General features: G+C 43.7%; 1 protein-coding gene and 1 non-coding gene across 20 annotated transcripts; one reads left to right on the forward strand and one right to left on the reverse strand.

Annotated features, from left to right (window-relative positions):
• Positions 1 to 7890: 7890 nt before the first annotated feature.
• On the forward strand, positions 7891 to 111647 carry clasp1.S (cytoplasmic linker associated protein 1 S homeolog). Of its 19 annotated transcripts, XM_041577772.1 has the most exons (43): positions 7891 to 8051; positions 13785 to 14263; positions 40110 to 40188; positions 40586 to 40689; positions 41155 to 41246; positions 41340 to 41415; positions 42566 to 42663; positions 42996 to 43063; positions 59019 to 59174; positions 60224 to 60300; positions 61490 to 61582; positions 61708 to 61853; positions 62529 to 62664; positions 63277 to 63347; positions 64252 to 64311; positions 68337 to 68414; positions 69646 to 69813; positions 69930 to 69979; positions 70250 to 70405; positions 71451 to 71474; positions 72901 to 73008; positions 73551 to 73577; positions 74021 to 74182; positions 75420 to 75527; positions 77166 to 77228; positions 80250 to 80344; positions 81645 to 81668; positions 83422 to 83666; positions 84289 to 84352; positions 85370 to 85372; positions 86479 to 86642; positions 87481 to 87559; positions 88168 to 88311; positions 96692 to 96781; positions 98065 to 98208; positions 99576 to 99682; positions 101324 to 101474; positions 101583 to 101829; positions 102367 to 102557; positions 102869 to 102997; positions 106648 to 106854; positions 107634 to 107750; positions 109145 to 111647. In XM_041577772.1, exons 2-43 carry the CDS (start codon positions 14069 to 14071, stop codon positions 109229 to 109231), a joined length of 4683 nt encoding a protein of 1560 aa, XP_041433706.1. In that variant the 5' UTR covers positions 7891 to 8051; positions 13785 to 14068; the 3' UTR covers positions 109232 to 111647.
• LOC121399241 lies at positions 39634 to 39759 on the reverse strand. The gene has a single exon (XR_005964850.1). It is a non-coding gene; the product is annotated as a U4atac minor spliceosomal RNA (small nuclear RNA).
• Positions 111648 to 117228: the final 5581 nt, after the last annotated feature.

A 117228-nucleotide genomic window follows, 5' to 3' on the forward strand; every position in this document is an offset into this window, starting at 1 on the left:
AGTCACTTTCAGGTAAGTGTTTACTTCGAAAAGAGGCATTATCTGTACTGAAAGTAAATTGTTTCTTACAGATGGAAGATTCATCTGGGAAAAAGAGGTTGGCTTCTGGATCTGAATCTGATGTCCAGGCCCATTTTTGTCTCCAAAAAGGTGAGACAAACTTTTCCTATGCATAAGGAAGTTGAGGAGTTAGTATCAGCCGAGTGGCAGAAGGGACCAAGAAGAGTTCCGGTCGAACCTAGATTGGAGAAGTTCTACCCCTTTCCTGCTGGAGTCTCCAAGGTTTGGGACTCTCCCCCTACAGTAGATGCTCCTGTAGCACGTCTTTCTAAGAAGACGGCATTACCAATTGATGATCTCTCAGCACTTAAGCATCCTATGGAGAAGAGGATGGAGACAGAGTTGAGGAAAACCTATTTGGTTGCTGGGGCAATGTTGAGGCCTTCTGTCTCGCTAATTTCAGTAATCAAGGCCATGTCTCTTTGGACAGAGTCAGTGGCTGTTGATACCAATGAGGAGACTTTAAGCGAGCAGTCTTTGCAGGTTCTGGAAGACATCAAGATGGCATGCAATTTTTGTCTCGAGGCTGCTGTGGATTTAACCAGATTGGCGGCTAGAAGTATGACTTTTTCGGTCGCAGCCCGTAGAGCCTTGTGGCTTAAAGCTTGGTTTGCGGATACTGCCTCTAAGAATGTTCTATGTAAACTTCCTTTTGAGGGGCAGATGCTCTTTGGAAAGGCGTTAGAGGAGATCATTAATAAGTCTTCAGGAGGGAAGAGCACTTTTCTCCCTCAAACTCCCAGACGTTTTAGGAACCCTCCTAGACGTCAGGATCGTTTCATGCCTAGACGTAGGGATGACTCAAGATTTTACAGACCAGGCAAGGAGTTTTTTCGTGCCAACACTTGGAGGACAGGGCAGTCCAATGTGTTCAAGGGGTTCAGACCCAAGGAAGCTAGATCCCCCAAAAGGCAAGCCAAGCAACAATGATATGAGGCCTGTCCAGATTCCTGTGGGAGCAAGATTATTAAAATTTGCAGGGGTCTGGGCAAAGGAGACGAAGGATGTTTGGGTAAAAGCTATTGCGACCCGAGGTTATATGATAGAGTTTCTTTGGAAACCCAGATACAATCATTTCATCCAGACTCCGGTCCCTCGGGAGGAAGACAAGAAGGTTTTTTTAAAGGAGTATATCCAGAAACTAATTCTGAAACAAGCAGTGATTCCAGTGCCCAATTCTCAACAGCGAAAAGGCTTTTATTCTCCCCTGTTCCTGGTCCAGAAAAAGTCAGGCGATATGAGGCCAATCCTGGATCTCAGGAAACTAAACAAGTGCGTGAGGGTTCGCTCCTTCAAGATGGAGTCCATCTTAACCATCAAGAGGGCGGTAAGTCCTGGAGACTGGCTCATCTCAATCGATCTAAGAGACGCATATCTGCATGTGCCCGTCGCGGTAGAACATCAGTGTTTCCTCAGATTCTTTTTCCTAGGGCAGCATCTACAATTCACCTGCCTTCCGTTTGGCCTTTCCACGTCACCCAGAACATTCTCAAAGGTCTTAATAGTTGTCATTGCGAGGTTAAGGAAACAAAACATAGAGGTTTATCACTATTTGGACGACCTATTAGTTGTAGCCAGAAATCCAGAGATCCTAGAAAGACATCGAGACACAGTGATGTCGGAGCTACAGAGGTTCGGATGGTTGTTAAATCTGGAAAAGAGCCAACTTGTACCAACTCAGAGATTAGTCTATCTGGGAGCTCAGATAGATACATGTCTAGGGATGATTTCCTTGTCTCAGGAGAGGATCTTCAAGATAAAGCAAATGATGACAACGGTGGTGTTTTTACACTGTCTTCCAGCAAGACAATTTATGCAGGTTTTAAGCAGTTTGACTTCAACAATTGGAGTAGTTCTTTGGGCCAGATGGAATATGAGGAAGATTCAAAGGCTATTTCTGATGCAGTGGGATCGACACAGGAAAGATTGGAACCAAATGATTTACTTTTCAGTGGAGGCAAGAAATCAGATGTTATGGTGGCTGAATGCCTCAAATCTTCGGAAAGGATTCCCTCTGCTAGATCAAAGGCCATTAAACATCTACACAGACGCTTCGGGCTCCGGTTGGGGAGCACATTGCCAGCAGTGGTCAGTCCAAGGTCGTTGGGAGGAAGATCTATCTCATCTGCAGTCCAACATCCTGGAATTAAGGGCAGTCTGGAAAGCTCTACAGGCTTTCGAACCTCTACTTTGGGCAGAGGAAGTCTGCATAAGATCGGACAACGTCTCAGCAGTAGCTTATATCAGGTGTCAGGGAGGCACCAGGAGCAGGGCAATGATGAAAGAATTGAATCCCATTATGGAATTTGCCCAGTCATGTCTCTTGGGGATAACGGCAGTTCATATTCCCGGGAATCTGAATTGGAAGGCGGACTGGTTGAGTCGCAAGCAAGTAGATCCTGGAGAATGGAGCCTCAACAGCCAGGTTTTTCGGAAGATATTGGGAAGATGGGGGAGACCCGATCTGGATCTCATGGCCTCTGTGAACAATCACAAACTTCCAATCTTCTTCTCCAGAGTTCCATGCAGGGAAGCGTGGGCGACGGATGCATTTGCCCACAGTTGGAACAACCTTTGGGCTTACGTATTTCGCAATGATCTTCAAGGTTTTGAAGAAGATTTTGAGGTCCCGGATCGAAGTTGTCGCAGTCCTACCGGATTGGCCGAGAAGGCCTTGGTATCCGTTGTTAAGGAGGTTGGTTGTGGACAAACCAATGAGACTCCCTTACAAACCAGACCTTCTGTTCCAGGGTCAATTTCTTCATCCTGCTCCTCAACAACTAAAGCTAGCGGCATGGAGACTCAGCTCAACAGGCTGAGGGAAGAGGGCTGTTCGGAATCCCTTATAAATACTTTGTCAAAATCTCGGAAGAATAGCACTTCTTTAAAATACGATAGGATTTGGAGTGTTTTTTCTTCTTGGGCTACGAAGGAAGGATTCAATCCTGAAAACCCAGAGGTGATTCAAGTGTTGGAGTTCCTTCAGTTGGGTTTGGATAAGGGCCTCAGCACTAGTACCCTTAGAGTTCAGGTATCTGCACTTTCAGCAATTTTGGGAGTTCAGTTTGCCAGCAATCCTTTGATAGTTCGCTTTTTCAAGGCTGCAGTAAGAATTAGACCACCAGTTAAGGAGCTTGCTCCCTCTTGGGATTTGCCGCTTGTGCTGGAAGCTTTTTCAATATCTCCTTTCATTCCTGAAGAGAATATATCCATGTGGGATTTAACTCTGAAGTCGGTATTTTTGGTGGCTATAGCTTCAGGTCGAAGAGTCTCCGAACTGCAAGCTCTGATGGCTAACCCTCCTTACACAGTTTTCAGTGATCAGGGAGTGACACTCAGACCAAGTTTATCATTTCTGCCGAAGGTGGTGTCTGAATTTCACCTAAATGAACCGATATGTCTTCCAGCCATTGACAGAAATTCAGATCAGGAGAAGGATATTCCTGAAGTTCTGGATATAAAGAGATGTTTGGAGAGGTATCTGATCTCTACAAGACCCTTTAGGAAGTCTGAAAGCCTGTTCGTTATCCCTTGTGGAGCTAACAAGGGTCAAGCGGCTTCGATTTCCACGATTCGTAGATGGATCATTACTATGATCAAGAAGGCTTACTCGCTAAAAGGGCAAGAAGTACCTGAGGGGGTCAGGCCCCATTCAACCAGAGGTATGGCGACGTCTTGGGCGGCAGAAGCAGGAGCACCTACAGATGCCATTTGCAGGGCAGCTACCTGGGCTAGTCCTAATACTTTTGTTAAACATTATCGTTTAGATGTCAGGCTAACCAAAAGAGCTGATTTTGGTCGTAAAGTTATTCAAGCAGTACTGAATTCTAAGTAAACTGTTTGATTCTCCCACCCCTTGTTTCATTGCTTGGGTATTACCCGTCAGTTAATGCTGACGGGGGATGGCCAGGGAAAGGAGGAATTCTATCATACTTACCGTGATTCCCCTTTCCTGGCCATCCCCCTAGTCAGCATTCCCTCCCGAATCTTAGAGCTTTTTACAGAGACAGGGAGGAAGTAGGTAGGTGGGGCTTTAAACTCTGCTAGGGGACACATCTGTCAGTGGGAGGGGATACCCGTCAGTTAATGCTGACTAGGGGGATGGCCAGGAAAGGGGAATCACGGTAAGTATGATAGAATTCCTCCTTTACTTCCTTGTTTTGTGACAAAAAGTCACGAAATTTCATATGCAAATTAAGATTCGGTTCGGACGGGCAGAAGGAATCCTGCTGAAAAAGGCCAAATCCTGGATTCGGTGCATCCCTATTATTAACATGTTTTTTTAGAGCGCAAACATATTTCACAAAATTGTTTTTTCTCCTAGTTTATGACATATACATGTAATAGGATTTTTGTGGTCCTGCGCTCCCCTTTGGTGGAATGCAAGAAAATGAAGTTCAGGGGCACACAGGACAAAACACCTGTATGTAAGTGCCCTTAGGGCTCTTACTGTCTAGCCTTTTTTACCTGCGCTCCCCTGCGTCCAGGTTTCATGCGTTTAGCCGAAGGGGAGCGCAGGAGTAGACACGCTGAATTATTTTCAATGTGGCGGTACTCACACAGACGCATATAAGCGACGAACGCAGGTAAAGTGCAACATTCTGCGTCCCAACCTGCGTTCGGTGCTTACATGCCTCTGTGTGACTACAGCCACATTGAAAAGAATTCAGCGTGTCTACTCCTGCACTCCCCTGCGGCTAAACGCATGCAACCGTGAGGCGTGTGTCTACTCCTGTGCTCCTCTGCGGTTGTACGCATGAAACCGGAATGCAGGGGAGCGCAGGTAAAAATGCGTGTCTGTAAGAGCCCTAAGTCAGGGAGTCCAACCAATTCTTCTGCTGCCAGAGTGTGGCTCAAAACAGGAATGGGTTGTTTGCAGCAGACAAAGCTTGTTAGCCTAGACTTAGCATTAAATAGCTCACTGGTTCTAAGGAAAAAAACCAAGGCATTTTGTGGAAGAGATGCATCAGCTTGTGGGTACTCATTTGTGGTATTTTGTACCTTTTATTAATATGCAAATGGCTGATCTAATCTTGGGATCCCTGGAAGGCACAGGTCAGTGTTTACTTTATCTCTGGTCCCTAGCAAGGCAATCCCACCTTAGGATCCAATCGGAATTCAGTTGATCTGGCTGAAAATCTCATCTACCTATGCATGACTGACCGAAAAAGTGCAATGCTCCTCTTTTCCATTGCAATTCTTTGGGTCTGCCCACAGTCCCAATGAGCAGCATATATTACAAACCCTCATTTTACGTTTTTTCAGGGGACCAGAATAAAATACTGTAAGAGCCAGGAAAACGTAAACTCTGCAAAATGAACTATGCATTATTTATTGGCAGGACCACAGAAAAATAATATAAAAAAAAGGCAAAACTCAAAATCAGGGTATGTAAAATTGAGGTTTTTGCTGTATTACTTTTCACCATATATAGACATGAATATTGCCAGCTACATGTCCGTGAATGGGTTAATAATGCCCTTGGAAAGGTGGGTTCTGCCAAGTTACCCTGAAACCCTGTGGTCACAGAAAATACATAGTTTACAGGGGGGTGACAACAGACTCAGAAAGCCAGTAGAGAATGGATTAAACTGACCCCTCAAACTACATGTTAGTCCCTGACATAGACTGGGGGCTCAGTGTTATTATGGACCAGTGCTGGTGCAAATGCTGCTATAGCAGGCAATGGTGGTGATTTGTGCATTTTAACTTCACCATCCTGAGCACCCAAAACTCACAGGCATCACAATTCCTTAATCGCTCCACATGCCATTGACGTAACTCAGTGATCCCCAGCCATTAGCTCAAGAGTAACATGTTGCTCACCAACTCTCTGGATGTTGCTCTTAAGTAGCCTCAAAGCAGGTGCTTATTTTTTAAATCCAAAAGTGGGGCAAGTTTTGGTTGCACAGAAACCAGGTCTACTGCTAAACTGAGCCTCCTGTAGGCTGCCAGTCCACATAGGGGCTACCAAATAACCAATCACATCCTTTATTTGGCACTATGGTTGCCACATTTTCTGGAAAAAAATACCAGCCTTCCTATATATTTATCTTTTCTCCCTATTAATAACATTTGGATCAACCACAATTTTTACTGGCCAAGCCAGTAAAAAACTGGTCAGGTGGCAACCATATTTGGCACCCACGTTTCATGCCTACATTGCTCCTTAAAGGAGAAATCAACCTGTGGGGAAACAACCCCGTACCCCCCACCCCAGATAGACCTCTCTCCCCCCTGCCCCCAGGCTAACTACCCTCCCCCAGGGGAAATGCCCCATACTCCATACTCGACAATTTCCATGTAATTCCGTGCATGTGCAGTTGTTGCAAACTGCTCCAACTGCGCATGTGCAGAAATACCGATCTCTCAGTCAGCTTACAGAGGACGTGAAAGATGGACGCGTGGAACTTCGCTGGAAGAATCTACGCAGAGGGGTAAGTATGGAGTATGGGGCATTTCCCCGGGGGGGGGGTAGTTAGCTTGGGGGAAGGAGGGAGGGAGTGGGGGGTACGAGGTTTTTTCCCCACAGTTTGATTTCTCCTTTAAGTTGTTTTTACATTTGAATGTGGCTCTCTTGTCAAAAAAGGTTGGGGACACCTGTCCTAACTGGTTACTCACTCCTGCTAATGCCCCAAGTCTTTACATCCTTCCCCAGGGTTGGACTCAGGGCCGGATTTACATAGTGGGCGCCCCTAGGCCCACTGCCGTTCCTCGCCCCTGTCCCCTCCTCTTTATTTGTGCAAATTTTCATCATCAATGGGGATTGGCGCATAGTAGATTTAAAAAATGATTGTATCTGCAGAGCATCCCCAGTGTTTTTGAACCAATGTGGGTGTGGTTGGGCATTAGGGTTGCCACTTTATCTGGAAAAAAATACCAGCCTTCCTATATATTTATCTTTTTTCCCTATTAATAATATTGGGGTCAAGCATCATTTTTACTGGCCAGGCCAGTAAAATACCAGCCAGGTGGCAACCCTATAGGGCATGCCCCCCTAAAATCCTACCATCCTAGGCCCGGGCCTAGGTGGCCTTTCCACAAATCCAGGCCTGGTTGGACTGGCCTAGTAAGAGAATCAGAGGCTCCCCAGTGGGCCCCAGCTTTAGAGCACTTCCCGTCAGCTCACACGTAACTGCTCTGTGGAGTCGTAAAGCCATAACATTAAAGGAACAGTAACATCAAAAAATGTAATTGTTTTAAAGTAATAAAAGTTTAATGCAGTGTTGCCCTGAACTGTTAAAACTGCTGTGTTTGCTTCAGAAACACTACTATAGTTTATATAAATAAGCTGCTGCGTAGCATTGGGGGCAGCTATTCCAAGGAGAAAAGGCTCAGGTTACACAGCAGAAAGCAGATAAGCTCTGTAGAACATAATGGTGTTATCTGTTATCCACTATTCATACTGTGCCATATAGTCTTTTTTCAATTTCCGCCATTGCTACACAGCAGTAGTGTTTCTGAAGCAAACACATTAGTTACCAGTGCAGGGCAACAGTACATGATATTTTCATTACTTCAAAACACTTATATGTTTTGGTGTTGCTGCTCCTTTAAGCACTATGTCTATGTAATTGCTGTGAGAACGGGCCCAGTGTGCCAGGTTTTGCTATGGACCATGAGAAACCCAGTCCAAAGCTGTCCCTCTCCTATCGGGAGTGGGGCCAACAGATAAACGAGGGACTCTCTCTGACACACGAGGTAAGTGTATGTACAATAATGTTGCCCTTATCGAAAATGGCGGAGGCACCGGTTTCCGCCTCTGCCAACATGGCGTCAGTTGCCTCTCTGGCCAGAGCAGATCTCTATGGTGGGGGTTGCCGCGTTTGCGCAGTGGCGGTTCTATTGAGCAGAAGAGCAGCCGGGGCGGGGAGTCGGAGCCAGACGGGAGGGACGGGAGCGATGCGCCGGGGCCTGGAGCGGCGGAACAGCCGGCAGCCTTAGTGGAAGAAGCGGCATCCCTAGTACCCACACGGCACAGCTTTCCCCAGGTACCCAGGGCCTAACTGATAGGCCCGCCCTTTGTACTGCGGCCTCCCCACCGGGCCTGAGGGCTGCCCGGGCCCCGAGTAGTGACAGGCACAGCAAGATGCCCCCTCCCCCCCCTCGGTGCTGCATCTGTCAGGCCGCTTCTCCACTAGCCTATATATGGCTGCCTTCTGTACCGGCTGGGATATATCACCACTGTCTGCCCCCAATGACATGTGTACTATGGCCATTATCTGCTTCACTGGGGTTAACTTCTTCACTGCGAATATGTGGCGATTATCTGCGCCACTGGGGCTTTATGGCTGTTGTCCCCATTCATTAACTATCCCATAGGGGGTCCATAGAGACCATTTATTCCACTGGGTTAACTAGATAGTCGCTGTATCATCTGGGACAGCTAGATAGGAGCTTCCCCATGAGACTGTTTGCCTTTTGGGAAGGTGCTGTGGGACTCAGTGGGGTGGGATAATGGCCACAACCTCTGGGGTATCTGGATCTTCCCTAATACCCTGGGGAATAGATCTATTCCCTCTACTATTTGGGGTATTTGTGTAGTACTGCCTCACTAGTCTGGTGTATGTCTTACATGTTTTATGTGTTGTTTGGGCAGTGGGTGGGTGATTGGGGTGTCCTTTTGTGTTTGGTAATGTTCATTAATATGTTCAAATGTCATACTGGTACTGACCCCCAATAGGGTTTAAATGGGGTCCTTATTATTTCCGGCTGCTGCATGGGTCCTCTCTATACATGTATTAATGTGATGTGTGACCAACAAGGGGTGTGTGTAAAGCATCTCTTTGCACTAGTGTGCTACACCAACACCCAGGGTAGGTAGAATTGCATTAACTATAATGCTGGGTGGCAACTGCCTCTTTATTTACGGCCCAGCACTGGGTGTTTGTGCACTGCTGTGTGTGACTGATACAAGGCTGCATCACTAATAAGGCCAGTGTGCAACCAGCAGTTAGTGGCTCGTTCTGTTAATGTGTCTGAACATTGGCAATGGGAATGCTCCTTCCTGTCACCTGCTGGTAATGATTAGAACTTATAATGTTTTTTATTGGGCTACAGACTTCCTGCCCTATTGTGCCATGCTGCTGTCATGCTTTGTGTAGCCTTTCAAATATTGCCATCAATTATTTATCCATTTATGTGCAGCAATATTAGGACGATCCCTCCCTGAGCGTGTAGAACTGCTTAATCCTTTCATTATTCTGCTCTGCATAAAGGAATTCTTGAAATAACTGCCCCATGTCTCATGTGCAACCCCATCGGTGTTGCTGAATCCTGGGAACAGGTGCAGTTGTTATGCATCCGGATGGGAATTGAGTTGAGGTTAAATGCTTTGCGCTGCTCTGATGTCACCACTGGTGGTGGGGGGGTATCTCTGTCAGTTAAGGTGGGCCATAGACATTATGATTACATTCCTTTTAATACAGACGTGTAGAGCTGAATCGTCCGATATACTGGGAGAAACAATTGAATTCTTAAGATTCAGCACTAACAATGGCCAATATTCTGGTGCTTTCAAAGGTGCCCGATCGGCGAGCCGACCGATATCCAAGTCTTCTGCCGATATCGGTTGGCTCGTTTCATACCATAAACGCACCGAATATCATACGAAGATTTGATTCGTACAATATTATTGGTGTGTCTATGGCCACCTGAAAACTTGTGATTTTACTTCCAGAGGTTCCTGCAAGGCATTGTACCCCACATGCAACATGGATTGGGCAGGAGCGACCAATCTGCTGTACGGAGATTGACAGAGGGAAATGGAATTTAGAGACTGGAAAACCTCAGGGTTTTCTCCTTATAATAATAAAGAATAATATCCCGAAGTGCAGTCTTGCTGCTGTCTGCCTGCGCTTGTATTGATTGGTTTGGTTGATGTCATACACTTGGCTGCTGTCTTTAGAACTGGGATAGTGCCCAGACACGCCGTTTCCTCCTCTTCTAGATATCTGAGATTTTTAAGAACTGTGTTCTGTATTGGAGGCCAGCTCATCTATACAGTCTTTTATGGGGGTTCCCATAATTATTCCATTCTGGATTCAGTGTCTTGGTCTGTTTGCTGCTCTGCAACAGGAACTGGAGGTGGGAGTAATGAATTTAGAAGAGACTGTGGCTGGTATAGCAGGTAAAGTAGTCAGAGATGGTCCCTATAGTAGCAGTGGGATAATAGTCTCTGGGAAAGTACAGTGGCTGTGGGATAGCAGGTATAGTAGGGAGAGATGGTGCCTATAGTAGTAGTGGGATAATAGTCTCTGGGAAGGGACTGTGGACTTGGGATAGCAGGTATAGTAGGAGGTGCCTATAATAGCAGTGGGAATAGCCTCTGGGAAGGGACTGTGACTGTGGGATAGCAGGTATAGTAGGGAGAGATGGTGCCTATAGTAGTAGTAAGGATAGCAGGCTGTGGCATAGCAGATATAGTAGGGAGTTGCTGTCCCAGTGTCCACGAACCGCTGATGGCAGAAAACAATTGCAGTTACACCAAGGCTTTAGATTGGACAGTTCTATTTTTATAAATATTTGTGCCCCACAATGCTTCACTATGAGAGCAAGCTCCACTATAAACACTTAGCGGGTACATTACAGTCTTTGTCATACCTGAAAGTGAAAGGTGCCTGTCATTATGTATGAAGCCTACAGGGGAGTTGCTTGCAGCCTCCCAGCACAATAGCCTCTCCACATGAGAACATTCCTCCTTTGCAGCTGATCGTACAGTGTTACCTGGAGGCATCGAAGCTGGGCAGGCGCTTCCCCTTCTGTAACACTGAACTGCGTCTATAGAGGATTCTATAATTATCTATCACACTGGGATAGTTACTTTGTCAGACAAGCTGATTGACAAGATGTGTTGAGAGAGCAGATTGGTTGTTTAGTTTTGCTTCATGTTGTTTTGCTGCTCTCGGGGCAAGAGGGAAATATGATGGGGCAAGTGCTGGAAACTTGCTGCCTGTTGTAGTCTTTTTGTGTCCATTAGTAATGATGGATGGATCTGACCTGTTTCGCTTTGCCAAACAATTGCAAAATGCATTGGTCTATGGATGTCAAATTTTCTTTGTACCACAATGCGGCACGTCAATTTTTTTTTTTGTTGCACAAACTTTTTTTTACCCATAGGAGTCTATGGGCTTTTTATTTTTTGCGGAGAAACTAGGTGAAAGATTTCGCTCATCATTATCCATTAGTGAATATCCATAACATTCCATAGTGCAGCCTCTAAGGGCCCTATTTGTTTCCCATTAGCCCCTGCCAGACTGAGCTTAGGCTGAGTGCACACCAGTCACAGACTCTGCTTCTCTTCTCCTGCTATTTCCCTGCTGGCAGATAGTAGCCCATGTGATATCATCTGCTCAGTTTTCCTCTGCACTGACAGACACAGCATTGACCTGCATGCAGACACACTAATATCTGCGCTAAAATGCAAAGTTTTGGTTTTCCATTCTGATAACCACTTAGTGTGTCTACATGTCGGCTACTCGCTGTAGAGAAAGCGAAAACTGAGGGATGCTAAGTCTGCGCCTCACCTGCCCCCATCCTTAGATTCTAAAGTCCCTGTAACATTCCCACCAATCCCTACCCCAGTGGAGTTTACAATTTAAGGTCCTAGATATTGCTGGACTTTATGCTGGAGAATTCTGGTAGTTGTAGTCCAGCAGCATTTGCCTCCAAAGAAAGCAGTGGTACTCACCCAGCCATAGGAAATGCCTGCCAGATTACATACTCACTATTCTAATTTGAGGGTAGAATGAATGGTGTGCACAAAAGTATTTACTTTGTCCCCAGGGCCACACAGAGAGATTGCTCCTACAGCAGGATAGGGTAACTTCTGATTGTGTGCTGTGTGTAACTTGGCAGGCTCTTTTATTATACTACTACCATGAGCAAGTACTTGTGACACTGTGCTATTCATACCATCTTTACCTTGGGTCATTTATTCTGCACTTTCCCTGCTGCACTTTCTATGAAAGGATCTGGTGTTGTGAGAGAGAGCAGGGGATTGGCTGGTGATACAGTGAGGACCAGTGGGAGATTTTCCCTGCGTCGTTGGCGCATATAAATAAACCGGATTGTGTTCTAGAATGAGAGTCTGCCCCTCCCCGGGCGCTTCCCTCACTGGCTGCCTTTGTTCTTTATTAACACATTTGCTCATAGGGAGACTCCCATCTGGGTAAGAGATGAATTTACCTTCCGAGGGAGCTCCTACCCCATCGTTATGTTATGATTAATCCAGAGCGAGGATTTGTGTATGGGCACAGCTAACTGATTTCTACTTCACCTTTCTGCGTTTTTTGTACCTTCTTTAAGGGGCTAATTTATTATTCTCTCATGATGCGGAACAAGTTGTAGGGAGTTGTGCATAGAGAGTAAAACAGAGGGTACACAAATAAATTAAGCAATGCATTAAATACCGATTGCTAATAATTTAGCCCATATCCCTTTCCCTTATAAGGGCAACTGCAAAATAGATGGTCTCCATTTGTGAGGCTTTTTTTCAGTTCAGCTGTTTTCAGATTGTTCCCCAGAAATAGAGTTTTTTCAATTACTTTCCATTACTTATTTTTTTTACTGTTTTTTTCAAAATCTAAGTTTAAAATTCAATGTTCCTGTGTCTCTGGTGTTTGAGTCTGGCAGCTCAGGAATTCAGATGCAGGCTCTAAACTGTTACAATTTTGTAACATTTAGTTGATACATTTCTCAGCAACATCTCTGAAGTATTAGCAACTATTGTATCAATTCTAACAGCTGCCTGTAATGAAACCCAGAGCTTCTGCTCAGCAGGGACAAACATAAGTAATGTATCAAATAAATGTATCAATTTAGAGCAGTTTACAGCAGGGGTCAGCAACCTTTACGATCAAAAGAGCCATTTTGCCCCTCTCCCACTAAAGAAAAATAGTCTGGAGCCGCAAAACATAACACAGCTTATAAACTTTTTTAACCTTTTTTTAATTTTAACTGTTACAACAACAGAATACAACAAACAGAAGTGCATTGTGTATATGCAGGGCTACTTTGAAAAAAATTAAACACTGAATAGCCCTATTAAATGCTAGTGTTCTCATCTGTTTAATGTGACTTCTGTTTCTGAAGCTCCATGCTGATCGTCTCTCTCTTGTCTTGAGTGTGTGTCCGTGGTAAGGACCATGATGAATCATCTTGCTGTGGCTCAGTCTTGCCACTCCTGGGACGTCTATACAGCCCACGCACCTGCTGGCGGCTTCTTGAGTATTCTTACCGCGGTCGCACACTCAAGAAGCCACCAGCAGGTGCGAGGGCTGTAAATACGACCTGACAGGCAAAGCCGCAAGACTGAGCCACAGCAAGCAGGACGAAGAGCCGCAGGTTCCCTACCCCTGGTTTACAGGGTTGGCGACCCCCCCCTTCCCAGAGCTGCCTTCGAAGGTGAAAAACGACACTTTACACTTCAATATTAGAAAAACAGGGACACTTAGAAAATAGTTATTGGAAAAAGTCGTTATTTCTGGTGATCTATCTGAAAACAACTAGTTGAAGGCGAACAACCCCTTTAACTCCCATCTCTATAGAAACCTTATTTTCAGTACGTTGTACTACTTTGTAGTAGCTTGGTTACTCCAAAACAAAGTAAACTAAGGGCAAGCAAGAGAAATTGACTTAAAACACAAATACATGAGGCCTAACTTCCCTTCTTTCTACTTTCAGCTCACCCCAGCCTTCCTAACTGCCCTTCTCTCTTGTTTCAGGGCGTTGTGCAGAACTATGTACCTCTGGACCGGTGACTTAGCGTTACAGTGCCTCTCGCCCTCCTTGCTGCACGTTTAAATTAGTCTTTTTATATCCGAGCAGCTGCTCTGCAGACACATGCCAGATTGTTCTCATTCCCAGGATTGCATCTTTGAAGGCCAAACCCTCTTCAGCTTTTTGGCAACAAGAGAAGACCACGTTGGTGCATTCACTTGAAAGATTGGTGACCTTCTGCCCTCTACATTGCCTCTTTTCCTAGTTGGTGCTGGCCCACCCCCTAGCTATGGAACAGGGAATGGACTACTGGCTGGGGCAGATACAGCAGAAAGATGTGGGCAAGAGACTCCAGGTTGGACCAGACTTGATAGAATACCTGTTGGATAGACAGAAGTCTATAGACCTGGAACAGGACCAGACTCTGCTTGATAGAATGGTCGATGGACTTGCCACTTCCTGGGTGAATTCTAGTAATTACAAGGTAAGTCCGGCATGCATTTTATGCCCATTACAGATGATCTATACTGCTCAACCCAACATGAAAATGGCTAAATGTGTCCTTGCCAGTGGTGGTGTTCTAAAGAGCCTACCCAAAGGCTGCAGCTTGGCTAGCTTTCACCGTCTGCAGTATGTGTGACTGCTGTTAATGGCAGAGCAAGAGTTGCCTCCTTTGGATAATGAGGCTGTAGTTAGACCACAACCATAAAGGGGAAGTGAAGTATATATATATATATATATATATATATATATATATATATATATATATATATATATATATATATATATATATATATATATATATATATATATATATATATATATATATATATATATATATATAATAATCCCCTTTGTGGGGTTGGGATGTGCCAATGCATAGAGAAGGGCAGTTTGTTTGACCGAATATTGACGCTGCTGCACAATGGATGCACATGGAACAGTGAAGTATCGGATTCTCTGCCTGCATTTCTCTGCAGGCCAATATTTGCTATGACTGGCCCCAGCCTAAAAAGACAGAATTTTTTTCTTTAATTAGGACAATGTTTATTTTTGGATTTAAAACCATTTGAACAAAGTATATAAACAAGGGATGTTCTGGACCCCCAAATCAGCTATGAATAAAAACAGGGAGGGGGGACTATGTAGGGGTTTTTATCAGTTGGGGGAGTTGAATTCTCCTTTACGATGGGCTGATCTGATCATGGGCCCTAGGGCCCAACAATCGGATCTCAATCACAGGAATGCTGTTGGAATGGGGACATTGCCTGTTGGCAGCTTTTATTGGTCTGTGTGACCCCCTTAAAGGAGAAATAAACCCCCCCAATAAGAAGCCCCTATTTACTACCATAGATAGTCTCCCCTCCCTTCTCCCCCCACCCCTGCATAGTTTGTTACCCCTAAAAACGCCCCTAACACTTTGCTCACGTATCTGTGCAGAGTAAGCGCAGTGGAGCTCAAGGGCGCTACCTTCCAGTTTTTTGTCTACTTCGGTAAGGGAGCGCCGTATTGGCGCATGTGCAGTTGGAGAAGTCATCCAGTTCGTAGCAACTGCACATGTACCAAAAGTGCCGGAAATTGCTGAAGGGAAGTACCTAAAGAAGACCGGCGATCCGAAAGATGGCTCCCATGAGCTCTGCTCTGCTTACTCTGCACTGATATGTAAGCAAATTGTTAGGGTCACTTTCAGGGGTAACGAACTGTGGCGAGGGGGCCTTTAAAGGAAAACTATACCGCCCAAACAATGTAGGTCTCTATAAAAAGATATTGCATAAAACAGCTCATGTAAAACCCTGCTTCATGTAAATAAACCATTTTCATTATAATATACTTTTCTAGTAGCATGTGCCATTGGGTAATCATAAATAGAAAATTGCCATTTTAAAAAATAAGGGCCACCCCCTGGGATCGTACAATTCACTGTGCACACAAACAAACCAAACAAAACATGCTTGTTGGGTCACATGAGCCAATCAACAGACAGAGTTCAGTGTAGGTCAACAGCTTATTGGCCTGTGTATGTGGCAATCCCAAACAGTGTCCCACCCCCACAAATATCATGATTTTAACACTGATCCTTTGGGCACATTGTGAATCTGTCAGTGGCATTACTTCCTTGCATGAATTTGGGGCAAATATGTTTGTTATTATTGTTAGATCAACATTAAGTGGCCAAATGCTGCTGTGTAATTTGCATATGTAATTGATCAGTAAAGGTCTTGTGTGGAAAGAGGGTAAGTAAAACCAAGGAGCAGATCCCTGATAAACTTGTACTGCAGTTGGTCGGCTGAAATGGAAAACTGGCTGGAGTGATCACTGTTCCTACCCTGTTGGGGCTGGTGTTTTTCCTTGAAACAAACATTCTGGGCAGTGGTTGAGTTCTTGGGCCGTTGAATTCAGTTTGTGTATTTTCCTTGCAGTACAGTGAAGCCCCTTGTTCTTGAAGAACTTGCCAAGACCCTATGCAGACCTGAAACCCCCTGGGAATTCAGTAGAACTTTCTCTTGTTCCTGACTGTTACAGTGCTGGGGGCAGGGTGAATACTATCCAGGCTTGTACTCCCAGCACTCACTGTGCTGTCCCAGTAGTTAAAAGTTCATCATGTTAAAATGTATATGTTTAATGCTTATATGCTTAAAGGCATACTGTCAAACATGTTTTTTCAAAAGGCATCAGTTAATAGTGCTGCTCCAGCAGACTTGTGCACTTAAATCCAATTCTCAAAAGAGCAAACAGATTTTATTATATTCAACTTTGACAATATGTCTAGCCCCTTGTCAGATTTCAGTTTCCCAGCTGCCCCAGTCATGTGACTTGTGCCTGCACTTTAGGATGGAACTACTTTCTGGCGGGCTGTTATTTCTCCTACTTAATGTAACTGAATCAGTCTCAGTGGGACTTGGCTTTTACTATTGAGTGTTCTTAGATCTACCAGGGAGCTGTTCTCTTGTGTTAGGGAGCTGTTATCTCATTACCTTCCCATTGTTCTGCTGATGGGCTGCTGGGGGGTAGGGATGGGGGTGATATCACTCCAATTTGCAGTACAGCAGTAAAGAGTGACTGAAGTTTATCAGAGCACATGTCACATGACTGGGGGCAGCTCGGAAACTGACAATATGTATAGCCCCATGTCAGATTTCAAAATTAAATATAAAAAAATCTGCTCTTTTGAAAGATGGATTTCGAGAGCAGCACTATTAACTGATGCGTTTTGAAAAAAAAGTTTTCCCATGACAGTATCCCTTTAACCACTATTATGCTGCCACCTAGTGGCCAAAGCTATTCAGCAGGCTGTGTATTTCCTTTTTTGTAAACCCTCCTCCTATTCCTTCCTCATGTGTGATGTCAGTTCCTCCCATCATCCTCTTGTGTTTCTGTCTTTCATCAGAGAGGAGCTACAGCTCAGAGGTTAGGAAAGGAATATTCTTTTTGACCTGCAGCACTTAAACATCTACTGCTACATTTGTCCATCCACCCCTAAATAAGCAGCTTTGTGGATTCCAAGTGTCTGCTGAGTTCAGCTATCTGGCAAAGATTGCCCTCAGTGGTTGATACAGCTCCAAACAGACCCAGCAGGGAGGTCTCACTGGGAAATCGGCCATTATCACAGTAAATGGAGTCAGAATACTTACTATACAATACAGGAACACTTGACCAGGGGAAATCTTGTGCAGGTATAACTGAACTAAAACCAGAACCCAACTAAGGACCAGGTTGCTCCAAGCCTGTTGTACTGAGCTCTGAGGCATGGAAATGCTAAACACATTCTATTTGTGTAATTTTAGGAAAAGGGTAAATAGTCACTTAATAAATGCTACTTTAATCCCATACACAGATAAAGGTTTGACGTGCAAAAGAGTAGCATGCATTCATTTATTGCTCGGCAGAGCTCATTTACTAAAGCAGCTGTTAAACTGCACACCTGCACTAGCACATGCCAACCAAACAGCTATTCCCTTAGGTCAGCCTCTTTAGGGGACACTAGCCTATGTTAAATAGGTTTCTGTGGATCCCAGTTCTGGGGCAATTTTACCAGGTCAGGGTATTTGTTATAGAAAAGTTGTTCTGGAACCCTTAAGGAATCACCCTGAGTCCTGTATGGGCATTAATCCAGTACTGAGATGCCTCTTTCACAGCTGGAACCAACTTGGCAAAATGTAGGCCCTAAGCTCTAAAGGTGTCCATACATACTCCTTGAGGTGGGCAATATTGGGCTGATGCGATTGTGGGCCCGAGGGCCCAACGATTGGATCACAATCAGGGAAAAAACAGATGTGTTCCTTGATCTGACAGGATTTTTAAACCTGTCCAAAATCTGGCCAACTTTTGGCTAGATATTGATCGGGGAAGCCTGACGGACGGCCCCATACACTGCCTATTAAGCTGCCAATTTAATCTGTTGGCAGCTTTTATTGGCCCCTCTATGGGGACCTTAAGGCCCAATCCCATCCCATCATTCTCTTTGAGTGTACTGTGATCTATTAGGAACAGTGAAGGCAAAACTCACCTGCCAGTAAAGAAGCCTAGTAACCTGTAAATGGCATTTCTGGGGATCAGTGCAATTGTGATTGTTGCTATTGACTCCTCAATGCACACAGGGAATGGGTAACTTAGTGCTTATAATGCAGCTTGAAGTACATAACTTGGGGACAGTGCTAGAGTATGTTTGCTGCCAAGTGTCACCTTCCTTTGTGCCACTTATGCCCATTCCCTTACAGCTCACACTTGTGCTTTATTACTTTGCTTGTTTTCTCACAGTCAACTGAAATTGTCTCCTGTTTGTCTTTCCTCTGTGACTCTAGTGCTCTTAATTGCTCCTTGCTCTTCCACTAATCATCACCCTTCCTCCTGCCCCTTTTATTTATAAACTTCAGCGATACCGAAGGCCCCATGCTGTTTTGGGATTGATAAAAATCAAATAGATGGCCACCTTGTTTCCCCTGGCTACTTGGACAGTCCTAGTCTAAAATACTGTCTTCGAATGTCTCCTCTGGATTGGTCTGTTTAGCGCTTCTTGGACTAGAGTGCAAGCTCTTGTAAATTTTTGTTCTTGGGTAGCATAGACTTCATGTACTGTATAATATGCCACACCTTGTGTTTGAGACATGGCAAAGGACAGAAAGGGCATGGATATTTGATCAATGTCTATAGCAGCCTGACCTGCTCTCCCACCTTTTTATTGCACAGCAGCCTTGGGTCCTGTGCAGTCACCACAACAGTGAAACAGTGATTCACCTCCTTTTCTTGGTGCCACGATATCTTATTGCCTCTAATCCTGTTTGGGTACTTTGTTTATTAGGCCATCACAAGCATACCAAGCTGATTTCATTGGAAGCCCCAGGATGTTGTCTCTCCTTTCTGCCCACAGGCCTGCTCTGTCCCCTGCCCCCCCCCAAGCTGGCCATATATTATGTACCACCCCATTCCCACAATAAAACCACAACATTTGTTTATTACACCTGAAACAGGTTCTTGCATTGGACTCATTATTGGCCCTCCTTGTCCCCATGCTGAGTGTTATGGTGGGAAATAAGTATCCCATTAATTACAGGGTGTAGCAGTTAGAAGAAACCTGCCCCATCTGCTTTACCTGCACTGCTGCCTTTTCCTGCTCTGGGATTGTATAGGCAACACTAGAGAATTCTGGTGCATATTCGGGGACAGTGTGATCAGACTAGTAGCTGGATCTTAATTGACTGTTCACTGGCACACACAGCCCCAAACTGCCTGTGGGTTGTGCATACAGTATGTACAAAGGTTATGTGCCCTCACACACGGGAGCTTAGTCTAAAAGGAGAATGTATCCGAGACATCTAATCTTTTTTTTCTGCTTACAATGTAACAAGTCTGTTTGTCTCTGAATTTTTTTTATTACTCGTTTGCTGCAAACCCTCTTTTCCAATCGCAGTGGATTCCAGAGCAATGGTGATTTCTTAATGGCCAGAAGCCTTAGGTTTGTACACGGAAGTTAGTTGTTTACATGGGTGCCTATTGGTTGTTTGCCCTGCTCCCAAGCCCGATGTCGTAGGTGCAGTGACAATGTTAGAGGGGATGTTGGACCGTGCAGATAAGGGCAGTCCGTGTCACTAAAATGGCAAATTGTGAGCTGGCAGGGGAACCTGCTGGTATATATGTGTTTCTGGGCTCAGCCTCCTTCTGCCACACTCCTGGGCACCTACATCTGGAGCATATAGATAGGCATGGGGCACATATACTCCAGCAGAACAGTATTGGCCCCTACTTGCACAATACAAGAACGTGGAAATGCATAACATATTATACAGTATAACATATATTTTGACCAATACATTTGCTGCCCCTTTAAATCATGCAGTGCTTTGTATTTAGTGTTCATTTCTCAGTCTCCATCATTGCACCAGTATGGGCCGAGGGGTTACACTGGGTGATGTGTCATTTGGGAGTGCCCAGCATTGTCCTTTGTGACTGTCCTTTCTATGTATTTACTGAGCAGCTGTACCCCACACTGAGCCAATGATGGGGGAACACATGTGCCCCTTCTCCCGCCTGATATTTTGGCCGGCTGAAAATAGCCCCATGTAATGTCACTTCCAAAACATGCAGCCACACTCCAGTGCTAATAACCAACAGTGTCTCTGCTCCTCTTATTCCTTGTGCCTCCAATGATATTATCTTCCCTGAGACTGATCTACTCCTATTCACCCCCACAGAGTATTGAACAGGTTATTTTATCATGTCCAGGAAATGCAGTTTAAACATGCCCAGTCTTGCTTTGCTACCAGTCCTGGGTACCCAACTGAGAGAGCGCGATACTATAGTGCCAGCCCTGATTTATTTGCAGTGTTAAAGGGGTTGTTCACCTTTAAATAAACTTTAAGCATGAGAAAGAGAGTGATATTCTTAGACAATTTACTAATAGTTTTCATTTTTTATTATTTGTGGCTTTTGAGTTAGCTTTTTATTCAACAGCTCCCCAACTTGCAATTTCAGCCATCTGGTTGCTAGGATCCAAATAATCCTAGCAACCATGCATTGATTTAAATGAGAGACTGAAATATGAATAGGAGAGGGCCTGAACAGAAATATGAGTAACAAAAAAGTAACCATAGCTATAAATGTGTAGCCTTTCATAGCATTTGTTGTTTTAAGTGGGGTCAGTGACCCCCAAATGAAAGCTGTAGAGAGTCAGAAAAAGAAGGCAATTAATTAAAAACTATAAAAAAAAAAAATAATGAAGACCTATTGAAAAGTTGCTTCTAACTGGCCATTCTATAACACACTAAGTTCACTTGAAGGTGAACCACCCCTTTAAGTGTTGTCTGCTGAGCTTTTACACCCATGCACTAGCCCTTGGCTTAGGGGTCACTCATCAGGAAGGTACCTAGGGGCTCTATTTACTTTCCTTTCATTAAACCAGTTTGATGTTTCTGTCTGGGTGTCAGGCTTACCCGGAATCTGGAACCAATAGGCTGATAGAAGGCCGCTCCTACAGTACCCCACACGGTATACCCTCGATATGAACAGAGGAGAGACTGGTAGGGGAAGGTATGAGAGCCGATTTAGCAGTAGGACGTTGAAGCACAGCTCCCAGCGGAGAAGAAGATTGGTCAGGCAGGCCGGGTCAGGAACGGAGAGATCAGCGAAGTCAAAGTCGGGCAAGGTCAAACAAGGAAAACAGCAACCGGAACGTCAAAACAGGAGGAATAAGCAAGAGGCGTAGTCAAGTAGATCAAAGTCGAAAAGAATCAAGCTTGGATAATTCACAGGAATCTTCAAAGTAGCAAAGACGATGTCTGAGCGAGGTCCTGCTCTAAAAGGATGGTTTAAATAGGCCCAGCGTCCAAAATGGCGTCAGCGTCGGCGTCAGCGTCACATGCCTGCGTCCCCGCGCCGGCGTCAGTGCCGTCGCGCCTGCGTCGGCGTCATCGCGCTTGCGTCGACGTCACCGCGCCTGCGTCTACGTCACCGCGCCTGCGCTGCTTCCGAACGCGCTGCGTGACTGCGCCTGGAATGTCTCGAGGGGCGGAGCCAGAAAAAGAAGGCAATTAATTAAAAACTATAAAAAAAAAAATAATGAAGACCTATTGAAAAGTTGCTTCTAACTGGCCATTCTATAACACACTAAGTTCACTTGAAGGTGAACCACCCCTTTAAGTGTTGTCTGCTGAGCTTTTACACCCATGCACTAGCCCTTGGCTTAGGGGTCACTCATCAGGAAGGTACCTAGGGGCTCTATTTACTTTCCTTTCATTAAACCAGTTTGATGTTTCTGTTTGGGTGTCAGGCTTACCCGGAATCTGGAACCAATAGGCTGATAGAAGGCCGCTCCTACAGTACCCCACACGGTATACCCTCGATATGAACAGAGGAGAGACTGGTAGGGGAAGGTATGAGAGCCGATTTAGCAGTAGGACGTTGAAGCACAGCTCCCAGCGGAGAAGAAGAAGATTGGTCAGGCAGGCCGGGTCAGGAACGGAGAGATCAGCGAAGTCAAAGTCGGGCAAGGTCAAACAAGGAAAACAGCAACCGGAACGTCAAAACAGGAGGAATAAGCAAGAGGCGTAGTCAAGTAGATCAAAGTCGAAAAGAATCAAGCTTGGATAATTCACAGGAATCTTCAAAGTAGCAAAGACGATGTCTGAGCGAGGTCCTGCTCTAAAAGGATGGTTTAAATAGGCCCAGCGTCCAAAATGGCGTCAGCGTCAGCGTCACATGCCTGCGTCCCCGCGCCGGCGTCAGTGCCGTCGCGCCTGCGTCGGCGTCATCGCGCTTGTGTCGAAGTCACCGCGCCTGCGTCTACGTCACCGCGCCTGCGCTGCTTCCGAACGCACTGCGTGACTGCGCCTGGAATGTCTCGAGGGGCGGAGCCAGAACCCTTACGATCCTGTCAGTGCCCCCCCCCCTAGGCGCGGCCTCCGGACGCGGTCCTTAGTGGTATTACCAGACCTCCGAGACTGAAAGATTTCCACCAGTCTAGGGGCGTGAACATTAGCTGCCGGTTCCCATGAATTTTCTTCTGGGCCAAAACCCTTCCATTTTATGAGGTACTGAAGTTTACCCCCTCTACGCCTGGAATCCACGATAGACTCAACCTCGAACTCCATATGATCTTCCACCAGGATAGGATCAGGAGTAGACTTCCTCCGCCCCGGAAATCGATTTGGTACTACAGATTTTAGCAGTGAAGAATGAAAAACTGGATGTATCCGAAAGGAATCAGGTAGCCGTAACCTAAAGGCTACTGGGTTGATTCGTTGTATAATCTCGAAAGGTCCCAGGAAACGTTGCGCCAATTTCTTGGATGGACAATTCAGCTTCAAGTTTTGAGTAGACAGCCACACCTTGTCTCCGACCACAAACTCCGGATCTGGATTCCTGCCTTTGTCAGCAAAGTATTTGGTATTAGACTGTGCCTTTAACAAATTCTCGTGTAACATCTCAGTATTAGATCTTAACAGGGCAAGCCTATCTTGCGCAGCAGGAACGGATTCCTCCTTGAGTAGCCCAGGGATCATGGAGGGATGATAACCAAAATTAGCATAGAAGGGAGTTTGCTTGGTGGATGAATGTACGGAATTATTATAGGCAAACTCCGCCATAGGTAGGAGTTTGACCCAGTCATCTTGAAGAAAGCACGAAAAGCATCTTAAGTATTGCTCTAGAGTCTGATTAGTCCTTTCAGTCTGACCATTTGACTGTGGATGATATCCAGACGAAAGGGACAACTTAATTTGTAACCCCCTACAGAGCGCTTTCCAAAACCTTGAAGTGAATTGGACTCCTCGGTCAGACACAATGTCTTTTGGCAGCCCATGTAGCCGTACCACCTCTCTAATGAAGGTGTCCGCTGTCTCTGCTGCCGTTGGAACTCCAGATAGAGGAATAAAATGCGCCCATTTAGTCAACCGGTCTAAGACCACAAATATAACTGAGCAACCCTTGGAAGGAGGGAGATCCGTAATGAAATCCATTGAGATGGAAGTCCAAGGACAATTTGGGATGGGTAACGGATGAAGAAGTCCAATTGGTTTCCCAGTAGAAGACTTACAACGGGCACAGATGTCACAAGATCGAATAAATCTGGAACAGTCACTGCCCAACTTTGGCCACCAGAAATGCCGTCGTGCCAAATCTAGAGTCTTGCGTAACCCAAAATGTCCAGCCAAAGGGGAATCATGGATGGCTTCTAATGCTTCAGTCCTTAAAGTTTCAGGAACAAATAGTCTTCCTTTATTGAAGTAAAGTCCTTCCTGAAGGTGTAAGGGAACTTCTGTAGAAGGGGGAGAACTCCCAGACTTCTCTCGAATCTTATGTAACAATGAAGATTGTAACAGCAAGAAGCTGTTGGCTGAGAGGATAGTTTCGGGGGACTTTACTGGAGCTCCGTCTTGAGAACATAAACGGGACAAAGCATCAGCCTTGTTGTTTCGTGAGCCTGGACGATAGGTAATGTGTAACTGGAACCTCGAAAAAAAAGGGCCCACCTTGCTTGTCTAGGTCTTAATCTTTTGGCAGTTCGCAAGTATTCAAGGTTCTTATGATCTGTATACACCTAGATAGGATGGACTGCACCCTCCAGCAAGTGTCTCCATTCTTCTAGAGCCAATTTAATTGCCAACAGCTCTCTATCTCCGACGTCATAGTTACATTCAGAACTGGACAGTTTCTTTGAGAAGAAGGCAACCGGGTGAAGAAGGTTTTGGGTCCCCAGACGTTGAGATAGGACTGCTCCTACGGCAACTTCAGAAGCATCCACTTCCAGAACGAATGGTTGAGAAGGGTCAGGATGTGCAAGAATAGGGGCCAAGGTAAAACTCTTCTTCAAGGTGTCAAATGCTTCCTGGGCTTGGGATGACCACAGAAATTTAGAACATTTCCTCGTTAAGTCAGTAATTGGTCGGATAATCATGGAAAAGTTTTTAATAAATTTACGGTAGAAGTTGGCGAACCCCACAAATCTTTGTACTGTTTTACGATCTGTAGGAATAGGCCAATCTAGGATTGCCGACGTCTTCTTTGGATCCATGATGATTCCATTAACAGAAATAATGAACCCCAAGAACTCAATGGTGTCTTTTTCAAACTCACATTTCTCTGCCTTCGCTATCAAATCATGAAGGCGTAAACGACGAAACACTTCTCTCATATGACAACGGTGTTCCTCCAGTGATGAGGAGAACACTAAAATATCATCAAGATATGCAACCACATAAATGTCCAGAATGTCTCTGAAAATGTCGTTAATGAAATGCTGGAACGTTGCTGGAGCGTTACATAACCCAAAGGGCATAACAAGATACTCGAAGTGTCCGTATCTGGTTCTGAAGGCTGTCTTCCATTCATCCCCTCTCCTGATTCGGATGAGATTATAAGCCCCCTTCAAATCCAATTTTGAAAATACAGAAGCAGAACGAAATCTCTGGAACAGTTCGTGGATCAACGGAAGCGGATAACGGTTCTTGATGGTTACCTTATTAAGCTCCCGATAATCTATGCAAGGACGAAGGGAATGGTCCTTCTTCTCTACAAAAAAAATTCCAGCTCTGGCAGGTGACGTGGATGGTCTAATGAAACCTTTTTTTAGGTTTTCGTTAATGTATTCAAGAAGGACCCCTAGCTCCCTTTCTGAAAGAGGAAAGATGCGTCCGAACGGTATAGGAGCACCGGGCAACAAGTCGATCGGACAATCGTATGCCCTATGGGGTGGAAGGACATCAGCACTCCTCTCATTAAAGATGTCCAAGAATTCATGGTAAACCGAAGGCACTGTTAACAGCAGTTTTTGTTCAGTTGTAGTACAAGCCACAGTCTTAGGAGGGGCCCGTGGATGAAAACAATTTTGGAGGCAATATGGAGAAGAAAATGTTACAGTTCCTAATGCCCAATCAACCACCGGGTTATGTGCTTTTAACCATGGCAGTCCAATAATAATTGGAAATAAAGGAGAAGAGACCACATCAAAGCGAATAAACTCAAAATGCATCTCATTTATTGAGGAAAACAAAGGCGAAGTCTCTAAAGTAACTGGACCAGAACGAAGAGGAGACCCATCGGCCATCTTGATAAGGATCGGCTGAGACTTCGTTATTAATGGAACTTGATGGTCCCTTGCGAAAGTGGTATCCATGAAACAACTGCTAGCGCCTGAGTCAAGGATTGCCGCCACTTGCAGACGGTTTGTTCCCCACTGCAAAGAGACAAACAGAGAAATATGGGCACTTGAAAATTGAAGCTGGGACTTAATTTCAGTCTTTGTAGGACAATTACCCTCTGGGCGAACTGGACAAGTGCGCAGAAGATGATCAGCCGAGCCACAATAGAGGCAGAGGTTACGGCGTCGTCTTCTCAACTTCTCCTCAGGGGACAAACTTGGCCGAATTAACCCCAGTTGCATTGGTTCAGCTGCAGGAAGTGAAGAGGTGCTAGGAATCGGTGGAGGAGCCTTGGGCATGACCCAAGAAACTTGAGGAGAAAACTTCTCAACCTGGCGTTCCCTTAACCGCCGATCCAATTGGATGGATAATTGGATCAACTCTTCCAGGCTGTCCGGAACTCCAGTTCTTGCTAGCTCATCTTTCAACGGAACAGACAGACCGAACCGATAGTGATGTCTTAATGCCGATTCATTCCATGAGGTGTCAACAGCCCACCTACGAAATTCAGCCGCATAGTCCTCGACGGGTCTCTTGCCTTGGGTCAAATACTGAATGGCGGTTTCGGCAGTAGTTGGCCTCTGTGGGTCATCGTATAGGGAGGCCATAGTAGCAAAGAAAGTCTTAGCATCAGCCAGGAGCGGGCTGTTGAGCTCCAATAGGCGATGGGCCCAGATCTGTGGCTCCCCCGCAAGGAAAGAGATCACTGCCCCGACCTTAGTGCGTTCGTCATAGTAGGTTCTAGGCTGGAGCGAAAACAGAAGTCTGCAGCTGTTCCAGAAGGTCCGAAATTGGCTTCGGTCACCAGAAAATTTATCCGGCAGCGCAATCTTTGGTTCAGGATGTGTCTCCCCTGAAGCTGCTTGGGAAGGAGTGGTGCTGGATGTGGAAGCCGAGGCAGTATCTGGATCAGAAGGTGGAAGTTCGGTAAGCCGGGCTTGCAAACCATGATACCCCCCTTGAAGATCTTGCACTGCTTGTGTGAGGGCTGCGATCTGCTGGGCTAAAGTCTCTAAAGCAGTAGCTTCCTCAGCTGGTTCCATTCTGCTTGGCTCAGACATACTGTCAGGCTTACCCGGAATCTGGAACCAATAGGCTGATAGAAGGGCGCTCCTACAGTACCCCACACGGTATACCCTCGATATGAACAGAGGAGAGACTGGTAGGGGAAGGTATGAGAGCCGATTTAGCAGTAGGATGTTGAAGCACAGCTCCCAGCGGAGAAGAAGAAGATTGGTCAAGCAGGCCGGGTCAGGAACGGAGAGATCAGCGAAGTCAAAGTCGGGCAAGGTCAAACCAGGAAAACAGCAACCGGAACGTCAAAACAGGAGGAATAATCAAGTAGAGGCGTAGTCAAGTAGATCAAAGTCGAAAAGAATCAAGCTTGGATAATTCACAGGAATCTTCAAAGTAGCAAAGACGATGTCTGAGCGAGGTCCTGCTCTAAAAGGATGGTTTAAATAGGCCCAGCGTCCAAAATGGCGTCAGCGTCGGCGTCACATGCCTGCGTCCCCGCGCCGGCGTCAATGCCGTCGCGCCTGCGTCGGCGTCACCGCGCCTGCGTCGACGTCACCGCGCCTGCGCTGCTTCCGAACGCGCTGCGTGACTGCGCCTGGAATGTCTCGAGGGGCGGAGCCAGAACCCTTACGATCCTGACACTGGGCAAGTATTGTGACCTCCTTATTAGAGGGGAGGGACGGGTTAACAAAGGGTGGCATTAAGTCTGCTGGTACTATGCCTTATATTTAGGGTTAAACAGAGACCTTGCACTTTAGTACCCATATGTCAGAGGTTGCTCAGGACCAATTTTTTTTCTTCTACTCAGGGACTGAGTGGCATGGCCCCTGAATTCCCTGCAAGACAATTCGGGTCAGTCCACACAAGCAGATTCGGGGAGATTAGTCGCCCCAGCGGCAAAGCGACTCTTCTTCAGTGCAACAATCTCCCCGAACTGCCTTCACCCTGCCCTCCGCCGGCTAAAATGAAAACGGCAATGCACACGCGGTGCTTCATTTTCTGAAGTCACCCTGAAGTTGCCTCTTGAAGTAGAGGCAATTTGTCGCTGGGGAGACTAATCTCCCTGAATCTGCTCCCTGATAGGCTCAGGCTCAGTAGAAACCAAGAGAGCTGAAGTTCTGTTCTGTCTACCGGTATTATGTTTGACATCCAGTGACTCCACTCTTTATATATTACATTTTTGCCTAACTAACTATATTAAAAAAAAAAAAAAAATTTTGCACAGACTATCTATTTATCCAGTTTTTATTTTTATACTGAACCATTTCTTTAATAAAAAAAAAAAAAAAAGCCTGTGCAGAGTGGAGTGTGGCTTTTATGTCATTATCCTCTGACTGAGGGCAATTGTACATTTCACAGCAACCAAGATAAGTGCCTGGCTGCCTGGCTCTGGTTAATATTTGCCGAGTCAGCTGAGATGGGTCATGTATCCTGCAAACACCATGAGGCACGAGGGAGCCAGCACGGTTCTTGCACTGAAACTGAAAGCGAATGGATCCAGCCGAGCAAGTCTGTGGCACATGGAGCATTCGCCTCCCTCTGCTGTGCCAAGTGTTGCATTTCACACACCCGGTGCAGGAGTAAATACCTATCAGATAAGGTTACACACATGTGCTTGTATCATTTGGAAAGGGAAAGGCAAGAGAATAAAGAATGAATGTATGTGTGTAAGGATCTGTGCTACCTGACATGGTTTGTGTTGTTGCAGCTTGTCAGGCCTCATTGAATATTTATACAGAAATAATGGGACTCTTACTCCTATAAAGCGTATTGTGTGCCTTAAAAGCAGACCCCCTCCCAGCTAAAAGGCATGTGTGTGCAGTACAGCTATGGCTATGGTGTGTATGTATAATATATATGCTAGGAGCCACTGCCTGGATCCTTATCTCCTGTAAGAATTTTAATTTGTTGCAAATAGAAACATTGGGTTGCCTGGAGAATTCCCATAAGCAACCTTCCTTGATTTCTTATTTGCTGAGAGCACAGCTTAGAGGGATCATTGCCCATAAGTCCCTCAGTCTGCACTTATGGAGGGGGCACTGTGTGGGGGCTTGGAGAGGAAAGGTAATTAGCCAAGTGCATTAGCAATAATCCAGCCTGTAGAGCGGAAAGGGCATCAATGACCGGGATTAACCCCTGTAATACCTGCAAGGTTACTGTATTTGTCTTCTACTTACTGTCAGCTGCCCATGGTGTCACTTTTTCTTCATAAATCCCTGGCTGCCAGTACTTACAGCAAGCTACTGCTGCATTTTTTCAGAAGTCAGATCCAGCAGTGAATGTAAATAACCAGATAGATGCTGCTTTTAGGCCTGGGTTGTGAGTGCATTTGCAAGATGGCAAGAGACTAGCAGCTCATCAGCTGTGCATTTGCTGTATCTAGGGTTGCCACCTGGCCAGTATTTTACCGGCCTGGCTGGTAAAATGATATCTGATCCCAATGTTATTAATAGGGAAAACGATAAATGTATAGGAAGGCCGGTATTTTTTTTTTTTCAGAAAAGGTGGCAACCCTAACTGTATCCCATGTTGTTTGTGTTTATTAGTCTGCTGGTGGGCACCCACTTCCGGCCTGGAGCAGGTATGGGTTAGTGCTTCAGTTTAATGTTACAAACATATTTCTGAGTTTGTGGAATAATATGATTGGGTTCTGTCTATATGGGGGCACGAGGAGCTTAAAGCACTTGAGTGGGAGTAGCGGGAGTGTGCCAAAAGCCAGAGCCACTATTCGCATATAGCCACATTATTCTGCACAAGAGCAGCAGGGTCTGCCTGTATTGTGCCCAGCAGGAGGGCCCTTGTTTAGCTGCTCTGTGCTACTGCAGGAATGCATAGGGGCAGGAGCAGTTAAATTTGTAAGGAGCCACCAGTGTAATAACTCTGTGCTGGAGTGTGAGTAGGTCTGAAATCCAGCCAATACACATGAACAAATTATTTGGCTATTCTAGATTTCCTAATTAATTGCAGTACTTTCCACCTGGCGCCCCCCCCCCCCCCCCCACCACACACATGAGTCTGCCTGCTGTGGCTGCTTATCATGTGTAACGTTTAAAAAATATCAGTATAAAGATTAACTGGCCGCCACATTATTTACACCTCAAATTCAGACCATAAACTCCTGAATTGTTCACAAATGTAATCCCCTTCTGCATTGTTCACACTTGTAACACCTCTTTTGTTCTCACCCTAAAACCCTGTTCTGTTCACACCAGGCCTGAGACTGGACTGAGATTCAAAATAGGAGCTCGCATTTTGGGTACACAGAGGCCCAAACAGCAGCCCCTCTGGCATTTGCCAGAACCCACAGATTGCCAGTCCGGGCCTGGTACACACCTGAGACCCAGACTGAAAGTGCCCATATTGTTCACACTTAAACAAAATGCTAATGGGGCACCAGCACTGTGTCACTGTATGTAGTACATCCTTGAGTGGTCCTGATAGGTTTCTCTATCTCCTGCTCTGTTCTTCCTTCCCTATGCTCCTTGTGTGTGCCATACTCTACCTGCACTATACTCTGTGTGTGTGTGTGTGTGTGTGTGTGTGTGTGTGTGTGTGTGTGCTATACTCAGTCTGCCCTATGTTCCGTGTGTGCCATACTCTACCTGCCCTATTCTGCTTGGGTGTGTCAATCTGCCTGCCATATACTCCTTGGGTATGCAATACTCTGCCTTCCCTATGCTCCCTGTGTGCTCAGCTCTGCCTGTACATTATAAGCATGCTATAGGTTTATGCTGGGAGCTTGTTAGCATTTTAAAATTGTTGTTCGGGGCCTCTAAGGTGTTTAATCATGTGCTGGGGGGGGGGGGGGATGCTGTGTTATCCACAGGGGAGGAGACGGCATATGGATTTAAGGGTCTTAATATGACTTAACTTTTTCACATATCAGTGACGAGTAACATCCCTGCAGTGATGACCAACCAGTTGGTTTTTTGGTGTGCTACCACAATTAATGTGGACATGGTCTTGTGGTAACATGGGTGTGGTTTAACACAGGGAACGGCTAGCATTGGCTTCCCTTATCAGCCCTCCACCATGTAAGTTAGAAAAATTCCGGCTCTCTGTACCACAGACAGGAAAGTGCAGCTGGGTAATTGGGCCCTATAAATCAGAGCTGTCCAACTTCTAACACCTGGTTGGGCCCTATAGTTAATGGTTTCAGTGCACTCTTCAGTGCATCATGGGGCCAATTGTGGACTGTAGAAATTCCTTGCTAACAAGAAATACTAGTATGGAACCACTGTATGGGGTATCTTCTGCCCAATCTCTTTTGATCTGACACAAGTTTTTCATGGGCTTGTTTGTTGGTTAGGAGCCACAGTAGGGGTGTACGATTTGCTACTCCGAATAACACCAAGACCTGCAAGACCCAGTTCTGTCACTGACTTACTGGCTTCGCCCTAGAATTTTATGGTCCACCGCCCTAGCTTTTTCTTGCCTTGTAACTGAACTGCTATGCATTATTCTGTAGGAGTGATTTTAGTCTGGGTCAGTCCTGGGGACCCTTATGCATGTGAGTGCTTGTGCTCCTCACCGAATACTGCTGTTTTTGCAATATACATAGGGGGGAGTTTCCAATTTTTTTATATTGAAGTAGTAATGCATAACAACCAATTGAAATTGGCTCCGATTGGTCAGATGCAGTAAAGGTGGCCATAGACACACCAATATTATCGTACAAAACTAAGTTTCATACAATATTATTGGTGCGTCTTTGGCAGGAAACTAGCTGACCGATATAGGCAGAAGGCTTTGATATTGGTTGGCTCGTCGATCGGGCTGGCTGGAAAATTTTGATTGGGCACATTTGAAGGCATCCAGACATCAGACACTATTAGTGCTGAATCATCAGATACAGGTAGGATTCTATTGTTTCTATCTGTATATCTGACGATAACAGTTAGTTAAAACTCCTTGGTCTGTCTGTCACCCCTTCTGATATTAAATACAAAACACCTCCTATCTGATGCACACATCTTGGTGTTTTTTTCCGCTGTTTTCTGCTTCTCACTTGTGAAATAATGTAAACATAATTTCTCTTCCAAGTCTCTTCCAAGTCTGTTCTTGGTAGCTAGCTGCTGACATGGTGTTTCAGGCGTCAGAAGCAGCAGTGCATAGACTATAAACAGATCAGAGGTATCCAGTGTTCCAATTTAGCTAATAAATCCTGGCTGGCTCCACCACGTGCTCCTGTCGTCACACACAATTCTTATAACAAGTAAACTAGAAGTAAAGTATTGTGGCACAACTTAATACGTTTAATGGCAGCAAAGTTCTGCTTAAAGCCTTCCTTCATCTTTTTTTATTTACTTGGAATATAAACAAACAGTGATAGACAATAGCAATTATAGTTATACTATAGTTATATACTTTAACTGTAGTTACTATATGTACCCTGTGAGTGCGGAATGGATAGATAATGGGTAGGAAATTGTCATTACGATATTCCCAATAATGTAGGTCTCTATAAAAATATATTGCATAAAACAGCTTATATGGGAAACCCTGCTTCATGTAAATAAACCATTTTCATAATAATATACTTTTTTTAGTAGTATGTGCCATTGGGTAATCATATCAAACTTAATTTGATATAAACTATCTGTTGCTTAAGTATTCATTATGGGAGTATAGTTCTATTTTAAAATGCACTTTAGCACCAATGATTGGCAGTTTTTCATGCTGTGTATCCGGCACTAGAGAACTAGAAATGCCAAACCAATTGCACCAGTGGAAAACAAGTCGTGTGGCTTTCAGGCAGAGCTGGATAATCATTAGCCCACACTTCACTGGGAAGAAATTGATCTAAATACAGATTTTAAACAAGTAGAAGCGAGTCAGTATCTGCTTGGGAAAAAGACGCTGTACAGAGGCCTCTTGGAAATTAGCCAGAAAATATTGAGGGGATGGTGGAGCTGCCACCCTATGGAGATAAGAGGGTATTGCACCCTGCACAGAAACCTCGTAAACCGCTGTCCAAATGATCACTTTATGGTCCCTCTATGGGCGTCTCTCTGCACACCCCAACAGCACTGTGGAGTCTGTACATAAATCCTTCGACTCTGACTCTTCAGTTTATGGTACCTCCAATTCCTCTGTAATATCTTTGTTACTAATGTATTCTCCATGTTGATTGAAAGAAGTTAAGTACACAGCATACCAGGTATTTTATCACTGCCAAAGCTCAAAAATATAAACCACATCCTTTTTAATTCTAAACCAACTACACAATCCAAAAACAATTGGAAAACTTAAAACAACTTATACATTGAACCTGGCATATAGCTGTAGAATAACTGTTATATACGATCCAAAATTGACCAAAGTATTGTTGTTTAGAAACAGAATTGCTTCTACCAGATCCTCCTTCATAGAAGCTCTTAAATCCGATTGGTTTATTTTAAGTTTTTGGAGGCGGTACTTTTTTGGTGACTCCGACTCCACGACTCCTGGCTCCACAACTCATATATAGATATATAGATATATTATCCCCATGTTCCTCTATGAGGGTGCTGCCATATTTGTGCAGCAGTAGCCTGTTAGCATTAGAAACTCTGACAGGTTAAGAAGGGACAGTCAGGTTGGCAAAACAGTCAGTTTTAGGAACTTAGAAAAGCAACATTTTCAGCAAAACATGATCAACGTGACCTATATGTAACTTTTAATGTAGATTAATAATTTGAAAAGAGAATTTTTGTGTCTGTATCACTGACACTGCTTCGCCCTGCAAACAATTGAAAAGTGAACGATGAAACGATGATAACCTGATCAATTGATTTTCTGACTGATGTCATTATGTTGGATTGCATTAACATTTGTCATTAGGGAGAGAAAAGGTCTCCTGTCTACCAAATTTTTGAGAGCGATCTGACAAATCCATCAAATTATTCTGAGGTTAGCGGGCACCGAACAATTGTTCATTTTTCAGTTGTTTGCAGGGCAAAGCAGGGAGCTACCCACAGTTTTCCTGGCTTCAACTAAACTAGATGATATCACTTGAAATGGTCTTTTTAGTTAGTGGACAAATCATACATTTAAGAGATTGTTTCAGGATGAGATTTGTCCCACAATAATGAAAAGATTTTTTGTCTTTGGTACCTTAAAAGGTAATAGTAATGTCTGGGCATTGTGTGGTCTGGTGGCCAGTGAGCAGTGTGCACCCAAATCTCCTACAAGTGCAGTGTAACTGGCACCAGAAACCAACCCAATGCTCCCCATGGCGCCTTGCATAGCTCCACATTGTTCTACATCAAATGCAATGTATACAGAGGAGTTTTTTTCCCCTTCCTTTACTGCTTCTTGCATGGGTAAATTCAGGTTGATGGCATATTGGACATAAACATGGCCCACTCAGGATAAATTGCTTTACAAGCAATTATTTACTGCAGCGGTACCACCCCCAGGGCCCCCGCTGGTGTGTACATACACACATTGTACACGAGAGCAATAAATATCCTGTAAATGACATCCTTATAAACAATGCCTAGTGATGTTATGATCACTGCTTAGTGATCTATCTCTATTTCACATGACTCACTGGCACTTGTGTACTATAATAAATAAACTGGGGGTCACTTCACTTCAGCGTTCCATATATACAGTAATATAAGTTCCAAACTCACTGTCCTATGTTGCCCAGGTACAAAGTAAGTGTAGATACATGTAGAAATAAAGAAACACAATACTGGGAGTTCACTTTTCACGGTGTATTAAAGGAAAACTACCCCCCCTTGTAATAAAAATCCCCATTAACTTTCTGCCAGCCCCCCCGTCCCCTCTCAACACTGTGCCTAAGTTAAAAAGAAGCCCCTGGAAAAAAAAAACCCTGACCTTAAACTGCAGAGCAGCGCAGCAGAGTTCCCGGACGCCATCTTCTGGACATTCCTATTCTTTTGGGTCTGAACGCCAATGGGAGCATGCACAGTTGAATTCGATTCTGGGCTAGGCACAACTGCGGCTGCTCCCATTGGCGTTAAGACACGAAAGAATGGGAATGTCCAGAAGACGGCGCCCTGGGAACTCCGCTGCTCTGCAGTTTAAAGGCATTCTGTCATGATTTTTATGGTCTAGTTTTTATTTCTAAATGACACTGTTTATACTGCAAATAATTCACTCTACCAAATAAAATGCAATTCCTAAGTGTATTTTTTTTGTTGTATTATTGGTGTGTAGGCAGCCATCTACGGTCATTTTGCCTGGTCATGTGCTTTCAGAAAGAACCAACACTTTAGGATGGAACTGCTTTCTGGCAGGCTGTTGTTTCTCCTACTCAATGTAACTGAATGTGTCCCAATGGGACCAGGATTTTACTATTGAGTGCTGTTCTTCGATCTACCAGGCAGCTATTATCTTGTGTTTAAGCTGGCCATAGACATGCAGATGTGATTGTATGAATCTTTGTTTCGTACGATTATCGGACCGTGTGTGGAGTGTCCCGACATTTTTCGTGCCATGGTGATCGGTCATTAAAGGAGAAGGAAAGGTTAAAACTAAGTAAGCCTTATCAGAAAGGTCCATCTACATATACCAGTAAACCCCCAAAGCAATGCTGCTCTGAGTCCCCTATCAAAAGAAACACTGCATTTCTTTCCTTCTATTGTGTACACATGGGCTTCTGTATCAGACTTCCTGCCTTCAGCTTAAACTTCATTGCCCTGGGCAAGAGCATGCTCAGTTTGCTCCTCTTCCCCCGCCCCCTCCCTTCTCTGCTGTAATCTGAGCCCAGAGCAGGGAGAGACTCAGGCAGGAAGTGATGTCACACCACGTTAATACTGCAGCTCCTATCCTAAACAAACAGAGAGTTTCTAGAGCTTTTTACTCAGGTATGGTAAAACATTCTACAGAATAAATATTGCATTCTAGCTTGCACTATTGCAGCTAATCTATTGGCAATAAAATGGCTCCGTAGCTTTCCTTCTCCTTTAAGTCGATCAGACAGGTTGGAAAATTTCTGTCGGCTACCGATAATATCTCTGCGTGTATTGCCGATATCAGTGGGAGACTGTCACCAGTCTGATCTCTTCTTTTACTACTTTATTTAATCTGAAAGTTTAGTGGCAGGTCGGGAGATTGGGACGCCTGATTTTTCGTCCGATATTGCAGGTAGATCTGCACATCTATGGCCAGGAGCTGCTATCTGGTCACCTTCCCATTGCTCTGTTGTTAGGCTGCTGGGGGGGGGGTGGGGGGGTGGTGTTGATATCACTTCAACTTTCAGTACAGCAGTAAAGAGTGATTGAAGTTTATCAGAGCACAAGTCAAATTACTGGGGACAGCTGGGAAACTGACAATATGTATAGCCCCTTGTCAGATTTCAAAGTTAAATATAAAAAAAAGTTTGCTCTTTTGAGAGACGGATTTAAGTGCAGCGTTCATTTTGATATTTTGATATGTAAAAATTTTTAAAATTGCAATGTCTTTATTAAAAATTAACTTGCCGAAACTCCGCTTGTTATCCTCTTCAGAAAAGCCGTCTGGGCGACGATCCATCGTGCGTCGATTGATTTCTCCTCCCTGGCTATCTCCTATAGAAGACGGAGGAGTAAACAAGCGCTGCACAATGGATTGTCTCCCTGTCGCCTTTTCTGGGGAGCGCAAGCGGAGTTTCGGTATGTTAATTTTTAATAAAGACTTTGCTATTTTAAAGTTACATATGTCTTGGTGTCTTTTTTTTCGTTCTATACAAACTAATTTTTTTGTTTTTTTTAAATTGACGTTACTGGTCCTTTAAGATTTTTCTCTCCCTAAGGACCAATTTTAGTGTGATCTGACAAATCGGTCAAATTACCATGAGATTAGTGGGCACCAAACAATTGTGCATCTAATAATTTTTAGTCTGACATTTTACAGAAAATCTTTCGGTCAGGTTAGAAAATTTTCATCATTCATAGTGAAATGTTTCCTTTGTCCAATTGTTTGCAGGGCCAAGCAGGCAGCTACCCACAGTTTTCCTGGCTTCAACTAGACAATATCACTTGAAATGGTCTTTTTAGTTGATGGACAAATTCTACATTTAAACGATCGTTTCAGGATAAGCTTGGTCCTACAATAACGGAAAGATCTTTTAAAAATCCTAACGACTATGGCAACCTTAAAACTACAATATGCAGTGCTTTTGGGGGTTAGCTTACCCTTTGATACCCCTGCTGTGACCAACAATATTTAGCCGTCACCTGAAATTCAGTATTCTTAGGGTGTGACTCAAATAGACCTACGCATATGAGCTTTACTTGTGAATTATATCTCCCCTCTATGCTGCACAGGGTGGAACTACCCCACAAGCTTGACTTGCATATGGGTCAGGTTACCCACAGACTGGATCACAATTTTTATTTTATTTCTCTGTTCCAAAAATTGCACCATGCCAGTGTTTGTACACTAGAGGCACGAGTGTTGCTTATGATGCCAGCAGTGCTACTTTCACTGTGCACTCACTGAGTAGCCACTCACCCCAAGTATACTTACTAGTGATTGTGTTCCTATTTGTGTGCAACAAACTTGGCCCCAGTTACTGTTGGGGAGGCTGCTCTGTGCAATAGTAGTCTCTGGGTGTGGCTGGTGAAGCCACATGGCACTAACATTGTGTGAGAAACACCAGAGCTTTATAAATGGCAAATTTATAAATTATCATGTGTTCCATGCGATACATTTTTTCTGGTTATTTGTGCAAATAAAACCCACCTTACAGAAGTGCCGTCTGTTCTTTGGATTTTTGGTGTATATACAGTGGGGACACTGTCTGACAGAGCACCTGTGTTGTGAGGGGAGAGCGGTGAGTTGTTTGCGGTCCCCCTTTTTTTCCTTTTTTTTTCCTTTTTTCTATCGAACTATTTGTGCAAATAGGCAAAATTCTACTCATCCCAATTAACTGACTTGTATTGTTCTGGTCACTGCCCAGATCACTAGAATTGCTAATTCCGGGGATACCCTCCTGGATAGTTACTTGCCTGGAACTCTTCCTGCCTCCTCCCCTGAACTTGTGAAGGAACCAGGGGGCACACAGCTCACAGTCTGCATTTCTACTTTTTCCTTATTTCACTTGTGTGCAGGGGCTTCCCAGCCTGGTTGCTATGTTTCCTCTCCTAGCAACCAGGCAGTGTGCTAAATGAAAAACAGGAAAATGAAAAACATCAGTATTCAGCCTCACATTTCACTTGGGTGCTGATGTCCACAGGCCTTAGCAACCAGTTTTAGGTTTACTCTAGTCGTGCACATTTATCAACACTGGGCAAATGGCAGTAGCCCATAGCAGCCAATCATGGTTTCACTTTAACAGCCTGCTGTGAGTGAAACATTGAAAGCAAGAAATGTGATGGGTTTACATGAGTTACTGCTTTGGTGCAGTGTTGATAAACAAACCCCAGTGTATGTATTCCATTTGGCTAATTCTCAGCCCCTAAATTTACAGTTGCACTTAATGTGCGCTTTTAAGAAAATGATGCATTGTTTTTGGAAGGCGCAGCAGTTTTGAGGGGAGGCTGTGGTTCCATTCTACACAGCAGCGCTAATACAGGGAGTCCTTGAGTTACATACACTCGACTTACAAACAACTCACACTTACAAACGAGGCTTTTACAGTAATGTACTTTGGTTTGCTTGACTTTTATTAGCATTTAGCTTTAATAAACCACCTGCCCAATCCCCTTGGTGTGTGTTGTCTACTGCACAGAAAGGTAAAAATATACATGCACAAAAAGGTAAAACGAAAGGTATGGGACCTGTTATCCAGAATGCTCGGGACCTGGGGTTTTCTGGATAACAGATCTTTCCGTAATTTGGGTCTTCATGCCTTAAGTCTACTAGAAATTAATTTAAACATTAAATAAACCCAATAGGCTGGTTTTGCCTCCAATAAGGATTAATTATATCTTAGTTGGGATCAAGTACAAGCTACTGTTTTATTATTACAGAGAAAAAGGAAATCATTTTTAGAAATTTGGATTAAATGGAGTCTATGGGAGACAGCCATTCCGTAATTCGGAGCTTTCTGGATATCGGGTTTCCGGATACGGGATCCTATACCTGTATTATCTTAAGACAAACATCTGTCTAAGTTGCATTTAATAAGTACATGCATATGTTTCAACTTGCATACAAATTCAAACCTACAGACCCTATCTCATACGTAACCCTGGGACTGCCTGTATGTGCTCCAGTAGTGTGCCAGTTTATATTCATTGTTTGGTGTTACATTCCTTTTAAGAGGAAACATGCATTTATTGGTTGCTGCCCTCCAGCACCTGCTTTTCTTTTCCCAGAAAGCCTTAGGGTTAGTTCACATGAGGAGATTCTGGGAGATTTTGACGCCTGGCGACTAATCGCCTCGTCTTCTGGGCGACAATCACCCCGAACTGCCTCAGCGTGTCTTCCCATAGGCTATAATAAAAAGTCACCTGTGCTAAAGCACATGCGGCACTGCGTTTTCCGTAGTCGCCCGAAAGACGAGACGATTAGTCGCCAGGCGACAAAATCTCCCCGTGTGAACTAACCCTTATTGTCAATGCTGTATTTTTGCCCCCACCCATAGATTTCATGGACCAAAGAAATTTTGGGAAAAAGTGTCACTACCAAGTCCCAGGTAGAACAATATCCAATGATAAAACAATAGCTCTTAAGTGTGTAGGTTATGTTGTTATTGCATTATTTTCAGTTACGTGTTTCAATCTACAGAATTAACCATATTTTATAAATTTTTATTCAGTTTTTAAGGGGTTCCAAAAATTGTACCATTCTAGCATTTGCACACTAGTGGCACGTATGTGTCGTCTGTGATGTTAGCAGTGCTGTTCTCACTATGCGTTCATTGAGCAGCAGCTCACCCCAAGACAAAGATGGTTACAAAGTGTTGTACTGGAATAGCTGGGCTATAGCAAAGTGTCTGGTTAGTATTGGGGTGAGTGACTGGGTCACATGGAGAGTTTAGTGGAAGCGTAGTAGTGAGCAGTGACATGGAATCCTTGCTCTGTTCAGAGGGAGAGGAGGGAGCAATAAGATGTGTGGCTTATTATTATTATACCATGATGTGAGTTTGCCCTTACCCATAATGCACTGCGCCACCTAGCTACAGTCATTTGCATAGGCGAGTCAAGTGATCAGAATCAGTGGCTCTTTTATTTAAATTGCATAAGTGCTGAAATGCCCCAAAAATGCTCTAAAATGCCCCAACACTTTTTTTTCTGCTACCAGGTGGCCTTGTTGGGCATGGACATTCTGTCGGCACTGGTTACCAGACTGCAGGATCGATTCAGAACACAGATTGGCACAGGTGAGCTGTTCCCTCTTTACATCTTTCCCCAGACTGGCAGCATTATCCTCCAAACTACTAACAGAAGGTTTCTCTTGGGGGCCACCCGCTCAAGGGCGACTAGGCGCTGACCCACAGGGGCCACTAGGCGCTGACCCACAGGGGCCCAGACCACAGTTACCTGCAAAGGAGAAAACCTATTTCATTTCATTGGAATTCCTTTGGGCTAATTCCTCATAAGTGTAGTATATGCCCATTCAGTGCCCTTACTTGCTGCTGCAGTGTGCCAGGCATGCTTCCTGAATATCCAGCTGGCAGAATTAATAAATGGCAGCCTGCATCAGGGCCCTTTAAAACCCTAATTCTCTATCATGTGTGTATCAATAGCTAGTTCTAATGTTTCCCTTTCTGCCTACAGTGCTGCCAAGTTTAATGGACCGATTAGGGGATGCCAAGGACTCTGTGCGAGACCAAGACCAGAACCTCCTGATAAAGATAATGGAACAAGCCTCCAACCCACAGGTACCTGTATATATATAATTATATATACTCTGTGTGAATCTGTGTATATATAATATATACTGTTGGTGTCACTTATCCTCTAATTACATGTGTGCAATAGTGGCCTTCTTTATGGAGTTTGTAGACCGTCTCATGTTTATAATAAGCAATAATATACTTGCCATTCATTAACCCCTTCCCTCCCTGGGTGTAACTAGTGAGTAGTATTTTCCCCTCATGCAGGCAGGGTAATGGTCTGTGTGTGGCTTAGACGGGAAGGTTGGTTTCTACATGCTCTACCCAATGCCCCTGTGCTAGCAGTATCATTGGCATTCAGTGCCGGTCATTAGGATGAGCCAACCAACCCCTGGCAGAAAAGCCCACCTGTCCTTACAGTTAGTACTCATCCCAATGTGGGTAAGGGGGTATTTGTGCCTCTGTGCATGGGCTAGGGCTGATGAGAGATTTTGCTTTGTGTCTCTGCAGTACATGTGGGAACGCATGTTTTCGGGATTCAAGCATAAGAATTTCCGTACGCGGGAAGGAGTCTGCCTCTGCCTTATTGCTACCCTCAATGTGTAAGTGCCCAGTCTTCCTCTCTCATTCAGGAGCACCCATCCTTCTTGTTCTGTGCCACTGCCTGACAAACTTTATTTCCCCCCCATTCCCAGGTATGGAGCCAACAGTCTGACACTCAGTAAGATTGTACCACATATATGTAACCTGCTGGGGGATCCTAATAGCCAGGTAGGTCCTTGGAGAGAGTATATGTGTATGTGTGTGTGTATGCGTTACCCACTACTACATTCCTACAGTGCACAACGTCTAAAACAATTCTCACCATCCTATTAGCAGGCTGTGGGAAGGCTGAGAGTTAATGAACCACACGAAGAACTGACTTATTTTGTTGTTGTTTTGTATTGTAATGGATCTGCAGATGTTTTTGTATTATGCTGCCATCTGTTGGTTGAAAGTTGTATTATACATTCTATAACTGGCTGTGATAACAGAAACAACCAACAGATGGCATCACGTGACACTATCCCAAAATTAAGCTTGAAAAAGACATTCTGTAAATTTAGGCTTACTTTATTAAAAAAATCATGTGACTGTACATAGGAATATTAGCACACTTTACAGATTAATGCACAAACTACAATTCGTCCATTCGGATTGGTGGAAATGGTGAGGTACTGGTGCTATTTTTGTGGGATGTCCAGCTGGGACCTCTCCGATTCCCACTTTTTTTTTTTTTATGGGATTTTCTCATATGTAAGCATGTGTCTGTGTATCAAAACCCTGAATTCTACTTGGCCTTGTTTCTCTCTACCAGGCATGCATCTCCTAGCATAACTACTCTGCTCCTCCCTCTAGCATATCCTTGTGTTGCTTATTTGCTCACTGCCACAGCTTTCTGTATCCGCCCTATTACCTGTTAAACTGTCATAGTGCATAATGTATCATAAACATTCTATGGCCCTCCATCTTTTTTGATTAAATACTTTTTGCTGTAGGGCCCTCTTTCTACTAGAATAGATTCCTAACAAACCGACCTGGAACTTCCATCCATTTCCCTTTAGCACTATGTAAACTTGGGATCCTCTGCCTGTTGAATTATAAACCCCAGCAAACCAACCTGGGACCCCATTAAACTTATAGATGTGTTCCATTTGATACAATTAAATCCAGTGAAAAGAACTCTCGGGTCAGACTATTAGTGCATTTAAAGGGGCAGTGTCTGTTTATGACTGACCCCATAGTAAAACTTTATATCACTCCGCTTAGCTGATATATATCTTGTGAAAAACTGGTGTTCCCAGTCACACAGGCCTCTCTTTCACAACTCCAGTATAATCTACAGCCGTGGCTGGCTCTCACCTTCTCTGTATTCCCTCAGGTCCGAGATGCTGCAATAAATTGCCTCGTAGAGATCTACAGACACGTAGGGGAACGTGTCCGAGCAGATCTAAGTAAGAAAGGGCTGCCACAATCACGGTGAGTCTCTTCTCTGCCTGGGTAACATGAGCATGCACTCATTCTTACTCTGCTTCCTGGTGTCTTTGCTGTTCTCACTCTGGCTACAGTCTGGGCTTCGTGTATAAATATTAAGCAACATCCTCAGCTGTTGCCAGACAAGCCCCAGTTCCCTGTTGGGTAGGGCAGTGTGCCACCCCCTGTACAATTTATCTGGGCTTCTCGAAGGGAAGATGAATGTAAGTGGCAAAGGGTCATGAAATCAAGTGGCGTATTTAGCACTTCTCATAATATTCCCCCCAAGGAAGGTTCTAGAGCAGCCACTCATACAAACTCTCCTTTTTTTTTTTCAGACTGAATGTAATTTTCACCAAATTTGATGAGGTGCAAAAATCAGGAACCATGATCCTCTCCACAACAGGTAAGTTTTCCTGCTCTTGCCACTGTTTATTGGCTCAGTCTGTGTGGTCTGGGCTGCGATGTGATATAGCTCCCTATTGCACTGCTCTGTGATAGGTGAGGCAATATATGCTTGTTGCTAGGTTACCATAAGCATATTTTCCTTAGAAAATAGAAGTGGAAATATTGTTGTGTCTGTGGAACATTTCATTAGCAGCTCCACTATGAGTAGTGATTGCTTCTTTTGCAGTATATTTTAGTGCTGCTAATTATGTGCAGTTTTTTTCCCCTTGTAATATCCACGTGCCCCCCACCAACTGAGGTCTCTTGTTTCTCTAACCTACAATCAAAGCTTTAGCGGGTTGGCAGCTCTCAGATCTTGGGAGGTGGTTGGTTGGGGGGGGGGGAGGCATTATGCATAATAACGCAATGTGTTAAAGGAACAGTAATGCCAAAAAATGAAAGTGTTTTAAAGTAACAAAAATATCATGTTGTGTTGCCCTGCACTGGTTAAATTGATCTGTTTGCTTCAGAAACACTACTATAGTTTATATAAACAAGCTGCTGTGTAGCAATGGTGAAAATTGAAAAAAGGCTATATGGCACAGGTTAAATAGTGGATAACAGATAACATCATTATGTTCTACAGAGCTTATCTGCTATCCGTTGTGTAACCTGAGCCTTTTCTCCTTTGTATGACTACCCCTATTGCTACACAGCAGCTTATTTATATAAACAATAGTAGTGTTTCTGAAGCAATCATAGTTTTTTATCAGTGCAGGGCACTGTTACGGTTCCTTTACTAGACTCAGAGGGCTCTGTTTATCCTTCTGTGTCATGTTGTGCAATTGCCATGCCAGTGGTCTCACTAACATTCTGATGTTTTACCATCAGCCATTCCAGGCCAGTGACTTGGTCCAATGTTAATCTGTAGCATTAAAGGGTTCTGTGGGCTTCATGGTTCTATTGTATCACCTCTCTCATGTCCCCTCTTGTACTTAAATGGGAAGTGACATCCTCATTCTGCATGGAGAGCTTTGAGCACAATTGTATTGATTTACAGTGACTTTGTGTGCCTGGAGGTTAATTTCCTGCCCCTACTTCCTTTGCATGGGGGAATTTATTTCCTGATACACGTGATTGTCTCTGGTTCCGTTGATTAGTGGAGTGTATTTCCTGTTACTCACGTGACTGTCTACTTTAAATCTGTTCTATGCTCTAAGAAGTGCTTCTCAGTAGAATAAGCACTAATGGTCGCACTCACATAGACACTCAGGCCTTAGGATCGCTGATTTTGATAATAAGTATGAGTGGGTGGGGCTTGGTTAAAGAGAGAGGTTGTACATGTTTGTGGATATACCTTTCCCATGTAAGCAGGAACCAGAACCTTGTGCAGAAGTTACATGCTTTATTCAGTGCTACTTGGTGTTATTCTGCTGTGTTGCTATTGCGGCTGGGTTGTGTAGTATATGCAGTGCTGCTATGAACAGAGATGGTACCACAACTAATGTGCTTAAAGCTGTCACTGATTAAGCTGCCAGTGCCATATGATTTATAACTGATGCATATAAAGGGTTAATGCACAGGGATCTCATTGACCATATCCTGGATATCTGGGATCATGAGGTTCATATTTCTATCATTGATCTGCATTAGATTCCCCTCCCCGCCTAAGTGACATGTGGAACTGCTCCCCCCAAGCATTGACACCATGCATGTATCATATAGTGTATATATTATATAGTATATATTATATATAGTACAAGTATGGGATACATTATCCGGAAAGCCATTGTCAAGAAAGCTCTGAATTACGGAAAGGCTGTCCCCCATAGACTCCATTTTATCCTAAATATCCAAATTTCTTTTTCTCTGTAGTAATAAAACAGTAGCTTGTACATCCAAACTAAGATATAATTAATCATTATTGGAAGCCGAACCAGTCGATTGGGTTTATTTAATGTTTACATGATTTTCTAGTCGGTATGAAGATCCAAAGTATAGAAAGATCTGTCATCCAGAATACACCTGCATTCTGCATTATAGGTCCCAAACCTGTGCATATAATTTTTCAGCGGTAGGGGTCACTATAGGGAGACAGCTCATATGTGCCTGCGGTATGTTATGTACTGTGGGGCCTTTCTGTGTGCTGGCCAAGTTCATACAATTAGACCAAACAGAGCGAGGTCACAATGGCTATTTGTATCCACAAACAAATGTTCAGAGCCGGACTCTACGGTCACTGTCAGATTCAGCCTCTGACACCAAAAGTTACTTACAGATGTCTACCTGATTGGATATTTCGTGGGTTCATCCCGTTTCCCAGCTGATATTTAGGCAGAGGAAACCTGCTTGCCACTGTGTCTGCTCACCAAATCTTGTGCCACATTAATGTCCTTACTGCACTGCAGCTTGTCAGGTTGAACTCTTGCTTTGGGGTTCCTAAAGGGCTCAAAGCTGTGGCAATGAGAGGTGATTGTAAAGATAAATTAACATGAAATTGTGGAGTTCATGGTTATTTGCTGCGTTCGATATTTCCTGACCTACAATACAGGTTACCTCGATGTTTTCTTCTTTTTTGCTACCTTATTATTAGTTTTGGGGTGATTGCTTATTTGCTGGACATCAAGGGGGCCGTATCCCCCATGAGTTCAGTGAAAGGGGCTTTTAATAAACCTGTTTTACTGTTCTGTTATGCTTAGTCGTGAATATCCATGGTTTTGTTAGGATATCAGATAAGGAATTGCTCATTATACCTATATCTATGGATTTATGTGAGACCCAGACAACATCTAGGAATGGTTAGACAGAGCTCATTTTATCCACAGGCATATACTGGTTAATAATCAAGGGCTCTGCCCCAATGAGGCGAGTTGGAAAAACTCTACTCGGGTGGTAGTGCCAAACAAGTAACTAGGGTCAGTAAAAAGCAATTGAGCTCTCTACACTAATGATACACCCCCCCTCCAGCACAGGTAAGGTAAATGCCGGGGGCTATGGGGGGGGGACTTTCTGTACTTTGGACCTTCATACTTTGTCTACTAGAAAACATGAAACATTAAAGGGGTGGTTCACCTTTAAATTAGATTTAAATATCTTATAGAATGGCTAATTCTAAGCAAATTTTCAATTTGTCTTTATTATTTGTTTTGTATAGTTTTTGAATGATTTGCCCTTTTCTTCTGACTCTTTCCAGCTTTCAAATGTGGGGGTCACTGACCCCATCTACAGAACAAATGCTCAGTACCGCTACGCATATAGTTATTGCTTCTTTTTATTACTCCTCTTTCTATTCAGGCCTCTCCTATTCATATTCCAGTCTCTTATTCAAATCAATGCATGGTTGCTTGGGTAATTTGTACCCTAGCAACCAGATGGCTGAAACTGCAAACTGGAGAGCGGCTGAATAAAAAAATAAATAACTCAAAAACCCAAATTTTTTTATTTGGATAAAAATGAGTCTATTGAAGACAGCCTTTCCTTAATTCCGGATAACGGATCCCATATCTGTTGTTGCTTTTAATACATTGTTTTTGCAGTCAGGCAAATGGAGACAGGAATAAACATGGACAGAATTTATTGCTTTCAGTTTCATTTAAAGTATCATTAAATTGAGAAATTTGTTTAGTTCATTATACAAAGAAAATATATAAGATCATAAATCACGTTCCCCTTTAATTTTCAGAGTAGAAGTAATAAGGAATCTTGGCTGAGGCAGATCCAACAAAACTAATAAACAAACAAACATTCTGAGCCCTATCAGCCTCTGTAAGGGTTATTGGGTTATTGAAGCCCTTTGAAATTAGAGTAGAATAAGTATTGGGCGCTAGAGAATCCCGTGGTCGCCAATTGGTAAATGAGGTTTGCGGAGAAAAATGTGGTATCCAATTACTTTGTTGAGAGGACATTGAGCAGAACTTTGCATGAATGGTTGAGCATGAAATGAATGAGCATCTACTTTGTGCATCAAAAGCCTCTTATTAACTTCATGGAAACAGGCTGCTTTGTTAGATTCCATAAATACAGCTGTTTGACTACTGATCCCAGCATTCCTTGCAGGCAGCTGAGCTCTGCTATCCAGCGGGAGGAGCAGCTGGGCTATGTATGGCTGGGTTATCGGCACGTTATAGTGTCTCCCCGCCCCCAGAGAGGGGCACAGAGGGTTAAGTGTTGATTCAGATCAGCACAGCCCAATGACTGATGGAGGCAGTTCTTCTCCTGCAGGCAGCTTTTATTTTGGAAGAGGCAGAACGCTACTTGTCAGCTTTGTGCCTGCTCCATAGCTTTAAGCCGCAGAAGGGAGGGGTGGGGGGATCACAGCTCTGTTTCCTACTTGCACCAAGCCTGTCTTCTCTGCTGCCAACCATGCCGACTGGTGGAGACGGGCACCCTGCATCTCTCTGCCACTTTATTCCCCAGCCCTGCGTGACTTGCACACGGATGTGTGATAATAAGGACTGACGTGTAGCGGCTGCTCTGCTGAGCACCTCCTGCAATCTGGGGCATCGTTCCAAGCTGATCTCTGCTGTTTTGCCTTGCCATTTGCATTCAGGGGCACAACTGGGCATTCTTTGCAGCTCATCATTTGGCAGCACAGCCACACATCGACTGGCATTTAGCAGCAGAGCCACACATCGACTGGTATTTAGCAGCACAGCCACACATCGACTGGCATTTAGCAGCACAGCCACACATCGACTGGCATTTAGCAGCACAGCCACACATCGACTGGCATTTAGCAGCACAGCCACACATCGACTGGCATTTAGCAGCACAGCCACACATCGACTGGCATTTAGCAGCACAGCCACACATCGACTGGCATTTAGCAGCACAGCCACATCGACTGGCATTCAGCAGCACAACCACACATCGATTGGCATTTAGCAGCACAGCCACACATCGACTGGCATTTAGCAGCACAGCCACATCGACTGGCATTCAGCAGCACAACCACACATCGACTGGCATTTAGCAGCACAGCCACACATCGACTGGCATTTAGCAGCACAGCCACACATCGACTGGTATTTAGCAGCACAACCACACATCGACTTGCATTCAGCAGCACAGCCACACATCGACTGGCCTTTAACAGCACAGCCACACATTGACTGGCATTTAGCAGCAAGCCTGTGCATCAGTTTGCTTTCTGTGGCACAGCCATCCATCCTGGGCATTGATTGACAAAGCTGCATCCAGGAATATCAGGGGTCCAGCTGTGCATCTCTCTGGCAGTACAGAACAAGCCCATTTGGACTGTAGAGAGGAAACAGTCGCCAGCAGTGGAGCTGAACCACAGGAGTTTATGCTTATTATTGGGAGAGGAAGAGGATATTGAGTGTTTCCATGGGTCAGTATGGCAGTTTGCAGACTGAGCAGAGCTTTGCTTTATGGTAAAGCGGTTATACTTGCCTTAGCTGTGTCAGTATTATGCAGTAAATATATAACATCAACACATACTGCAGGGAGATACACACCAGGGGGTGAAGCTGTAATGATTATTGTACTGTAGAGCAGGGGAGAGGGCTCAATTCGCAGTACCGGTTGTCTCTTCCTTGGCTCCTGAGTGCAGGCTGCGTTAATACTGAGGCCAAAGCCAAAAATGGTGTCTCTTCTCACAGCATTCACAGCCAATAACTAAACACCCCCATATCCCCTCACAGGAAATCCCTGCTTCTTATATTATTTCCAGCAAAACTGAAATTTCAAAATGCTGGATAGTACAGAAGATTTGCCCAGTGCTTTACCTCTTCTCACCGCTAGTTCTGAGGGCCACATTCTGCAATAGAACAGCGCCACAGGTCACATGGTTGCTGCAGCATATAAAGCAGTAGAACAAGTTACCAGTGTGATTCCCCCCCCCAATTGAGACCATGACTGCATGTTACTCTGCATCTCTGTCCCGTACTTATACACAAAAATTGTGTATAAGTACACGCCCGTGACTGAGGCATTGTCTACTCCATTGCGCTGTAACACTGGGATCTGTAGATAATATGCATTTAGCCGAGCAAGCAGTACAGCACCCCCCTCTATGAATAATCACCACTGTGCAGGTGGCTGTGTGTGTAACTGAGGTGACCCCCCTCTCTTTATGACTGTGTTTTGTGCTGCAGAATTACACCCTTTTATTTAATGTCTGCTGCTGTCTCATCTTCCATTCTGTTTAGTGGCAGATATTAGATTGCAAGCTCTGTGGGGGAGGAGAAATGTGTAAAATATGCTGCTCTATTGAATTGTTACTGCTCCTTGTTGTACTAATCTGGAAGCTGAGTGGTAAGGGGCGGCTGTTTGTGTTTGTTATTTAGGTCACATTAAAGGGACAGCTGCATGTTATTGTGGTATTAGCTGCCCTCCCCTGAGCTTTGTTTTTTTTTATACTGTGTGTAAAACTCTGCTTTATTTTCAGCCACCACAGCCCAGGGCAGACATAAAACCACATGTAAACAGTTTGAGGCCCTTTTAAATATTGTGCCAGGCAACAACAGGATTGTGGCTTATTTTATTGGCTCCTCTTATCTGAATCCAGGTCTATAAAATGGCAGCCTTGGCACCTGATGTTGGCATTCAACTCCCAGCATCCTCTGCTGGCCAGAGTGCCAGTGACCATTTTTCAAGTTTAGGAGTATTGAGCTGAGGTGTACAGAAACTCCTGCAACATTAAGCTCTGTGTTGTTCTTTGCTTTCCTAGCAATGCAATGGGGCACCATGCCCTAGATGGCCTTATTCAGCACTTCTTGCTTGGTAGAGCCAAGTCAGCATTCTTCCATTAGACTTTGTTGTTATTTCAAGTACATGGCATTGTACTTCATGGCATTTCAAGTACACAGAGGCCCAAACATCCCCCACCAGCCCACTAAATAATGACTATGGTGTCTTACAGCAGCACCTCTGGCCTTTATCAGAATCCACAGATTGCTAGTCCAACCTGGAGATGTGGCCCCTGCTTAGCCCTGTGTTTTAACAGCATGAACAGCAGCTCCTTTCACCCCTTTTGGAAAAATGCTCTCAGGTAGCTCTGTCTCTCTCACGCCCTCGATTTGGGTGTTCGGGGGGGGGGGGAAGCATTAAAGGAAAACTATACCCCCAAAATGAATACTTAAGCAACAGTTTATATCAAATTAAGTGGCATATTATTAATCTTCCCAAACTGGAATATATATCTAATTAAATATTGCCATTTTACATCTCTTGCCTTGAACCACCATTTCGTGATGGTCTCTGTGCTGCCTCAGATCACCTGACCAAAAATAATATAACTGAAGAAGGAAGAAGTGTGGAAGCAAAAGAAAGAACTGTCTTTTAAAAAGGACCAGTAACATCAAAAAAATGTTTTTAAAAAATACATTCGTGTAGAACGACATAAACACACCAAGACAAATTAAACTTTAAAATAGAAAAGCCTTTATTAAGAAATAACTTGCAGAAACTCTGCTTCCTGTCCTCTACAGAAAAGGCGACAGGGTGACGATGATCCACCGTGCTGCGCTCGATTACTTCTCCCATATTCTACTTACCGCGTGTGTGTTCCTGTACCGTAACGACTGTCACAGAGGAAAGCGATGTCAGGGGCCTCCCCATTAGCTCCCACACTGAAATGCTCATCGAATCCGACCACCACAGCCTTCACCTCAGGGTCCGTCTCCACCGAACCCCAGTCCTTGGTGCTGCCGGTCAGCTAAGCAGCCAAAGTGAGGGATCCCTGCAAACCCGAACTCCTCGCTCAGCGCCCAACCCCCAATTAGATAGACTTTGCCCTGGACTTAGGCACAGAGGGTACAGCTGTGCTCTTAGTTGCCCAAAGAACGTGCCGATTAGCCTGAGGCACAGTACTGAGTACATCGCAGAGATCATCAGCTTCCCCAAAATAGGTGGGTCCTCCCCTCAGGTGCTCCAGCCCGGGGAAAATATACAGGTGATTCTGCCTCATGGGAATTGGCAAGTTCTTTGGGCAACTAAGACCACAGCTGTACCCTCTGTGCCCGACTCCAGGGCAAATTCTATCTTATTGGGGGTCGGGCGCTGAGCGAGGAGTTCGGGGCCACGGGGATCCCTCACTTTGGCTGCGGAGCTGACCTCCTGACCGGCACCCCCAAGGACTGGGCTTCGGTGGAGACGGACCCCGAGGTGAAGGCTGTGGTGGTCGGATTCGATGAGCATTTCAGTGTGGGAGCTAATGGGCAGCCCTCTGACATCACTTTCCTCTGTGTCAGTTGTTACGGTACAGGAACACACATGCTGTCAGTAGAATCTGGGAGAAGAAATCGAGCGCAGCACGATGGATCCTCGTTGCCTTTTCTGTAGAGGACAGGAAGCAGAGTTTATTAAGTTATTTCTTAATAAAGGCTATTCTATTTTAAAGTTTAATTTGTCTTGGTGTGTTTATTTCGTTCTATACTAACTAATTTTTAAAAAAATGTTTTGATGTTACTGGTCCTTTAATTGGCTCATGTGACCTAACATGTATGGTTTGTTTGTGTAGGGTCCAAAGGGGGGCCTTTATTTTTTTAAAATGGCAATTTTCTATTTATGATTACCCAAAAGCACATACTACTAAAAAAAGTATATTATGAAAATGGTTTATTTACATGCAGCAGGGTTTTACATATGAGTTTCATTCAATATATTTTTATAGAGACCTACATTGTTTGGGAGGGGGGGTATAGTTTTCCTTTAGCGTTCTGTTCACCTTATTGTGGCATCAGGTGTGCGGACCAATTTTTTTTCTGCTTGTGTGTCACGTTCACTGCTTAATCCTTAATCCCCTGCAGTTTTGTTTTGCAATATCCCTCCTGTGCTGTGAGGCTGCTGTACACATTTGTACCTACAGCAGAATAAAGGGGAAGAGTAGCAATGGCTTAGGCATTGATGATAAGTGGAATGTGCTTGTTCTCTTTCAGTTTTTCCCATGAGGGTGTTACAACATCATTGTCTTTCAGCTTCCTGCAACTCCTGGCAGCCTTTTGTATGACCGATATCTAAATGAGCACCAGCCCAGGTACAGGGATATTCTACTTCCTGTCTGGTTTAGGATTCTGGGAGCTGCAGAGGAGACCACTAGTTAAAGAGATACCGACATCAGAAAAATAACCTTTTTATTACATATAACATGGTCTTTGAATTCTATTTATAATTTTGCCATAAAAGTATTTGTCTGATGCTTTTACATTACCTTTCTTACTGCCCTGTTGCTCTATGAGTGGGCTGTCATATTCGTGCAGCAGGAGTCTGTTAACTGACAGGTTAAGAAGGGACAGTCAGGTTGGCAAAACAATCAGATTTAGGAACTTCAAGTAACAATTACTTACAAAAGCAGAACTGTCAGCGAAAAACGATCAACATAAACTATAGGTAACTTTTAATGTAGATTAATATTTTGAAAAGAAAAATGTTAAGTGTCACGATCACTTTAAATGGCCAGCATTCCTTTGCCACTGAGGGCTTCGTTACGGGGCCCCATCCTGGGCACAGCTGCACACTGTTTGCTTTGTGATGTCCTGCTCTGAACAACAAATATATTGAGCCCTAACAATGGACTCTATGAGGCGACCAGGAAGCCATTGTTCACGGGGCCATGTACACAGTTGCCCTCTCCTGAGAAATGCCCTTTAATTGGCAGTACGTTGGCACTGATTGGCGGACACAAACAATGCATGGACTTTGAAAAAGCAGTTACTTGTTTGTGCTCTCTGCTTACCCTCATCAGGTGCTGCTGTTAGACTGGTGGTCATTTGAACGGCAACCCTTACTGGCCATTATTAATGGTTATGTTAGTGCCATTATTCAGAATATGGTTATTTTGTGCATGTGCCTCATTCCCCTGGGCAGTTTTTCCTAAGGAAGTGCATCAGGGTAGTACCAGTATGTGGTTGGTGCTGCATGTAACATATTGTGACTTGGGCCTTGGTGAATGTGACCTCATACCAAAAATGAATCTGCATTCTCTTGCCAGTTACTGGGTATTCCGAATGTTCCCCTTGAGGCAGAAATCCTGGATTTTATAGTGATTCTGCACCCCAGACTGTGGGGCAATCGTTACACTGCTGGATAGTGAGCCAGTGCTCAGGCCCATAGATTCTGCATATTAGGTACTTGCACCATAGGTATCTTTCTTGCATGCCACTCCCTTAAAGGAACGGTAACCCCAAAAAGAGAGAGCATTTTAAATTAATGAAAATATAATGTACTGTTGCCCTGCACTGCTAAAACGTGTGTGTTTGCGTCAGAAAGACTATTATAGTTTATAGAAACAAGCTGCTGTGTAGCCATAGGGGCAGCCATTCAAAGCCAAAAAAAAGGGGGAAGGTACAGGTTACACAGCAGATCAGCTTTGTAATATACAATGTGATTCTTTAGAACTTATCGTTTATCTACTGTGTATTCTGTGCTTGAATGGCTGCCTCCAGGGCTACACAACAGCATGTGGATATAAACTATAGTTGTGTTTCTGAAGCAAAGACAACAAACACAATTGTCATTCTTTTAAAACACTTTCATTTTTAGATGTTACTGTTCCTTTAGTGTGAAGAGGTTAAAACCTGGGGCTGGCCAACTCTACCAATGTTTTAGGCTGCTGCCGATTAGGATACCATGGAGCCATGCAGTCTTTACTGTTTATCTAATTGTACCTCATTATTCTCCGTGCCATCAGGATTTTAACTGGTTTAGTCTCCCTGGCTACTAAACTTGTATAAAAGGCACGTTATTCACTATATAATATACTAGGGATACACCGAATCCACTAGATTCGGCCGAACTCCTGAATCCTTAGCGAAAGATTTGGCCGAATACGAACCGAATTTGAATCCTAATTTGCATAAGCAAATTAGGAATGGGAAGGGGGAAACATTTTTCCTCCTTGTTTTGTGACAAAAAGTCATTCGATTTCCCCCCGCCCCTAATCTGCATATGCAAATTCAGATTCGGTTCGGCCGGGCAGAAGGATTCGGCCGAATCCTGCTGGAAAAGGCTAAATCCCGAACCGAATCCTGGATTCGGCGCATCCCTATAATATATACACACGTGTTCCTCAATGCGCAAAACTGGGAATAGTATCATTCTGACATCAGAACCTGCTATTTATATCTTAAAGATGAAGGCACACTGCTGACCTGTTGATGGTAATGCCCAAATTCATGCTGTGTGAGTGTGTTGCTGGTGCCAATAGCAACACAAAATAAAGAAGTTATTTTGGCTCAGTTATAGGAGCTGTAGAGGTTAAGTATGTGTCCTCTCCTATGTTTCTGCATGACAACGCCAGTGTAATACTTGCTCTGACAGCACCCATGCCCCCATTTTGCCAGTTGGCACTGCTAACTGTGCTAATATGGATAACTGTGATGACGAGGTCTATAGTAACCCCCTGTTTCCACCGTGGCCATTGTACATTGCAATATGGCCGCCACTCTGACTTGATGGATGGGTTGTTCCTGTAATGGGCTGGTTATTCTATGGGTAGAAGTCCGTTCCAAGGGCTTCACTCACATCCTGTCAAAGTTATTTGAGCACTAAGTGTGGTTCATTCATCTACCCCTCGTTTGTGGCAACAAACTCCATTCTGGATTCTCTGTATTTATCAAATGTCATTTGGGAAATATAGTATTCATTTCATTTACATATAGCTGTGGGTTTCATATGTTGCTATTGGGAGAAGCAAAAGAGGGGGTTTTGCTTGGAGTTATGAGATTTAAGGTGCAGGGAGTGGTACTTCAGGAACTAGAGGAGATGCTTACCTGGCCTTTTTAAAGAGGGGAAGTGAAAGCACAGCATACTGATATTTGTATAGTTGTAGATAAAAGGGGTCTTTGCTGCTTGGAGTTGTGCATGGCAGTGAAAGTGCCAACAATTAAGCTCGACTATGTCTGAGTAGGGGACAGAACAAATATTGAAACTTGTAGGAAATCTAAACACTCATCTATTCCAAAAGTTCACCAAAAGAGCCACTACTAGAATATAAAAGTTAATGTACTCCCCTATTAATAGTCTATGAGCACTCACCTGTATAACTTAGCCTGCAGTGCTGTGCCTTTATATGGTCTCAAAACGATTGTGTCTCCTAATATCCTTATTATTTACAGTAGGTGGGTATACACTCTCACTGAGGTGCAGGTGAGACTTATTCTTTATATAGAATCATATGAGAAATGAGTGTAGAAGTGAGGCAGACCAAGAGTGAGTGAATGAGGTGAGTTTAGGAATGGGGATGATTGGGGGAACAGTTGGCAGGGAAATTCATTGCAATATATGGACAACACTGTGTGTGTAAACGTGTGGCATGCTACCCATCTGCTCATGCTGAAGGTGCCTGATGGCTGCCACATACCTTCCTGCTACCCTCCCTGATGGCACCCAGGCAGTGCTCAGCATTTTTCCAGGAATAAATCCTGTTACTTATTGGTTACTGTGCCTTGTGTGTCACTAGCTTGATAATCAGAGCTCATGTCAGCCAGCAGAGGGGGTACTCTGACTTCTAATTCATCTGGAGAACAAGGAAGATTCTAGTAGATCTGTCTCCTGTCTGTACTGGTGCATGGGCACCACTTACTCCGCAGTTCTTCAAATGTCTAACATGATTTTTTTGTGCTATTAATCCTTTTGATATCTGTGCAAACCTCTATACATCTGTTCTGGAGCTCTCCCAGTGGGGCTTATTGTAACACAGAATGTTGGGGGTGTGGTGGCCAGGCAGTAACCATTCCTATCCTGTCCCTTTATAACAGGGTTTTGCAGCACTAGATGCTTCTTTATTTAGGGGAAATGAGAGTAGAGCAAGCATTAACCCTTCTGGGACTGGTGGGTGTGGGTATGAGGGATAATGGAAGGAATTGGCAGAGAAGCCAAATGTCTAAAACATGGATCCCAAATCTCTTTTTAAATATAAAATATAAATATAAAATAAGTTGGAGAACAACAAAAGCATGCAAAAAGTTCCGGAGGTGCCAATTATGGGCTGTGATTGGCTATTTGGTAGCCTCTATGTGGACTGACAGCCTGCAGGAGGCTATGTTTGGCAGTACATCTGTTTTTTTATGTAAACAAAATTTGCCTTAAAGCCAGGAATTCAAAAATAAGCACCAATGAGCGCAACATCCATGTGGTTGGTGAGCAACATATTGCCAAATGAGCAGTGCTTAACTCCATATGCCCACCAAAGGCCTGCGCGATCGAGATCTGCCCAATTTTTGGTCAGATATTGGTCAGGGAGGCCCGTCGGAGGGCACCATTCACTGGCAGACAAGATGCTGAATTGGTATAACGGACCCAAATCATCAGCTTAAATCTGCCCGTATATGGCCACCTTAAGAGAAACAATATGGCACCTCCCTCATATATGTATGAATACAAATATACAGAGTAGGAAATTTCAGGACACAAGATAAGCTATATCCTAATACTGTAGGTCTTACCTATATGTAAAAATACCAATATACAGAGATGGAATGTTCTGGGCACTCAATAAGCTATTCCCTCACACTGTATTGTCTAAAGAAAACAGTATGGCAGCTCCTACCAGTATGTATACAGAAAAGGATTGTTCTGGGCACACGATAACCTATGCTCTCATACTGTACTGTGTAAGGGAAACAATGGTACCTCCATCCCATATGTATTATGAATATGCAGAGAAGAATTACTCTGTAATTAAATATTATGGGGTTTTTTTTTGGGGGGGTGGCATTATTTGGTTTCTGTTAGGGGATTAGGATATGAGTTTTAAGGATGAGCGTGAGCAAATAAAAATTCCCTGGGTTAAATAGCACTCCAATAGCAATCCTTGTATATAAAAACAAAGTTTTGTATGCAAATCCTAGGTGCAGATTATTTCTGGAGAAGATGTGGGGAGAGGATACATTAGATATATTTGTATCATGAATGTGGCTCTGGGATGGGAGGTAACATGTGTTGGTGCTGCCAATCAGTCAGTGAAGGACTTTGTGTAGGTGAATTAAATAACACACAATGCATGTTGCCTGCTCTCTCTGTTTGAGTGTGCATTTATGTGTATGTGTGGGGCACGTTTCTCCCCTGGTAGTTTTGCTGTAGAAGGTTGTTATGGAGCTGCTGGCTCAAACCATAAAATTGGGGTCCCCAAGGGACTGCATTTACTTGTTGCGGTGCAATGACAGCTGTTTGAGGATCCTCCAAGGAACGGAATGGGCGAGTAACACAATATTAAGACGCTCCACAGATCTGACTTCATTTCCCGTCTCTTCTCGCCGTGGCAACACCTCACCCATGCACATTTCACAGTGTTCCTTGGTGGGATCCGACATTCCCAGCATGTCCACTGGATCCCTGTCTGCTCAGGTCTGGAATTCCTCTCTGCTGCTCTCTTCTCCGGACTCACTTGGGGAGGAGTAACGAAGGATGCTAAGGAAGCTCATTTGCCAAAGGATATGTACCCGTAAGATCCAAAGGCTTCTAATGGCGGCTCAAGGCTTTTTGGTTTTTTTATCACTTCCCCCCCCCCAGCATTTTGATGTGCATGCAGTGGAATATTTAGCTTGGAGGGTCACAGCACTGATTGGAATTGCTTCCATTGTGAGTGAATGCACTGTGACATAACCCTGGCTGCTGTACAGGGAGGATTCCCATCACTTGTATCTCTGGCATCCCCACCCTACAGCCAGGAGCTGCTGCTTCTTCTGCTTTGTCTGTCTGCAGGAGAAGCACATCTGCGTGGTTGTATGGCTGGGTGCGTCCATGTGTGTCTGTATTTTGGTGTATTTGTGCCGGGCGTGTTGCTTTCTGTACCTCCATGCTTCTGTCTGTCTGTCTGAGCTGCAGCCGTGGGGGCAGGGAAGTGCGACACATGGGGACATTTGTTACATTGATCCCTATGAGGGATCCCACACAGGACATTGTGTTGCACTGCTTTTAATAATCTCTCAGGGAAATTTCACACTGATCATGCTAAATAACAATGGTTATGGCGTTTTTATGAACTTGGGCAGTTTGTGCCATTTTTATGGAATTTTACTAAATGGGGAAAGGTGTCAGCACATCTGGTCACTCTGTCTCCATGTGACGGCAGACATGTTTAAACAGTGGGGGGGGGGGATTTAGCTGTGAATTCAGGGAAGACTAGATTTACATAACAATTGGTTTAGCCATTGTCTGTGAGGGAGTCAGGATGAATCAAATCCTTCTTTCTGGAAGATATACTTGCCATTATCAGTCACCCAGTGATGGGAGGTAATGGGCATCTTCTAGTCCCACCATCCTTCCTTTCTACATAGATTTGATTGGAATTCCTTGTTCTTATTTTATCAAATTTTGAACTAATGCCACACTGTCTGACTGTAGGAGGCACTTACCCCCCCCCACACTGATACATTATTGGTTCGATATGTAATTTTGTCTTCATTATGGCATTTTATATATGGTGCAAAGTTATCCTGAGGCTGTTGGCTTTAGGGCATGCTGGGGATTTTAGTACAACTGTGTGGCCACATTCTGTAGAATGTTTTACCATAACTGAGTAAAAAGCTCTAGAAGCTCTGATTGTTTAGGATAGCAGCTGCAATATTAGCTTGGTGTGACATCACTTCCTGCCTGAGTCTCTCCCTGCTCACTTATAGCTCTGGGTTCAGATTACAGCAGAGAAGGGAGTGGGGGAAGAGGAGCCAACTGAGCATGCTCACACCCGGGGCAAGTAGGTTTAAGATGAAGGCAGGAAGTCTGATACAGAAGCCCATGTGTACACAATAGAAGGAAATAAATGCAGTGTTTCTTTTGACAGAGGACTCAGAGCAGCGCTACTTTGAGGGTTTACTGGTATATTTAGGTGGACCTTTCTGATGAGGCTTACTTAGCTTTAACCTTTCCTTCTCCTTTAACCCTTTTAGTCTACTTGTTGGCTCCTAAGTGTCTGGATGCCACATGAATTGCACGCTCAGTAACTTGCCCAATTTTAGCATCTGCTTGTGTTTCACTCTAAACATCAAATTGTGACAAACTGATATTCTCTGCAGATAAAAACTTTGATGATGAAGATTCTGTTGATGGCAACCGACCCTCATCGGCCAGTTCTTCCGCCTCTTCTAAAGCCCCTCAAACTGCCCGAAGAGGGGTAAGCCTAGGGACTGGCCGCAGGCCAGGGACTTCTAGTGCTGCACCCAAGACAGGAGGTGAGTCATGGACAAATAGAAATCTTCTGTGCAGTGTTTTCCTAGCTGCGATTAAACTGCAATCCCCAGTTCGTGGCCTTTTGAGATTCTGAGAGTTGTAGTTCAGCTGGGATGCTGAGGATATTGGTTGTATTTGTGCTTATTCTTCCCCATCCCCTGATACTGTCTGTCACGTCCCTTTATCCGACTGACCCTTGCAATTTATCCTTATTATTCCTCCATTTTTGGCACCTGCTAGAGCACTTTCTCCAATGTCAGAGACCCGCATCTTTAGGGTAAGGACACACGAGGAGATTCAGGGAGATTTTGTCGCCTGGCTACTAATCTCCTTGTCTTTTGAGCAACTATCTCCCTGAACTGCCTCAGCGTTTTTCCCCATAGGCTACAATGAATAGTTGCCTGCGCTAATGCACACACGGTGATGCGTTTTCAATAGTTGCCCAAAGTTGCCTCAGTGAGGCAATTTCAGGCAACTATTGAAAACGCATCACCCTGTGTGCATTAGCGCAGGCAACTTTTCATTGTAGCCTATGGGGAAAAACGCTGAGGCAGTTCAGGGAGATAGTTGCTCAAAAGACAAGGAGATTAGTAGCCAGGTGACAAAATCTCCCTGAATCTCCTCGTGTGTCCTCACCCTTATGTATTATCTGGGTCGCTAATTTCCATGGGTATGTGTCTCTCTCTCTCTCTCTTATCTCCTATTAACTAAATCAGATCATTGATTGGCTTGGGTCTGATGCTTCACTCTGTATCCATAGGAAGCACGGTCTGTATGTCATTTTCCACAACTTTAGCTGATCGCTGGCCATGGTGCTGAACTGCTCATTTCCAGCCTGCCGGGTTACAAGGACACTGCCAGTCTCTCTGTCTGTGCCAATTATGTACAGCCCAGTGACATGCGCACTCCTTGCAGCTCATGCTGAAATCAATATCTCAATGTGTTAGGGGAGGGGCTAACCCACATAAGGGCAGACATTTTGGTGCAGTTTCATGCAGATTTCATGCTCTCCCCCCCCCTGAATTGGTTTCCATGTTTTTCCAAACTGCAGGAACTGCCAAAGAAGGAGCGGGAGCCCTGGATGAGGAGGATTTTATCAGAGCGTTTGAAGATGCTCCCACTGTCCAGGTGATTTATCTCTAAACTATACTGCTATACTGAAGTATCCACTTAAAACCTTTCGCCCCCATGCTGAACTTTTTCACAAATCATTAACAAATAAGCATTTTTATATTATTTGAGATATGAAATGTTTTATTATTGCCAAATATTATCTGCTGCAAATGACTGACTGCCATCTGCTCCCTCAGTCTAACAGTCTTCCTGGCACAGTCTGGGACTTACAGCAGGAGGGAGTTGTTTGCAGCAGGAAATAAAGGTTAAAGGAACAGTAACACCAAAAAATGAAAGTGTTTTAAATGAATGACAATATAATATAGTGTTGTCTTGCACTGGTTAAACTGGTGGGTTTGCTTTAGAAACACAACTATAGTTTATATACAGTAAAGAATCTGCTATGTAGCCATGGGGGCACTCATTCAACATTCAAGCACAGGATACACAATATATAACGGATAAGTCTGAAGAATCCCATTGTATATTACACAGCTTATCTTTCTATCTGTTGTGTATCCCTGAGCCTTTTCTCCTTTTTTCAGCTTGAATGTCTGCCCCCATGGCTACATAGCAGCTTGTTTATATAAATTATTTTAGTCTTTCTGAAGCAAACACACCAGTTTTACCAATGCAGTGCAACACTATATTATATTTTCATTGCTTTAAAACTTTTTTTTTTTACTTTTTGGTGTTACTGTTCCTTTAGACCAGTTTCTCAGCACTATAGGAATGACTAATTGTGCTTTATTACTGTGCCTTGTTTGCGTTGTTGCATGTTTGCTTAACAGTATCACTGGAGAAAATTCACAGGTATCTGTAGTCAGGGAAGCGGAGTGGGGGTGAGGTCAGGGGAACAAAGCTGTGGGGGGAAGAGTCAGTTGGATTTTATATCTGTAGAATCCTTTTTTTTTTTAAAACTGGGGGAGTAGGCGATATCTCATCTAATAGTTTCCCCTTCTACAACCAATTACCTCTGCTGTCAGGTTGGGGCTCATTGAATGAGTAGCTGTTTGCAGCAGCAGATAAAATGTTATGCTTATTTTACAAAGTTTTCCACGTGGAACTGCTCTTGCACCTTTTCATTATTTCCATTATTCCATCTTTGCTCTTTAGCTTTAGATGGGCTTTAGCTCCCATTGGTTACCTGGCCCTCGCTGCCTTGGTACCACATTGCACTAACACCTTTGCCCTCTCCTTTCAGATCTATTCAAGCCGAGACCTAGAAGAGTCCTTGAACAAGATTCGAGAAATCCTCTCTGATGACAAGCATGACTGGGAGCAGAGGATCAGTGCTGTAAGTGCACCCTCATTCCTTACTTACATTGTGCAAAAAGCAGCCCAGATTACACTAAGTGGTCTGTTTCTAAATTTAGTTTTTGGGGTTTGACTTACTTGGTTTAACATATTTCATCTTTGCAGCTGAAGAAGATCCGATCTTTGCTTTTGGCGGGGGCAGCAGAATATGATAATTTCTTCCAGCAACTCCGCCTGCTCGATGGAGCATTTAAACTCTCTGCCAAGGACTTGCGCTCTCAGGTTGTACGGGAGGCCTGTATCACCCTGGGGTAAGTAGATCTCACTCTTATTATTTAACGAGGCAGCTGTATCCACAACTCCCAGCTACTTCAGGAGCATGCTAGGGTTTACTGCCATGTTTAGTAGTTAGGCTTGAAAGCTCCTGGGCTAGAAGCCTGATATTGGTAGTCTAAAACCGCTCATAGCTCAAACATTGCAAAAGTTCTTAGAGTACCACTATTATGTTAATCTGTTTAAGCAGTTTACTTCCCTTTTATCTGTTTACATCTTTTGCGTACTATACATTTGTCCATCACGAGGAAACTTCAGGCAACTTTGGAAAACGAAGCGCTGCGTGTGCTTTAGCGCAGTCGACTTTTCATTATAGGGGACGGGAAGACACGCAAAGGCAGTTCGGTGAGATTGTCGCCCAGACGAAGAGGCGATTAGTCGCCAGGCGACTAAATCTCCCCGAATCTGCCCGTGTGTCTCAACCCTCATCAGGTTAGCAGACTTCCTCAAGGCATAAGTAAACACTCTTTACCAGAACACCCAGGGCGGTGTAATCTATTAATATCTGGTGACCTGGGATTAAGAGGCAAAGAGTTTGGAGGGAAGCACATGCTACCTTTCTGGGGTGGTCAGTGGGGTTCTGGGATATTCGCTCTTAAATCATAATGAAAGTGTATCAACCACTCATTTCCTCATTACATTTGCCCCACCAGACACTTATCCTCAGTTCTGGGGAATAAATTTGACCATGGTGCAGAAGCAGTCATGCCAACAGTCTTCAATCTGGTCCCTAACAGTACCAAAATCATGGCCACCTCTGGAGTTGTAACCATCCGGCTAATCATACGTGTAAGTACTGGGGCAATTTCATATATTTTTGACATGAGGAATTTTCTTTTTGTTGCTTTTTATTTGCCCCAAAAGCATTGGTAAATTGGCTTATTCTACACAATGTTTTGACGTAGCTCATCAATTATGGCTTAATTGGGCTGGTTTCTCTGTAGTTACACCCCTGTTACTATAGATTCTTAGACCTGTGAGTGTTAACTGGTGGTTGGTTGCTGTAGGTTGCTAGACCACTGAGATATAACTTGAGGTTTGTTGCTTTCGGTTATTAGATCAGTGAGAAGTAACTGGGGTTGATTGCTATAGGTTAGACAATTTAGATATAATTGGTTGCTATAGCTTACTAGACCAATGAACAGTAACTGGGGATAGTTGCTGTAGGTTAGTAGGCAATATAACCTAATATAATATAAGAGATTGGCTGCTATAGGTTACTAGATAGTGAGATAGAACTGGAGGTTGGTTGGTAGAGCAGAGCTGACTTTTACAACATAAACACGAACACATAGAGAAATATTGTTGGTGTTGGTGAACCTTTCTTTGGGAGTCTCTTGCTCTGTATTTAGGTATTTGCAATGTGTAGTATCTAACACTGACCCTTTTCTCTCTCCCTAGCACACACACGTCCCACGGTTGATCCCCATCATCACCAGTAACTGCACCTCCAAGTCTGTTGCCGTTAGAAGGTTTGTAATTTACTGTTATTACCTCATGTGAGACCTTTGGGTTCTCACACCCTGCCTGGCCTGTGTTCAGGTGTCTCTATAGGACTTTGCTCTGCTTGGAGACAATAGAAATGGTTTTCAGTTCACATTATGTTGCTGCTTGTTCCAGAGCCAATTGCAGTTGGTCATCTTTTATATTTTTGGCCTCAGTATTTTTCCTCTCACCAATATATAATTCAGTTTTTTTTGTTTGTTGCCATGGCCCATGACCCTAGCAACCAGGCAGGGTTTACATTGATGACAGGAAGAATATATTAAAAAAAACTTTTTCTAATATTGTGTCACATGGAATGGGGGGAAGAAGTAGGCAAGTGATAGCGGTAATGGGGTGGCTGTCAGTAATGCATTAAGTGGCATTGAGAATGTTGGGGTAGAAAGAATGAAGAGAGGGGAGGGTAAATAGACACTGATAAAATGAGGAACCTTTAAGATTTAAAGGAACTGTAAAAAGTGTTTTAAAGTAATAAAAATATAATGCACTGTTGCCCTTCACTGGTAAAACTGTTGTGTTTGATACACAGCCGCTTGTTTATATGAACTATAGTAGTGTTTCTGAAGCAAACCAATCAATTTTACCAGTGTATGACAACACTACATGATATTTTCATTACTCTAAACACTTTCATTTTTTGGTGTTACTGTTCCTTGAAAGAGACGTTACCATGATAAAGGAGTGTAATATTCTAGCCAACCTAAATACCCATACTCTGTGGCTGCTAAGGGAGGCAGCTCTCTAATTTAGCTCTCTAATTTGGACCTTGGTGTCTCTCTGTGTCTGACCTATCAGTCAGATTGTAAATCTACAAAGCAGATCTTCCATTTACATGTTGCTTGTCTTCTTCATGTATGTTTGTGTCCCCCGCAGACGCTGCTATGAGTTTTTGGATTTGCTTCTTCAAGAATGGCAAACTCACTCACTCGAAAGGTGAGAACAAAGTTGCTATATTTATCCTGCATACCAGGAGGCCCTATCATTTTCTCAGCGTGTGCAATGTGTGGGAATAAAAGAATTATAGGTCCTGTTTATATATTGTGTAAATCATATGGGACTAGATTAAAATGCTTATGTGTCTGTTAATGGGTGGGAGCTACTACTGCTGAATTAAGTCTATAAGGGTACTGGCAGACGGGGAGACTTGTCGCCCTTGTTTAAATCAGTGATATCACGGCCAACAGATCTTGTGAGGCAGCATGTGTGTTGTTTAGAAATATACAGGGAAGCAATATGTGTTTTTTAACACTATTCTCATTATGTGTTAATCACTAATGTGTAGGTGTTGCAACTGTATCTTCTAGGGCAGTGCTGTCCAACTTCTATGGTACCGAGGGCCAAAATGATACTGGCCTATGTGGTGGAGGGCTGATAATGGAAGTATGTGTTGGCCACTCCCCTTTTAAACCACACCCAATGTAAACCACACCCATGTTACAACCCCCAACACATGATTAAACACCTGGGGGCCCTTAACAACAATTTCCAAATGCTTACAAACCCCAAGAACAAACCCCGAACAGGTTTACATTCCACAGGTAGCGCAGGGCAAGCAGAGAATGGCACACACAGGCAGCACTGGGCAAGCAGAGAATGGCACACCCAAGCAGCACTGGGCAAGCAGAGAATGTCACACCCAAGCAGAACTGGGAAGCAGAGAATGGCACACCCAAGCAACACTGGGCAAGCAGAGAATTGCACATACAAGCAGCACTGAGTAAGCAGAGAATGGAACCCACAAGCAGCACTGAGTAAGCAGAGAATGGAACCCACAAGCAGCACTGAGTAAGCAGAGAATGGTACACACGCGCAGCACTGAGTAAGCAGAGAATGGCACACACAAGCAGCACTGAGTAAGCAGAGAATGGCACACACAAGCAGCCCTGAGTAAGCAGAGAATGGCACACACAAGCAGCCCTGGGCAAAGCAGCCCTGGGCAAGTAGAGAATGGTACACCCAAGCAGCACTGGTCAAGCAGAGAATGGTACACCCAAGCAGCACTGGGCAAGCAGAGAATGGCACACAAGCACCACTGAGCAAGCAGAGAATGAAACACCCAAGAAGCACTGGGCAAGCAGAGAATGGCACACAAAAGCAGCACTGGGCAAGCAGAGAATGGCACATCCAAGCAGCACTGGGCAAGCAGAGAATGGCACACACAAGCAGCACTGGGCAAGCAGAGAATGGCACACCCAAGCAGCACTGAGTAAGCAGAGAATGGCACACACAAGCAGCACTGGGCAAGCAGAGAATGACACACAAGCAGCACTGGGCAAGCAGAGATTGTCACACCCAAGCAGCACTGAGTAAGCAGAGAATGGCACACACAGGGAGGGAAAGCAGAGCAGAAGACAGGGAAACCTATCATTCTAATATGTACTACATGCAGTGACACAGTGCTGGTGCCCCATTAGCATTTTGAATAAGGGGTGAACAATGTGGGCAGTTTCAGTCTGGGTCTCAGGTGTGAACAATACAGGGGATTACAGTCTGAATTTGAGGTTTAAATAATACAGGGACCAGTTCATCTCTGTAGTGATACCTTTTAAACTTTAAAATATGGTAAGCAGACTCAGCATGTGGGGGGGGCGGGTCACGGCCCGCGGGCTACCAGTTGGACAGCCATGTTCTAGGGATTGATCTGGGCACACAGTAAACTATACCCTCATACAGTACATTTGACCCGTGAGCCACAGTCAAATGTAAAAAAAATTCAAGAGCAACACAAGTATGCAAAAAGTTCCTTGGGGTGGCAATTATGGTGAGAACAAAGTTGCTATATTTATCCTGCATACCAGGAGGCCCTATCATTTTCTCAGCGTGTGCAATGTGTGGGAATAAAAGAATTATAGGTCCTGTTTATATATTGTGTAAATCATATGGGACTAGATTAAAATGCTTATGTGTCTGTTAATGGGTGGGAGCTACTACTGCTGAATTAAGTCTATAAGGGTACTGGCAGACGGGGAGACTTGTCGCCCTTGTTTAAATCAGTGATATCACGGCCAACAGATCTTGTGAGGCAGCATGTGTGTTGTTTAGAAATATACAGGGAAGCAATATGTGTTTTTTAACACTATTCTCATTATGTGTTAATCACTAATGTGTAGGTGTTGCAACTGTATCTTCTAGGGCAGTGCTGTCCAACTTCTATGGTACCGAGGGCCAAAATGATACTGGCCTATGTGGTGGAGGGCTGATAATGGAAGTATGTGTTGGCCACTCCCCTTTTAAACCACACCCAATGTAAACCACACCCATGTTACAACCCCCAACACATGATTAAACACCTGGGGGCCCTTAACAACAATTTCCAAATGCTTACAAACCCCAAGAACAAACCCCGAACAGGTTTACATTCCACAGGTAGCGCAGGGCAAGCAGAGAATGGCACACACAGGCAGCACTGGGCAAGCAGAGAATGGCACACCCAAGCAGCACTGGGCAAGCAGAGAATGTCACACCCAAGCAGAACTGGGAAGCAGAGAATGGCACACCCAAGCAACACTGGGCAAGCAGAGAATTGCACATACAAGCAGCACTGAGTAAGCAGAGAATGGAACCCACAAGCAGCACTGAGTAAGCAGAGAATGGAACCCACAAGCAGCACTGAGTAAGCAGAGAATGGTACACACGCGCAGCACTGAGTAAGCAGAGAATGGCACACACAAGCAGCACTGAGTAAGCAGAGAATGGCACACACAAGCAGCCCTGAGTAAGCAGAGAATGGCACACACAAGCAGCCCTGGGCAAAGCAGCCCTGGGCAAGTAGAGAATGGTACACCCAAGCAGCACTGGTCAAGCAGAGAATGGTACACCCAAGCAGCACTGGGCAAGCAGAGAATGGCACACAAGCACCACTGAGCAAGCAGAGAATGAAACACCCAAGAAGCACTGGGCAAGCAGAGAATGGCACACAAAAGCAGCACTGGGCAAGCAGAGAATGGCACATCCAAGCAGCACTGGGCAAGCAGAGAATGGCACACACAAGCAGCACTGGGCAAGCAGAGAATGGCACACCCAAGCAGCACTGAGTAAGCAGAGAATGGCACACACAAGCAGCACTGGGCAAGCAGAGAATGACACACAAGCAGCACTGGGCAAGCAGAGATTGTCACACCCAAGCAGCACTGAGTAAGCAGAGAATGGCACACACAGGGAGGGAAAGCAGAGCAGAAGACAGGGAAACCTATCATTCTAATATGTACTACATGCAGTGACACAGTGCTGGTGCCCCATTAGCATTTTGAATAAGGGGTGAACAATGTGGGCAGTTTCAGTCTGGGTCTCAGGTGTGAACAATACAGGGGATTACAGTCTGAATTTGAGGTTTAAATAATACAGGGACCAGTTCATCTCTGTAGTGATACCTTTTAAACTTTAAATATGGTAAGCAGACTCAGCATGTGGGGGGGCGGGTCACGGCCCGCGGGCTACCAGTTGGACAGCCATGTTCTAGGGATTGATCTGGGCACACAGTAAACTATACCCTCATACAGTACATTTGACCCGTGAGCCACAGTCAAATGTAAAAAAAATTCAAGAGCAACACAAGTATGCAAAAAGTTCCTTGGGGTGGCAATTATGGCCTGTAAATGACTATTGGTAGCCTCTTTGGACTAGCAGCCTGCAGGAGGCTCTGTTTTGAAGTACATCTCTTTTTTATGGAACCAAAACTTGCCTCCAATCCAGTAATTCAAAAATAAGGTGCATCATTGAGACTAGTGAGACCAACATTCACGGGAGAGGACATGCTGTGGCAGAATTATAAAAGTGCCTTAGTTGACCTTGTTAGTTTCTATCACAACCAGCAATTGAGTTCCTAGGAATGCCATTTCCTTGTTTGTTTACCGTCTTTGGGCTTTATTAGATGGGTGAATTAGACTCTGGTTTGTGGGTAACCAGGGAACATGAGGTGAGTGAGGATCTGGGCTTTATGTGACTCCTTACCTCTTCAGGCATGTATCTGTGTTGGCGGAGACCATCAAAAAGGGGATTCATGATGCGGATTCCGAAGCGAGGATCGTCGCAAGGAAGTAAGTACCCCCAGCAGTGTTATTACCCCTGTTCTTCCCTCTGACTCATGCTGTGCAGAGCACTTAGCAGTCTCTGGTCTCTTTATTGTATTGCATAGAGTTTGGGGTGTAAAGGAGTGGTGAAAGAGAGGAAAGCTGACAATTAGCTAGGGTATACTTCGCCTTGGGTTAGACATGGGTCCTCCCTACAGTACCCAAAGCTGTCGCTGATCCTGTGGGGCGGTGGGTAGAGGCTAGTGCTTCCATTAGAATTAACTACCTACCATGGCTGTAACTCTCAACTGCTGCATTTTGTGCATTCTGTCATATATTTAGTTATATGGCAGTTTAAGCACAGACATCTATTGCTCTGTGCTTTTTCCACAAAGATCCAACAGTCAGCTGCTTCACCTGTATGGCTCTCATTTGTCTCCCTCTCACCAGGTTCCCCCACCCCGTCTGTGGTACAGGCTTTCTTCTGAGTCATGTGACTCGGAAAGAAAACCAGTTGCCGGGCAGATTTTAGGGCAGGGAGAGGGAGTGAGCCCTGGTTGAAGGCTTGTTAGAAATAACAATTAGGAGATTTAAGTGAGGTCTAACGATAAGAGGCATGTGGGAAACAGCTGATATGTCTGTGGCACAGACCTAAAATCACTGCTATGCATTATAAACCCTACTTATCTCTTATTATAATATGGTCTAATTAACACCGGCTCATTATAGTATTTAATATTTTAGATCAGTTTGTTGGTACAGGTGGGGTCTGATCTGATCCAGAAATTCTGCAGTTGTATTTTCTTCCCTAAACCTGCAACCCCCTTGGGAAGGGATTGAAGGAAGAACAGCAGAGACTGTAGAGTCAGCAGCAGGGGTAGCGCTCTGCACCAAAACTCGTTATGTCTCCTGCCTCCATCCATTGGTCCCTGCCCCTTTGTTTTTCTGCCACCTGCTGGTCGTTTGGGGCAGATGTTTAAAATTTAAAGAAAAACGAAATTTACATCCTCCAATGTTGTATTCTTGCTCTGCTTGCATTCCCTTCATAAAGAATAGAGGCATAAATATTGACTTTATTAACAGTGACATAGACTGCTCCCCTTATAGACTGCAACATGGCCCATTTTTCCTCTTGTTTTCTGGGTAGATTATCCTCATCAGATCACATAGTGGTATGTTGCCCCCAAGATTTGCTCCTTTGCACCCCATTGCACGCACATTTGTCTGTGGCTCAGTTCTGCCTTAATCTCCTGTGCAGGTGCTACTGGGGATTCCACGGTCATTTCAGTAAGGAGGCAGAGCAGCTGTTCCACGCATTGGAGTCTTCCTACCAGAAAGCCCTGCAGTCCCATCTGAAGAACTCTGACAGTATTGTCTCTTTGCCCCAGTCTGACCGTTCCTCCTCCAGTTCCCAGGAAAGCCTCAAGTAAGTGGGTTAGAGAGGCCAGACAGAATACTGGGAATGTTTGACCCAACACTTAGAAATCTGAATGTAACTGGGCAGTAATTTCTAACCTTTATAATTCTGTTTCTGATTCACAGCCGTCCACTCTCTGCCAAAAGAAGCCCCACGGGAAGCACTGTGTCTAGAGGTGAGTCTCACCATATGTAGTATGCGCTCAGTCTGTTCCACCAAACTATTGAATACGAGACTTTGACACAATACACATTAGGGACCAGAGGATCAAAATAAGGCCAGCAGGGGGAAATTGCCATTGAGAGCGAGAGAGATGCAGAGAGTAGGAAAATCAGTAATACACTGTGCATAGTGGTGTAATATAGCACTGTAAAAGTGACAATGGCATTGTGAGGGAGAATAAACTTAATGCAGGAATCCACCACTTCTTCTTTCATGTCGTCAGCTACTTCCAAATCCACCACTGGGTCCCTGCAGCGATCTCGTAGTGACATCGATGTGAACGCAGCAGCCACTTCTAAAACGAAGGCAGCATCTGGAGCCTCCACTGCCCCATTCAGTTCTGTTGCCGCCCTGCCACCTGGATCCTATGCGTCACTGGGTAAGAAATCTTTTTTAGCCTATAGATAACAGGCTTTGTGCTGAGAGAAAGGGGAACCATCACCTTGTGCCTGTGCCATTTGTAGGGCCAATGGGCTGTACAAGAGGTAGTAGGCTTTGGGCTGATATAAGGGGCACCAGAACCTTGTTCCTGTATCACCTGGGGACAGTGGGGCAGGGCAGAAGGTGACAGGTCTTGTGCCGAGATGGGGGCACTATCATACTGTGTCTGTGCCATGTGTAGGGACAATGGAGAGTGAAAGAAATTACAGGGTTTGCACAACAAGGAGAATGGGCAACCATTATGTTTTTAATGATTGGGGGTGCTTCAGCAGCTCAGTGTGGAATCCCCACCAATTTCCCTATATGTACATTAGAAATGGGCAGATTCCCGGTACCATATGGACTCCTGTGCTATCGATTGCCATGTGTGTCAGGTTACACTTACATTGGGGCCCTAATATACTTTGCCTTTGCCGTGATATCTGCATCTTACCCCCATAACTTTGTCATTGTGAGGGACAGTATCCCAATACAGAATAAGACATCTGATGCTCTGTGAGCCAGATTAAGGGGTCTATTTATCATGCTGTGTAAAAAAAATATTACTGGTGATATTGCCCTTAGCTACCAATCAGATTTTGCTTTTGTTTTCTAATTGCTGATGGGTTGCTCTGGGCAACTTTACTGGTAATGTTTACTCCATTTTTATATAGCATGATAAAAAGGCCTCTAACAACTACCCCCACCCCATAAAAGCTCTAGTGCAAGCGAGAGATTTAACCCTCAGTACACAACTCATGGGGGGCTAAGACGGAGTGTTGGGGGCACATTTAGGATATCACTCAACTGATCATACTAATAAGGTGAGCACCACATCTGGGGGAGCCCCTGCTGTAAGTGTATATTCGCCACTGAGAAGCCATGTTTTTTTTCTCTTAATTCTTTCTGACCAATCTGTAACCTTTCTAGCTGCCTCATGACTCACTAATTTTCCCTACTGTTCCTTTTCCCTATTTTTATTTCTATGTTAATTTTGCCTAAAGATGGTACCACATCTAAACCGGAGGGTAAGCAGTTTGTCTATGTGGCAGAGGTCTTGTCCCTCTGTGTATCTGGAACCCACAAGGGCATCTCTAGTATTCATTGTGCTTCCTGGTGACCTGCATGTTGTTGTGCGCTTGGACCCTTCATCATGTCTGTATGTATGATGCTTCCAGTTCCATGCCAGGGTTACTTGGCACCCCTTTTATGCTGACTGTGAGCCCCAAGGTGTTGCACCTACACACTCTAGAGTCTAGAATGAAGTGCTCTGTGCATTAGATCCTCTGTGCTTCCGCCTTGTACTCTTTATACTCACATTCATTTAAAGGAATCTTCTATTTCAAACAAAGAGATTGTACTGCGTTTGTTATGGGAGCAGCCAAGCTGAATGCTTGTAATCCTCCAGAGATACAAAGACCCAATATACCTCTCTCACCATAGAGCTATATCTGATACCTTGCTTATTTTGTATAGGGATTGTGATAAACCAAAATGTGCCTGAGAGCCATGTCTGCTGCGGGGTAACTGGGTGCATGTGGCATCTTACCCTTATCGTAATGTTATTATTTGTCATTATCTATATGATGTCTGTCAACATAGAAAGGACTGGATACTGAAGGGCATAGGTTGCACAGTGGTGAGCATTGCTGTATCACTACTCTTCCCTTGGGTTCCATTTCAACTAGGAAACTGAGTGTCTGTATGGTCCTCCATGTTTGTGTGGGTTTCCGGTGTGTGCTCCCGATTCCTCCTCTGGCTCTTACAGGCAGGTTCACTGGTTTCTCAATAAATGTGTCCCATCTAGTGTCTGTGTATAACAGAGATTAGATTGTAAGCTCCACTGGGGCAGACTAAACATTATATGTATATGTTATATGAAGTATGTAATACATAGGGGTCTTGGAGGTGGAGTTGAGTACAAAATTGAGTATTTAAAGATAAAGGATCTGATTTGATGCAAGAGGAGGTCACCACTGTAAGTGCACATTCAGCTGAGAGCTAACCTCAGAGCTTGAGGATCTTTTGTAGGAGGAAGTCAGATCTTGCTGTGCTTGCACCTGGTTTATTGTCAGATCAGTTTGTGTCATTCCAGTGTAGTGTTTGTGTCTTTGCATTTCACTATCAGTCCATGTCCCTGTGATTGTATATAGAAATTGTTGTGGTTTCTTCTACCGGGGCCTTTGCAAACAGCACAGTGCAATCTACTCTTGCAACAGTGCAGTGATGTTTGAACTTCAGAAATATAACTCCCACTGCCCCCCAATTTAACAGTTTGTCATCACTGCATGAATGGATCATAATGACCATGAGTAGACAAAATCGATGAGAATTTTCCTCATTTTTTGTGTGTATAAAGAGCCCTCATACCTGTCTCGATACAAGGAAAATAACCATGTTGCTGCGGAATGAAGAGGAGCTGGATTTTAACTCTGTTTTTGTGTTCCAAATCAGGTCGTATTCGCACTAGAAGGCAGAGTTCCGGCAGCACCACCAGCACGGCCTCTACCCCAGCAGACACCCGTGGACGTAGTCGAGCCAAAGTTGTGTCACAGTCACAGCGTAAGGAACCCAATCCCTCTCCTGCACATCGCCTTCTTATCGGAATAGTATAGTAGACATCATTGCTTGGGGATGGGCAAAGGGACGTCCAGCTTGCCTATAGCTACTCATCCCCAGTTTGCAATCGCTCTTCCTTTGTTTTATTCTAAAATTTTAATTGCTTTCTGGTAGTTAAGGTCATTCTCCTTAACAGCCAGGCATTTGTTTGACAGCTACAATAAAGGGTGAAAAGGACAGGGTACAGAAGGATACATGAATTATATATCCAGTTCTCTGGGTTGCTGATCTGAGCACCAAGGCAGCTTTATAGTTTTCTTTTGGAGAGAAAAAGAAAAGAGCACCTTTTATATACTTATAGTACTCCCATCTGCAACCAGTCAAACATAACTGTTGAACATGTCTTTTTTAAAGGCAGCCTCCTCCTGTGCTTTTTGCCACTTCCTGTGCCTAGAGACTAACAAGCTTTGCATGTTGATGTTTCTTTCTTTGGCACATTCCTTTAATCCTGTTCTGCTGTCCTTTACTTTGCTGTCATGATAAAGGATCCAGATCGGCCAATCCTGCCAGTGGTAAGAGTCTCTTGTATTCCCTTCTCTGTCTATATATATACTGTCACAACCTTATTGTACTGTCTTGCCACTTTTGTGCCGGCTCTTGGCACCTCTGCATATCCTTGGTACGGCTCTCTCCGCCATGACAGACTCTTGAGTTCTTTAGCTGATGATCCGTTTTCCTTTAGCTAATGTGTTCTTTCACCTCAAGGGTCAACTGGGCTCATGCTGGAGACCTGTCCTGGCTTGGCTCAACCCATCTAGCAATAAACGACTCTGTGCTGACAGTAAATCACTATGTGGGCAGTTAGCATTTATTATTATTTGGTATGGCTTTCCCTCTGCCAATTATCTGCTGTGCGTGTCAATATGATGCATGGCTTTTGTACACACTATGTACAGGTATCACTCTTCTTCATTCCACCCAATAAACCTATCAATTGTTCTTTCTGCATTTGCAGCCGGAAGCCGGTCCAGCTCACCAGGAAAACTCCTGGGAAGTAGCTATGGCGGGATAGCAACTGGCCCACAGAGGGTCCCCCAGATGCCCTCTGAGAAGAGAAGCAAGATTCCCCGAAGCCAGGGGTGCAGCAGGGAGACCAGCCCAAGCAGGACTGTCTTAGGTAAGGATATAATGTGCCACAGCCCCTTCTTTTACCAGGCTTGGGCAATTGTATTGTGTAGGGTGCAAAATAACTTCATAAAGGTGAGGGGGAGGGTAAACTGTGTTGTACCTGTCTGTGCAGGAGCAACTAGAATATTGTATGTCTATGCCCAGTGGAAGGACTCCATTTGTCTTGAGATTCAGCTCCATCGAGTGGTTAAATCTAAAGCCTAACATATGAATTGGTAGCAATGTATTCAGGGTTTTACCCTGGGTTGCTTTACAGTTTATGTTCATTTTCTTTAGTGTTTTTTGAGATATTGGCAGTTTTATACCATTTTATACTGCTATGCAGGCTTTTGAAGGCCCATGTTGTCCATGACTTATTTCACTGCATAACTTCAATTAGCCCTTGGGCTGCTGACTCCCATCTGAGCTAAAAGTCTGGTAATTGACTCAAACTAATAAAAATTAATATGAATTGCAAAAGTGCTCAAATGTGCCCCCAATCCATCAATCATCAAAGTTTATATGATTTATATGTTTGAGTTAATATCCCCTTTTAACTGGCGGGGGCATTTTTATGATAATAGCTAGGGTAGAGGGAGGCTTAAGACATTGCTGTGATACTTCAAGGCGGAGCAGTGGAGCTACAATCTCTTGGTGTAGTATCAGCAGTGTTGTGCCTAATGTACATATATTTATAGGTGCAGTGACCAGAAGAGTGTGAGTTTTTTATTTTCCATGTGTATGAGAGGGAAACACTTATTAATTGTGTGTATATGTTATACCTTCTGTGTATATACAATATCATTTGATCTGTAGTCTCTAAGAGAAATCGAATGGAAGACTTGTTTATGAATTGATTGTGTTCCCAAGTAATGTACTAATTATTTTCCTTCCCATGAGTAACCCATAGCGTACAGAGGAGCAGCCAGTGTGGGGATGCACATTACAATCTGTATGAGTACTTACAGTGATGCAGTAACGGAGTCTCTGTACTGATCACATGTGCACTGCCTAAGAAATAGGAACTGCTGTCTATGATGGTTAGCTTGGTAGGGCGCAGGGTATCGTTTATAGGGGTGGTGTAATTCGTTGCTCTGCATGCCTTTGCTTCCTATTCATGCTTGGGGTGGTAGAACCTGCCCTTCTCATACTATTAACCTTCTCTGCTTCTTGGGGGGAGCTTTATCCTATTCCTCTTCTATGAAATGTGTTTTATTAACCTGCTGACTCTCCACACCACATGCTAGCAAGGAGCAGCCGTATCCCCCGACCCAGCATGAGTCAGGGGTGCAGCCGCGATACCAGCCGGGAAAGCAGCCGCGATACCAGTCCTGCCCGGGGCTTTGCTCCTCTGGGTGAGTACAGATAGGAGTTCCATATCTGCTTCATATTTCCCGACCTCAATATTCTCTTGCAGCAGCAGCTGCCATGTTCTCTCCATTTCTTAAAGGGATTCATTGAATTGCATACCCAGTGGCAGGTGTTTGCATGGCTGTTGCACTACATTCTGCAACAAATGAATCTAGCAGCCCTGAATGGCTCGCTACAGGAAGTAGTGCAAGCACTTTCTTTTTGTTGCTCAGCCAGGGTTGGAGATTTGCTAGGTGCAGTTCAGTCCCCTGAAGGGAATGGCCCTGATTCTTGAAGAAGGGGGGCTCAAAAGGCATTTACCTGTGATGTCATATTCTGCAAGTCGGAAACGCTCATGCAGTTCACATGGTGTACCAAAGGGGGCAGCATTGCTCCCTGGAACAAATAGTCCCCATTCTGGAATCTATATTAAGCTATAAAGGGATTTATACTTACGATAAATATTTTTCTAGTAGGCCCGAATTGTCGGTGCAATAAGCCTATATATCCTGAGGGAGGGGTCAAGAGACCAATTCTTCTGTCCTGCCTCCAGAGGTGAACCTGGACATGACCCATACGTTTGCACTGACGGGAGGGCCGACTAGAGAAAAAAGAGATGCTAAGTGATCAATTTATTAAAGGGGTAGTTCACTTTCAAGTTGTCCTTTTAGTAGCTTTTCAGTTAGCCTTCATTTTATTGGGGGTTTTTTTCCCTCTCCCCCCCCCCCCCCCCCCTCTTTACAGCTATGAAAAAGCCATGCTTCTCTCTCTTTTCAGGCCTCTCATATTTATACTCGTCTTTAATTCAATCTACTGGCTGTTTGTTAGGGTAAATCAAACCCCAGCAATCAGATAGCTGCTGCAGATTTATATTGCACGGCAGCTAGACAAAATGCAAAGTAATGACGACAAATCAAAAAAAAAAAACCAAAAAACAAAATTTAAATACCAACTGCAACGATAGACTAAGATGATAGATGTTTGTGCAATAAAGTAAAGAGATTTTTTACCGCTATCTGGAGTCCTGCTGAGTGCGTGCCAAACTGCCGATTACCAACTGCAAAATATCACAATCTGCGTCATATAAAAGGTTAATTAACTGGTGAATTGCCCCTTGTGTGCAATGGCATAAACAAGCAATGGGATCAGATCCAATCATAAGAGCCCTCGTTTGTTTCCTTTAACTGCCCAGTCCCACTGACGTGACAGACAAACAGAAAGGGAGCCTGAGCAGCTGTGATAGGCTTTATAATACAGATAAGACTAAATAAAATTCTGTTGCTCGAGTTTTTTTGTTTTTTTTTTAAAAATGTCAATATAAATCCAAAAGAGAATGGTTCTTACACTGTAATGGGTAGGGTTTAAGTAGAGCAATTTTTGATAATACCTTATTGAAGTACGAGACGCCAATCTTGTAAATCAAGGCTACTTCTCCTGTAACTGCTCCCCAGTCAGGGCTGTGTCCATACAGATGTTTTCAGCCCGGCGTCCATTCATGCTTTGCTTTCTGTTCCATTTCCTGGTTCCACCTATTCCCCTGTGAGAAGCGACCACTGTCTAATCTGATCTGAGGGTTCTGTATGTGTGCTCTCTTCTCTGTGTGTGTTAACCCACTAGGTGTTTGCCATTCCTTCTTCTTGCAGCCTCTCGACGTCATTCCAGGTCCACTAGTGCCCTCTCCACCTCCGACTCTGTGGGGCAGTCAGGTGAACCAATGCTAACTGCATGCATGCTTCATCAGTCTGTGTATTTGTTCTGTCCATCAGCAGCCGGCATGTCACATCCTTATCCATAATCTCTGTGTCATGTTAATGGGAGGGCTGCACCTGGCACCATTTTTGCACTGTGTAATGGGAAGCTAGAGGGGTACTGTATGGGGCCAGGCACAGTGCTAGGAATCTTCAGCGTCCGCTTTTAGCTCCTCCTATTCAAGATGGCACATTCCTTTATGGGACCCATTCTGTAGGATTAAGGCAGTGGGAAATGTTCCTTTTGTTTCTCAGGAATAAGATATAGCAATGAGAGTTGTGCAACAGTATGGCCCTACTGCTAGTTTTAGTTCAACGCCTGGAAGGCCAAAGCACGCTCTAGGAAAATGGCTGCTCTGCTTGCTTCCACAGAATCGGGGCAGATATTGCCCATTGAGAGAGTTAGTTTCTTTGCCATGTGATAATTAGCAGTGTCTCCATGCTAGGTTTTGCAGCCAAGCGTCATGTCCATGGTCTGTGTCATGCTGCTTGAATCTTGAAACCATCACTTTGTTTTCTTTTAGAGTCATGCAGGAGGTTGCTGGGAGTTAATATAAAGTCCCTTTATTCTTTAAAAGCTCACACTTCTAAAGGTTTATGGATCTTTGCTTGCAGTCTGTTCCCATTCATAGCTGCAGAGAGTGGGCTGTACACATACATTGCTGAAGGCAAAGAGAGAAGGCAGGTACTTGGTGGGCACAGGACAAGGCCAGGAATTGGGGACCCCATGGTGAGGTAATAGGGAACATTTTTATCTCTGAGGCTGCGGCAGATACAATAAAATGTGTCTTGTATGCAGACGATAAAGAAAAACTGGGGAATATTTATTGCACAAGCCACATATTTATAGAGCCATGGTGACATTAGGGCCATTTATCTTGTTATTCTCTATAGTCCTCGCTGATTGTGACTAGTGATATAATCTAACAGAAGTACGGATCCGGTAGCTAAGACTTCAGCTGCCAGCTTCTGCTACATTTATTTCAAGAGCCAGAATCAGCAATGTAGAGACTATAAAGGGACACAATGTGTATTGGAAAGTTGCTTATACCCCCCCCCCCCAAACAATCCCCAAGGCTTACTGAACAGATTTACTTGTGTGTGCAGATATTTCTGGGTTCAGGAATTGAAGGGATTCCCATGTTGCCTCCAGCATATGGGTTAAACCAATGCAGGTGCACTTTTCATAGGGCTATAAAAGCTAGAAAGTAATGACTCTTGTACCTTGCCTGTCTGTAGGTTTATATAAACCTACCCATGTGCTCTGAGTACCCACTCTGGGGTTACCATGGTGCGAGTTTTGACTCCCCTGTGTTATGAGGAGCAGGTACCCGTTGCTGCTGGAATGGGTTTATATGGTGCAGTGGGGAGAAACCTGTGTTATTATGATTTATACATATTCATCCATACCTGCCTTTCAAGCCATACCCTGGTGACCCTGTTTTGCTGCTTCCCTGCCCCCAATGCTCTGACCTGATGGTGCCATTTGCCTCCTTCAGGGCTTCATGTCCTTTTCTGCACCCTGTGACCCCCCCAGTGTAATTGATTGCCACTTAGGAATCACTTGCACTGTACCATCTTGTCTGTGTGGAATCTTATCATTGGATATAGGTTCTGCCTTACTGACCCATCTTACTCAATCTTACAAGTCCCAGTGTCATTGGACAGGGATGTTTCCATAGGTGAGTGTGCTAAGCTGAACCACTCATTGGGCTCAAGAAATATATTTTCTGTATAATTTGGTGTTCTGCATGGTACAGTCCTTAAAGCCAATGGCTAGGGCTGCCTAAGGGTTGAGTGGTCCCTGGCAGGTGAGCAGTGTGGGCGCACAAGGCCATGTAATGCATAGGGGGGGGTTGCTTTTAATATTTTCCTTTATTTTGCTAAAAGTTTCTCCATCCTGTCATTCCCTTCTTATTTTTCATCCTGCATCCAGCTCCTTTCATGAATCCAGTTCCGCATAGTCTCCACTCATAATCATCCTACTAGTGAAATGCTTGTGTCTGCTAATACAGCTGAGCCTGGGGTTGGGCTGCACCGCACGCCATACAGTTGACATAAGAAAAAAAAAATTTGTAGCGTTGACATGGGAGGGAGGCATTCATATTGTTCTCATTCAACTCTGATAATTCTGACACACACACACACACACACACACACACACACACACACACACACACACACACACACACACACACACACACACACACACAATCACACACAATAAAGTACCCCCTCTTGTAAATTATAAGGATATTCACACACACTGAATAAAGTACCCCCTCTTGTAAATTATAAGGATATTATAAGTCACCGAGTAGTTTCATGACCATATAAAAATACGAGGCCGAAGGCTGAGTGTTTTTATACAGGTCATGGAACTCCGAGGTAATTTCTAATATCCTCATATTTTGCAACTGGGGGTACTTTATTTATTATAGTACACAAAGAGTCATGACAGAAAGGACATCAGAACTCGCTGTTTATAACTGATGACATCAGAACTCGCCGTTTATAAGGGAAACAAAAGTTACATTCACGGTACATGAAGTGTGGGTCCTTCTGAACTATTGTATATCGCAATTTGACCCTGCACCCACGAAAAAAGAAAGACCGGTTAGAGTGCGGACACCAGGTATAAAATATGTGAGGGATACAGAGTTTTCCGTGCTGAATGAGAACAATATGAAGAATACCCTACTTCCTTCACGTGTCAATTCTATGGGGTGCAGCGCAGCCCTCACTGTGATTGACTTTACTATTCTTCCTTGTAGTCCCCTCCTGCTGCAAGTTCTGATATCAGAAGCAGTTGGGTAGGGTTCCAGAATGGATGCTCTGTTCTCTTGACCCATTTCCCATGATTTTGGCAGTGGGACCCCAGATTGGTGCTATAATGGCAGACAGGAGTGCACCACGTTGCTGTGTGTCTTTAAACTGTGTGTGTTAATGCAGTATCTTTCTCTCTCTCTTTTTGAGCAGATCGTTTTGGGATCAGCCAACCAGGAAGAATCCCCTCAGCAATGCGTGTGCTGAGTTCAAGCACAGATCTGGAGGCAGCTGTGGCAGATGCTCTGGTAAGGGGCTTTACAGAATTCTGTTCTTGAGGGAGGAATCAGTAAATACCCCCCAATCTCTCACTTGAATACAGAGCAATGGGATTTAAAGTGAATGTGCTGCTGCAGTTCTATTTTCTGGTCTCTCCTGTTGCCTATAACAAGTAATTTGGCTGTTATCCTTCCCTTTAGAGCTGTGTGTCTGCTCTGTGCCAAGACATTGGCAGTGGCCTGTGTTGCTTGGATTTGATTGGGCACAGAAAGCATACATAATGTCATTCTCTATTAAGTAGTCAGTTGGGGAGAAGGTCTAGAGATTTCTATTTGGTTTAAAACTTTTATACTAGGGCTAGTGTTTCTAGCCTGAATGAGGAGAACTAAACCCTATGACTAAAAATGCTGTATTTTATGACCTTATTACATCAGCCTTAGGTTTCAGCTCCTCAATAGCGGCAATGATCCAAGATTTCAAACCTGTTACAGGGGTTCACCATCTTGGAAAGTGTCAGTGACACTCACATGCTCAGTGGGCTCTGAGCAGCTTTTGAGAAGCTAAGCTTCGGGCCTGTCACAAATTATCAAGCAGAAAATGAGGTTTGCCTGTAATATAAGTTGATGCTACAGGGCAGGTTATTCAATTCTGATGCTAAGTGCACTGGTTTCTTTGCTTTTCTTTGTAATTATTTGTATTAATTATTAATCAGCCTTATATTACAATATTTTTATTGTATACATACTGTATATTTTAAATCAGTCCCTAAGCTCAGTAAGTGACAACAGCACAGAGCATGTGCAGTGAATCAACAGAAAAGAAGATGGAGAGCTACTGGGGCATCTTTGGAGACACAGATCTTCCCTGCTAAAGGGCTCTGGTTGCCTTGGGCTGGTACAGAAGCCCAAAACACAATGTACAACATTTCTAGCTACTTCTTTAGTTAAGCTTTAAGGCAGGAACTGTAGCTATACACTCATGTACAAGATCAGGCCCAATCTTTCATATCTTCTCTCCTTTGCACTCTGCACCAGATGGAACAGAACGCTTAATGTTTACCTGCATAAATATATGAAATGTGGAATTCAAACGAGTGAAAATAACCCAGCATTTTTGGTGCTTTATTAAAAAATGTTATGATTAGTCAGAAAGAGGATAATATTGCGATGATGCGATGTTTCAGGTTTTTGATATTGTGCATTATTGCCTCACACATTTTGGCAGCCATTGCCCCTATTATAAACACCATGTATTCTGGGTGCCCAATTAATGTAGATTTCTAGCAGTGTGTGTTGTTTCCCTTTTAATGTGCTTCTCTCTTCTTTCCAGTTGCTGGGAGATTCCAGAAATAAGGTATGAGATCTGTGCCTGTAGTTCCCCTATATGCCTAGGCTTATTGGTCCTTGTGTTTATTGGTAGCAACATCCTCTTGTGTTCAGGCTGTGTAAAAACTCCATGGGATCGTGGATCTCCCTAGTGGCACTGACTCTGCTTCCTGTGACTCTGCCTTCCGACTGCTGATCACATCTATTTTATATTCCTCTGTCAGCAGTAACATGTATTCAGTAGTTGTGCTGCTCCAGTGTATTAAGAAAGACGCGGAATCCGTTAGGGCATTATTTAGTGCTTGGCAACATTTACCATTCTGACGCTGACCTAGAACATTCCACTCGCTCCTTATCCACCATGCATTGTGTGCCAACTGGGTTGCAATTGAAACATTTGCAAATAGAAATCTTCCCCTCAAACCTCATTTGGGAATTGTCCATAGTTTTTCAGCAATGGTTGCACCAATGCAGACACCATTTGTTGATATTGGTGTGTTTTCTCTCTGAGCCCTAGTAAGGAAAGTGTTAATGTGCAGTAACTGCTCTGTCTTTCCTGAGTCTCAGTGTGCCAGAAATGTTTCAGTGATCCGTGTCCTGTGCAGCTCCGGTAATGTATCGACAACCCTCACTTACCCCTCTGATAGTATCACAGGCAAAGATGTCTTCAGTGGTACCCTCCGGACATGTGCCAGCAGGTTGGGCCCCCGCAGAACTCGTTTTTCCTGCTCTTCCACAACAGAAATATTTATAATGCTGTCAAGGACACAGTGTGATTGAAATTGTAATACACTCCCTGTAAACCGCCCCCCACAGCTTATATATTTTTCTTGAAAAAGGTCCTAATGAAGGTGAAGATTTTTTATATTGGCGTGCCGGTTCTTTCATATTCGTGGATATACATACACTATAACTGTGCACCCCGGCTACATATGGAAGAATAGCTTTGCCTTGGATACTCATCAGACTGAACGTCGATTCAAATAAAGTTTTCAGAATAATAGCAGTGGGTTTAAAAAAAGTGAATAAAGTTCAAAATCCTTATAATAGCTTTTATTTCCATAGACGCAAATGCACTGGTAATACTGAACATTCTATTCCAAATCAAAACATGATGAAAATGTATCAAATGTCATTCCTTTTCAGAAATTGAAGAAAGGGAATATTAGGCTGTTCTTTACAAACTCAAACATTCACTGTATACACTGAAAAATGTTTCAAGATTTTGTTTCCTTTGAATCACTGAACTAATATTTAGTTGTAGAAGCACTGTTTCTTCTAAAAATAAAAACTGGGTAAATAGGCTGTGCAAAATAAAAAATGTTACTAATCTAGTAAGATAAAAATGTAATGTATAATAGCTGGAGTGACTGGATGTCTAACAAAATAGCCAGAACACTACTGCTTTTCAGCTCTCTGAGTCAGTGACTTTAAGGGGTGCCACATGGGACATATCTGTTGCAATTGATCCTCAGCATGCAGGTCAGATTCAAAAGCAAACAGTTATGACCCATGTGGCCCCCTTCAAGTGTCTTATCAGTGGAAAACAAGAGCGCTGCAAAGCAGGAAGTAGTGTTCTGGCTATTATGTTAGACATCCAGTCACTCCAGCCTTTATACATTACATTTTAGCTAACTATATTAGAAACATTTTTTATTTTGCAAAGCCTATCTTTGACATTTGACATTCCTCCCCAGCCCAGCCATGTAAACCAATAAAGGCTTTTTTGATCCTATGGAAGGTGCTGTGACATCTATTGATAATATATTCCCCCCCCCCAGATGAAGCCAGTTCGGAGGCGTTATGAGCCATACGGCATGTACTCTGATGATGATGCCAACAGTGATGCATCAAGCGCTTGCTCGGAGAGGTCCTATAGCTCTAAGAATGGCGGCATCCCACACTACCTGCGCCAGACGGAAGATGTGGCTGAGGTGCTGAATCACTGTGCCAGCTCCAACTGGTCTGAGAGAAAGGAAGGACTCGTTGGACTGCAGAACCTGCTCAAGAGTCAGAGGCTGCTTAGGTGAGTTACAGTCAGTAAATCTCAAACCATAAGAGACCGCTCCAACGCACCACTTGCCTTTTGCCAGATGCACAGTCCTCCGTGTCCCCACTATATTAACATGGCAAATTCAATGTATTGGACGGCACTTCTGGAAAAAGGCTTTATTGTATTAGTGCTGTTAAAAACACCTAACGCGTTTCGGGATTAGCTCCCTTTATCATAGGCTTCACTTAGGTGAGTTACAGACCCGCCCCCTGCCTAGTCACATTATTACATTCTAAACCAGCCCACAATCTGCATAAAATTAATTAACGAACGCCGGGACACACTTAAACAAACATCACAGTTACACTCAATTATTGTTCTGGTGAAAGTAACTGGGATGGGGATCCTGGGAAGCACAAAGCATTATAATGAGTGGGGTTTTTTTTTTTTTAATTAATGCTACTTGTTTATTGTTCAGTCTGTTATTCAGGCTGTTGATTTGTTACAAGGGTCAATAATCCTAGCCACCAGCTACAAACCAAAATAGCATGTTGCTGTACTGTAACCTCAATAGAAGGTAAAGGTGTGTATCCTCTCATGTCATACATTTGGTGAGGGCCACTTTGCTAAATTATCCCTTTTTTTTATCACTTAGCCGGGTGGAACTGAAAAGGCTGTGCGAAATCTTCACCCGGATGTTTGCTGATCCTCACAGCAAGGTAAGCAACTCATTTACTAACCTGGGCTGACTTAATGTTTTACAGTAACTCAAACCAGTCAGTTTGCACTTGCTGTAGCTGCAGTAATGAAAGCCCATTTATTATTGGTTGCTACAGGTTACTGCTCCTTTTTCTGACATTTTTTTGCATGCTGTGTGTTAACCCCTTTCCTGTCTGAGTGGTTTAATGACATAAAATTTCTTTTTAAGCCATTCTCCAATATTGTCCATAATAGAAAGTAGTGTCAATATCTTTGCTATCAAAAAAGTGTCTGAACAGTCTCTGACTACGGCAAAAATTAGCCAAGCAAGAGGCCTGAAGAAAACAGACTTTTACTACATTGTCAAAGCCCAAGATGAGAAAAAGACAAACATTGCTATTAATAGCAAGGACATTTACACATAACTTTATATAATGAATATTGGGAAGTTGCTTAGGATCACATTGTCTTTCATTATGCAGAAAATATTTTTTGGTAGTTTCTCTTTTAGAAAATAAATATACTATGAGCAGACTTAGGGTGCTGTTCATGCTGAATTGTGCTTAGAGGAATACCTATGCTAGTATAGTATTAGGACATCTCTTTAAAGGCTACAACCAAACTTAGGTGGCCTGGTCCTGTTAAATTTTGTTTAGTACAGTGTACAGTACCTATGCTATTTTTGTTTTTTTCTCTGTACATGCTATGAGCAAACGTAGGAGACTGATCCTACTTATAAATGAGAACTGTTTTCACTTTAGGTAAATAAATCTGCTGTACTTTGGGTCTGGGTGCAGTTAGTTAGCTCCATCAGGCAGACAATGTTGTTTATCTCCACACAGTAGATTGCACTTGAGAAATGTCCAATGCTTCATGGTTCTGCTGTGGGTCTCCAAGTGCCCTCTGTATCTGAGACCAACAAAATTGTTATTATTGTGCAGTAAATGGGGGGTTGAGACTCTGTTTGTACTGAAAATAAATACTAACAAATGATTTGTTTTATTGCATGTTCTGCTTTGCTGTGGATCTCACCCCAGAGAGTAAGTTTTGCATAATTGTTTTTGCATTTCTATTTGTCTCCACTCTATAGCCTGTGCCTCCTTGATAAAAAAAACATACCCCCCCATACCTCTCTCTCAAGATGTATTTACATAAACTATCCTATATAGTGCAAGAGTCTGATTTTGGCCCCTGTGGCCCAGGAAAGGCACATCAGGGCAGCTGCCTGTTTAGTGCACATCTGGTTGAAATTTCCCTGTAATGCACATTTCCTGATAAACTGATCACCTGTTTCTTCGCCCACAATGAAGACTTACAAGGCATTGCCACCTGGATATCTGGCCATTCATAAATGTCTCAGACTAGAGCAGTGCTAGTTGGACTTATTGTGTGTTATTTTTCTTTAGTTCAAGCCCTCTTGAAGGTCAGGGCCCCCCTTCGCTCATAACATGGTTGCTGATATAGAAACACTGGGGTAACAGTCACCCTCCTGCTATAGTTCTAGAGGTACCCAGGGCACAAATAAGTACTCACCCTAAATCTCACCCTAACTGGCCTTCGGACTAGGTCCCCTTAGCTCATAACAAGGTTACATACAGGTATATACAGAAACATTGGTGAAACAGTCACCCTGCTAAAGTTTCAGGGTTACCCACAGCACTAATAAGCTCTCATCCCAAATGTATAACTACCATACAGGCTGGTCCCCAAGGTTTGAGTTACTGATATACAGTATAATTGCTAATAGATTGGCAGAAAGTACAGGTTTGGGCAGCGTGAGCTGTAAGAATTTTCATCTCTAGCTTTGGCTAGAGAGAACAGGAGAAATAGTTGCTAAAGATAAGTATGAGCAGAAGGAATGTGGAGGAATCTCTGCTTTTCAGTTTATAAATGCTAGCTGGGGACAGAGCACCCAGTTCAGGTTTGGTGATTGTGCCGTGGCTAGAGGATCACATGCAGAGCTGCACGTTTACATTTAAAGGGGATGTACAGCCACTGACGGAGAATGCTATAACCAGTATATTGAGAGGGATTTTAAGTTATTTTATTGGCATTGGGAAATATTATACAGCAGATATATAGGCAGGTCACATGGTTTATTGGTGGCTTTATATTTAGATTGGTCCTTTTTGTGCCGCCCAATCAGGTTTTCAGCATGTTCCTGGAGACCCTTGTGGACTTTGTTATTATTCACAAAGACGACCTGCAGGACTGGCTCTTTATCCTCCTGACCCAGCTGCTGAAGAAAATGGGCGCTGACCTGCTGGGCTCTGTCCAAGCCAAGGTGCAGAAGGCATTGGATGTGACAAGGTGAGAGCCTTCTCCATCCCCCGGTGCCCATGTGCTTGGGCTTCCAGGATGGGAAGTTGTGGAATATGCAGTGTCATTGTGCTTGCTGTCTGTGTGTTTGTGTATCTCACTATAATGCAACTCCACCTTAGTCTTGCTCTATTGTAAAGTGATGAATTTTGGGAATTGAAGTCTCTCTTGTTTTAGAGAGACTTACCATAGAAAGTCCCAGAATTTATTTTACAATGGAATAATTTGAAGAAGGGGTGGCATTACACTCTCAGCATAAGTGATTAATCTCTACTAAATTGGGTGACAAAATGGCTCTGGTCTCTACAATGGGCTTAAATGCGAATTGCTCCTGGGGAAACATATGCAGCACAGCGACTTTCCAAAGTAGCCCAAAGTTTTGTCACGAATCTTCAAGCAACTATGTGCTGTGTATATTTCTCCACTGGCTAACATTGGAATCACTGCAGCAGAGATTAATACCGGACAACAAAAAACTTTTATTGGCATTTCAGTTACTGATTGCGCATCTTTTCTACATAAGCCCAACTGAATATCATGTCAAAAAGAGTGGATATTTTCTCTTTTAATGGGATTTCATCTTACATAAAGCCTAAAGTTACTGCCCCTGGCTCTATGGGCAAGGAGAGGGTTTGGGAGACCTGTCTTGTAAGCCAATAGGAAGGGCAGACAAATACTTGGTTTTGTAGATGAGGATACAGATATGGCATCCTGGCGATTACCAGCACCTTAAAACTGGAAGTGGCAGCATGATAAAGTGCATGCTAAGCAACTTGTACCTCTACTTGCTTGGGGGCCTACAACGATTATTTCTTGTATTTCTCCCCAGGGATTCCTTCCCGTTTGACCAGCAGTTTAACATCCTCATGAGATTCATAGTGGATCAGACCCAGACTCCCAATCTCAAGGTAAGTGCCCACCTGCCTATTGCTTCCTTAATTGTTTCTCCTCTACCCAAAATGCAGTATAATTACTATTTCCCATTCTGTCTCCCCCATATGACTTATAATATAATTTAACGCCGAAATTTTTTTCTCTTCAGCAGCAGGTGATGCTACGCAGTCAGGATAGCAAAAAATTAAATGTTTGTAGTTAGTGATTCTCCCAGTAAAGTGCCACTGTGTGTGGAATTTATATGGAACATCAGCCTGTTCTGACTTTGACTCATGAACTTGATTTTATTATGTCATAAAGTGTGTAACATTGCTAAATAAAGCCTTTTGTTTGCTTATGAGCCGGGTGTGGACATGCACACCATATAATAGGACAGTCATTGAGGCATGGGGATGCACACAGTATAATGGGGCACTTAAACTTGGATGCTGGCATGCATGAAATAGAGCACCTACATATGGGTGGTGGGCACATATTCCATATAATACAGCACTTAAACACTAGGATTGGGCATGCATATGATAGAATAGGCTATTACACACCAGGATGTGAGGAATGAACATTGTAGATCGAGTTTGGATCTTGGAAATGATTATACAGCTCTTCTCATTTGTGCTGACAGGTGAAAGTTGCCATATTGAAGTATATTGAGTCCTTGGCCCGACAGATGGACCCAACAGACTTTGTCAACTCCAGTGAGACGCGTCTGGCTGTTTCCAGAATCATCACTTGGACAACTGAGCCAAAGAGTTCTGATGTCAGGAAGGTGGGTCCCTGGTTCTTCTAGAGCTCTTTGTCATCACTGTCATGATCTAGGGTCCATTCTGGTCCATTGTCCTTGAGACACTGACTAATACCCGGCCAATCAAACAGAGCAATGATAAGTAGACATACACTGACCAACTACTATGAAGAATCGGCCAATCAGGCAAAGCCAGTATAAGTGGCCATACATATTCATGGCCACCATCCATTCTTTAATTTCTTTGGGCCCAACTAGTGCTGTGCCTCTTCTTACTTCTATCTGCGTATGCACCTGCTAACATGGCGCATTTGGCAGATTCGATTTTTAAAATGTTTGATGATCTGACCGTACTGTAGGATGGGCCACCAGATTAACCCCCGACTACAAATACGTGCCCAGACAAGCAAGCAGAACAGCTAACAGTGCAGCACCCAATGTGAAGCTGTTAGAAGGCCTATAGCCACGAAACTGAATATTTCCATGTCTGTTTGGGGTGGGGATGAAAGACCCACACCTTCCAAGATGTTCCTAAACTACAACTCCCAGTGTACCCTGGTAGCATTGGAGGGAACATTTCTGCAATGATATTGCTGCATGACAGTTGTTCCTAGTCCATGCTACCCTCTCTTACACCCTGGGGCATTGTGCTAGTGTCTGAGACATGTTTGGAAAGGTGCCGGCTTTTGGTGAAGGAGTGCTGATTGAGGCAGGGCGCATCCAATCTCTTGCTCCCATAAATAATTATAATTACCCAGTGTCAAGCGTTCTCATTATTAGCATTTATACCAACTACAGGAATAAGTCTTTACTGACAGAGCTGCCCAGTATAAAGCAAGGTTCTTGAGGATCCCTCCCCCTTTTCTCACCTACTCAATGATTAGATTAGGTTTTGCTTTACATTTATTCCTGTCCTGTTTCTATTCATTCATTCCAGTGCCATGAGTGCTGTGCAACTAGCCCTCGTTCTTCTGTGCTTGACCTTCCTCTGTGTAGTATTTTGTGTGTAAATCACTCCCTGCACTCTGGGGACATCACTGTGTCTAACAAGTTGAGGTCAAACTCCTGTCATTTCTAAAACCTGCTCCTGCTGAATCTGCTCCCATGCAGCTGCTTTACTGAGCTTTTGCACACCAGTCCTGCATTTGCATCAAACATTAGATTGTAGTGCTGCTCTTTTGAAACCCTATAGGAAGCACTGGCCTTTGACTGGAACAGGTGAGCAGAATATCCCAGAGATGACGGAGACCTCATTTGTGAATAATGTGTGTTTTTGGAAATAAGTAAAATTACCCATTAAGTCAATTTCCAGTGTTTTTGGACTCACCTGCCAGATAAGATCAGATCTTTTCTAAGATCACAAATGCACAGATACATTTTCCCATTCAGGTTTTGGGTTATGCCTTTAAATACCTCATTCTGTGGACCTTAAGAAGCCATAAAGTAAATGAAAACAATGGGCTGGTGCTAAGCATGGATTTGTGTGCACAGCGCTGGGGACATTGTGTATGGTACAGTGCAATAACTGCTAAATATAGCCCTGCTCATATAACCTGTTCTGCAGAGGGCGACTTGCCAGTGGCACGGAGATTTGCCCCAGTGTGTGATACATTGCCCAGGCCTTGCTCTATTCCAGGCAATTTATCATGCACTGGTGTAAATTTCTGTAACAATGGCCAGCTGCCAACTCTTGTATTTTAAAGGGGTGGTTCACATTCAAACAACTAGTTGTTTTCCGATAGATCACCAGAAATAACAACTTTTTCCAATTATTTTGTAATATTCTGTTTCTGTTTTTCTAATATTGAAGTGTAAAGTGTCTTTTTTCACCTTCTAAAGCAGCTGTGGGAGAAGGGGTCAACGACCCTGTATATATTTCTTATCTTAGTTCCTGCTGAGCAGAATCTCTGAGTTTCATTACAGGCAGCTGTTAGAATTGATACAATAGTTTCCAATACTCCAGAGATACTGCTGAGAAATGTATCAACTAAATGTTGCAAAATTGTAACAGTTTAGGGCAAGGCCAGACATGGCGATTTTACGTTGCATTTTTAAAAAAGCTCCGTCGGGCATAAATACACCACTGAAACCACACGCGACCGTCAACATGCGTTTTTCAGAAAGTAGGTTTCTTTTCCCAACATGCACTTGTTCTCGTTCCTTGTAATTGCGCTGGCTGAAAATAGAAAATCTATTTAGAAATGGAAAAACAATTTACATGCAAAATGGAGCAGTAATGATCGTCAATACACAACGTAATTACATCACCGGCCTTAAAAACTTATATGCATCATTTATCTTGCAAGAATATGGACGCCATGTTTATAATACTATTTATGTAAGGTGTGGTTTCAAACTTGCAGATCCCATAGAGTCTATTGATTTGGTAGTTTCTTGACGTATTGGCGTTTCTGCTAAAAAACACCAATACTTCCGTCCCGTGGCGGATTTCAGCTTGCAAGCACCCTGTGAGAATTGCCATAGTGCGTTTCCATTAGTTTCAGTGGTGGTGCAGTTTATGCGTATTTACGCCTGACTGAGCTTTTTTAAAAACACCACGTCTGGCCTTGCCCTTAGAGTCTGCACCTGAATTACTGAGTTGCCAGACTTAAACACCAGAGACTGGAACATTCAACTTTAAACTTAAATTTTGGAAAAACAGTAAAAAATAAATAATGGAAAGTAATTAAAAAATATCCTTATTTCTGGAGAACAATGTGAAAATAATTGAACTGAAAAAAGTGTTTGGAAGGTGAACAACCCCTTTAACTGTGTGCTCTGACGCTGTGTATTGGCAGCTCCTGCTCAGACTGTATTTGCAAGGAAATAAGCTTTGCCCTTGCATGATACTGTAGCATCTTTTGCCAAAACATATATGTGTCTAAATACCCTTTCTGATTATGGAGGGTCATGTTAGATTGGCACTTTTTGAACGACCGATTTTAGTGCAATCAAACCAATCCGTCATTATAGTGAGGTTAGTGGGAAAATGGGAATCGAACGATTGTGCATCTTGCGATTTTTTTTTTTTTTTGTCCAACATCTGTCAGAAAATTGATCACCAGGTTAGAAAATTTTCATCAGTCACAGTGAAATCTATCTATGTTTGCAGGGCCAAGCAGGCAGCTACCCTTGGTTTTGCTTGCTCCAACTAGACAATATAGCTTGAAATTTTTAGTTGATGGATAAATCGTACATTTAAACGATTGTTTCAAGATCTTGGTCTCTTGATAATGAAAAATCTTTACATCTATGGCCAGCTAGTGCTTTATAGTGCTTTCGGTTGCTTCTTGGCTGCAAGCCGTATGCTCACCAGCTGATTTCTGCCTCCCCGTTACAAGTTCATAAAATAGAGCTGTCACATCTATACTATTTTGGGGTGAAATGCAAGAAATGCTGGGCTGTCACACAGTTGTTTCACCGGTAGAAAAATGATCCCTCAGGTAAAAGGCAGAAAAACATGAAATGGTTATCTATTATAGCCTACATGTGCCCATGGGGAGCAGTTGTTTCTCATCTAGAGGGTAGAAAGCAGCCCCTTTGTAAGAAACTCTGCAGCTCCCACTGTGTTTTCAGTCTGTAAGTAATAGTCTTACTCTTTTGGCCTCAGGGTACCCATTCTGACCCAGCTAATCACTTGGTGGAAAGCCAAGCCCAGCTCATGAATCATTAGTATTGTTATTAGAGGCTCATTCCTCCTCTGTATCTTTACTGTGTCTCAGGACTCTGGGTATACTGATGTCTGTGGCAGGCCCGGACTGACAATCGGTGGGTTCTGGCAAATGCCAGAGGGGCTGCTATAAGGTGCCATAGAAAGTCACTATTTAGTGGGCTGGTGTGGGCTATTTGGGCCTCTGTGTACCTGAAATGCCAGGGCCTATTTTAATTCTCAGTCCGGACCTGGTCTGTGGTGCAGTGAGTCTTCCACCTTTAACTTGACCTGTAACAATGTTTCTTTCCATGTCCCAGAAACAGATGAACTGAGGGTCTCACTCTCTGTGAATTCTAATAAATAGCTGGATAGTTATTGGGGTTTAAAGATAGTTAGGTCCATAAATATTTGGACAGAGACAAGGTTTTTCTAATTTTGGTTCTGTACATTACCACAATGAATTTTAAATGAAACTACTCAGATGCAGTTGAACTGGGTTAAATAAAAAGTTTGCATAAAAATGTGAGGAACTAAAGCATTTTTTTTAACACAATCACTTAATTTCAGGGGCTCAAAAGTAATTGGACAAATTAAAAAACTGAAAATAAAATGTTCATTTCTAATACTTGGTTGAAAACCCTTTACTGGCAATGACAGGAAAGGCTGCCAAGTTGGCATTGGTAACACTGAAGAAGAGGCAGTTAAATATGATTACGATATTTGAATATATAAGGGTCAGTAATGAAATACAGAAGGAACAGAGAAGAGCGACTAATCTGATAAAGGGAATAAAATTGCTCAGTTATGATTAAAGGTTGGCCAAGGTGAATTGGTTACACTGGAGAAGAGGCAGTTAAGAGGGTATGATCACTATATATAAAAACAGTTGTGTTCAGAATAATAACAGTCCAACGTCACTAACCTGATCAATTACTGTTTTTGGTAGAAATTATATTTCTACATGGCAAATAATTTACTAGTAGGTGTAGTAGAGTAATACAAAACCAACAGACCCAACAGTCATGACATGCATGATGCTGATTCTGTGTAATTGAATCATTAATTGAGGCTTGTTCGAAGTAATAGCAGGGTTCAAAATAATAATAACTTGTTCCAAATAATAGCAGTGTGGAGTTCAATTAGTGAGGTCATTTATTCTGTGAAAAAACAGGTGTCAATTATGCAGCTAATGTTGTGCATACTGATTATAGTGCATTTCTCTCTGAAAATCGGAGTAAAATGGTTCCAGACATTGTTCAGAAGAACAGGGTACTTTGATTAAAAAGTTGATTGGAGAGGGGAAAACATATAAACAAGTGCAGAAAATTAAAGGCTTCTTAGCTAAAATGATTTTCGATGCTTTAAAATGGCAACAAAAACCTGAAACACTTGGAAGAAAACGGAAAACTGGCATTTTGACTATTCTTAGATTAATTTGAATGGTAAAGAATCAGTCAATGATCAGCTCCAGGAAGATCAATGAAGGTCTAAAGTTACCTGTGATACTGTTACAATACGAAGATGTCTATGTGAAGCAAAGCTATCGGCAAGAAGCCCCGCAAAGTCCCATTGTTGATGAAAAGACGTGCTGAAGAGGTTACAATTTGCCAAAGAACACATTGACTGGCCTAAAGAGAAATGGTGCAACATTTTGTGGACTGATGAAAGCAAGATTGTTCTTTTTGGACCACAGACAGTTTGTCAGACGTTCCCCTCCAAGCACTGAATTCAAGCCAGAGTACACGTGAAGACGGTGAAGCATGGTGGCACAAGCATCATGATATGGGGATGTTTCTCATACTATGGTGTTGGGCCTATTTATCACATACCATGGATCAGGGATCAAAACACTTGAAGAGATCGTGTTGCCTTATGCCGAAGAAATGGGTGATTCAACAAGACAACGACCCCAAACACACCAGTAAAGGAGCAACATCTTGGATCCAGACCAACAAGATTGACGTTATGGAGTGGCCAGCCCAAAGCCCAAACTTGTGGGATGACATCAAAAATGCTGTTTCTAAGCAGGACCAAGAAATGCAGAAGAATTGTGGAATGTAACAGGTGCCAGAAGTTGGTGGACTCCATACAACACAGATGTGCAGCAGTTCTCAGAAACACTGTTTATACAAATAAATATTCGTTCAGTGATAAAATCTTGAAACATGTTTGTTTATACAGTGGATGTTTGAGTTTGTAAAGAAGAATGCAGACAGTGATATTTTTTGGAACAGACGAATATTCAATTTTCTTTACTTTCTGTCATGGAATAACACATTCAATCAATTTTTCTTCATGGTTCGATTTGGAATAGAATGTGCAGTGTTCCCAATGCATTTGTGTGTATGGAAATAAAAGCTATAATAAGGATTTTGAGCATTATTCACTTTTTTTTAAACATACTGCAATTCTGAACACAACGGTATATAAATAAACAAGGGGCAGTGATGAAATAGAGAAAGTACTGAGCAGAGCGTTTATAGCACTGTGTACGAGAGCCCATAGTAAAAGATGCTGGAAGTTTCCTTTCAGGATGTCTGCTAAGCTCACAGGGTATGGGAGAAAGGGGCATAGCTCTACGGGGTGGTGCAAGACAATGTAAGAAAGACTGTACAGTTGGGAGATGTGAATTAAATGATTTGCCACTAGTAGGACCCTTGTTACCCCTTCCCAGCCTCTTAGAAAGCAGCTGTATGGTGCAGTGCCTGAGGGGTTGCATCTTTAATGAGCTTCTAACCCATTAATAGCTAATGGACTCCGTGTGCAGGAATGGAAATCTGTACGCCCAAGGACCTTAGAGGCGGGCACCTCTGCCATTGGCTCCTGCGGGCACGGTCTGGGCACGTTCTGCTTAGCTGAGCGCTTCACCTGCAACCACTTAGTGAAATAATGAACCAATAAAAGTGCTGGGAACTCGCCTGGGGATAATGAATGGTAAATAATCTTGTGTAACTGGTTTAAGGCTTGTCTGCATTTGGCACCCAATTCCCAGGAAAATCGAGAACATAAACGCAGAATGTGCCTTTATTGCCCAAATTTCCCCACATATCGATTGGCCGAGTTGTTAGTGATCACCCTGTCCTACTGAGCCAACACCTCTGACTGTTTGTGTTCTGTTGCCCTTGGATATTAGCATTTGTGGGATTATACCTTATTGTGTGTGCAGAATCTTCCACCACTGCATGGGAGCTGCCACACTGCTTGTCCCTGGTTCTCCACATGTTTAGCATATCACTGTGAATCATAATGAGATTTAAGTGGAGACTCCCTGGCAGTGCTTATTTGGCTGCATCCCACTGCACGTACCTCTGAATTCCTGTATATTAATCAGCGTCTCGCTTGCACCGACCTAAATATGGCAGCTATCCCATCATAAGTATCTCCTAGCAATCTCGCCCTGGCTCTTGAATTGATGCCGTAGAACAAACTGATCCCGCTGTTCCTACCCATGTTTCCAAAATACTCACCTCTGCTCTCTATTTGGGATACACTGGCAGCTCCTCTATTTCCAGTATTTACTTACTTGGGCCTTTCTCTATGACTTTCTCCAATTCCTCTCACGTTTCTCTTGTTGTGGTCCTGCAGGCATAACCATGTAGACTAATGGTACTGAACTGTAAGGCACCTTCTGCACAGGCGTTTTGTCCTGAGTTTTTCTTAAGTGGATCTCTCCTGCATGAAATGCAGCCCAATCTTCCAGGTGGGCCTGTTTTCATTCAAGAGCATGCAAGCTCCAAACTCAGGCGGAATGCATCAAGATCCACCACACCACAGATTGTATTATGGACTGAGGGGGCACCTCGATAAAATGTTGAAAGTTAAAAGTGGGGTTTTAGACAAAGTCAGAAATCTCCTACTGTAGAGCTTTACAGAAAGACAGAGTTGCTACTGCATAGAATTAACCCCATGTAAGAACCCCCAGGCAAACTGAATCTGCCTCACATATCTGAGCTTTTATACAGGTTGTGGGACTTTGGAACTCGCTTTCAATCTTAAAATTTGATCTCTACTTTTTATATTTATCACCTGTAACATATATTCTTATATACAAAGCTCAGTGAGGTTGTTTGTGTCACATGACTTGATATAAAAAATTACCCACCCCCCTGTTATAAATCGCAAGATAATAGTAAATCATCTTGGCATAAAAACACTTGGTTAGCAGCTTTGTTACTTTATATGGCCACAAAACCCTTTGGCAGCTTGAAATCTCCTAATAATTTACAGTAGGGGTTACATTATGGTTTGTAAAACATGACATATTCCGAGTGCTCTGTATAACTCGCCTGCAGCCTTGTGCTTTTATATGGTCACAGAACTCCTCAGTGACTTCTAATATCTTAATAATTTACACGCAGGTGGTTAATGATACCTTATAATACATGAGTGATACTCCGAGTTCCCTGTATAACTTATCCTGCAACCTTGTGTCTTTATATGGTCCCAGAACTCCTCAGTGACTTCTGATATCCTTATAATTTACCGTAGGGTGCACATTATCCCTTATAATACATGAGTGATACTCAGAGTTCCCTGTATAACTCAACCTGCAGCCTTGTGCTTTTTTTATGGTCACATAACTCCTCAGTGACATATAATCTCCTTCTAATTTACAGTAGGGGGTATATTATTTTCTTTATGTTTATAGTGGGGTGCTTGCAGGGGAGAGTAGCCCTGTGGCAGGTTGGTCTATGCAATGAATGACTCCTTGTGCCCATACCAACATTTCGTTACTTATTTCGTTGACCTCAGACCCTGATTAAGTGGGACGACTTACCTGCCAGGCCCAGTTCGGCACCCTCAGGGCTTGCAGATGGGAGCCTGGAAGAGAAGTGTAAACAGGTAGCCGTGTGACCACTAACCCCAGGAGCATCCTTGGCACCGACCAGTATGACAGTCATACTGACTGGATTGTACTAATCATATACATGGGGGGGGTCCGACCTGTACTATTTTAGCTTCTGTTCTGCTGCAGCTCCCAATACAACAATTAATACAAGCAAACCCCAGCCTAAGGGCTGTAGGTTGAACATTCCTGATATGAAGTATCCCCAAAGTCTCCATTCCCCCTGTTTCCCCCTGTAATTTGCTGGCTAGCTAGAAAGGCAAGTTATATTGCCTCCTCCCTGGAGACATTTGGTGACACCCTCTAACATATAATAACAGTGTGTGTGTGTGTGTGTGCCGTGCGTATAGCTTATAACTTTGTGCATTGGACTTTCTAGTACCCCTAACTATTATGTATTTTCTGATTTTCTTTGAATTAAAGGAGAAGGAACGTGTACGTCACTGGGAGGTGCAAAATATCCAGGCACTCCCAGTGATTGTAATCACTAATCTGATACCCTGGGACAGTGCTCTTGTTAACAGAAAACTGCACCAGCCCAACGTACTTATGTTTGAGCATCTTGTGATGCTGCTCCTGTTGCTTTGCATGGTAGGGTTGCCACCTTTTATAAAAAATTTTACCGGCTGTTGGGGGGCCTCAAATGGGCGGAATGTGACGTCAAAAGGGGCGGGGCCACGCAACGGAGACCCGCGGACGCTAGAAGAGGCAAAAGAAAAGGTAAGTTGCAGGGGATTGGGGGCAGGCCGAGGGCTCCTTTTGATTGTATTACAAATTTACCAGCAGCTACATTCCCGGTAAATTTGAAATACCGGCCCCGGCCTTGGCATGTATTTTACCAGGTGGCAACCCTATTGCATGGATAGGCAAGCGCAGTACAGTTAAAGTGAAAAGCCAGGCTTTTCACTCTACTGTGCATGGCTCAAGGGCCTTGATGGAATAAGAAGCTGAAGGAACAAACCTCAGGTGGGCTGGTGTATGTTCCTGCTAACAGGTAAGTGATTACAATCACAAGGGGGGGGGTGCCTAATGTTTGAGGCCCACAGTGATTTAGAAGTTCCTTTTTTTTTATAACTTGTTGCTAGGGTCACTAACCCCCTAGTGACCAGACAAGGGGCAAACTGCAACCAGGTATCGCGTAAAACAGGTTGGCTCTTAGCTTGGTGTAGTGGAACATCCTCACTGCTCCCCTAGTGGTAGGATCAGATGTTGGGAATGTATCACATGCATCCCCCCAGTCAGGTGCCATTCTGACTTCTAGATCTGGTTCTTGTTGCAGGCGGCACAGGTTGTCTTAATCTCTCTGTTTGAGCTGAACACCCCAGAGTTCACCATGTTACTGGGGGCTCTACCCAAAACCTTCCAGGATGGGGCCACAAAACTCCTGCACAACCACCTCAAGAACTCAAGCAACAGTAGCATGGTAAGTTCTGCCTGTGCTGTAATGTCTGTCTGTCCATATCTGTGATGCAGATATTTCTGCTGTAATATCCATGTTAACAATAGTATCATAACATCTGAATATTCATCCTGTGGCCAATGGCAGTTCCATTTTCCACCATAACAGACAGATATATTTTCTGGTGCCCATGGCAGTGCCCCATTCCTACACAGATTTCTCTCATGGTACCCACTGCTGAGCCACATTCCTACCATAACACACATTTCTCTCCTGTACCCACTATAACACACAGATATCACTCCTGGTGCCCACTGCTGAGCCACATTCCTACCATAACACACACATCTCTCCTGGTGCCCATGGCAGTGCCACATTCTTACTGTAACAGATATCACTCCTGGTGCCCATGGCAGTACCACATTCTTACTATAACAGATATTGTTCCTGGTGCCCCTGGCAGTGCCACATTCTTATTATAACAGATATTGTTCCTGGTGCCCAAGGCAGTTCCACATTATTTCTATAACAGATATCTCTCCTGGTGCCCATGGCAGTGCCACATTCTTACTATAACATATTTTATGGCTCCTACCCCTGGCAGTGCCACATTCTTGCTATAACAGATATCTCTCCTGGTGCCCATGGTAGTGCCACATTCTTACTATAACCGATATCTCTCCTGGTGCCCATGGCATTGCTACAGTCCTACAATAAACTGTTTATGGCACTGGGCCATAAACTGACTGGGTGTTTTGTTTTTTGTTTTTTACATTTTTGTCCCAGTCAGGTTCTGCTCATGGCTAAAAGTGACAGATGTAATTGCTGGTCAATTAGTGGCAGTTAACTTTTAGTATGAGACAATTTGCAATATGTTTAAATTTTTATCACTTGTGGTTTTTGAGCTATTTAGCTTTTTTATTGAGCAGCTTTCTAGATTGCAAGTTCAGAAATCTGGTTGCTAGTGTCCAAATTACTCTAGCAACCATGCATTGATATGAATAAGGGACTGGAATATGAATAGGAGAGGCCTGAATAGAAGGATGAGTACCGGTAATAAAAAAGCAGCAGTAACAATACATTTGTAGCCCTATAGAGCATTAATTTTTTGTGACCCCCATTTAAATGCTGGAAAAAGTCAGAATAAAAAGGCAAATAAAAAAAATATAAAAATAAATAAATAATGACCAATTGGAAAGTTGCTTAGAATTGGCCATTCTATAACACACTAAAAGGTGAAACACCCCTTTAAGCGCATGTGTTAGTTAAAGGCACCCTTTGTGCACTGCAGTTGTTGGGGCTGATAACAGATAAATGTATGGGAGCAGGGATGAACCTTTTGTTGGGAGTTCTATGGGTGCTAAATGCTAATTTCCTATTTCTCCTTGCAGGGATCCCCAAGCAACACCATTGGCAGAACTCCTTCCAGACACTCCAGCAGCCGAGCCAGTCCACTAACATCGCCCACCAACTGTTCCCATGGCGGCCTCTCTCCCAGGTAAATCAGTATGGTTGCTGCAAAGCTTTTTGTCCTGCCTGCAGCTGGCCAGCCCTTGAGCACTGCTACTGCCATTTTGTGCCCCTGGGAGTCACTGATATCTATCTGCCCCATTCGTGCTGTCTGGCCCTCTGGTAATATTCCGTTTTCAGGCACCATGCCCTTTAGAACATACCTTCTTTGGTATATATTACTTCATTTCAGGACACAGCCAGGCCTCTGGTATAATCACTATAGTCACTAAATTGCCCAGGTGGCACCATTGGGTGCTGTGTTTGTGCATTTAATGTTCTGGCTTTGGAGAATGAAGGCTGAGCACTGCACTGAGTTATTTACTGAAGGGCTGGTAATCCGTTATCTACAATCCCCTCTGTACCTTTTCACCTTCCCCACCACATTCTGTGAGCAATTGGCATAGCTTTGCCATAGGGCACACATTGTTATTCCATGACTTGCAAGATAGAGACACGGGCACATATAGCTTTAAATTGGCAGTGAGACCCATTGCAGGGGATAAATGAAACACCTCCAAACACTTTTTTCAGTTCAACTGTTTTCAGATTGTTCACCAGAAATATAGACTATTTTCAAATACTTTACATTATTTATTTTTTACCGTTTGTTTTTCAAAATCAAAGTTTAGTGTTCTTGTTTCTGAGTCTGGCAGCTCAGTAATTCAGGTGCAGACTCTAAACTGTTACAATTTTGCAACATTTAGTTGATGCATCTCTCTGCAGTATCTGTGGAGTATTATCAACTATTGTAACAATTCAGCTACCTGCAATGAAACCCAGGGATTCCCAGCTGGAATAAAGATAAAAAATATATCAACTAAATGTATGAATTTAGAACAGTCGGTGACCCCCCCCCCCCCTAGAGCTGCTATAAAGGTGAAACATGACACTTTACACTTGAATATTGGAAAAACAGTCACATGTAGAAAATAGAAAGTAATTGGAAAAAGTTATTTCGGGTGAACTATCTGAAACAAACTATTTGTTTGAAGGCAAACAACCCCTTGAAATTAAATTTAAGTGTTCATTCTAAGCAGCTTTTCATATGGCCTTTTTTTAAATAGTTTTTGAATTACTTGCCCACGACTTCTAACTCTTTCCAGATCTTAAATATGGGTCGGTGACCCCATGTAAAAAATAAAACCAAATGTTCTGTAAGGCTACAAATGTATCGTTATTACTAGTTGTTATCACTCAAATTTTTATTCAGGCCCTCCCCTATTGATATTCCAGTCTTATTCATTTCAGTGCGTGGTTGCTAGGCTAATTTGGACCCTAGCAATCAATTGAGACTGCAAACTGGAGACCTGTTGAATGAAAAGTTAAATAACTCAAAAACCACAACTGGTCAAAAAATTATCTCTCTACATCATACATGTTGAAAGGGGAACAGCCCCTTTAATGTCCCATACAGTCATGAGTCACAAAGGAATAAGTACCAGGAAATGCACTCCCCCATGCAAAGGAAGTAGAGTCTGTCACATGAGTACTAGGAAATGCACTCTCCCATGCAAGTACTAAAAGCAAACTATAACTTTGTTTAAATTGATAAAATTATACCTTAAAGAACTGATGTTTGTGTCCATGGCAGCTTTGCCTTAACCTTCCGTTTGCCCTCTTTCTACAGCATGCTGGATTATGACACTGAAAACCTGAACTCTGATGAAATCTATAGCTCCCTCCGAGGGGTGACCGAGGCCATCGAGAAGTTCAGCTTCCGCAGCCAAGTAGATCTCAATGAGCCTGTGAGACGGGACGGCAAAAAGGAAAGTGAAATGGTGAGTAAATGCTACCTAGGGATTCGCTGGCACGCTACGCATGGGACATTGGTTGGTTTGTTTGTATACTCATAAGGCTTTTGGTTCCACTGTGTCTGCCATCTGCAGGGGTCCTGCGATGCTGGAATGGCTTCTCCAGCCAGTGATCTACGAGGGGGCACAGACATGGTGGAAGGAGGTAGAATGGCGCTTGATAACAAGACTTCCCTGCTGAACACTCAGCCGCCTCGGGCATTCACAGGACCCCGTGGGAGGGAATACAACCCTTACGCCTATTCCGACTCCATTAACAGCTACGATAAGACTGCACTAAAGGAAGCTGTGTTTGATGATGACATGGATCAGCTGCGTGACGGTGGGTCTTTTTTTATTTATTAATTTTTTGTCCCTGGCTTCTTGGGGGCAGATTCGGCCTTTTTTTACCCCTCATTCTTTTATTGTTATATTCTGACCTGTTCCCGTTAATGCAGAAACACCAGAAAGGACAACATAGGCGTTCCAATATAATGCATTGCCTCTTGGACCCACTAAGGCCCTATATATAGGGCATTCTGTATTCTACAGTGTGGGTATGGCATGCATAACATGCTAATTGTAGAACAAAAGCTGGCTCTCGCACACCCAGTGTAAGATGCGAAGTCTGGTGCTCAGTGGTAGAGGTTCGGCCACCTCACAATTGAATCAATAAAGAAGAAATCCACGGCACACAGGCTGCTGCAAGCAAGGAACCCCTTGCACGTTTAATGCGGAAGCCAAAGGGGCGTGACCCCGAAACTTTGCTCACTTCCGCATTAAACGTGCAAGGGGTTCCTTGCTTGCAGCAGCCTGTGTGCCGTGGATTTCTTCTTTATTGATGCATAACATGCTAACATGTCTTTCTTGCTGCCATTAGTACCCATTGACCATTCAGACTTGGTGGCCGACCTTCTCAAAGAGCTGTCCAATCACAACGAGCGGGTGGAGGAGAGGAAAGGTGCCCTTTGTGAGCTGCTGAAGATCACGAGAGAAGACAACTTGGCCGTTTGGGAGGAACATTTCAAGACCATTCTACTCCTCCTGTTGGAAACACTGGGTGATAAAGATGTACGCCAGTCTGTAGGGCACATTGGGCATGGTTAGGGGCAGATAATAGAATGGGCACAGGGCTCTTGAAACACTGGATAAGTGTTTGTCATGGGTTTAAACTTCTTAGCGGGACAAGTTCACCTTATCTACACCACATTTAACATCAACTTTGTAGGATGATTATTTGGGGAGAAGTGGGGGATGAATGCAGTCCGGTTGTTAGGGGCAGTGACTCAGCAAGTTCACATTGATCTGGTAACAGGTGTATTGTGACAGTGTTGTACTGGATTATTTATCATTGTGTAACTCACCTTTACCCTGTGTCTCAGCACGCAATTCGCGCCTTGGCATTGAGGGTACTGAGAGAAATCCTGCGCAACCAACCGGCCCGGTTTAAGAATTATGCTGAGCTGACCATAATGAAGACACTGGAAGCCCATAAGGACTCTCATAAAGAGGTACACATGTTTTCCCCCATAGAACTGGGTCATTTTGTACCCCATTGCTTGGATCCAGAAGCTGGGCTATCCCCATGTCACAGCCCCCAGCACAGATGGGGGGGGGGGTTTCTGGGACTTATGGATAGCCCAACTTTTCCATTCAGCTTCCTGTGGAGCTTTGGGTCTCTCACTGCTGGCTCTTTGCCTATATTTCTGCCATGTGTAGTACATAAATTACCTGTACAGGCTTGAGCTGACTGTGGGACTGTATCCAGCTGCTTCCTGGAATCCATGTAAAGCTTTGGTACACATTGTGCGTCTCTCAGCTGAGACACAGCTTGGTATCTAGAGAACCCCCCCCCCTTTTTATGGGACAGATCTTTATTGTGCTTCTGTATAAATTTCACTCTTACAGAGATTCCAGAACGTAACATGTTCCTGCTGCATTGTACTTCATACAGGGGAATATGCTGCTATAATGTTATTGCATTTCTTATAGGTGTGTCTCTGTGAATGTTATGACATATAACTGTTTCAACTACATCTGTTAACTTCTTTCTTTTTTCCATTTGGCCAGAGCCCCCATTACACCATAGTAATGCCCTGTGCTTCTGCGTTTCAGGGTTTCTAATACAGTAGAGGGGCTATGGCTGCTAATGAGGAAGACAATTAGAACTCCGCCACCCTTTGTTGCCAACTGGGTGTGAGATACACGGAGGGTCAGGGATCAATTGATTATGCAGTTGTTTAAGGGACACGCTCTTCCATGAGTCCTGGGGCTCTGAGGCAGTTATTCATTAAGGGTAGGGACACACTGGACGATTTGTCGCCAACGTTTTAAAAAAGTAAATCGCGGCGACAAGATGATCGTCTTTTTTGAACAGACGATTCACAGCGACTATTGGCACAGCGATTTGTATCCCATTACTCTGTGCGGTACGTGCTCCACCCAAACCGGAAACGGTTTGTGCTTCCCGCTGTAGCCTGGCGTCTTTACGTTCTTGTGTTCTTGCGTCATTGCGTTCGCATTGTAATTTGAATACAATTGCTGCTACTTATCTGTATGTGTGTGCATGTCTAGGAGATTTCAGTGCTTTTCTAAGTACATGCTATTTCTGATAAATCGCTCGGAAAAGGGTCTCAGTGCGTTTTGGAGCTACAGGCGATTCACAAACGCGCTGTGGGCACAGGAGCTGGCGTCTTTCATTTGGTTTTGTTCAGAGACAAAACGAGCGATATGTCGCCGCGATTTGCTTTTTAAAAACGTTGACGACAAATCGTCCAGTGTGTCCTTACCCTAACAGTCCACAGATAAAGCAGAACAATGAGGCTTGAGGTTGAAGCTGCATTCTTCTACCAGAAAAATAAGAGCTGTAAGAGCTTTGAAAAAACAAATGACATAATCAATGCTCTATAACTGCGGTAATTTGCACCCCTGCCCCCTGTGATATTATAGTTCCATGCAAATGCCCCTTTCTGTTTCTGCTGTAGAGACTGGTCCCACAGGTGAGCATGGCAGGTACAGAGTGAGCATTTTTTGTTTATGTAGGTGTATGGGGGGTTCAGCACATTACATGGGTGAGTTTGTTAGCAGCCACAGGAATAAGATTAATAATTACCCAAATGCCCCATGTGCAGCCGACAGGAACTAATTGGGAGAAGGTTGTAATGACCTGCATGGTAGGGCCTCCAGTGCTCCATTAGCTTTCTTTCTGGAAGCACATCCACTATTTAAAATAATCACAGTCCTGTTATGTACAAATATTAAAAGTTGTGCTTTATAGTTGCACAGAATCAGCATTGCCACAGGCACTCAACTGGCAAGAATACACACGTCCATGATCTTGTAATTTTAAACACTTCCCTTCATCTGCCTGTTTAACCCTTTGGTGGCAATGGAGACTCCACAGCCTTGTGTAGTTTCCTTCCAACCAAATGAACAGTTTTTCTTTTGTTTTTCTTGTTGAACCCAAATCCCCAGGAAACAGTGGCACAGTTCGGGACGTGTGCTCTGCTGCCCTCAGAACATAAGGTAATTGAGGGGATGCCTAGGGCAGTGCCTGGCAGATAAGGGAAGCCATGTAACCCTTTTGGGGCACTAGCCAGTTGCCCTCACTTCTCTAGAGCAGTTTATAATAACAAGGCTCTGAGTCGACTCCCATGTAATATTACTGCTCAGCAATTGATTATAGCCTGGGAAGATGCTGCCCTCCTCCCTGGCAACCAACTCGTGTACTGGGAGCTCCCTGTTTTTAGCAATAACAAAATTATTAGTGCTGCCAGGCGCTCAGTATTGTCAGAGACCTGGTACAGCTTGTTCCTTCCTCCCAGCTACTATATCTGCACATAGGGCACAATCACACACAAACCATTGCCAGTTGCTATGGCCACGTGGTTGTTTCATGTAGTCACTTTTATTGTGCAGAACTGATGGGGGCTCGATATTTATTTAGGGTTATGAGTAGCTTTACAAGCGTCTAGCTGGTGCTTTTACTTGGAACTCACCTAATAGGAGAACAGGTCTGTGGGGGGCACTGGGTGCTTAAATGCACTGGGAATGTGACAGCAATTCATCTCTATGTGTGCAGATCCATTTATCGGGTCCCAGAAGGGGATGTGGCTTGGGGGAAAGTCATGTGCCGTCCCATGTGAATATACATGTGCCATTGCCCCCAAGCCCAGTGTTCACTCCATATTATGAAATGTACTAGTCTCTCCTCTGTCTGTCATCCTATAATGCTGCCAATCACAGCCCCCCATGATAAATTCCCTGCCCACCTAAATATTTTTGTCACTTATTCTCTTCCTCAAGTGCTTTGCAACATGTTTCCCACCACCAGATGGAATTTTGTGCTATAAGCCTTCTGGGGGTACAGGGGGTTCTGCAGTGAGGAACTAGGTGTGGCATAGGTGCCCCAAAAAATGTAAGACTGATGTTGGCTGTGAAAGGGACAGGGCTTGCGGTAGAGTGGGTGGAGATTTGTTAGTTCATGGGCAGGGTTTTGGCACAATGGGGTGTCAGGGGCGTGGTCATGAGGTGGGCTACATTTGTACTTTGTAGCACCATTCAACTTGGCAGGGCCCTCCTCTTAGGGGCCCAAGTAACCATTGGGTTAACAGTTGGGGGCGATGGTATGCCTTCAATTTGGGTAAGTGGAGTTGTAAGGCTCATGCCCTTTATCCCCTGAACTCTGGAATTGCCTTGTGAATAGTATTGTGAGACCTGTTTCTACCCCTTAGTGCTCAGGTTTTGGTTGGTCTTGAAATAAAATAACTGGAAGTCAGTATAGACTTTTATGCTCTGTTGGGCAGGGACTTTTCTCCTCTGTAAGACAAATAGCCTTTTTTGTATCCTCAGTTGCCCCTGTGCCAGCTCTCCTATTAGCCAGGTGCCAAACAAGGAGATAGGGAGTTGCTTGTAGGTAGGTAGATATTGGTAAAGCCCCACTTAGTATAAGGTGTTGGTAAGCTGCTTTTATATTTTGAAAGTGTTGTTAATCCTAAAGTTCTGTATGAGTTTTAGTCCAAATCTAATATCAGTTTCTGGTGCCGAGTAAGTTCTTCCGCCTTTCTTTCCTTGTCAGTTTCTGGGGTGCAGTGCTGTTATACTGGCAACTGTATGGATTTAAGGGATGTATGGATAATTGTTTACATTTCTACTTTTTTAGGTAGTGAGAGCTGCAGAAGAAGCAGCATCAACTCTGGCCGGGTCTATCCACCCTGAGCAGTGCATTAAGGTTCTGTGCCCCATCATCCAGACAGCCGACTACCCCATAAACCTCGCTGCCATTAAAATGCAAACAAAAGTCATTGAGAGGATTTCCAAGGAGTCTCTGCACCAGATCCTCCCTGATATCATTCCAGGCTTGTTACAGGTAAATACAGATGCTTGGTCTGTCCCACTGCGATGTAAGGAGTTAAATATTGAGTATAAAGTGTTGCTGTTCCCAAGGCAGGGAGCCAGCACATGCTGTGTCTCTGATACTAGGCCCTTGTAACAACCTTTGTTCACCCCTAGAGGGGCAGCTCATATTTTGAGGTCAAGTAAATACTTTGCCAGAGTGGCCCAACCGGTCCAGATGAAAGGGCCCATGTGTTAGAGTTGTGAGGGACTAATAGGCCACTAATAGCTCGTTATTTTTTCAATTAGCTGCATGGAAGTGACAAGCACTCGTCAGGATTTATAGGGACTTGCATAGCAGGGACTCTCAGAGCTGAGGGGCATATGGGGGGTCCAGTGGTAGTTTTGCCTGAGAGTTATGATCTTGCAATGCAGCCCCACTGTGTATGGGTGGGTTGGTGGGTAGGGGTGACCCCTTCCCTCTGTAAAATACATAATTACACACCAGAAAAGGAACCTGTAAACTGATTTCTGGCATGGAGTGTCCTATAATTGGAAAAAGTTTGCTTAAAGGAACAATAACCACAAAAAATAAGTGTTTTAAAGTAACTAATATATAATGTATTGTTACCCTGCACTGGTAAAACTGGTGTGTTTGCTTCAGAAACACTACTGTTGTTTATATAAATGAGCTGCTGTGTAGCAATGGGGGCGACCATTGAAAGGAGAAAAGGCTCAGCAACAAAGGGAGATTAAGTGTTCTGTGTCATGGGACAATTGCAGAAGTGAATGTTGATGTTTCTCTCACCCTAGGGCTACGATAATACAGAGAGCAGCGTCCGCAAGGCAAGTGTCTTCTGTCTGGTAGCCGTCTACTCTGTGATTGGAGAAGAGCTGAAACCATACCTTGCGCAATTGACTGGCAGTAAGGTAAGGAGTGCCATGTCCATTGCACAACTGCCCTCACCATGAAAAAATCATCCTCATTGGGTGTTAAAATGCAATCCTGCACAGGGCCCCCCATCTTTCTGAGAGCTGCTGACTTTGGGATGGCATTGACGTTTAAGGGGCGCTGGCCTCCAATTTTCTCATAATGTGGAGGGGGGGGCGCGGCCACCAATTTTTTTCTAATGTGGGGTCCTAGCCACCAATATTTTTTAATGGGGGGGCCATGGCCACACATGTTTATTTATGGGGGGGGCCCTGACTACCAATATCTTTTTATTTTTTATTAACATGTGGGAACCCTAGCCACCAATATTTTTTTTACTGTGTGGTGGGGGGATGGACATGTGGGGTGGGGAGGGTGGACCTGTAGGTGGGGCTTGCGGTGGGTGCAGCCCAGGGGGCCCAGGAAATTTGTCGTATTGGGCCCTGTGATTTCTGATGGAGGTTCTGGCTACAGGTTCTATATAAATCATAGAGAATAAACTGGCACGACTGCTGATTTCAGCCACTGGTGCATAATCAATAACAGCGCTATTTATATATGTAGGTGTATACTTCCCCTTGAAATACAATCCAGAGCTCTGTAACCAGATTTTACTGGTTTGGGTATAATAAAGCCATTTTCAGTCAAATGCCTGTGTTCCTTTTTGCTATTATATGACACAGTGTCACACAACCGCAAGGCATGTACCTCTCACACAATACACCACAGGGTGTTTTAATTCTGCCGTGCAGCTGCCCAAACACCACACACTCAAAATTACTCACTAGGTATCGCATGAACAACATGGGTACAACTGAGCATAGCACCCTTAAAGGGGAACTATCACGAAAATTAAAATTTAATATAAGATTTCTCATACTGTAAGAACCTTTCTAAATACAATCAATTAAAAATTCTGCATTGTTTCTAAAATGATCAGGTTTATATTCACTATTCCTCTTGAAGCCCCCCAATATATCTTATGGGGGGGGGGCTTCCTTTCCTAGCAGATATATTAGTACAAAATGACTGCCTTTTGCACAAATTCTGCATGTAGAGAGACATGATGTCTGGTGATTTAAATAGAGTAAGCTGTAATACATCTGATAGAAAAGGTAGTCCAACCGTATAAGATATATTGGATCAGTCATCTGACACCCATCTCTTGAATGAAGAGAAACCGATGCTGAGAGAGGAATAGTGAAGATCAACTTGATTATTTCAGAAACAGTACAGAATTTTGAATTAATTGTATTTAGAAAGTTCCTTATTTCAGTATGCTGCAGCTGATATTAAATTTTCATTTTCACTATAGTTCCCCTTTAATAATAGTTTTTTTATTGCAGTATTTCCAACCTGTTGGATCTCATGCCAGTGTCTCTTCTCTTAACAGATGAAGCTGCTGAACCTGTATATAAAGAGAGCACAGACAACAAACAGTAACAGCAGCTCCTCATCGGACGTCTCCACACACAGTTAGAGGATGTGCTGACACCAGGATTGCTTTTCAAGATGGGTGGAGAGGAGGAAGCGCCTGCACCTCCCGTGCACACTGGTTTCGCTCATCGGTCTGCCATCGCATACCTTCAACACTAAAGAAAATTCACACCTTTAACGCTGGAGAGGCCATAGTGATCGTTGGTGCCCAGGGTTGAACTGCCTCAGTCTTGGATCTTCTGATTAGGGGCCCAGCAAGCTTGGGGTAACTCCATGCTCAGCAGTGCCTCAACCTCCCTTCTCCACAGCTCCGCCTCCTCATATCTCATGCAATCAGTATTTCATTTTAAACATTTGGATTTTTTTTTCTTTGGAGGGGGGAGGGGGGATTGAATATAAAAGACGGCACGGATTTTGCCTTGGCCCCTGTAAGGTGATGATGAAAAGTAGATAAAAGTGGCATGGCGACCCACTGGTGCTATGATTGGCATCACAGGCAGCTTACGTTGTGCACGCTGCATCCATTTGTTTTGCGGTTTTATGTTGTAAATATTAAGAAATTATTTTACAGCTCCTGGCAACCCCATTGGATTTCTTTTAGGCTCAGATTATTCAGTATTTTTTCTGTTGCCAATCAAATCACTCCGTGTGTTTCTGATTGGTTTTTCTGTTCCCAGTGGAACGATTCACAAATGGACCCAATGTTGGGGGTTGGCAGTACTGTGAAGTGGGTTATGGTTAATTTTCCTCTGCCACAACATGGCACCACGTTTGCGCCACCATTTTTAAATTCTGTAAATGTATTTATTTGGCATTGTTGCTTTTAACCTTTCCCAGTTACCTGAACTCTCCTGCGCCTCCCTGCTGGGTACTGTGGCCACTACTTCTGCCCTCTCACTCACCCCCCATTATCTCCGCTATAGCCCCCCCAGGAAACAAGAATTATGAATAAACCCTTGTCATGGCTTGTGCAGTCTCTGTGCCAGGAGCGGAGAGGAGCATACTGGCATCACCAACCCACAGGGAATTTTGCAGCCAATAAATAAATATGATATGAATATACTTGTTCTCTGGGCAAATATACCGTCTGCTGTCTTTAATGAATCCATTCCCAGGAGCCCCATGTACTCCTCTATGCACTGTTTCAGCCTGTCTAGTCCCTATTGGTTAATAGCATGAAGTAAAATCCTTTAGGAATGAAATGGCAGAATTTTATATGATTTTATTAGTGCTACGAAGCAAACTCAACCGTCGCTGAGCAGATCGGCAGCCACTTACCCTGACTGGCCCATTCTGACTTCTAGAAACCAGTGTTGGACTTATGAACATGTTTATTACTTCAACATTCACCACTGAGCAGATTATCCAGTGTCACAGAAAAACTGCCCCCCATCCCAGTATTCCAGCAGTCATTCTGCAGGTCAAGAAGCAATTACCCTGTCCCCTATATTATAAAGGTAGGATCAGCCCCCCACCCAGCTGCATACGCCTCTGTTACATATGGATTTCCTAGCACTGATTCCGTAATTGTCTCTACCAACAGGAGAGGAACCAATAGTTTACCCCTAAGAGAGAAGTCCTTATTGAAACCCCTTTGCAGGCCCCCCCCCCCCAAAAAAAAAAAGAAGAGCGTGGCACCGGCATCCCTCCAGCTCATAGGAGCTCAAGTGTTTTGGGTTAGAGTCTCTGCAACGGGCAACCTGCCATATCCACTCTCCTCCTCATAGTGGCTTACCAGTGTCTTAATAGTGATTGGTGTTCAGTAAGCCACGCCTAGTTCCTGAAGCACTCAGCAGTCTCGCTGGTCTCTATGACCTAATGAACAAACTGATGGAGTAGGACAGACACTTGTTACCTAAGAGAAGTTTGTTTCTGCTGATGGAAATAAATAAATTATACATAAACAGAAAATAACTTCTTTGTGGTGCCCTCCATGCTTCCTGCCTGTAGGCACTCCACATCCCTCTCATTTAAAGTACCGTAGTTCCTACTATAGTCATGAGGATCTCTCGGCTATATGTGTATTGGTTGCCTAGGGTCAGGGTAAGAGCCTTCTTTTTATTGGCTACTAACAACTGATTGACAGACATGTTAAGTTGCAGCCTCATTCCTGCGTCCCCTTCCATTGTTTTGTCATGACTGGCCAATGGGGAGCCTGCAATCTTTAAAAGCCAAGATGGGTTAGACTTGTAAAAAAAAGGGTCAATGTGCAGACATTTTTTTTATCACCCCTCCCCCATGTCTTCATTTTGCTTTTTTCATGCTTCATATCTTGCTGTATTTATATCCTGATTGACTTTTCCGTGTATCATGGCAATTGTACAGACTTTCCTTTCAGTTACTTTTGTTGCGTTAACCTGTATGTGATAGAATTTGCTAAAAAAGAAAATTAACTGAAAAATGAGGGAAAAAAAACCGACCCTGAGTTTTGCTTTAGAATAAATTAAATTTATGTTTAACTGCGGATTGGTCGTTTGCTTCAGACGTTGGGGCTTCAATCTGGTTCAACCCTCTTATAAACCCCAGCTCCCTGGATCTCTTGCTGCCTGGGTAACAGTCGCCCTGCTATAGCTCCAGGGGTGCCCAGGACACAAGCATTCACCCCAAATATCACCCTAACTGGCATTTACGCTGGGCTCTCTTACACAGTGTTGGACCTCCATAGAAAAACCACTATATTGGGAATCTGACATACTGGTCATACAATGGACATACAGTTGTGTTCAGAATAATAGCAGTGTGTTTAAAAAGTGAAGAAACCTCAAAATCCATATAATAGCTTTTATTTCCATACATACTAATGCACTGGGAACACTGAATATTATATTATCAAAACATAAAGAAAATGTGATTCATCCAAAATGAGCCTTTTCAGCAGGATTTGGCTGAATCCAAGTAGCAAAGCAAGTCCAAACCCTTAATATCACATTTGTCACACAAATAGAAATTGCAACAACAATTTTTCCCCTTCCAAGCAATATTTTGCACGAGATTACCGATTTGCCCAAATCCCAAAGACGTAGATTTGTTGCATCCCTAAAACAAATGAGCAGGAGGATGTAGATTTGGATTGAAGTCCCTTTCTCCCAACCACTTTCTTTTCCACAGTAGTGAGGTAATTTTGGAGGTACTTACTCTAGTTGGGAAATAGATGCAGAGTTTCCTATCCCATGGATGAAGGCAGGGGTGTCTTCTCATTTTTGCCTGTACCAAACGCCTTTGGTAGTGGGCCAAGTGGAGCTGCTCAACTCATTTTGCAGCCCTATTCATGCTCATGCCTTGCGTTCCCCCAGAACTACTCCTGGTATCACTTCAAACCAATCCATTCTAGACCTTTCTCACAGATGGGTTACAGTTTCTCATGCTTTCTCAAACCCCAGAATGGGCTGTCTCAGTCATTGTCAGGACTGCAATGCACCCCCTAACCTCTTCCAGTAACAAGATGCTGGATATGCAAGTAGGTACTCTGCAACTACGAAGTGCAAACTGAACTGAGTAGGTAGGAAGCTACTCTTTCTCCAAGCTCTTCCTTTTCAAAGGATGAAACCAGCAAAGGAAAGTACTTTGCTGACCATACTCCATCACAGATGTCTCTTGCTAAAAGTATCTTAACTTTAGGAAAACCCTAATATTCACTTTATTCAAGGGATCCAAACTCTTTGAAGAGGAATGAGAAAAAAAATCCCCTCCTAGAAAAGAAAGCAGAGAAGATTATTTTTCTACCAGGGGTTTTGTAACCACAAATCTAATTCCCTTGTTACCACTCACTTCAACCTTCAAGTAGATGTACTCCAACAATGCCTCCTCCCCAATAAACCTAGAAATGAGGACCATTTACCTTGCTCTCCTATTGTAGGAATGCCTACTGAGAGGCCAACCAGTAGAAAAGTCAGTAAGAGTCACTGTGGTTGCCTGCATACACTGGACAGAAGAGAAAGGTTTCACAGATCTCACCGTTCACATTTCAATTGTGTCCAGCTGAGAAACGTTCTCAGCAGACATTGGGTAGATCGAGGAGAAGGGAATTGCACCAGGTTGCCTAACAGCTCCTAGTACATAGATGATGGGATCCTCAAAATAACCTAATGGCCTCCAAGTACACCAATAAGGTAATTATGTTTTCACAGGGTACAGAGACCCTCTTGCAGAAGGAATGGACACCATGACCATTTCAGCTGCAAAGGTTTTCCTTCAAAAGAACTGCAAGGCAGTGGTCACACTAATCATGGCGGTTCCTTGTTGGCCATGAGTGATGATCCCACAATCCAGTGTCAGAAATCTGGGTCTCTTTCACAGACCAGGTGGCTTCCAGCAGCACAGTGACCAAAAGGACACAAATACAGTAACAGACAATACACTGGTCTGTTCTAAAGTGGAAGCACTGGGTTCAGTTCTAACCTTTGGCACCTTTGAAGGCACCTGAACATTGGCCACTGTTACTGCTGAATCAACCGAGGTAGAATTCTATTGTTCTACCTGTATAACCGACGATTCATTCTTAACGTGCCTGTATTGAAAACAAAATATCTTTCCTGCGACCAAAGATCACAATTGTTACATCTATAGCCACCTTAAATACCAGTGATCATTTATGGAGAGATTTAATAACTGCACTTGGGAGAGGGGATCCTTCTAATCTGGAAGAACTTGGGCAATTTGCAAGAGAAGGGTATCACACACTGTTAGAAGGGGCAGATATATAAAGTGCATTCATGGCTATAGAGGGAGCTTTAATTTAGTAATTCTTATAGGGGGCTATAACAAATAATAAGCCAAGTGGGGCAATTTCTGTCCGTAAATTAATAGTGAAACAAGGAATTGTGGAGACCTGGTTTTGTCACTCTATTCAACAGGAGATACATTTTTTGTGTGCAAAGTGGCCAGTATTGATCTCAAAGACACTGTCCAATAATGGGAAGGCAGATGTATAAATATTCAGTCTTCTGGTACAGAACTGTAGTGTTGTCATGCTATTGGGCCATAAGCATGAGATCCATATAAGACTGGCGTTTGGAAAAATGACAACATCCTCAGCACTGAAACATCCCAATAATAGGATAAATGGGGGCAGACTGTCAGGGCAAGACTGATGGTCATGTCATTTTGTGGTGTGAAATGACTGATTTTAGCATGATCCAATAAAATCATCTACTTATCATTACATTGATGGGGTTCTGACAGTATTGTCCCAACAATCAGTCGACAGATTTAAAAATTTGTGAGTGGATGAAATAAGTGTTAAATGATCATTTACTGTGCATGCCTGGGAAAGGAGAAAAAGGAAGTCATGTGACAAACGTCTTCTCATGGGTCGTTAACCATCAATCGATAAATCATTCTGTAAATCAATCAGTTATCCGATAAGGGTGGCGACAAAATCTGCCCATGTATGGCCAATTTAACGGGATGCTATTTAATCTGTTCATTCATATTGTGCTGGTGGGTGACTGCACTGACTTGGGCAGAATATTTCGCCAATTTGCACCCTGCATGCAATTTAATAAATGTATTAATTGGCTAAATGCGCAAATTACAAGAGTGAGCAAATCTCACTCTTGTCTGGCCCGGTACTGATAGGACAAGACGTTGATCCTGATCAAGAAGACTGAGTTTGTCTGTTCCTGGGGCCCATAGGGCCAGGTGTTATCACTTAACACCTGTATTGGAGGTTCCTAAGGAAAAGTAGTACACGTGGGTCAGCACCATTTAACCTTACCAGAGTGATGTTTGGTATGTTTTGAAATAAATAAAAAAATCCATAGCTTAACTGTATCGACCTATCTGAAACTACCCAACAAGATCTACTGGTGAGGGCACTGGGATTCCAGGAAGTTTTCCAGGGGTGGCAGCTTGGTGCAGGTTTAGCAGATGTTCCGCAAAAGACACAGGGATGCTACATTTCCTTTCATTTGCCTTTTCCGCAGTGGCTAACACTTTATACTTTCTACATACATTTACTGCAAGAAAGTTGCTCCATGGGAGGCTAAAGGAACAGTAACAACAAAAAAATGAAAGTGTTTTAAAGGAATTACAATATAATATACTGTTGCCCTGCACTGGTAAAACAGGTGTATTTGCTTTAGAAACACAACTATCGTTTATATAAACAAGCTGCTGTGTAGCCACGGGGCAGTCATTCAGGCACAGGATACACAGTAGATAAAAGATAAGTTATCCCATTATATATTACAGAACTTATCTGTTATCTGCTGTGTATCCTGTGCTTGAATGCTGCCCCCATGGCTACTCAGCAGCTTGTTTATAGTCGTTTTTATGAATCAAACACATTTCTTTACCAATGCAGCACAACAGTACATTATATTTTCATTAGTTTAAGGCACTTTGATTTTTTTGGTGTTACTGTTCCTTAAGGGCAGAGACACACATGGAGATTTGGGGAGATTTAGTCGCCCAATGACAAATCGCCTCTTCTGGGGACTAATCTCCCCAAACTGCCTTCCTACCGACTACAATATAAAATGCCAGCGGGATGGCACTTGGAGCGATTTGTTTTCCGAAGTTGCCTCACAAGGAAACAAAGCGCTCCGAGTGCAATCCCAGCGGCAATTTACATTCTAGAGGGCGGGAAGGCAGTTCGGGGAGATTAGTCCCCTGAAGAAGAGCCGATTTGTTGTCGGGAGACTAATCTCCCCGAATCTCCACGTGTGTCTCTGCCCTCAAACTGTGCTGGGATCAGTGAAACCCCAATGCCCCATTGTCTGTTTATTGGTTAGACAGAGGGGCCATGCCTGGGGGACACTGCAAGGCATATATGGGTGCTAATACAATGCACAACTTTGGGACCCCCACCTCTTAGCTTATTTAATAAAACACAGAAGTGCAAGCAATGGCTGTTCTGACCTTGTTATATTAATTAAATAATGATTATGTTCTAAGCTGCTGACTAATCTGTAATTAAGGTTTGTTAAACCCATGGAAACGTTGGGGACACAGTGCAACAGAGATTCAATTCAAATGACGAATCACTGATGAAACACTGTAGGGCAAAGTTCCAACAACTGGTAGGGTTGCCACCTGGCCAGTGTTTTACCGGCCTGGCCAGTAAAAATGATGCTTGATGCCAATGTTATTAATAGGAAAAAACTTTCTTTTTACTGGGTTTTTAGTTATGCGTAATTGTCATTGCTATTGTCTGTCTGTCCCTTTCTGCACTTCTGGTTCTGACTCTTCAAACAATGTAGCAGAAGTAAATTTGCAGGTCTATTAATTAGTTGCTTCTGCTACATTGTTTTACAAGACAGATACAGAAAACAGAAATGCAGACAGACACTTTCTTTTGAGAAGCTGCATAGTAATTGGCGTACTGCTGTTATTCATGCAAATTCTGCGAAAAAGATCCTGAATTGCGGGTAACTGACCCCCGCCACATTTATTTACCCATTACTTTAGCAATCTCTTCCTGAGTCTCTGTTATCCAATGGAATGGATTAGCCTGTCGCTATGAGATGTATAATCCCTCACACCCTACTGGGTTAATTCAGGAAATTAGAATTTAACAAAATCCAAGACCTCCCTTCCCAAACTGCACCAGGCACTGGCATGGCATTTAGACACTTGGTAGCCATCACTGGGTACAGTTTCTGATCACTGTCTCTGTTCTATTAGTACAGCAAATGCCTGGGGCCCAACAAGAGCAGAGAGCAAGAATAAACCCAGATAAGGACTGGGAACCAGCAAAGCTTGCTCTGTAAGTAGTTCTGTCTGCCTGGACCCAGGGAGATAATGAGCACAGGAAACCTCCCTCCATTCAACCCAGCAATGTATTAAATAACACACTGATCTATTGGATACCATATAATCTGGCCTCACGTGGATAGGGAAATTACAGGAAATCACACCCTCAAACAAGCATATGGGTGTTACTAGCACAAATAAACTTTATCATTCAGCCTTTCATTCAAACCACTGCCTGGTTGCTAGGATCTGCTTGCCTAAGAACTAAAGTGAAAAAGCTGCAGAGCAAAACACTTCATTCAGAAACCACGATCCATAATATGGTAAAACCCAACACAAATGGTA

The sequence above is a fragment of the Xenopus laevis genome, chromosome 9_10S (assembly GCF_017654675.1).
Source record: "Xenopus laevis strain J_2021 chromosome 9_10S, Xenopus_laevis_v10.1, whole genome shotgun sequence".
Lineage (NCBI taxonomy): Eukaryota > Metazoa > Chordata > Amphibia > Anura > Pipidae > Xenopus > Xenopus laevis.

Bases quoted from the DNA above. Each gene is read 5' to 3' on its own strand.
- clasp1.S (XM_041577772.1), top strand. From the start codon at position 14,069: ATGGAACAGGGAATGGACTACTGGCTGGGGCAGATACAGCAGAAAGAT. The intron at 42,664-42,995 runs GTGAGTCTCTTC...TTTTTTTTTCAG, and splicing joins AAAGGGCTGCCACAATCACG to ACTGAATGTAATTTTCACCA. The intron at 102,558-102,868 runs GTACGCCAGTCT...CCTGTGTCTCAG, and splicing joins AAACACTGGGTGATAAAGAT to CACGCAATTCGCGCCTTGGC.